This window comes from Scomber japonicus, chromosome 6, assembly GCF_027409825.1.
Source record: "Scomber japonicus isolate fScoJap1 chromosome 6, fScoJap1.pri, whole genome shotgun sequence".
Classification (NCBI taxonomy): Eukaryota; Metazoa; Chordata; class Actinopteri; order Scombriformes; family Scombridae; genus Scomber; species Scomber japonicus.
The window spans coordinates 6,020,162-6,164,340 of record NC_070583.1 but is presented as its reverse complement, the minus strand read 5'-3'; the positions used below and the strand labels follow the sequence as shown (position 1 = coordinate 6,164,340).

The window sequence follows — 144,179 nt, the reverse complement described above, 5'->3', positions numbered from 1 at the left end:
TAGTTTAGTTTAATTCAAATTTCCTCCTCTTCTTGATACAGTAAAAGTTAGTTTAGTGGTCTGTCTTTTTGTTCCTTATGTTTGAGAAGGTGAACATAAGTCTCTTAGCTTTCGCTCTCTTCAGGTTATTTTGCTGTTAGCTCATCCTGAAGCCTTAAAGATTATACATAAAATCTGGTGTGAAGAGGGGAGTCTCATTCTTTCATGTTGCACCAGGATTTGTAATAGTGATGAACAAACTAAATGCTCCAAAATATGACAAATCAGCAACTCATAATTCAGACGTCAGACGTTTTGCTGATAACTCTTCAAACTCTCAGATCTGTTATTTTCTTTGGTCATATTTCAGCTTCTCACTGATTCCTGAAGCAACACAACAACTAACATCAGGGCCACCAATTACGTTTTTTATTCTCTTTCTCTTATTCTGGACTAACAGAAGAAACAGACACATTTGAGTGAGTGCAAGGATCATAACTTTGAATTCAAGTAGCAAAACCTCGATAAGCCAAGACTGCAACTAATGATTATTTTAATTAGAAACCAGTTTATGGGTTCTTTTTAAAAATACACTAATCATTTAGCAGAGAAGTGCCTATATATGTAAGAGTTCAACGTGACTTTTTTTTTTAATATTCAAAAAAACAAAATGAGAATTTACAATAATATAAAATAAAAACGGAAAAGGAAACTCTTAAAGCTTGAGAGGCTGTTATATTTTCTCTTAATTTAAAAGGTGCTAATTTACAGTTTTCTAAAGTTAGTATTCTTATCTAGCAATAATGTGGTCTAAAGGGATCAACTTTAGGATCTGCTTCTCTCTCTACTCCTCCTCCAGCCTCCCCAAAGTCCCCGTAGGCCTCCAGGGAGGAGATATAGCCAGGTGCACTCTGGGAATCGTAGTCCAGGAAGAAGGCGGGGTTTTGCGACTGTTGTAACTGGCGGCTGACGGCCGGGCTGAGCGGTGTGGTCAGCAGGGAGAGCTGAAGCTGGTCGATGGTGCTGGTGGGGAAGGGTTGCGATTGGTCGGCAGGGGAGCAGGCTGGAGGCGGAGATGCGGTTGCCTGGGCGACACCTCTCAGGGGAGTGGAGGGGGAATGAACCTGAGAGTCGTCTGTGGAGAGGGAGCGCCTCAACTTAGCCCGAGCATTCTGAAACCATACCTGAGATAGAAAGTGTGAGAGAGACAAAATGTATGTAAATAAAGATTTAAGTTAAAGGACAAGTTCACAAACCAGCAGTTCCTCTTCAAATGTGCTTTCAATGGAAGTGAAGGAGGACTAAATCCACAGTGTATCCACACAGTCATTTAAAAGTCTCTGATCAGCTTCTATTGAGCTTCAGCAGTGTGAGTTATTATATCAAGTGATATCTGACACATTTACAGTCTTTTTAACATCAGATTCCCTCTTAGTGTTTCCTGTTTCTCTGTGGTGGAAGTATAGTAACAAAAAGACTTTGCTACTAAAAACACTGTAACGTTGAAACATAGAAGATGAAGATTTGACTCATTTGGAAGACTGAAGTCTCATATTGCCTGAGATCAACTGTTAAATACATTTATGCACAGAAGGAGGACAGTGGATTGTAAGTGCATTATGAAAGCATCTTCTGATGGTCAGTATGAACAGGAGGAATGATTACAGCAAGAAAAACAGGTTTCAATGTTAATTTGGACTCCGGACTGCTGCTTTAACACAATTACATAATAATGCCATAGAACATAATCATGCCAGGCAGTAAAAAGACATAAAAGTAGAAAACTAGCATCAGCAGGAAGCAGGCAGGTTTTTGTCACGATGAAGTCAAAACACCATCAAACACTCAACTGATTTCTGTCTGTTTTGTGATGAAGAGGCATCTCATAGTTTTAATTCCTTTGTTGACAAAGGAGGAATGATTACAGCAGAAACATGTTTCAATGTTCATTTGGGCTCCTGGCTGTTGTTTTAAGACTTAAAAAAACTGTTCTTTAACTTAGAACTATTAATTATGCAGGCATATTTCTTCATATATTCTTGGTTGCAGTTGTTTTTATGTAAGTCAGGGGGTGTGTAAAGGACTATCACTATCAACAGGTATATAATAATAATTAGTTAAATATTGATCAGTTCTCAAGTATCAATATCAGAACTCAAAATCCTGTTTTACTTGGGACATATAAAAATCCTAAATATGCTTTTAATTCAGCTCATCTCAACAACTTCTATGAACTAGACTCAAACTTGGCTCATGTTTTATTTGTTTGAATGGCACATTGTGGTTCTCTTTCTAACTTCGCTCAGTGTTTCACTATGGGGAATGGCTTCAGGCGTGACCACTACAGAAGCTCCAACGACACCACGTCTGTCTATGACAGACAGGTCGACCAGAGAGAGAGCCCTGCCCTCCCTTATATTACGGTCTACTACAGTAGGTCATTCTTGCTTTCTTTCCGTGAGAAGAGGCTACTTAGGCTCCCTATCTGCTAACAGACGTCCCGTCAAGGTGCCACATCGCCTAGCGTGATACTCAACAATCTGGTCTGTGCTGGTAAGCTTCTCACAGTGAACTGAATTAAAATTCAAATTGGAATAGCGACCTTGTGGTGGCCCCGATGGAAGAGAGGCACTTGTTGGACATGCCTCCGCTGTTTGAGGGTCTCATCGGATCGGGAGTGGAGAGCAATGATGCCGACGGCGAGCCCGGTTCCGACATCCTCGACCTGGATGAGATGGAGGAAGGGGAGGATGAATTCACCTTCTCTACTCAACAGTCCAGACCTCCCAGCTCAGCCAAAGCAGCTCCCATGGTTGATAACAACTTGTACGAGGTTTGCAAATGGGTCACGGCGAAGCTGAACATCACATGGCCTGCGGCCCAGGACACAGAGGGGATAGTGAGGGACCTGTATGATGGAAAACAGCTCCCCCAAGCCCAACCTCCAGCCAAACAGCTACTCCCAGCAGTCCCAGCCTGCATGAAGGAGATGAGTCGGTTTTGGTCCAGTCCTTATAAAAGTCAGCTGGCCACACAGGGCCCCTCCAAGCTAGAGGTGCATGGCATGAGTAACCTGAAGCTGCCCAAACCCCCAGCAGTGGAGCCTTCGGTGGCATACCACCTCCACCCGAACCGCCAGGTGGCGAGTGTGCTTACAGCTCTTAGGCCTGATGGCATCAATCATATCAGTAGTGAGACTAAGTGTCCTTATAATGCTGGATGTGGGTGCCTGGGGACCGTAGCATCAAGGGTTGCCATGACGACAGCTGCACAAGCTGGCACACAAAATAATTGTGTGGAGCAGCTCTCAACTAGGGTCTCTGTGGGCGACACATGTAGCTGGAGTGTTGAACAGAGGGGCGGATCTTCTGTCCAGAGGAAATCCTCTATTTGGGGAATGGAAGCTCCATCCCCAAGTAGTGGCACAAGTGTGGCAGAGGTACGGCAAGGCTGCCGTAGATCTCTTCGCATCGCAAGAAAACACTCAGTATCCCTAGCGGACGTAAACGCAATGTTGGATGCGGATGCACTAGCTCACCTGTGGCCATACGCGCTTATATATACGTTTCCTCCCCTCAGCCTCATCTCCCCCACTCTAGCCAGAGTGAGAGAGCAGGGATTGTAGACAGACATGGTGTCATTGGAGCTTCTGTAGTGGTCATGCCTGAAGTGATTCCCCATAGTGAAACACCTCACTCTGTTATCAAAGAACCAGGGTTTACGTTTGAGGAGCAGTGACACATTGGACATATATATATATATATATGTGTATGATGTCACTGGTTTTATATATTTGTTACCTGCAGGACTCTCTTGGATAGACCCGTCTTGTGGGTGAGGCAGGTCCAGTCTTTTCCGTCGGGGTTGTGCTTCTGGGCAAAATACGACTCCAGTGCTCTGAGCTGCTCGCTGCGGAAACACGTTCTGATTCGCTTGGTTCGCCTGCGGGTCCGCCCATCCGTCGCCCTGCCGTCCAATCGTGGCTCGGGACTGCTGATGGACTCCTCCCTGTCACCTGAGCTCAGGTTTTGAGCTGTCGTACATGCAGCGGCTTGTTAAATAGCTGAAGGTCTGAGTGTCACGTACCAAATTTTCTCAGCTTTTATGGTTATAATAGTCATATTTACTTAATCTGGATTTTAATTTGTGTCATTTTAACTTTTTTTTAACTATATTAGTTTTGTATTGTATTTTTATTTTTTCCTGTAAAACACTTTGATCTAAATCCTTTGTATGAAAGGTGGTCTATAAATAAAGGTTATTATTATTATTATTATTATTATTATTATTATTATTAATATTTAGAATGTATCACCTGCTGGCAAATGTAATGCTGTAAATCTTAATGTAAGGAAGAATTTCAGCTGTAAATTGGACAATAATACATTTAACATAACCAGCATCTCAAAGTGCTTCATGCTACATTGTTAAAAAAATACATTAAAATACAAAAGAAATAAGATTGTAAGATGATAAGTTAAAAAAAAGAGACCTGGAGGAGAAGGCTGCTGGCACATCTGAGGGTGTGGTTGGAGGTTTGTGGTGTTTTGTGTTCAGCATTTCTTTCAATAGAGATGGAAATGGTCTCACCTTCTCTTTGGTCAGGCAGGGGGTTATGGGGCAGCGGGACGCTCCCGTTGCTGTGATAATGTGCCTGGCAGTAGAGGTTCTGGCCCTGCATGCAGTACAGGTTCCCCGGCATTAATGTGACATCACACTCCTGCAAAACATCAGCATCCTGAAAACATCTGCATTTGTTCACCTTTTTGTATAAATAGTAAGGGTTAGGCTAAAAGAATGAATGAGTGAACTGTACTGTCAGCTGACCTCGCAGGAGAAGCAGTGCAAATGGAAGGTCAGCTCACCAGACCTCATGACCAGAGCAGAAGCTGGGATTGGCTGAAAGCAGCGAGCACACTGACCCCCGCCAAACATCCTGACCATGAAGAGAGAGAAAATAAAATAAAATATGGAGCAGAATGGTCATCATGATGTCAGGAGAGGCTGCAAAGATCAGAAAATACTAATTTAATCAAAACCTGGAAAGAATGAACATCCTGAAATGATTTGTTATATTACTGTACAAGTAAAAAAATTAAAAATGAAATAAAATAAACTACATATGGAAGCCCATTTATACCAAGAAAAGGCAAAAAAAAGACAATTCTCATGGTAATTCAAACCTGATTATATCTCGTAATTCTGACTCTTTATCTCATCATTTTGATCTAACTCACAATTTACTGGTATGTTTAGCTACGTAGTAACAAATAGATACATGTATAACAAGCCCTTTATCACAAAAACAAAAGCTAACCAGTCAAAAAATACACACTTTAGAGGTGAACTTTAGTGCTACTAGTATGTTTTTGTTTGACACCGTACTGGAGAAACACTGCCAGTCAGCACCATGTTTATATCATGATTTCATTCAATCTGGTTCCTGCTATGTTAAACATGACGCCAAATTTAACAGAATACCTCAGGAACCAAAATAAACTAAAGCATCATGCAAAATGTAAAATTACATGCTATGCTATGTTGACTTGCTGTTACGTAAAATAAAGTTGAATTGTCCATGAAAAATGCTGTTGTAATATGTTTTGTAAAAACCATAAGAGTGGATGAAAGAAAGAGAACATTATAAGTCATTAAAAACTTTATTGCACATTTCTATAAATGAATTATATCCACACTAAAGGGACTAAAAAGAAGGTATTATAATCATATTGAGTTACAGAAAATGCCCTAACCCAAAGTTGTAGTGTAGTGATGAGTGAACTATTTCTTAGAACTAATTGCTGTACATGACTAAAATAAAAGCAAAAAGAAGAATGACAATACAAAGACAATAACAATGGAAATAGTATAAAGATTGAAGTAATTACTAGTTAGTACTAGTATCAAGACTGCAGTAATTCTCACTATAATAATAATGCAAAGCTGAGACTAATGTAAACATTACAGATATGAATGAATACTCATAAATAATTAAAAACTACATCTGTAAAGTGACTATGGGCACAGTTCTATATTAGCTCTTACTCCTATATGTGACAAGCATTGCAAAAATGTTCACATGCTCGCCACAAACTTGACTTTGGTGTTTCTTATTTCAAAAAGTGGATGGGCCTCATTTATAAAACCTTATGTAAATATAATCACACATTGTACACGCAATAAAATCCACTCCAACACTGAGTGGCATTGCTGCTCCTCAGTCTGTCTGGAAAGCTGGAACTGAGGAAGAAAATTGCAGTTATTAAAAAAGACTAGTTATTCAGCTTAGACTGATGTAGACTAAAAAGGGTAGTTTGTATCTGTGTATTAATTGATGTCATACATACAGTCAGGCCTTGTGTTTCATTAAAGCTACCCTTACCTTTGTTACATTTTTACACATTTTTGGTTTAGGTTAAAATGCTATTAATAAGGTAATGTCACTCTAAAATCTTAGAGAGATCCACCAGGCATAGAAACTCATCATTATTCCATTCTCATAATATTCTGTGACAACTCTGATCAATCATATCATTCGGTCCAAATGGAGGGAGGAGGGGTTGTTTACGGTGGCCGGGAGGTGCAAACCAAGATTACAACATGGGAAACACTTTTACAAAGCTTGAGACAAATTTACATTTTGGAAAACATTTTTACATATCATAAAACAAAATTACATTTCAGAAAACAAATTGTTTTGTAGGTTAGGGTTAGGCCACGCGATCACTGTCCATCTTGGCTCACCATGAACTCTACCGACGACAACAACAGGTCGTATTGGCTGCTCCCTGTTATCACTTCCCGTTAATTTGTTTTCTGAAATGTCAATTTGTTTCAGGACTTGTAAATGTGTTATGGTAATGTAATTTTGTTTTATGATATGTAAAAATGTTTTCCAAAATGTAAATTTGTCTCAAACTTTGTAAAAGTATTTCACATGTTGTAATCTTGGTTTGCACCTCCCGGCCACCGTAGTTGTTGCTGTTCAAGTTTTTTCATAGTGCAGCGTGAAATGCAAGAAAGGTAAGAGAAAAAATGTTACCTATGAAGACTTAGGTTGGTGCTGGTACAGGGGGAAGCAGGCCAAGCCTTCTGGGGTCATCAGGGTCAAGTGTCCTTCATCTGGGCGTTCCTCTGCCAGTCAGTCTCTTGTGAAGAATGCAAGCCTGAAGATCTGAATGTGGCCAGATAAAATATTTTCTCAGTCTTCAGAGTGAACATATAAATGGTATCATCTCAATAGAGCAGATTGAACCAGACAGGAAGTCAGACACTGAATCGGCGTAATTAAACTTCCATCTTTCAAAATAAAACAACCCGTGCAGCCTCCGGTTTGTATTTCAGCAACAAACAGACAGATAAAACAGACAGATAAAGACTCCATCTAGCTACGTACGTAGCTACTGACACATGAGATAAGCACAAAAATCAAAGAAAATGACCAAATCAACTAAATTTGAGCAACTTAACAAAATCTGGCCGTTGAGTTGTGCTGCTACTACAGTAATTACAGTAAACTAAAGGCACTCGTTTGGATTTGATTGGGCTGCTGTGATTACTGTATTAACTGTACTGTATTAACTTCAGGCAGATTTCTGTCTCCACTCCGCTGCTCACAGTGTTGTCTATGGTAATTTAACACTCACAAACATTGAACACTTTAATTGATTCAGTAACAACACTAAATAAACTCCTAAATACATAAAATAACCAGTAGTGATACATTTACTAAGATTGCTAATATTAACTCAAGCTGCTGCTCACCTGTTAAACCAACTGGGCTTTGAGTCTTGAAATCCTTTCTTGGCTCTGAGCGGTCTTTCAAATACATCCAGAAATTTGAGGAGGTTTTCTTGGTCAGGTAGAGTCAATAGTAGGTGATCCAGTCTGGTGGCTTTCCTTCATAGCTGAAGCGTGCTGTTTGCTGCTAATTAGTTTCATACCTGCCACCTGATGCCAGTGGGTAGGGTAGTGGGTAGATTCACTCAGCTCAAACACAAACAGGCATTCTGGTCCTTGTTGATCATTTTAAGGGGGGGCTACAGGCTGTACTGTTACAGTGGGAGCAGCCACTATATCTAAATTTAACATGTTTCCTTAAAGACCGTGTAAAGTGAATTCAGACATTTTCTTCTAAACACATTAAATAAATGTCATAAATGTATTTCTAAAAAAATGTGTAAAAAGCATTTCAACCATTTATATTTGAACCGTTGAGCTAGGCTTCACAAACTGTGTTTCAAGATTTCTGTGTTCAGTTTAGTGGGCGGGTCTGAATAACGTGGTGGTGATTAGCATAAACCCGCCCCTGCTGTTGTAGCGGTATAAATACATTCAGCACACTGCTACTACTACAGTCTACAGTTAGCTAGTTATCCGCTGAGCTAGCCGCCGAGCTAGCAGCTGAGCTAGTAGCTGAGCTAGCAGCTGAGTTAGCAGCAGAAAGCTCTCAGACATAGCGTCCATGTTTCTGGTAGAGGTTGTGACTTTGATTGACATTGTCATTTGGGAGTTTTACATAACTTTGAAGTCTAATTTCATATATTTGGTGATTTTTTTTATCATCCAAATTTGACAGGGTGGTTAACAACACACTTTTCTGTGGTATGTCAAACTCAGAACACATATTTATTCTTACTTTACACAGACTTTAATGTCTGATGATATATCATGGTCATTTTAGGAGTTTGTACAGTAAATAAATGACATATTGCACCTTTAACCTTTTAGATGATTATTCTGACCTGCAGTAGTCCTGCTGGCAGTAGATGTTTCCATCTCTCCAGTAGAGTGAGGGGTGTGTCTGCAGCTCACACTGACACTGGCTACAGCGGAGACAAACGCTGTGCCAAACTCTGCCAGCAGCCAATAGGAAGAAGCGGTCGCACACCTGCTCGCCACAGCCAGCACACGTTATTGGCTCCTGTTTAGAAATGGCCGCCGGAGTCTGGAGTCGAAGAGAGATTTCGAACAATTGATAAAAATGAGAAAAGTTTTAACTGAAATTTTAAACAAAAAATCTAAAGGTTAAAGTTGTGAAATCGTCACAATTCCTCGAGTTTAAACTCTAAATACTTCCACCACAGCTCAACAAGGAACCACAAAGATTTGATGTTAAAAAGACTGTAAATGTGTGGACTTTGTTCTCCATCATTTCAACTGAAAGCACATTTGAAGATCTTTTAACAGTCAGTGTAAACAGAAAATTAGAAAAATTAAATTAAATTAGAAAAACTGTGACTCTTTCCTTTAATAACGATGTTGCCTGATGCTTACGTTGTCTACAGCAGAGCTCTCCTCCACCCCTGCTGCTGCAGCGGCGGCACCCAGCTCCCCTGCCTCGTCACCAAGGTCGCTGCAGTACAAAATATCCTCGAGGGTTCGGTCATCTGGCGACATCATGATTGTCCTGAGAAGGTAGAGGAGATAATTATCTGTCCACTTGGTACACAGCCTTCATTAGAGAACTAAAAACAGACTCATTTACTGTCTCTATTAATGAACAAGGGTTGGAGACAAACACACAGAGGAGGAATTACATACAGTGATCTGACATAACAGCTGTTTATCTGTACACGTCACATTGAGGAAAGCTCATCTCTTTACTTTCATCTTAATAGAAGAACTTTTTATTGATTTAAAAGTCTTTAAAAAACAGCAAATTAAAAAAAAATACGTTTTTTATTCTAAACGAGTAGACGGAATGTGAAATAATGTAAAGAAATCAATTATGTATTCATTTAGTAAATTACTTAAACAATATATAGATAATTAGACACATATGTATACATTTCTAAAACACTTTTAAAGTGCTTTTTAATTTCCTGTTTTCTCTCTTATTCTATTAGCTTAATATTATTACCAATTTAACACTATTAAATCATATTAAACTGTCTGCTTTTATATCCTGTCTGGATACATTGTATGTTTTATGTAAAGCACTTTGAAAATGTGCAATACAAATAAATTTGACTTGCCTAAAATATAATGTTTGGCTATTTTTGACACGTCCACTGAACAATTTTAAGCCTTTTGGAGGGAGCTGATAGACAGATAGACTAGAAAACTATATCATAGCTTCCAACCTTTAATCCAGGTACATGGAGGAGGAGGGAGGCATTGAATAAGATCTTACCTATCTGATTTAGGAGCTCCTGGTTGGTTTTCTACTGAGCGACGACCATCTCAGTCCAGAGCTCCTCTTCTCACTACAAACTCTCTTTTTTTGGGGGGAAACACTCTCCTCTCCTCTCTTTGCTTTGTTGTTTGTCTTTCCTCTCAGCAGTCTCCCACCTGAGCGCTCTCTCTCTCCTCCAGGTGTTCCTCTCCGCAGCAGTCTGTCTTCTTGTTCTGGGATCAGTTTCCCCTCTCTGAGCGCTGACCTGAGATCTGCTTCCTTCACCACCTCGTCTCATCTCACACTGTCCCAGGTGACGTCCCGGCACACACCTGTAAACAAGACGCCCGGGTGGCTCGGAGCGCAGGTATGAGGTGATCTTATTGGCCGACAGACACCCCTGGGACCAATTAAAATAAAACAAGGGGTGTTTAAAAGGACATCTGGGATCAGAGCTTGAGGATGAAAAGACGTGGTGATTTCCCTCAATCCCTCACCAGCTTCTTCCATGTGACTCTTTCTTCCTGTTGAACCGAAACAAGGCAACAGGTAACAACGCACATAGACCGATAATTACATTAAATGTTTGCTTGCATCCAAAATAAGACATCAAGTACATTACACAGAGCAAAAAGTTCAGCGTAGAATCACTCCCACAGAGTTGATTAGAACACTTTTTAATTATCTTATCTCATAATTACGAGATCCTGATCTGGTGTAGGCCAATGCTGTTACAGATATTACAACAGCACATGACCATCATAGAAACACTGCAGTTTAACACTGGTACTAAAACATGCATTTACATTTGATTATTGCATGAGCACATTAATAACTATCTATGACTGTATTTGCTGCGTATTCGGCTTAATTTATTTTCTTGCTGAGCGGGTTAAGATGACGATAGTTCACACAACACATGGTGGTTTTTAATAATTAGTCAGTAAACTCGGTTTGAAGCAGGCTGGAAAATGTGCACGTTTGTTTACAGTACCTGGTGGAGTTATTGTGTGCTTCTGATTATTAACAAACGAGGGGCTTGGAAATTACGGGAGATTCACAGGAGAAAAGACAAAAGGGAAGGGCGGCAGGACATGGGTCTGAATCACAGAATATATCATCACTGTCAGCAAGCTGCCCCTCCTGAGTGCACACAGAAAAAATATGCAGTATTCACACAGACTAGGTTCTGTGTTTCGGAAGGTAACTCTGTAGGTACGACAGGGAGCGCATTGTGTTGAAGGAGAGGAGAAGATCAGAAGAACAAAAAAAGTGACTTTGACCAAAGAAGGACCCATGTACACATCTGATTCATTTGGAAAGCACCTTAGCACAGACTACATATAATAAACTATAAGATAAATTACTATATACTGGGAAAGCAACGGTACTCAGTAAAATATTGAACCATTCAAGTCAGCTCTGCACGGAACAATACGACCTTATGGACCGTGGGTTTTCAGTTTTGCAATTCATTTCGGATTGATGCTTTACAGGCCACTGTGTGTGTGTGTGTGTGTGTGTGTGTGTGTGTGTGTGTGTGTGTGTGTGACAAAAGTTTGAAGAAGGACCGGCTTCATTCAAATCTCCGGTGTGGGTTAATTTCGGTTTCGTCATTGAATACTACGACAAACTGTTGAAAGAAATTTTGCTGTCTGCAAACGCAGACATCCCAACTCTCCCGGAAGTTCCGGGAGTCTCCCGCATATTGATAGCGGCTCCTTGACAGTCGCAGAGAAGATACAATCTCCCGGAATCTGGAGCAAGCGAGCGAGCAAGAATACATGCTAGAGAGTGCCTGTACGCGTGTGTTTGTACGCGTGTGTGTTTTGAGAGCACAACGTCCTGATAGCTGTGTTGCTGCTTATTTGACCAATCGCAACATAACCAATTTGGGAAGATTGGTTACGTTGAAGGTTGTGTCATGAGGAAGTAGGCGTGGTTTAATTTAAACCGGGTTAGGTAAAATCAAATCAATAGACACACTGGTACCCACATACTGAATATCACATTTCTGACAAAAAATTAAATACACACAATTTTTGGACTTAGCATGTCCCCTTGTTTGTGTTTTAAAAACATTATGGTTGTGTGGATTACTCATCCAGGTATGGTGCTGAAAAAATTCCCTGTGTTCTGCATCTAGGGTTTCCTAATATTCCTAATATATTCTTCCTATATGCAGCAATGATTCTATAATTCCTGCTGATGTAGAATATGTTATTACTCTATCAGCAGGATGTCATAAAAACTATTAATCACAACAGCAAAAAAAGAAAAACAATAAAACACAGAGCAGTGATCAGTAACAGCAGATATATTTAGATACATTTCAGCTTTAAATCCATCTTTGTTTCATTTAGAAATGAAATAATTAATTTCATCATGTCGACGGTCCGGTTTGATATCTGCAGCCATACGCAAACTTAAGCTGTAAAACAAAGAAATAAAGTTCTTCCTGTCCCCGTCAGTGGGTTTTGCAGTCCTCGGATCCTTATGGACAGCTGAATGTAGCAGGAGAACAGGGGGACCCGTTTGGCCTGGATGGCACACATGTTGGCGTCAGAGAATAACCTGACGAGCAACCAATAAAAGTCTCCCCACCTCTACAAATAACAAATAACAAAATATTATTTACATATGTGATCAGCCACCCATGATCACCATAAACAGGATAGTAGGGCAAAGGTTGACATTTGAAATTGTTCAGTTTAGCTATATGAGCCATCATCATTATTCACATAGATATATGATCCTCCCATAAACAAATAGATAACCTGCCCACAAACATAAACAGATAGCTGGTGACTCACCTGTATCTGAGAGTGTCAACAAAAGTCATGGCTTTAGAGGTGGAATCGTGCAGTGAGCTCTTTCAATTTTCATGCGTCCGGCTTTCGTCTCCAGCCCGAGCAGGTTGGGTATCCAGCTCTCTAAGAACTTTGATGGGTTATTACCCTCCGTGTCTTCTGGTAAGCCAACAACCCATACATTTTTTCTCCTAACTCTGTTCTTGAGATCGTCTATATGCTCGGCCATGCTTTGGATTTGGTTTTCAAGCACCTGGATCCGTATCTCTGCTGCCTCGGAGGTGTGTTCAGCCCCAGAGATCCTGTTCTTTGCATCGGTGGTTCTCTCCTCAAATTTTTTCCACTGCTGAGCGTGGGCCCTGTAGCATTTGGGAAAATGGCCCCATCTTTTCATCAATCACCCTGGTTATGTTTGTTGTTATTTCCTGAATATTTTGATGAAAAGCCAAAGGCGGTGAAATTTAATACACAGGCCATCATCTCTGATATGACACAGTTACTTTTCATTTAAACCTGAAGGACATATTGTTCCTAATTTATGGATTGGTGGACCACCAGGGATTGGATTCTAGGATTGGACCAATTATGTCAGATAAAGTGCTGCACAATAAAAGTGTGTGTCTCACGTTGTTTCAAAATGTTGTGTCTGTGTTGAGTGAACCTTGTCAATATTGTGTTTTTTTTTTCACCCATATACTGAATACCACATTTCTGACAAAAAATTAAATACACACAATTTTTGGACTTCACATGTCCCTTTGTTTGTGTTTTACAAACATTATGGTTGTGTGGATTACTCACCCAGGTATGGTGCTGAAAAAATTCTGTGTTCTGGTTGTAAATTCCTATTCTTCCTATATGCAGCAATGATTCTATAATCCTGTAAAAGATGAGTACCTGTTAAATTGTTTGAAAAAATCTGATCTCTGATCAGTTTAACTGCTGATGGAGAATATGTTATTACTGGAAGCAGAGAGACCACCACCTGCTAGAAAGTCATGCAGGATTTCCCAAGAAAGGAGCGAGCGCACCCCCTTGTGGCTAAAGTGGAGAACAGTATTTTTGTAGCTTGCTTGAAATCCTCTTTTTTAATACACACTCTATGGAATCTCAATAACTAATATAAATATTTGCATATGCAGGGATGAATTTCTTTCCCATCGCAGTGCCTTTAACTTGGAGAAAATATTCTCTGTTGAACTCAAAATCATTCCAGGTCAAATTGATATCTAACAGCTGTAAGAGCTCTTTGTCTGGCCTTTTAGAGAAAAAATGTTGTTTTTTTATTTTTGTTTGAATCCCTTCTGCAGTATCAATATTAGTATACATGCTATGAATATCCATAGTGAATAGAAAAGAATTTAGAGGTACATGCAATATTTTAATTCTCTCCACAAAATCATAGGTATCTTTAATATAGCTCTCATGTTTAATAGACAATGGATTTAAATAATAATCAAGGTACTCAGCTGTGTGATATGTCTCACTGCTGCAGTCGGAGATGATGGGCCTTCATGCCGTTTGCTCCATTTAGCAGGGTCTTTGTGAATTTTAGGCAGCATATAGAACAATCTGGGCCTAGGTTATTCCTTACCCATCACCTAGGTTTTTTGTTTGAAGTTAATAAACTTTTTTTCATTTAATTTATCCACAATTTTTGCAACCAGGGGATGGTTTGCATAACCCAATACACACATTACATGTTCCTCAAACTAAAAAAGAAATGTTTACAGTGTTTCCCACAGGACAGGCATCTATTTGTGGTGGTGTGGTCCTCAGCTCATTTTTGATTCTCCCCAAATGAGAAAATGAGCGCTCCACCTCACAGTTCGTCACCGGCAACGTGAGGAACATCCTCAAAGCCACATAAACATTAGGGAAGACTAACTGCAGGCCAAACTTCAACATGGTTTTCAGCATATTTGAGGATGACTTGTCTGTTTCAGCCAACATGAAGGATCGGAACTGCAGACACGTAAAACACGCTGTTCCGCCTACGGGACGGACCGGAAGTTGGGAGCTAGCCACAAGTTCTTCTGAATGTTTTAAACACCAACCCTTAAACATGTATATTCATGCCGTACATTGTTAGAAAGCTTAGATTCTCCTGATTCATTCAAGACCACTCATGAATTATATGGTTGCTCACAGCTGTAATAGTATTAGCGGTTAGCTCGGCTTGCCACTCAGCTAAAGTAAGCAAACAGCTATAATGCTACATACCTTCAAAGTCTTCTCTTTATCCACAACGATCATCTTATGACTCAGGACTTTCTGTACAGCTCGCCAAGTATCCATTCTTGTGAAATATGAAATCCGTTTCTATAAAACCGAAATATTTTCCTCAATATGTCAACATGTAGTTAGTCCAACACGTAAGGAAACAGACACGGAACAAACCATATAGGTCCCTTTCACGTCACTTCCTGACCTACACGTGCATCTGTGGGACACGTGACTGTTTTGTTTACGTCAGTTATGGAGTTAGATTTGTTTCATAATGTTGTGTGTGTGCAGATCGACAATCTGTGTGTAAATGTGTAATCTGTAAATATAAACACCTTCCACAAATACAAAAAAAAGATTTGTATACTCACAAAAATATTTTAATAGTAGTGTACTCTTACTAATGTAGTTTTAATGTCTATGTGTAAGCATTCATGTTGCGGGCTGGGAGAACGAACAGGGTGCAGGATTTTATACATTGTAAATATGATTAAGATGCATTGTAAATAGACCAGAAGTCATAACAATCCAACCTGTAAAGAGGGCCCCTGTAGAAGATGCTGGTGACTGACATCCAGACATCTCTTCACAACCTTTCAATACTAGTGTAATCAGTAGAAAATTATAGGGTTTAAGATTTAGACATTTTCAGCACAGCATTTAAAAGACATTTTTTATCGTTAAACAATAATAAAAATAATAATAATAATGATAATATATTTTGCATTTGTATTCATTCTGTTTTATGAATAGCTGTGTTTATTTTTTATTATTGTTTAACGATAAAAATTGTCTGAACATTGCCCACACGCATCCTGGTGCCTTTCATACTCAAACAGAAATGTATATGAAAGTGTGTGCTAGATAATATACATAGAACAAATAAACACACACTAATAATCACTGTATGACATTAACATGAAACCATGAATGCACGTCACTTATCGCTGATAAACATTTAAAAAAGCTCATAGAAAGACTGCGTGCTCTTACTTTGATATGCGGAAATGACGTCACCAGTAGGCGATCACTTGCTATCCGAAAATGGCCGAGTGATACGAGTGGATTTCCGTTCGGACCGGCGGAAGGTTTGTTTCAAAACTCCGTGTGTGTAAAAAGCAAATCCACAAGCGTAGAACTGAGATCCACAAATGTTTTTTCGATTCACAAATAAAAACTGAGTTCACAAAATTAATTTAATGCATTTTTTATATTTGTGGAATTTGTTTGTGTATTTTCAGATCCATTTTATATTTGCAAAATATTTTTGTGAGTATACAAATCTTTTTTTTGTATTTGTGGAAGGTGTTTATATTTACAGATTACACATTTACACACAGATTGTCGATCCGCACACACACAACATTATGAAACAAATCTAACTTCATAGTCCGTGAACTCCTCCTGTTTCATACACACCACACACCAGCAGATAGCCTCTAGCAAAGACATATGTCTATCTTCTTCTTCTTCTTCTGGCCGACCAGGTGAATTAAGTGCGTCTTCTTTGGTTTTGTTGCCGCCACCTACTGCCCCGGAATTGTTACGACAAGCTACACTCACAGACAGAGTCCCATTATTATGCTTTTATGAGCGAGGTCGAGCGAGCCAAAAGCCGAAAAATCTATTCGTGGCGGACGTAATTCTTTCGTGGCGGGCCGCCACGAAAGAATGAATGTGTGGGAAACACTGGTTTACACCTCACTTTCAAATACACAACAGCGAACATTAAAGAAAATACATATACTTTCTCTTGAATAAACTACAATTCAAAATGTGTACTGTCCCTACTACACAATTAGAAAGATACAAATTGTATGTATACAATTTGCTCTTGCTTCAACTCACACATATCAATTAAGCATTTGCACATTTAACAAACACAATATTCTTTAAACTGAAACATATTCAGTTATTTTACTCATAGGTTACAAAATGAATATAGACAAAACCTGCTTTCTTATTGAATGACGCTGAGCACGTCTCTATGATGCCGTCTACGTGACTCAAACTAGCAAGCATGCTAAAGCAGGACGAACATTTTGTTTTGACTGACTAAATTCACTCGCTAAAGTTACTCTCGACACAGATATTTTATCAGCAGTGTGTTCATTGTAACATAGAAACATGTACACTCAGTCAAACATTATTTACAATCATTTTCCTCACCTGAAAGGGGCAATAGAAAGAAATGAAGCAGGATACAATGTTGCTGGCTTCAAGTACAAACTGTAATGAACGAGCCGTTGTGCCCTTAAACAGGGAGAATAGTGAGGGAAGAGGGATGAAGAAACACACACTCTGCTCTTGCCTTCACTCGTCTGTATTGAGTCTTAATTATATACAGTACAACCAAATCCACACATTTCCCCAGTATGATTACACTCAGTCTCTGGACCACAGTTTCCACAACTAAGTTATCCTCTATGGTTTTCTAAATAATGTAAATTATATTTTTAACCAGCATAGACTGCAACTTACATGAAATACATTTACCTTTTTAACTTATGTCTTTTAGCTGACACATGAACTGACTTGTTACAGTAATAATAACATTTTTAAGCATCTTACAGAAAATATCTCCGTGACAAGCTCAAATATAGAAAAATGGCGGAACAACAGTCAGACGCTAAAGCGAGACAATAACAGTAGCTAGCTTACACGGTGACAAAGTTAGCCAGAAACTCTGACAACATAAAAGTACAAAATTCACCTCTTTCTCTCACAATGAACAACCATGACAAAATAACAATTATCAACACCGTGTGTCACTAGATTTATGGTGCTTTGTGGACGGTAATGACCTTAAACAGGGAAAATAGTGAGGGGGGAAGTAGTGTTGTGTCGTTCGCGAACGTGTCGTTCTAACGAACGAATCTTTTGAGTGAACGAAGTGAACTGATTCGTTCCTTTCTCAGTTCAGTTCAGTTGAGCTCAGCCGCGAGCATGGCTGCCGGTCGGGAGTGGAACTGCCGCGACTCACTCACTCGTTCACTGCGAACGAATCACTCAGTGAACGACAACACTTTGACTGACTCTGAGTGAGTCTGACACAGCGCCACATAACAATGTTATGTTATTTTACTGTGCACAGAGGACACTTTCACTGTGTAATATTTTTAGTGCATGTATAAGCAGCGCTGCGTCTCCCGCGAATGATTGTATAATATAGTCCTTGAACGCACCGTCCCTCAGTAAGTGAACGTCAACCTCAGGGCTGAATCATGAACTGAATGACGGATTATTTGGCTGTTTATCAGTTCAGGGAGTTGGAGAGCACTGAACGATTCGGTGAACGAATCATTTTAATGAACGGATTCTAAAGATTCAGTACAGTAAAAAGAACTGCCGTTCCCATCACTAGGGGGAAGAGGGATGAATAAACACACACTCTGCTCTTGCCCTCACTCGTCTGTATTGAGTGAGGAAGAGTAGCGCGATTCCCCCTACTAGAGCCCTGAGGCATTACCAATAGATCGACGCATAATCAACCCAGACAAAGAACACACATTACCTATTTGTATTATTTACACTCTGGCTGCATATTCTCCACAGTAATAACAATGAAATGATGTGTTAAGAAAGTGGAACACAATGCATAAAAGGGATAAAATTATGTTTCTGGAAAATCAAATTCTTAAAGGTAGGGTTGGTAATGTTGGAAAGCTAGCAAGATTTGAAAATAGCACCTCCTCCTGTCTCCTCTACAGTCCCTGACAAAAGTCTTGTCACTTATCCATTTTGTAGAAACAACAGCGTAGAACCTGACTTTTAATTAATCCATTGGTTTTAGAAATGGCTCATATGAAAGCTAAAACTCTCCCAAATTATGTTTAATGTACAAAAATAAATTTGCTTCACTGAAGAAGGATTGATCATTTAATGAACACAGAAAGGTCAGATTTTGGCAAGACAAAAGTTTTGTCGCCTACATAGAGTAATGTGAAAATTGAACAAATAATTGACTTCAAATACAAAAATATGTTGCATAACATCAGTAAATTAAGTAGTGATACTGTGAGATCCATATTTAATATCTTGTATGACTTCCATGAGCTAGAAGGACTGCATCCATGCGGTTCGGCAATGAATCATACAATTTATTGATGAAGTCATCAGGAATAGCAAAGAAAGCAGTCTTACATGCCTCCCAGAGTTCATCAAGATTCTTTGGTTTCGTCTTCCATGCTTCCTCTTTCATTCTACCCCCGACATGATCAATGATGTTCATGTCTGGTGACTGGGCTGGCCAGTCCTGGAGCACCTTGATCTTCTTTGCCTTGAGGAACTTTGATGTAGAGATGGAAGTATGCGATGGAGCACCATCCTGCTGCAAAACTTGACCCCTTTTATGGTTGGGAATGTAAGAGGTAGCTAATACTTGTTGATATTTTAGGCTATTGATATTGCCTTCCACCCTCCAAATCTCTCGCACACCCCCATACTGGATGTAACCCCAGACCATGATTTTTCCGCCACCAAACTTAACTGTTTTCTGGGTGAATCTCGGATCCATGCGGGCTCCAGTAGGTCTGCTGCAATATTTGCGCCGGCTGTGATGTAATTTAACCGAAGATTCATCGGAGAAATCCACCTTCTGCCACTTTTCCAGCGTCCATCCTTTTAGCAGGCTGTGGGCCTTGGCAAATGCCACACGTTTCTTTAATTGCCTTTTGTCTAGTGCTGGTTTCTGGGCACTGATTCGACCATGGAGGCCATTTCGAGACAGAATTCTACTCACTGTCCTGGTTGACACGGGGACTTGAGGTGACCAGGCCTGGTGGAGCTCTGCAGCAGTGGAAAAGGGGCTGGCCTTGGATTTTCGAGCCAACAAACGGTCCTCCCGAGCAGTTGTCTTGCGGGGTCTGCCGGACCTGGGCTTGTCAAAAACATTTCCAGTCTCTTCAAATCTTTTTCTTATCCTTTGTACTTGACGCTGAGACACATTGAAGGTGTCAGCCACCTCAGCAGTGGATCTGGTCTTCAGCCTCTTGATAATTAACACTTTGGTCTCAGGGTGAATCTTAGGCATGTTGTCAGAGGTCAAGTTGCAGGTCCGGTGTGCTTAGGTTCTTTTTATACACACCCACTAATTGATTGATCAATTATTGATCACAGGTGAGGCTGTGATCTAGGATTGGGTGCATCATATGACAAGGTGACAAGACTTTTGTCTTTGCAAAATCTGACCTTTCTGTGTTCATTAAATGATCAATCCTTCTTCAGTGAAGCAAATTTATTTTAGTACATTAAACATAATTTGGGAGAGTGTTAGCTTTTATATGAGCCATTTCTAAAACCAATTGATTAATTAAAAGTCAGGTTCTAAGCTGTTGTTTCTACAAAATGGAGTGACAAGACTTTTGTCAGGGACTGTAAGCAGAGACATTATAATAAGAGGAGACATATCACTCCCATTGAAATGCATAGGGAAACTACGTAACGCCAAGATGGCCGGTGTTTGCACATGTCCCGCCTCTTCTGGTGCCGTTGCTCCAATCATTTTACTGGTCCTACGCGGTCACGTTTTTGCGACACTTGGAAGTCATTTTCAACAGCGACATTTTAAAACACATGATCAGCAGTTTATACTACTTTGTGTACATATATTTTGTAATGCTTTATCCAAAATTGTGGCATGATCTGGGAAAGTTGACTGTGAGCAAACTCCTGTCTCTGCTGTGAGCGTAAGATGACGTCTCGCTGCCGTAAATGAAGACTGTCGTGAAGTATTGCGCATGCGCAGTCCAAGATGCCTGTAAGGAAAAAGGCTTTTAAAACGTTAATTTGATACCAAACCATCAAACCCTTTCAGCGATTATAGTTTGATTTTCATCGTGATTTCAAAACATATGTTGTTTATGTCCCTTAGACCTCGGGACATGGAGATACAGCTCTCTCCCTATTCATTTAGATAGCCGGTTGGTCTTCCTATGGCCAAATAGCTGCCCGGAGGCGTGGCCAATTTTGCCGCCGAGTGAGATGACTTGCCTTAGAAGGACTTTGCTGTAAGTTCAACCCCGCTGCTCCCCCTCCCGTCAGTGAGTCCGTCCAAGCCACGCCCCCACAAACTGGAACGCGCACACTGCTGCAGAGAGGAGAGGAGAGCTAACCTAACGAGCTAGCCATTTCCAAGTATTTTGGACAACAACCAGACTCATGTCTCCTTTACCTGTAAGTAAACTATATTATTATGTTTTTTGTTTGTTTTATAGCACATCAGTCTGTGCAGAATCTCCCCAAGGATACGGCTGGATTCAGACCATCAGCTAAATTACATTGTAATAACTGTTACGTGTTTTTCACTGATAAACGTGTATTTTATGTTTTTATTAGTCACGTAGCATATCTGCTATGTTTTTTATTGACAATTATGCAGGATGATGCAGAAGTGTTAGGAAAGTAAATTTTGGCCAATATCTCAATTTTTCTATAAAACTTAGTTAGTAGGCACATATGCTACTAGGCTAACGCTATGTTTGTTGTTTCATTGTTAGAGTTTACACGATGAGAGCACTGGCTCAGACCCGAGCTACAGTCCTGAACCGAGCATGTCTTCAGCTCCAAGGGGACGCGGTCGTGCTAGAGCCAGAGGAGGCCGTGCTAGAGGGGGTGCAAGGGGCAGAGGCCGAGGAACTCGAGGTCAAGGACGTGGAGCAAGCCGGACTGTGACCGGAGAGCTTTTACAAGATGAGGATATTCAACGAGTGGAGAATCTGCAAGCTCAAAGAATTGCAGATGAGCAGGTAGCCTTTCTAAAATAGCCTCTTTTTTCCTGATCTCAACATTATCAAGAACTGTAAACAATGACCTGCCATTTACAGTGAACACAACATTTCTGAATTTATTGTCATTCATAAACTGTAAAAGAAAAATATAAACACATGAAACTTTCAACTCTGGTCCGGCAACATACCAAAAATATAATAAATGAAATTACAATATTAGTAATAATGAAGGACAAGATGGTGAGAGTCTAATCTTCTTGATGAACTATTTTTTACAGGCTAGAATTGAACGACTGAGCTTGGAAGAATCTCATCAGTTGCTTCAGATCTGCCTAACAAGAGACCCAAGCCTCATGTTTGATATCCTACAGATGTCAGCATCAGGAGATGCTCCTCCACCAGGTCCTCCAGCTCCACGTCTACCTACATGGTGTGTGTGCAGGAAGTGCTGTGAGATGCCCACAGATCTAGAAAAAAAGTGCTGTGGGCAACAACCTGCTTCCTAACCCTCACCTGGAAGTATACATTTTACATTTTAAATTTGGTCTTTTGTTGTTTATATTTCAGTTTTTAATAAAAATTTGAAAATGATGAATGCCTTTCATTTGACTATTTCTGCAAAAGAAGCAATACATTTTCTCATCACCACATTAAAAATAAGTGATTACAGAATAATTACAACAAATTTGGTATAACCCTTTTTATTGTTACATAAATAATCTGTACATTTTCAACATGAGTATATCTACACATTGGAAAAGGTGTATGGCGTTATTTCAATGCCAAATGTCGCGCGCATAAAAACCATAATCAGCGCGCATAAAGACCACTCTTTGCGCGCTCGCGGCCACTCTCTGCGCGCTCGCGAACACTCTCTGCTCGCTCGCCGTCACTCTGCGCGCTCGCGGCCACTTTCTGCGCGCTCGCTGTCACTCTCTGTACCTTCTACTCGCTCGCCTTTGCTGAGTTTTGGCACAAAGGGGGCGGGCATTGAATAGACGGCCCCGCAACGCCCCTCCTTTCTGATTGGTCACTACTGTCTCCAGGTCAGAGCCAATCCGACGCAGAGTAGGGCGGGTCGTCATTGCTGTTGGCGGCAGAATTTCATTGCGGATAGCAAAATTGTCGAGATGTCAGAGGAAAAAGAGGTAAGTTGAGGAACAGAGACAGATATTTAAATTTAAATGTATTGAACAGTTTGGGAGTAATTGTGATAGTTTATGGACTTGCTACAAGGGAGAATGGAGGCTCTCTTCCTCCACCACAGTCGGCTTCGTAGAAGACAAAGCACATAGGTTAGCAAAACAGCGACTGGACTTGCATAGTTCCCATAGTTGCTATGGAAGCGAACCATGACTAATATTTTGTTTCCAGAAGTTGCACCAGGTATATACAGATCAGGGTTAAACAGCGCATTCACAGATACTCAGGAAAAACAGCACTTTACTGAACAGAACAGAAACTGGCTTCAACACAAAATAACACAAAACAGTAACATGCCCAGTTCGTTACAATATATTAATGTTACTCCATGTGGACTGTTATGACAGGGAGAGTTGCAGGATACTGCGCAGCGGCTGGTGTCCTTGCTGCAGGGTGCCCTGTCCGAGCCACCACCTAGAAACAGTGAGGATTGTTATTATCGCCTGAATTTGTCTATTAGCATGTTTAAATGTATTTCATGATGAATTAACACAATATTACCAGTAGGAGCTAAATCAGTATCATTTTGGTGATAGCACTTGATTAGTCAAACAATAGTCCTTGTAAGAATGAAAAATGTGTTTTTGCTGTGTTTGAAATTATGACAATTCTGCAGATTTGGGAAACCAACATCAAAATGCTAGACAGGGAGTCCCACAGAGGGCCAGTGGCTCCGTAGAGCAGGACATGGCCAGGTTTGTCATATGCAGGCAATAAAGTTTGACAGTTCATCGTTAATCATTTAAAGTATATATTTTTTATTTGTAGTTTTAAATGCTTAACATTGTTTACCTTATCATGCTTTTCTCATGGTGTCTTTTTGTCTTATTTTACTCTTTTATAGATCCTTCCCAGCACTATTTTAAAAAAAAAACACACAGGGAAAAAGAGACCAAGTTATTTTTCTTCTGACATGAAGTCTGTCAATACAAAGTCTTTTGCAGTGCAGTTTTACCTCATAAACAAATTTATGGAAAAGACTCCAAAAGCAGGAGAGGAACTGCAACTTTTACAGGCAGGGATGGGTCGGAGGACCATCAATGTAAGACAAGATGCTGATCATGTATGGGTAAGTTGTAGCACATGTTTAATTGCAGTGGTCACTCACACACGTACTGAAATGTGAATAATCTTCCTTGATTAAAAATGATGATGCCATTAAAGCTTAGAGAGATAGAATGATAATAAAAGTAATGTAATTAAGGAATACACATTATACCCAGGCTTCTCTTTAACAAAAGATTTACATTATATAAATTGTACACAGTTGTCCAGAAAACTTGAGGAGACCTTCACCAAAATGGCCACTTTGAAAGGGGCATGGATGTTGTACAAGGCTGTTGGTATGATATTCAAGCTTTCTGGCTTTATTTACTGTCTTATGTATGTTGTCCAATTGCAAATTTGATTGACTTCAGGTTGTGTACATACACTAAATGGATTTTCCTGTAGGTGGATCTGGTCAAAGAAAATTGTGTATTGTGCCACCTGAAGCAGAAGGCTACACAGGTCCTTACCTCAATACATTTGCACGTGGGAAGTCAGCACTGTACATTGTACCAATCCAAGGAAGTCTTGACACTACACCTCTTCCCTACTCTGCAAGGGAGTTTGAAAAGATGCCAAAAGCAACATGTCATACCTGTTCAGTAAACATGCCAGTTCAGTTACTAGCTGCACATGTGGCATCTTGTGAAAGAGAGCAATTCTCAGATGTCACCCACAAACAGGCAAGAATATTTTACTCACAATGATAGATAAGTAAATTAGACTTCTTTTTGTCCTCTGGCTAATTTGTTTGTTTGTTCCTTCTACAGACTACAGACTTTCATGGGGATATTCCTTCGCATTCCAATGTTCCTGATGTCAAAGTAAGAACAAAACTGTCCAGGGCATGCATGCAATTTTACTTCCAACTGAACCTTAAGCTTCCTTTTCAATATTGTTTTTATTAAGTTATTAATTAACAAATGTTTGGTGTTTACAGTATGTAACCATTGCCCTCAGGCAATTTTGTGTAAATACAGTATTAATATATTTACTAATGCTGTGGTACATTCTAGACAGCCTGTCCTATTTGTCAGGAGTTGTATCCCACCGAATATGTCGAAGTTCACGCAAGCTTCTGTGGTGAAAGGTATTTCTCCGTTTTCCCATGCATTTTCGAAAGCAAAATTTCAAATGTTGGACAGTTCTTTTTGTATCTGTATCTCAGATCTTAGTATGACTAAACCTTGTCACATGTGTTCCTACAGAGCTTCCAAGGCCATAAATTTAGTTTCAGATGATGAGGACACCGATGGGACAGAGATATGCCCAAAACAACGCAGACACCAAGAGATTAAAAGGTACCTCAAAAAAATCCTTCTAAAAGTTCGAGTAATTGTTAATTGTTAATAAACTGGTGAACTATGCGAATCTTGCAGAGCTAGATCAGGCAGACAACACAAGCTGTGCCAATCCTGATCAGCTGATCAGTCACATACTTTCTTCATCTGATTAGGGTGGGATTACCCCCTGTTTACCTGTTCATGACTACTACTACTCTGCTGTCACTGCCACTCTGCTGCTGCTATCACTGCCACTCTGTTGCTACTGCTGTTACTGCTCATTGCTGCTGCTCTGGCTTCCCATGAGGTGTTTTAATCTCAACATCTCCCTCCGTTATTAAAATTCCCTACATCCCCTACAAGGCTCTGCTATTCATCCCCTGCAATCATTGTGATCATTTTTCAGGAAATGAATAACTTGAGACAGAACCAGATGCCAAACCTGCTTCAGCCATGCTATAATTATTTATGCTCTGCTTCAGCTATGCAAAATATTTAGGCTCAATAGAAATATTGACTGACTGACTGACTGAAATGTATTTTTTTCTTTTTTCCCAATATTATAAGCATTACAGACATCATCCAAATCATAGCTAAGAGGGTGGATGGAGCAGCAGTTTTCAACATCTGCATTACCAGGGACCAGATGCTGGATAGAGGCATGAAACAGTGGCAGCGACAAAAGAAATCTTCTCCCAAAAATCCCCTCAGAGTTTCATTCATAGGAGAGGCTGGTATTGACAGTGGGGCTCTGAGGAAGGAATTTTTAACTGGTATGTTTTTCTTTTTTGACCTTCAAAATAAATTTGTGGTGACATGTCATCAGTCTTAACACATTTTGGTTATATTGGTCATGTAGATGATTGTTACTTATGTATTCTATGCTGACCAATTTTTATCCCCCTTCTTGAAAAGAAATGCTGGCAGGGATAGAGAGGAGGTTCTTTGAGGGAGGCATCAGTGGCAAAGTACCAAAGTACTCAATGACAGACTTTGAAAAATACAACTTCAAGTACGTTGTAAAAAAACCTATAAAGTGAAACTACAGCAATGCTTTTCTATACACCCAGTGTAGCACACGGATAGTCATGTTATAAGAAATATATTATTTCAAAAAGATAAACATTAACTGTTGTCATTTTAGCATCTTTCAAATTACCCATTGTGCAGTATTATTGTATAAGTAATAGTATGTTTTTTTTTTTTTTTTTGGATCACAGGACTGTTGGAGAGATATTTGCCGTCAGTCTGGCACAGGGTGGACCACCACCAAACTTTTTAATGCAGTGGTGTTACAGGTACATATCCACTGGAGAACTTGACCAGGAATCACTAACTGAAAAGGACGTTGGGGACCCTGAGCTGATAGAACTCATAAAAGAGGTAGCTCATTTAAATGTGGGAAAAATGCATTCTGAATCATTTCATGTTTAGGTTTTGTATATTGTTGTGATATCATTATTACTTTGTACTTTTCAAAGGTTGAGGCAGCTGGCAATGAAACCTTGATGGAGTGCACGGACAGGATCTTATCATGTGGATACACAGGGCCTGTGTCCCTCCACAGAAAGGAAGACATTGTGCGGTAGGATATTTCCTTCAGTGTAAGTTCAACTTCTACGACTGTACTTTTTAAAACTTTATTCAATTTACTATTTTTATTACAGCTCGGTAGTCCTACACTCAACAGTGAGGTTACTTCCCATGCTGCAACAAATGTCCTCTGGAATGAAACTATATGACCTCCTCAGCTTGGTCCAGCAAGAAAAGGACATCTGCAGACAGCTCTTTGTTCCTGGATCGTTTTGCAAGGCAAATAATACATAATGTCCATTAAAAGATAATCTGCATTGGATCATTTAAGAAATATTTTTCAATCATGGCTTTCTTCTTTTTTGAAAACTTAAGGTGGATGCTGACTTTCTAGTGAAGTCACTGTCACCTGTCTTCAGTGAGATGGGTACAATGAGGCATCAGAGAGAGTCCACAGTGATCAACTTTCTGCAGGACTTTGTACAGGACATGGAGGATGAAGGTGAATAATTTGTTAAAATTAAAAATGTTGCTTCACCTTAAACTTACAAAGTGCAGTTTCTTAGAAGTTATTTATTCTTTGAGATAAAGCAAAAAATTGGGGGATTACATATACATTGCATGTAATGTTTTATACATCAAAAAAGGAACTGTAATTTGATTGAAAAGTCCTTATTGACAAGTAACGATGCTTGTAATGAGCCTTAAAATGAACTTGGCTAATAATGCTTTCATATCACTTTTTCAGCAGAGGATGAAAACAACAGGGAAGACATGCCTGAAGAGACCATGGGTGAAGAAGAAAATGTTGACGATGCAGAAAAACAAAAAAATGACATGCATATTCATGTGGGCAAGTTCTGCCAGTGGCTGACAGGACAGTCTCATATCCCATTAAGTCACACAGAACGGGAAGATTTCAAAATAGTCATGGAATTTGACCATGACTGCCAGGTTCGTTACGGTGCAAATCATACCATCTGCTATCCGGTGGTTAATGCATGTTCCCGCTCAGTGACATTCCCAATTGCACACCTGAGTACATATGCACAGTTCAAAACTGTACTCTCTCAGGCCATTGTCCATGGCTATGAATTTAGCCGCTGTTAAGATGATTAAGTTTGTGTCCGCAATCGTTTTATATGTTCATAGCAAACAATGTATAGCTGTTCATCAGTTAAATTTGGGTCTGTAGGATCAATTACAGTTTGTAGTTCATTCATCTCCTCCTCCATCAAAGGGCACTCGTATTCAGGCACAACAACGCCAGTTTCAGAGTCATTGTCATTGTAGTCAACTGCAGTCTCCCAATCAATGTCTGGCTCTTGAAGGTCCTATAAATTTATCAAAAGAAAGTATTTCAGTTTACACAGGATCATTACAGATTATGTTGTTATGTTATTTACTGTATATTCAAGGTACTTTGCATTCAATCCTTGTGTTTTGGGTGTTTTTTATCCAGAAACGTACTGTAGAGAAAACACTTACTGCAAGGTTCTCCAAATGGACATTGCTGTTGTTTAACATCTGTCCAGTTTCCCACATCTGTATCGGACTCCGGTTTCCCTCAGTGCGGAGTGGATGGTGGTTCCAGCCTTCTGTGAAGATCTCCAAGTCTTTTTTGAGTCTTTGAAGAAATGCGTAATGGACACAGAATATGTCGTCTGTACACGAGATGTCCAGGAAGTCATTTTCTTCAAGAGAGTGTAGAAGGTTGTAATATTTTGATGATACAGAGATCCACACATCTCGCCATAACCGCTCAATCCTATGGAGGGTCACAACAACAACAAAAAAATTGCATTTCCATGAAGGAATGGAACCAAGTGTTAATATGTGAAAGACAGAATGATTGTACCTTTGATTGTGGACACTTTTTCCCGAGATGAAACTTCCCCGATCAGTGCCACGGACAGTGAACATAAACCGGGCAATGTCCACATTCTCCACTCCCTGGTCAGCTCGTACTCTGAAATCACAGTTATGGAGGAATTAACAGAAAAATTGATTTTTCTTTGTAAGGCTTTGAAGGTTTTGTAATCTATTACAATACACTACTACAGTACTAAATATTGTCAATATTGATAAACGTGCCCAATAATCTAATTTTGTGTTGATTTCTTTAAAGTCCCCTTTTCTAGTTACAGCTAAAAACATGTAGTGTGAGGCAAAAAAAAAGCACAAGTAAGGACTACGAGTGAAGAATGTCTGAAGTGTATCTGTATGGAGAAAAGGCATAACATACTGTATGTTCCCTTGTCTTTTCCCTTTTCATCAACTTTTATAGCAAAATACTCAATGCTGTTATTCTGGCAAAGGACATGTACACAGTAATCTATGTAAATATGACAATATATGTTGCTTTGTAACAATCAGAATCACACTACCTTGAGGGTAAACCATGCTGCTGAGTGGCCTCCAGGAAGAAGTGAAATGCTGTTGAAGCACAGTTGTTTGTCGCTGCTTTCAAGTACAGTATCTACAAAAGTCAAATCAAATGTAAACCAGTTAAAAGGCATATGTGTGTGTCTGCACCAAGAGAACACTCACAAACTGCACAAAAAACTAGTAAAATAAACAAGATGGCTGGTTGATTATAACTTGTAGGCAACTGCTACATTTGAACCATTTTTTCAGTCCTTTAGCATAGTTACCCTCTGCCTCCTCATACTGTACAGCCCACCGCTGCTGCCTTCTTGGCTTTAATACAAATAGTTGGGGCATAAATGTGCTTAGATCATGAGACAAATCTGACATATTGGCCAAAGGGTGGCACTCCACGGAATGTGATGGTGAAATAAAAAATTACAAGGTTCCTTCTCGGGAAGCATGAGTACATGGAGCAAATGGCTCTTGACTCATTATCATCAGATGTTATGTTAAAGGTCCTGGTCAAGTTAAATGTTTGACCTGGGGGTGGCACTTAAGTACTGTAAAGGCACTATTATAACCTCAAAAAATAAAATGTTGAAACAAACCACAGAAAGACAAATTATTTTAATGTTATTTTCTGGATGGTAATGGATAGTTAATTAATGCTTCTAAGTGTTACAGACTACACAATGTTTATCAAGACACAGGTCTATGCTGGTATAGCCGGTGCAGAGGAAATCTAATAACAGTCAAGTTACCTTTCTGGAAAAACCATTGATTCCTCCAAATATGACAATGTTGTATCTGGGAAGCAAACATGTGATTTAGACTTAGACTTTACTGTCATTTAGGATTTGTGCACTACAGTGTACAAACAGAGTGAAATTCTGTTTCAGTGGCTCCAGAACAGTGCAAAAGTACTAAGAAAAACAATCAATACAATAAAAATATGCTATGTATTTCATATGTAAAATGAAATACCACATCACCTTTACCTCCATGACTGATGTCATTGTACAAATGAGAACTGGTTGTCAATTTACTTACCAGGTTAAATTTAAAAAATAAAATCTTGAATACAAACCTGATCAACTTGTGATTTGTGTCCACATGTACCAGGGACAAGGGCCCTGGTACAGAGTAGACTCTGCGTACCACACAGCCAAGACTTGACAGTCTTGAGATGATGCCCATGGAATCAACTCTGTGCATGCAGGCTGCAACTCGTCTCCACTGAACTCTGTGTCCCAGAGATTCCAGTCTGCCTTTCACCATCCTGTAGCCTGCATTTCGTAAATCATTCTTGATGGAAGAAACCAAATCATCAAGTTCAGCATCGGTAATGGGACTGTACATTTCAGTGACAGAGAGCTCATTCTCTTTCATCCGTCGATAGATTGTCCTTCTTGACACACCCATCAGTGTGGCTATGCAAGGCACAGGAAGGTGGAGATCAAGCATTTCCTTCAAACGCTCTTCATCGACCAAAATTCTGGGCCGTCCTTGGGTGCCTGTGATCTCCACTGTGACACATGGTGCTGGATGTTCCAGTTGTGCTCTCACAAGTTCAAAGAGTTCCTGCAAAGCCTGGGTGATAGCAGCTGGAACTTGTATGTGGTTGGATAGGGCCTGCAGAAGATACAACTCCTGGCGACAAACAAATTCTAGGTAATCCAAATTTAGTGGAGTTGCGGTGAATGCCAATTGTATTTTCTCCAAAAGTCTTTCCAGAAGTTGATGTCTCAGCTGTTAAGAAAACATAGTATAATTAATGAAGTGTCAAGATCAATGTCTCTCTTGTGATACACATACAACCAGTCAACAGATGTCAGTCAATCATGCAAATTAAATCTTTTAAATAATTTTTCTTTCCTTGTTTGTCTATTTTTAAAAACTTTTTTAAAATGTATTTATTATATAGTAAATATTAAATGTATGCAGCAATGTGGAACTATTTATTCTCTTTCCCCCATCTGCTGTTATGCTTCTTTACACAAGAGTAGACCCACCTGAACCTGCTTCTGTATGCTTACTTCATATCAGAACTGCAGGATTATCATGTGGGCCTAATTGTTGATGTTATAATTGAAAGTATAATTTTAATTTAGTAGAACTATAGTTAATGACTACATGGTTGCTGGAGACTTTAGCAATGGGAAACTGATATTTTAGACACTCTTATGGTTTTTGTCACCAAATTTCCATAGCAACCAGGGTAAACAACACTTGTGACAATGCATACAATCAAACACTGTTCACTTTGGTGACTTATGTGAAACTCATAAACATACCTCCCACTAAAACACTACCCCACTGGTCCCGGCATAAAATCAAATGATATCAAAATGAAATATGAGAGATAGTCTAACTGTGTAAGACTTACTTGCTCAGCCATGATAGCCCCATGAAAATGCCAGGTCTTCTCCACTGTGATCAGACCACTATAACGGAAGGTTATGAGAATGTTATGTATTGGGTCAGCAACTTTAAACGTAGCCACTACTGTTATAGGCTAGCATAGTATATCAGTCTCTGTTCCTCAACTTACCTCTTTTTCCTCTGACATCTCGACAATTTTGCTATCCGCAATGAAATTCTGCCGCCAACAGCAATGACGACCCGCCCTACTCTGCGTCGGATTGGCTCTGACCTGGAGACAGTAGTGACCAATCAGAAAGGAGGGGCGTTGCGGGGCCGTCTATTCAATGCCCGCCCCCTTTGTGCCAAAACTCAGCAAAGGCGAGCGAGTAATGTCTCTGGTAGAAGGTACAGAGAGTGACAGCGAGCGCGCAGAAAGTGGCCGCGAGCGCGCAGAGAGTGACTGCGAGCGAGCAAAGAGTGTTCGCGAGCGCGCAGAGAGTGGCCGCGAGCGCGCAAAGAGTGGTCTTTATGCGCGCTGATTATGGTTTTTATGCGCGCGACATTTGGCATTGAAATAACGCCATAAAGGTGTTTCCAGTTAAGGCAGACAGGTCAGGCTGTGTGTAGGGAGTATTTGTCAGCTGTGGTGATCTACTCCTTTGGCAGTGATTTACCTTTAAGAAGAATATCACAATTACACATCTGACAATAATGAATACATTTTTTGAGACAATCAAAAAACAAGAATACTTAGAGCTTTATTTCCCATTTCTTTTGCACATAATTATGTTAGAACTTCATCAAACTACAATATTGTAAGAAAACTCACCTAGGCCTCTGCTGAGTTGGGTCTGCAAAAGCTCCTGTATGCTTTTGAGCTTAGAGGGGGTAGCATACTAGAGGTGTCAACGAGGGGGGTAGCTGCAGTAATGGCTGGGCTGGGGGAGGGACAGATGTCTGCTCAAACCAGTTGAAAAATTAACATCATCATCTCTGTGAAGATTAAAAAATTAGAAAATACTGTCAACATACATTTACTCTTCATTCATAGAGGACAAAACACAGAACTTTTTATATGTAGAAATAGAAGTCTTGGGTTTGGCAGTTGGACCAAAGGAGCATAAAGATTGATAAACTGTTGAGAAGATCCTCAGTTTGTTCCTATCCTCTCTGCATAGCATCTACCAGAGTATAGTCCATAGACAAGCTTGTAACGTGATCAATTACTCCACCAACACCACACAGAGTTAGAGGTACAACTTATGGTAGCTGTGTTTTATTTTAGTGTTGATGGTTGTTGTTGTTGATGTTAACAGCACAGTGTGAAGTGCTGGACCTCCTAAGGTGAAGGACAGGTTTTATCCTTAGGCCATCATATTTCTCAAAATATGTCTGTATAATGATATGGCAGATATCACTGATAACACATATTGTATGTGCAATAATGCTTTTTTCTAAAGTACCTCAAATGGCACTTTGAGGCACATTTAGGTTATTTATCATTATTATCATTATTTTCTGATTATTTTACAGAAAGAAAGTAAGAAAGACTTACTGCTGCTGGCTGCTGCTGACGTCTCGGGATAGATGTTCAACTTGTGGTTGAAGAGAACTTTTTTCATTTTTTATGTTCACCGTTATCTTTGATTTGAACATAAATTATTATCCTTTCACTTCTTCCAAACACCGTAAGAGCTACAACAAATACATTTAAAAAAAAGAGCTTATATAACATAAACGTCAATCAAACTCCACTAAAATGTACAGATAGGTATCAATAAAAGGATTCAATAACTTATTTATAAAATAAAATTACAAGAAACGTTATAATCTACCATTAGCACTCAACCGTTGTCTTCAACCATTATCATCAACCGTTACAAATAAGTCTAATAAAGAACAAATATTACTGAACATAAATATATTATATTTACACTATTAATAACATACAACAAAACACACAATACCTTGTTCTATTTCCGGCTAGGTTGCTTGGTCATACTGTAGATAAAATACTCATTTATCATAAATAATAACCAAGGGGGGAGTTGTGGGTTCTCCGAGTGAGGACCACTTCCGCGTTCAAAAAGCTGCAGTTCCCCCCGCGGCCTCTGGGGGCTGGACCCAGAAGTGAGCAATTTCCCATTGAGCCCCATGTTAAAATAGCCGACTTTACAGCTTAAAAAAACATATTTAAAGCCTGGACCCTTTGACTTTTTTGGTCTTTACCGATAGTTTCCACCTCAGTGAACACTCTGGGGGGGGGGGTGAATTTTTTTGTATCACAACCGTTTAAGTGTCATTTAGGCTTAAAATTCTGGCATAAATTAGGGCGTGGTTACGTTGAGTCACAGGTTCACAGACAGTTGCCAGCAGTTAGCTCTATGCTAAAGCATCGGCTGGGCTGGGCTAGGCTAGGCTAGGCTACACCCAGAGGTCCGCGGCTACACCCAGCAGACAGGCGCTGCGGTGTCCGTGTTTGTTTGCCTATTTTCGGGTAGTTTTTTCTGGCAATATGGCGGGTTGTGCTGTTGATTGTACTAACCGACCGACAAAGGATTCTGTGTTGCAGTTTTTTCGGTGAGTAAACCGTAGTACTATTTTACCCATAGACTGTATAAAATATATTTTACCTGGATTTTGGCACTGTATAATGACTTTATTACCGACTCATGGTCTCTGCTGATACAGACAGATGACCAGAGCAGCTAATGTTAGCTGCTGTTATGGTGTGTTTTGTGCTCTCAGTCCGTTTAATGCGGGATATAATATAGAATATAATGTTCTGTATTATCTTTAATTTAATATTATTATTATCTTTCATTTAATAATACTTATATACAGTGTCAAGAGTAACTTAAATGAATAAATTAATAGCCTAATTAATGCCACACTGCAAAAAGCAAGCTTCTAATCCAGAGAATGTGTGATCTGTATTGTATTGGTGATACTGATTTCAGAAATCGTTAATCATGTTCAAAAACAAGATCAGGCCACCCATAAATAAAAACATATATTTCTTATTATATTCATTGTTGGTATTATTATTAAAGGTGAACTGTGTAACTTTGTTATTTAGGAACTTTTTATCAAGCAAAGCTCTTTTTATTACTCCATATCCTCAAATAGCTCTTAGTATCATAAAGGTTTGTGACCTCTGATCTATAAGTTGCTGAGCATCTATATGTGTCATTTTAAAGTTTCCCTCTAGGTGATCCGGACAGGCTGGACAAGTGGGTCGTCAGCATGAGGAGACAGAACTGGACCCTGCTCTCCAGCCCCAATCCTCCCCTGTGCTTTCATTAAAATCTGTATTGAGCGTGAACTCAGCGTCTGCCTGCCCCCTGTTGTCACAGACACTCAGAAAATTTATTTCTGACTTTCTTAAAACTAGATGTATAACATGCATCTTAAACCTTATTAAAATCAGTTAATCATGTGGAGAGATTTCTCATGCAGGTAGATAATTATCTACATATCAGAGTTCTACTGTTAGTAAAGGTAAGACATAGACATATGATTTAGCACATTTGAAAAAATAAAAAAAATGTACTGGTAAAGACTTCCTAAGGTTCCATGAACACCCTGGAAAGGTCAGAAAACAGAAACACTGTCATGAGAATTTTTACATTTTTTAGTAAAACTTGACTAAAAACTTGAGTTTTAATGCTTAATATTTGTGTTTAAGTTGATATTCCTTTTAACTGACTACAACATTTTTAACATTTTCAATAAGTGTAGAAGACAAAAGGAGTGCAATTATGAAAATAATTTATTTGAACATGAGGTACTCTTTAAATGAACAAACAATGAACAAACAAAACAATCAGTATATATAATAAATAATAATAAGCTTTTAAAATAAAATAAAAAATAGGGTCAGTGCCCTATGTGAGGCTGTAGTCCTTGCTGCGGGCAGCCCGGGCGTGGAAGCTGGCCGGGGCCTGGTCTGGGCAACCGGCAGAGGCTGGACGGGGCCTGGGTGCCTGGCCGGGGCCTGGTCTGGTGCCTGGGCAGCTTTCTTTTCTATTTTCTAAATATAAAGAAAGACAAACATCTTGTAACCAGTGGTGTACAAAGTATTGAAATGCCTTACTTCAGTAAAAGTAGCCTACTAATACCACACTGTGAAAATACTCCACTACAAAGACCTGCATTCAAAACCTCACTTTTGTGAAAGTGTTAACATTAAGTTTTATCTGCAAAATGCAATTAAGTATAAAAGTAAAAACAGTCCCTCTCTGTTTTACTGTTACAGAATGTTTGTGGATTGATATCACTGATGAATCAATGCATATGATGCATTTTATTGCTGAGGCTGTTTAAGTTTAGCACAAATTATCAATTAAATATACTATTGAGTCGATTTATCGATCCTATCTATCTATCCCTGTCATGTGAGAACCCTGTATCTCACTTCTTTTAAAAAAATATTTAAGTGTATAAAATGCTTAAACTTTCTTTACATTATTCTACATAGTAATTTCACAGAGTAGTAACGTTAACCCTCAGATCCTGTTGCCACATTTTATGGACCATCAGATTTTTCATTTGGCTGTGATCATGCTATAATGTTCATAGGTTGCAGAGAGGTGGCTTTTACAAGGTACATCATGCTCCTAAAAGATCTCCTGTCTGCACCATGGTCTGCACCTTATAATTCTCTGTTTATTGCGGCTCCCGGGGTAGCTAAAGCTACTCATGCTGCCCCCAGGGGACTCAACGCCCCCGGAGCCACAACTGGGGCGCGCTAGGGGGGGTCGAGCTGAGGGATTTCATCGGGCTGATGATACTGGAAGTGATTTTGTCTCTGATTTTCACCAGATTTAAAATGTTATCAAAATTTGCCGTTAAAAAAAACTGTAAAATGAGAACCAGTCCCAGAAGCTCCAGCTCTAACAACAAAAAAAATGTAATACCTATTTTAACTTTATCATGGTGTGTGTTTGCAAACAACAGGAGGACGTTAGTCATTTCTAACAGGATCTGAGGGTTAAGATGAGTTTTGGTCCCCAGCGGACTTATTTAACTATCTCTTATGTAGTATAATCTCAATAAAACATTATTTCAAGTGCTGCAGCGTTATATTTGTTTTATAAGGAACTTAACGTTACCTGCGGTCGAGTCGCTGTCAGGTCGCTGTGCTGGAGGCTGGACTGCCGTGTAGCTGCTGCCAGTAGCTGCTTGTTAGCCTAGCCTAGCTGATTAGCCTCAGGCTAGCTCAGTTCGGCGCGGTTAATTCGAGTTCAGTGGGCGGGATCTCGGCCGGCTGACCCGTAGAGTTACCACCTCTCCTCCAAATATGGAAAATACACACCCACTAAAATCCAAGATGGCGCAGTCCTAATGCCCATAGTAGAGGCACAAAACACACTCCCCCAAACCAATGGGTGACGTCACGGGTGCTACGTCCATTCTTTTTACAGTCTATGATAATAACTTAATAATTCCTTAACGGGCCCTTTTTTCGCGGTCAAGGTACGGTCTCCAAGACAACCGACCGTTGGATCCACTTCTTGCTTCGCTCATTAAGTTTTCAAAATAAAAGATCCAAAACAAAAAGTGCACGGGAAGTGGATAAGGGAACAAAAAGAAAAACAAGCCACACATTAAATTACTTGTTCGAAAGCCCACATTGTTCAAGAGAGATTTAGTTGTTTATAGCGTGTTTGTATGGAGAACTTATTTGTCCCACGTTATCGAATGTGTCTCAGTTTTACTGACGTTCCTGAATGCACCACCTGTGTGCATGCTTCTGCTCCGTTAGTGTTTTCCTTTCTTCCATGCGGTCAAGAGCAGAGTTTTCCTTCACATCATTTTCCTGTTTTCCTGCTGTGTGTAAATGAGAAGTGGTGAGTGTGATTATTAGGTGATGTTTAATGATTATTACATTATTGTTTGTACAACTAATATTAAGCTAGTACAGTGTTAAGCTAGTTTACTGTTTATATGATAGTAAAATGATTGTTTATTTGTTTGTATTATTGTTGCAGACCACAGCTAAATAAATGAAGGATACATCTATCTGACCGCCTCTGTGTTCTCTTACCGGGACACAGTATCCCTACCTTGCCGCTCTTATCCAACCAGTTTCCTGGAGAACCCATATCTCCTTTTTATGGTCCTTAGAGCCGGATCAGAGCATCAATCAAGGTATGGAACCAACAAACATGGATGCACAGACTGAACCTGCACCCCAACGTGTTTCACAGAGGGAACGACACCCTCCATCATACCTGAGCGACTACGTGGTTGCAACTCTCCCTCCAGAGGGACAAAACCAAGCCACACAGCCAGCTCCCTCCACCAGACATTCACACAGTGAGCGAACACGTTCCTCCCGGACCTCCAATTCCAGACTCACAAGGTACTCACGTGCATCCCAAAGGACATTCCCATCTCTCTCAGACCTTGAGGCAGCCCAGCTGGAAGAGCGAGTAAAGCAGATAGAGCTTGAGGAGTTGCAGCAGCAGGTGGAAGAGGACCAACTCGTCCAAGTAGAGTATCAGCGACTTCAAGCTCAAGCCAGAGAGGCCCAAAAGCTACAGGAGGAAGTTCTTAGCACCCGAGAATCATTAACAAAGCAACTTGAACAACGGCGACAAATAAAGAAGAGAGCTAACGATCTGGAAATAGCTAAGATGGTTACATCTCTTCTTAAAGAGAAAGCACAAGAACCAGATGGTGCAAGAGCCTCTCCTGCCCATTCAACTCATTCACTAGTGTCAGCCGCTCTGCCTCCAGAGGCTCAAGTGGCTCCGCCTCCGGCGCTACCCATGGCTCTGCCTCCGCCACACTTGACTCCGCCGCCAGAGGGTGCTGTAGCTCCGCCTCCGCTCCAGGTGGCCCCGCCTCCAGTGCCACACGTGACTCCGCCTCCACAGGGTCCCTGGGCTCTGCTTCCACTTCAGGTGGCTCCCCCCCCAGTGCAACACGTAGCTCCGCCTCTGCTCCCAGCGCAACGTGTGGCTCCGCCTCCCGTTCGAGACACGGCTCTGCCTCCTGCTACTCAACGTGTAGCTCCACCTCCAATAATGCTGGCTTCATCTCCCTTGCTGCAACTAGCTCATCCTCCTGCGACCCTACCTATTAGCTCGGTGGCAGCAAACTACCATCAGCCGAATGCCTTCATTCACCCTGTACAAACACTGTCATACGCCACTCCAGCTTTGACCCAACCCAGTCCACAAGTGCCCGATGTTTCTCCAATCCTCGCTTCGTCCTATGGCATCCCGAAACCGATGATCCCCATATTCGAGAGTGGTAAAGAAAGCGACTTTGCCCTACTGAAGATGGCCCTTGACAACTTGTTAAATAGCCATCAGCACCTCAATGAGCAGTACAAGTATCAGGTGCTCCTGGGACACTTGAAACTTCATAGTGCACTCCAACTCGCTAAAGCATACATGCACGACCTTAAGCCGTACACCATGGCTATGCAAGCTCTACAGGACAAGTATGGTCAACCCCGCCAGTTCGTCCAAAGTGAATTAGGCGCAATCCTGAACGCCCCAGCCATCAGGTTTGGAGACTCTGAAGCCTTTGATGAGTTCGCCTTGTCGATCCAGTCACTAGTAGGCATGCTTAGGACTCTGGAGGGACAGAACGGCTACGAGCTAAGATGTGGATCCCACGTTGACCGACTGCTGAGCAAGATGCCGCCAAGTTATCGCGATGGGTTCGTAGAATATTGTCTGAACCAAGGCATTCTTCGGACAGGAACTGACCAAACCTATACTTTACCAGATCTGAGCTCCTGGCTACAGATGAAATCTCAGGCCAAGCGCATCGCAGGTAGAGCAGCTTCACTCTACCACTATGAGGCTCCCAAGCCAACCAAAAGGGATCAACGTCCTCTCAGTATACCAAAGGAGAAACCCACAGCATTCTTCCTGGCTGCTAGTGATCAGCGAGGCTCCAAAGGACGGCCTGCCCAGCCTAGGCCTTCATCTAAACCTCAACCATACTGCCCACACTGCAACAACAAAGAGCATTTCTTAAAAGGTTGCCTCAAGTTCAAGACGTTGACCACAGCACAGATGGTGGATTGGTTAACGGACGGGCAACGGTGCTGGAGGTGTGGACGACCTCACAAGCCTGACGTTTGTACCCTCAAGCGACCTTGCAATGTCTGCAAGGAGCAGCATCTGACTATACTACATGATGCAGTCCAGCAAACACAGAAGAGTGTGCTGATGGTGACTGCCCCCACGACAAAGGTGTACTTAGATAGACCAAACAGATCCCCCAAGGTGATGCTGAAAATCGTGAAAGTCCTACTTCACAATGGGAACCGAGTCTTAGAGACTTACGCAGTCCTGGACGATGGCTCTGAGCGAAGCATCATCCTGCCATCAGCTGTCCAACATCTGAACCTCACATTACATCCTGAAACGCTTACCATCAGGACTGTTCACCAGGACGTAGTGCAGCTGCACGGTGCTTCAGTGACTTTTCATGTATCTTCCCCGATCGAACCTGCTGAGAAGCATCACGTACGTCAAGCATTCACATCTGACAATCTAGGCTTGTCAGAACACTCTTATCCAGTGTCAATCCTCCAACGGAGGTATAAACACCTCCGCAACTTACCTCTGCCTCCTGTCGACCATTGCTCATCGGATCTGACATGCCTCATCTTCTTGCACCTATAGAGCCGGTGCATTTGGGCCCACCAGGAGGACCCATTGCAGTCCACACCAAACTTGGTTGGTCGCTCCAAGGTCCCACCAGCACGGAGCACATAGCTTCATCCGAACAGCAATGCTTGTTCACCGCAACGGTCACGCCTACCTGTGAGCTCCTACAGAACGTAGAGCGGCTATGGCAGATTGACACTCTCCCCTTTATGAGTGAGAAGCAAGCAACCCGGTCAAAGCAAGACCAGCAAGCCCTGAACCTTCTTCAGACGTCCACCATCAGGGTCACTGTTGGTGGGATACAGAGATATGCCACGCCATTGCTTCGTCGAGCCAACGCTCCAAACCTTCAGGCTCCTATGGAAGCAGTGTTACCTAGCCTCCGAAGTACAGAGCGGAGACTTGCCAAAGAACCAGAACGAGCCAAGGTATACTGCCAGGAGATCCAGAAGCTTGAAAAGATGGGCTATGTAGCAGTTGTGCCACCAGAGGCAGCTATGTCAACCCCCGAGTCTTGGTTCATCCCTCACCATATGGTGCGGCATAACAACAAGAACAGAATAGTCTTTAACTGTTCTTTCCAGTACGACGGGAAGTCCCTCAATAACCTTCTCCTGCCCGGACCTACTTTAGGCCCATCGTTGCTCGGAGTCCTCATTCGGTTCCGGCAGTATCCAGTGGCAGTGAGTGGAGACATAAAGGGTATGTTCCACCAGATACGCTTATTGCCAACTGACAAACCAGTCCTGCGTTTCATCTGGTGGGGGATGCAGAGGACAGAGGAGCCAAAGATCTATGAATGGCAAGTCCTACCGTTTGGCACTACTTGCAGTCCTTGTTGTGCTATCTACGCCCTGCAGCGGCACGTTCAGGAAACCAACAGCGACCTCGCGGACTGTGTTGAGCAGTCATTCTACGTGGATAACTGTCTCCACAGTACGCATTCAAAAGAGGAAGCTAAGGACCTGGTAGACAGGCTGTGCCAGCTGCTCCACTCCGGCGGTTTTGAGATACGCCAGTGGGCTAGCAACGTTCCAGCTGTCATTGAGCATCTTCCACCTGATGTACGGTCTGAGAGCAGTGAGCTATGGCTCTCCCAATCCAGTACAGACCTACAGGAGCCAACTCTTGGATTGCGATGGGACTGCCTCCGCGACTCACTGAAGTACAAACACAGACCAGCAGAGAGAACAGAACCCACGTTAAGGACCGTTTACAAGGTACTTGCATGTCAGTACGACCCGTTAGGGTACATTGTTCCATTTACAACAAGAGCCAAGATTCTCGTCCAGGACCTTTGGAAGGAAAGAATCGGTTGGGATGACCCAATTCAACCACAGAGCCTGCGAGACAGATGGTTAACATGGGAACAGGAAATTCCCGACCTGGCTCAGATGGAAATCCCAAGATGCTATGCACCAGCCTCCGCAGACTCTCCTACATCTATCCGAGATCTCCATATTTTCTGCGACGCTTCTGAGAGAGCATACGGGTCTGTTGCCTATTTGCGAACGGAGGATGATCAAGGGGAAATTCATGTTGCTTTCATCCTAGCCAGATCCCGTGTGGCACCAAAGAAGCAACTATCCATCCCTCGGTTGGAGTTGAGTGCTGCGCTCACTGGTGCTCAACTAGCTCGTGTCATCCAAACTGAGCTCACATTACCTATCAGGAAGGTCACACTCTGGTCAGACTCCACAACAGTCCTCCACTGGATCCAGTCAGAATCTTGTAGTTACAAGGTTTTTGTGGGCACTCGTGTGGCCGAGATCCAGAACCTTACAGATGTGAGTAACTGGAGGTACGTGGATAGTGCCAATAACCCCGCTGACGACATCACGCGTGGCAAGACCTTAAAGGAACTCTCCCAACCACACCGTTGGCACCAAGGTCCTGACTTTCTTCATTGTTCTGAGGATCATTGGCCTATCAGTCCATCTGTCTATCCAGGGCCAGAGGATAGTGAACTGAAGAAGTCCTCTTTCTGCGCACATGTGACTGTTGACCCCTCTCTTCAGCTTCCTGATGTCAGCTTGTTCTCTACATGGAAGGACCTCATGCAAGCAACAGTGCGATCCCTACACGGGGCGGCTGATCCAGGCTCCGGTTCATCCATTGAGGCAGCTGATTACGTCAAAGCAGAGAACCTCCATCTAAAGCAAGCCCAGTCTATGTCATTCCCCGAGGAGGTTAAGGCTCTCATGTCAGACCGACCCCTATCATCCCATAGCCGGCTGGGCTCACTATCTCCTGAGTATGATAAGGAGACAGGACTCCTTAGAGTCGGTGGGAGACTCCGAAGAGCTGAACAGCTAGAGACAGACGCAATCCACCCGGTCTTACTAGACCCAAAGCATCCTCTGACTAAGCTCATCATCCAGGACTTCGATGAAATGCTCCTGCACCCTGGACCAGAGAGAGTCCTGGCTGAACTGCGTCGCCGATTTTGGATTCTGCGCGGTAGGGAAGCGGTCAAGAGGTACCAAAACAACTGTATGCATTGTCAGTCATGGCGAGCCAATCCTTCAGTCCCTAAGATGGCGGATTTGCCACCAGCTCGTCTACGGCTGTATAAGCCACCCTTTTATTCGACTGGTGTCGATTGCTTCGGACCATTCACGGTGAAGATTGGACGACGAACCGAGAAACGCTGGGGCATAGTCTTCAAGTGCATGACAACCAGGTGCGTGCATTTGGACCTCCTTGACAGCCTCATTGTTGACGCTTTCTTGATGTCATTGCGTCGTTTCATAGCCAGAAGAGGCAAACCCTTTGAGCTCCTGTCCGACAATGGGACAAACTTTGTCGGTGGAGCTAGAGAGCTACGTGAAGCCTTTGAAGCGATGACTCCTTCTCTAAAGGAACAGCTGGCAGAACAGCAGATCACCTTCTGCTTCAATCCTCCCAGTGCTCCCCACTTTGGTGGAGCATGGGAGAGAGAGGTAAGGTCTGTAAAGACTGCCCTCAAGGTTGTACTTAAAGACCAGACTGTATCCGAAACGGTGCTCCAGACAGTGCTAGTGGAAGTGGAAGGCATCTTGAATGCTAAGCCTCTTGGTTATGTTTCATCAGACATAGCAGATCCGGATCCCATCACACCTAGCATTCTGCTGATGGGACGCTACGATGCCTCACTCCCTCAAGCAGTTTATGACCTAAGCAACACCCTTGGAAATCGCAGATGGAGACATAGTCAAGTCCTTGTTGACCACTTCTGGTCCAAGTTCATTAGTCACTACTTGCCTACTTTACAGAAGCGACAGAAGTGGCAGAAGTATGGGAAATGCCTCATGCCAAATCAAGTGGTGCTCATCGTGGATCCCCAACTCCCACGAGCTTCATGGCCCGTCGGTAAGGTGACGGATACTTATCCTGGAGCTGATGGGCGTATTCGGACTGCTGCTGTGAAGGTCAAGGATCGGACATACATTCGACCAGTAGCTCGCTTGGTCCAACTCCCCAAGCTTGAAGATGAGGAAACCGAGGACTTACTTACCTGAGTGACCTTTCTACCTTGGATTCAACTGTCAATGTTGACAGTCGGGGGCGGCTGTGTTCGAAAGCCCACATTGTTCAAGAGAGATTTAGTTGTTTATAGCGTGTTTGTATGGAGAACTTATTTGTCCCACGTTATCGAATGTGTCTCAGTTTTACTGACGTTCCTGAATGCACCACCTGTGTGCATGCTTCTGCTCCGTTAGTGTTTTCCTTTCTTCCATGCGGTCAAGAGCAGAGTTTTCCTTCACATCATTTTCCTGTTTTCCTGCTGTGTGTAAATGAGAAGTGGTGAGTGTGATTATTAGGTGATGTTTAATGATTATTACATTATTGTTTGTACAACTAATATTAAGCTAGTACAGTGTTAAGCTAGTTTACTGTTTATATGATAGTAAAATGATTGTTTATTTGTTTGTATTATTGTTGCAGACCACAGCTAAATAAATGAAGGATACATCTATCTGACCGCCTCTGTGTTCTCTTACCGGGACACATTATCCCTACCTTGCCGCTCTTATCCAACCAGTTTCCTGGAGAACCCATATCTCCTTTTTATTACTATCAAGCGATCATTTACACATAGCAGTGAATCCCCACACTATGAGTGCATTATTCAAGTCTGCAGTGTTCTCTACTGCTCCTGTAGTATATTATCTATGTATTATTTATTAATATTACTATCAATACAAATTATTATTAACTATTTAATAATGAATATGGTATCATTGCAACTGTTACATAGACCACATAATAAAGCAACCCCTTAAAACTGTTTTGTCATGTATTAGGTCTTTTAATTTTACATTGTCAAATGAAAACAAAAATGATTTATTGGTGGCTGGAGGGCAACAAAGATACGACACATAGCCCACATACTCAGCCCTGCTGCTCATCCCACAAGTTCATGTTCCTTAAATGTTGTACCATTTAAAAGGGAAATAAACAGGCTTTCCAGTGGTATGAGATGTATTGCCAAGAAGCATTGTTACAACAAAGAAATAATTTATCAAACACACATTTCCTTACTGTTTGTGCTATGTTTTGTTGAGATGAGTATATATTATGTTAAATTTATGGCAGAATTAAACATCAAAGGAACAGCATTATAAGAGGGTGGAAGCCGTTTGATAGTTACTGAACTTGAGAGTGGCAGTTTTCTCAGTGGCTCTTTTGTTTCAACAGCAGCTGTGAGATCAGTGGCCAGTCAGCTAACTACAGCTGTTTAGTTGGAAGACTTGGTGCTATGAAGAGAAAATGGAAGGTTACCTCTCTTTCCAGAGACACTGTCCCTGTTTCTCTGAATTTCTGGATATCAGGGTGAACTGACCCTTTAAATACAGACATATAAATGTGTGTCTTTCTGTCACCTAGCCCCACATTGTACGCGACAAAGCTCTTCTTGTTATTGCAGTTTATTCACTGTGTGAATTTCTTTTTACAAGACATTACAGTCAACACATGGAAGGATGTTTTATTGCGATGCTGCTGTAACTCAACAATAAACACAGATACATGTCATTTGATTATTCACCTATGAAACATATGGTCATATAATCAATTCCAACACTGATCCCATGTTTAAATATGCTGGCTGCTGAATCTTCACCACTTAGAAAATCTTAGGATTATTTGCTCATTTTCACTTGGGATGTAACATCCAATACCTGCAAAACAGAAATAAAAATCCATGCAGTTAATCATAATTTGATCTACAATAAGAATTACAGCAAACACCAAAAAAAACAGGAATTTAATTAATTAACTCACCAACATCAGGTCTTATGACTTTGCCATCTGGTTTCTTGACCAGCAGTTCCCAGTAGGTATGGTCTTCGTCATTACCAGCTACACCATTCACACTCTCCAAGTATGGGCCGTAGTTTGGGTTCTCTGTGTACGTGAACCTGGAAGATCAAACAGAACAATAGATGTCCACTAAGTGAGAGAAATGATCAACACACCAAGACATGGAGATTGACCTCTCATTAAAAATATTATTCAGCTCAGAATTTTCGACTTTTATTATTTTAAACGGACTAATTTTTGCTTAAAAAGAGGATACAGCTGCTTGTTCAGGCAAAAAGTCAAATAAATCACCAGTTGATGATCTATGCTGAGGAGATGGAAATGGAGAAACAACAATGTCTTAAAGAGATTATAAAATTAATTAATAATATAAAAATATTACAAGGGGAAAAAAATCAATCAGAATAATTTTTTTTATATAACCTTGTTTAGCAGGTTAATTTATACTTTGACAGGCAAAAAAGAGAGTCACAGGATTTGTTTTAGTATAGAATGGGCACCACTGAAACAAAGATTTTGTGAAATGCATATGGGTTGAATCACTAACTGTTAAAGGAATGTTGCCAATAAAGTTTCATGTCATTCAAGTTGCTAGGTGACAAATCATGCTCTGATCTTACTTAAAGTTTGCATTTGAGTCCATGAGTGTCTTCATGGCACCCAGCAGGATCCCTCCGGACATCACATGAGTGCTGTAGGTCACTGGAGGGGTGTCTACTAGACTGTTCTCCACCACCACAATGATTGGAGTTGATTTACTTTCTGACAACAACAACAAAAAAAACAGTGGATGTTCTGTATCAATGAAAATCATTGGAAATAAAGTTTGATGAATTATTATGAGGTTTACCCAGAGTTAGAGTCCCAGGAAGCAGCAACAGCAGGGCTGCAGAGAGCAGAGTGGACATCATCATCATCATCATCATGGCTGGTGGACGGCAGTCTCAACTGAGTGTAGCTGTTGCTCTGTTTTATTCCAGCCAACACTGTTTACATGTGGGAGTGGACTGAACTGTTGATCTTAGTTCAAACAAGCTGATAACATTTTGGACCCAACTCAAATGTGACCTTCAGGTTAGACAATGAATTATTGTATGCACTGCCACATTTTAATGTACAATGCTTAATGAAATGTAAGCATACTTCATCATGCATCGTCCAAATAATTTCTATGATAAGACCAATTTAACAAATGAGATATAGGGTCAATGGGACAGTAAAAAAGAAAAGAAAGATATTATACAAAGAAAAATAAATTCCTACCAGATAACCTTCACCCACAGGAGAGATTTGATAGTGTGTGCACTTTTCCAGCAGAGGTCTCTGTATCACTACATCATTAGGAAACCCAGAATACTGGGAAGATATAATAAACAACCTTACATTTTAGTTGTTTATTATGAATGTCCCTTAAACAATAGCAATAGCTATTCAATAGCAGCAGAGACTGAGGACCATTACTTTAATACCTACATTTATGTGTGGTCATTGCTTACATATTGGAGTTGACTTAACTATTGTGACCTTCAATAAACAATATATGTCATTTTGACATATTTGATAGAGCCTTAAGCTGTTCCTGCAATACACACACTAAAGCTGTTTCATACAATGCCTAATCTTTAAATCTGTGTCTTTTGTTCTCATGTAGTGTAAACAGTCTCTTTACTTATCAGCTTACCTTAGTTAACTTTACTGTAATATTAAGTGGACTCTAAGATAGAACAGGTAAATGTTTCTACATGAGCCAAACACACTTTTATATATCAGTTTAAAGAGGGCATGAGATAACAAATATGACATAGAGAATGTCTGCGCCAGTGTTATGACAAGGTCAAATTAGTTAAGCAAAAATCTAAATCATGTGATGAAGAAAGTATCAGAAAATCAGGTCAAGAAATGCCTTGATTCATCAACATTCACCACATCCAACCAGTTATATACAAAGGACGACATTGAATTCAGCTGTATATGGAAGATGAAATCGGACTCAAAATTAAATAAATTATCGGCATTTTTATTCAGTCAATGTAAGACTGAAAATCCCTGAGCATCAAGCAGATTATCTGATATGACTCACATCGTTATGCCCCATGAGACACATCATTTTCATTTTCCCTGAAACACTTGGCCTAATAAATCATTTTCAGAGTATATCACACCCTAACTTGATTTATAGAGTATATAACAATTCTACCATCAGAATATCAGTGTATGTCAAATGTAATAATTAATAAATGCTTCCTGTGTGTCTGAGTGGGATTAATCTGTATCAACATGTTTTTATCCCAATTGATAACATACAGGTGCTTAGTCTGGAGCTCTTATCATCACTGTTTAAAAGCACTGTGGCTGCTCTTTTTCAACATGCACAATCACAGCAGTTTGTGTGTCTTTCATACCTGCAATAACCATTACAAAAATCATAGTTAAAAGATAATGACATGTGACAACACTGTGTTTAAGGTCTGGTTAGGTTTAGGCACAAAAACACCTTTCTTGGATTTAGGGGAAAATTATAGTCTGGGTTCAAATCTTCACAAACTGTCTCAACGTGAACAGCAGTTTCCTTTAAGTTAATTTTTTGCCAATATCTATAGGCGTCATCAGTCTCACAGCATCTATGGTATTTCAGATGTTGTGGAAGTTCTGCTGGAGTGTGTCTATCCTTTTGACAACCCAGTTTAAATGGAACCACACACACTTCTGTATGAAACAAGTATCAGCTGAACAAACTGCCCCCAAAATACTGTCTCTGTGTAATGTATTTGGACAGCACAGCTCTTTGGCGATTTACCATTGGTTCTAAAGTCTCTGTAGCATTTTGATATATGATATACTGTACTTCCTTTTGGACCTGATTTAAACTTGATTGCTTGCCATGTATACAATGTGGGATGTAGATCCAGGAAAATGTCCCACTTGGCTAAATTGCGTTGTAAGATGCAAGGAAGGTGAGGGAAAGAGGGTCTACACAGTGTTGCAACAGCCAAGAAATGTAAATTATATAGGCCTCTTTTTACATACACATCCTCAACTGACTCTTTTGCAACTGCCGATGCAACCAGCTGACAGAGTCATAATTGGTCAAAGAAAGTGCAATTATAGGAAATATTCTTGTCCTGAAACCAAAAAGACAAAATTACAGGTCTGAGCTGTGGACACAAACTTACTGCATTTATGTCTCACAACTTTTTGCTCTGGCACTGAATGTTGGCTGGTAAACTGTCAAGTGTGGTATTGTTCAAGTGTTGTAATACTATGGGCTGGACCTTGGGAACGTGTACCTGTGGCTGGCTATGCTAACCTGTATCACAAAAATGAACATAACAGTTTTTACACTTTAAACCCACTTATGAATGACCCAATAGACTATATGATGGTGCCTTCAGTTAGCAGGAATATACAGTAAGATCTTACCAATTTTAAATCCCAGTAAGAATTATGGTTTTTAATTACATTATCTTTTTAACTCAAAACACACCTTAATGTTAACACAAATATTTAAATAAATAGAAAATATATATCAGACAAGTATAGAATATTGAAAAGACCTTAATGAATTGCCCTTTTAGACTCTTCACGTTGTCTCAGAAGTTATGACTTTCTTGTATTTATTCATTTTAAAACTTTAAACTAAAGGGCCCACACTCACACATACTCAAACAGTTTGCAACGAAAATAAAATAATGTCCTTGAAACCAACAAGACAAACGTTGCAGGCTACAGTTGATGCTTGGGAGCATAGAGACTAGTGATCTGTCGGCTCTTCATTGGGAGCCAATTTAGTTGTTTTTTTGTTTTTTTTCCTCCGCTTGTTTCGGTGAAAGCCACAGGTGATTGGTCAAGATGTGTGGCGGCAACTGGTGTCCACACACAGAGCAGTAGGGGCAGGGGACAGGGAGGGTCAGACACACACAGCAGTGAGCACACGCACAGGCACGGAGGGAGACAAGAGAGAGCATGACCAACGGTTAGAGAATGACCAACAGCAGCAGGTAGAATTTGGACCCATTTCAATACTATAAGCAGCTCAAAGGCGGAGTGTAACTTGTGCAAGGTGAAAATATCATATAGAGATCATATAGAAACAAAGAGTCTGGAGCCCTGGATGGGTCTTTGTTTTTTATAGCCTAAGTATTTTATATATATTTACATTCTCATTATCTCCCACTGTATTCCATTGTCCTCTACTGTCATCCTGTCAATGCCAGTCTTGTTACCTCTCTCTATGTTGTATGTCTTGTTTTTTTATTGTAATATTTTTGCTTGCCTTGTCTGTTACAGCACTTTGTGAACTTTGTTTTTGAAAAGTACTATATAAATAAAGTATTATTATTATACTTTATAATTTATTTTTGTAGCACTATGTTCAAGTTTGAAGTGTTCAGTAAATAAAGCCATATAAATGGTAAATATTTGATATAGTTTATGTTTTTCACATTAGAAATTCATTTTACACATAGTTTTGCATTATTTTTGGTGATAAATATACTTTAAGCAACAGAAAATCTGAGGAGCCACTTGGGAGCCAAAAGAGGCGGCTCTTTTTAGTGAGCCGAGCCAAAAGAACTGGCTCTCCAAAAAGAGCCGGAATTCCCATCACTAGTAGAGACCTAAAACTAATGCAATGCAAGCAACAAAATAAAATGGCATGTGCACTAGTTAAGGGTTACTCACGAATCCTGGAACAGGACGAAAGAGGAATGGGGCTGATGCATGATAAGAGGAGAGCCGAGTGATGTTTCAGGCTGGCGGGCAACAACGGTCTAGATGAAGTGATAGCAGAGCGGGAGACATCTACTCCTCCATGAAGTCCAAGGAGAGTTTCTGGTCCTCAGTCTAATAGTGGTGCCTGACAGTGTTTCTCAGTCACTTAACTCATCACCAAAGCTCCCTGACTTCTCATGTCGAGTTCATGTTGAGCTTTAAACTACTTCACAACATTAACACACACTAACCACACAGAGTAACATTAGGTTATTTACCTGAGGTTATTTACCTTCTGCAGTTGCCAAGTGTCCGATACCCGTTGGTGTGACTGTGCCTTCACCAACATCATGAACACTTTGCGACTGAATAGTTGCAGAGACAAAGGGAAATAACTCTCGGAAATGTAAAAATCTCACACCCAGAATATTAACTGAAATAATGATAAAGTAGAATTCAAATGTGATAGATTATGTTGGCTTCTTTTGATGATGTCGATGCTCTGAACACTGATGGCTCAAAGCACTGTAAGATTGCCAAAACTGAAAACTGCAGGACAGGACACCTTTGCAACACGGTGAAATAGAATGGAAGTCCTCCTTGGGACTACTTTCATCAAAATCACTCGGTCATGATCAAGCAGTGCAATTATGTTTGGTGGTGTGGTTCTAACCTCAAGGCTGTTTGCTCATCCATGCGAGCATGCACTGGAGAAATGAGTTGCAAGTGAAAATCATCCTCATAAAAAATAGCATCTGCTCAGCTTAGCAAGGATGAGACTGTTTATCCAAGCCTGATTTAGTGCCATGTAGGACAGAATGTGAATTTGAAGGTTCCTATCCTTTGTGTGACAGCTGCCAAACCCTTGAACCCTAAGAGAAAAGTAATGGACAAATTAGGTCTCTGCTGGGCTAGGTCATCTCTCCACATAGTTTTCTATTATTACTTTTGACCTCTGCTACAATATTGATCATTTTGCATTACAGACTCAAGGCCCATTTATGCTCAACATACGTACGAAAATGTATATGTCCTTTTCAAACAATGTTACCATCACTGCTCTCATACTTCCATGTGTCCTTTACGTTGGCATGGATGATAACCAATACATCCACCAGGGGGCAGCACAGTCAAAACTTTATGACAACAACAAACTCAAAAACAAACATGGCGACTTTGGAGGAGATATTGATAATGTAAATCTTGCATAAAAGACAAAAACGAACGGTCCGTATCCGTAAGCTTTATGGAAACGTGCAGAAATACGTACGAAATGAACGCGGAGCACGGACAGAAGACTCTGCCATATCCGTATGCGTATTTAACATTGAGCATAAATGGGCCTTCAGAGCTCTTATATCAGAAAAATCCCCACTTTGAAAGAATGGTGTAATGTGGAATAAAACGAGAAACTATGAAAATTTGAGTTGTATGTAGTGGAGCTACAACTAACGATTATTGTCATTATCGATTCATCCGTCATATCCGTCATTCAGATTAAAGAATGTGCTGACTTGATAAAAACTCAAATACACTCATCTTCATCTTGGGATGGTTGACATTCACGTTGACTAATGGTATAGAAATACTTTGTGTATGTAGTTGGTCTGATCATAGAAAATGTAATTTCATTTTGAACATTTTATTTTATCTACAGTTGATGTGACACATTTTCCCATCATCCAAGGACTGTATTTGTTCAATGGATTAATTATCAAGACTTTTTCATGCTGCTTCCACTGCCACTCTTCACTGACAGGTATTTCCTATCCTACTTTAAACCTGACTTAACATCCAGTCAATGTGATCCAACATTTAGCCATTACACACCTTGACTATGTTGTTTTTACATAAAGTGATTATATTTCCTAAGTTTAAAACACATTCATGTCTGTTACAGTGTTAATGACAAACCTCTCAATTCCCAGTATGTAGCACTTTAACTTTTCACTACATTTTGACACACTGACTGAATTTTTTTTGTAACTAAAGGTTTCTCTTTTTTCCCCTGTTTAAATCCCCATTCATGTCAGACATCACTCTGGGTATGAAGCAACTAGTCTCATCGAGGTGCCTCATCATCTCTGTCTGACCCCAGGTGTGTTCACTGGAGAATTCCTCTCCTCTGGCAAGTTAGAGAGACAGTCAGAGATGGATGACAGACAAGGGGAAGGAAAGAGAGGAGAGCGTCAGAGGAAACAGTCAATCTATACACTGTGTGCTGTTTGTATTATTCATGTCTGAACTTGTTAGATTTGCGTGGCGCTCAGTGGTACATTCAGTACCTCAGATATGCGACCCATGGTGACGGGTCATGGCTTGTTGCCATCTTTGTCACATCTGAGGAATTTGAGGGTGTCTCCAACTTCTACAGGATACATCAGGGCACCACACACACACACACACACACACACACATGCATACGCAGTAATCTCACACTAGTATGTCTACACTTTTACGTTCCTACTGTAAACTGACATTCACTTTCGAAGACAATAATATGTGGTATTATGTTATAATTTCAATTAATACAAATGTATTTTTAATGTGTTGAACCACTTTAGGATCTATAAAACCAGACAGGGCAGAGTTTAATTTCAGTTTCTAGGATCAGACCTTTAGGGGGGCTCAGCTCAGCAATATCTCACAGAACTTTTTTTTTTTTTTACTTACCTGCCTTGTCTTAATTTTACCTGCCTTTGTTTTGTTTTGTTGTATAGTTATATGATGGGTCATGATTGGTTTTGTGTGTTGCTGGATATATATATATGTGTGTGTGTGTGTGTGTGTGTGTGTGTGTCAAAATACCAATGTGATGGGCACTAGCAATTTCATTGTATTTTAAGTCCAGTAACAATAAAGTTACAGGACAACAAAATCTTATCTTATCTATTTGACATACAATGCCCTGCAAGTGTTCAAACCCCTTTGCTAAATTACTCATTTTACTGGATAATGTAAATTACAACAAGAAATATTAATACATAGTTGAGTGGTTTGCTATAATGTATAATAATCAGAATAAACTCACAAATTTCTACAGAGAGGATAGTTAATGAACCCTGAGGGAAAGATTATATATTAATGACAGAACTATCAAAAGTACATTAAAGCTGTTAATATAAAACCATTTGAACCTGTAGCATAAGTGTTTGTCCCATCTCTAACAGACAGTCTTGCAAAATATTTAAAGTTGAATAAAATCATTTTTAGGAAACAACAATAGCCTAGTAATTTATCTATTTTTTAAGGGGTGCTGAAATCAAATTTAGGGGTGCTTATGCACCCATAAACAGGGTCTAAAATCACCACTGATTCATAATTAGGCTATTAGCAGAAATTGCTCATTCACTGCATCTAGGAAAAACTGTCACGTGAACTTATAATTAAAGGTATTAGTCAATTCTGCGAACATTGTGAGGTGAAAAGGTGGGAAATAAGCCTGCAGGCTACAGTTAATAGATAGTGGAAATGGGGCTTATATAAACATAAGCCTACAGCTGTCACCCGTGATAAAGATTATAAAGGTAGAAATCCACATTTCTACGAAGCAGGAGACATACCCCCCCCCTTCTCCACCCCAGCCCCCATGTGACCCGGCTCTGTCTGTACAGTAGCTCAGTGTCTCTCTCCTCCATCCATCCTGCTCCGTCCCGACTCATCCATCCATCCATCCATCCACCCCTCCTGTCCTGATCCGCCCTCTCTCTCTCCGCTCCCCGTGTCCAGCGCTGCTGTAGATGCGGCAGAGCGGAGCAGACAGTGTTTGGTGGTGAATGCAGCAGACTGGGAGCATAACAACATAACAACACCCTCACACACACACACACACACACGCGCCGAGAAAGGACAGCCGACAGCAGTCAGCGTAAGCTTTCCATTATGCTTTATTTTTCCTATCTCCTCTCTGCGTTGCTCTTCTCCTAACAAGTGTTACTGTGTTGTTTAATGTGACTCATCTTCGGGGTGGATGTGTCATGTCCAGTATGCCCTCTGTCCAATCATAAAGTGTCTCAGCAGGCTACGTGTTGCGAGGCTTTACGCAGTTGTTATTAAATTCAAGAAAAGAGTATTGTTAGTTCAAGAATTGATAGGAAAGACCCACAAATTTGGTGCAGTAAGTGGTATTAAGCACTGCGTTTTAAATATAGCTTTGAAGAAGCATATTAACATGGTATTTTAGTTAGTGTAATTATTGTTCGTGTAATATACCTGGTTAATATTAATTCAGAGAGTTTGTAAACTTGTGTTAATTTAGAAAAAAGCTGTTAAAACTTAATAAATGACATTAAGTAGTGAGTTAATTGTGGCTAACAGAAATTATTGACTGACTTGTATACAGTGACTTTGACCTGCATGAAGAAAGAGCTGTTTTTTGTCTATTTAGGCCTAGTTCTTATACTGTATACAATAAACATATAATGTTTGACATGTAAGTAGGGATACATAGGAAGTTACACTCCCAAACTCAATTGAATAATATACTGTTTCTGACTCAGTTCATAGTCATAGTCAAACAAAGAACTACCCAAAACAACAAATTGGTCCATATAACTGATTTGCCTTATAGTGATCACTGATAAGTTGTTTATGTAAACTTTATTTTAGTTTTTAATTTTGAATGCTATTGTAAATCATTTTCTTCCTTTTAAACGTACACAGAAAGTCGACCCTTCCCCCTTCATACTTCAGACCTATTTCAACTTATGAGTGAAAAGTGCTGCTGTAGCTCTCACTAGGAATGTACGTGAGCTTTTAGAGGGTTTTTTTTCCCTGTCAAAGCCTCTCCAGTGTATTAAGTCTCATTCTTACAAAGTCATGGGAGAACAGCCCCAGAACAACTCTTAACCTACTTCCCTGGGTCTGATCTTAATATCCTTATGTTCAGTCTTCTCATGTTATGTAAGAACAGTCAGTCTTTCTGACTACAGTGTAAGGCCACTGTTCACTGCCAGAACAATCAGATGCTATTTAAGGTTTGCAGCAGCCATGTTTAGCTTTTTTCTACATGCTGCTAGCATCCAGTTGACACAACAGCTCTAATTTTGACGTTGTACACCGTGCTTTGACAAGACTCAGAGTGGTCTTTAAGTCTTTCAGCATGGTCAGAGGTGCTCATTACCTCTACCAGCAACCAATGCAGGACACACTCATTCATGTACAGTAAGGTCAGAGTGTCTAAGCCATATTATTTGTGACTGTAGGAAGTTTTACATAGAAAGCACAAACCAACCAACAATGGATACTTAATTTAAGTGATTTAATATCATGTTGTCCCTGGTGATGGAAAAACTCAAACTAAAAAGTTCTGTATTTAAGTACAGTTTTGAAGTACTTGTACTTAACTTGAGTATTCCGTATTTCCACTACATTTTAGAAGAAAATATTGTACTGTCTACTCCACTACACTTATTTTAGTTACTTTTCAGATGGAGATTTGAGACAATGAATACAATGAAAATACAACACATTGTTAAATATCTTATAAAAAACAGTGTGTAGTCAGGTTCACATTTCAGATGTCTTTGAGTTGTTAACAGCTCCACCAAATTGTGATTTTTACCTCTAAACTTCTAACATGATTTCATTTCATTAAATGTTCAAATGATCCAATATTTCAGCAAAAATTAGAGAAAAAGTCCAAAAACTGAAAAACACATTTGTGTATCAGAACTTAGTTTTTTTCTTCTTTCCTCTCCCATTAATCATCTCACCAGCCCTCACATTTATCTGCTGACCCTTTGGAGGGGCCCCACCCCTAGGTTGGGAACCACTGGACTAAACAAGCTAACTGTATATAAAGTAATGTAAACTAGCTAACTGTATATAAAGTAGTGTAAACTAGCTAACCATATATAAAGTAATGTAAACTAGCTACCTGTATATAAAGTAGTGTAAACTAGCTAACTGTATATAAAGTAATGTAAACTAGCTAACTGTATATAAAGTAGTGTAAACTAGCTAACCATATATAAAGTAATGTAAACTAGCTAACTGTATATAAAGTAGTGTAAACTAGCTAACCATATATAAAGTAATGTAAACTAGCTAACTGTATATAAAGTAGTATAAACTAGCTAACTGTATATAAAGTAATGTAAACTAGCCAACTGTATATAAAGTAGTATAAACTAGCTAACTGTATATAAAGTAGTATAAACTAGCTAACTGTATATAAAGTAGTGTAAACTAGCTAACTGCATATAAAGTAGTATAAACCAGCTAACTGTATATAAAGTAGTGTAAACTAGCTAACTGTATATAAAGTAGTATAAACCAGCTAACTGTATATAAAGTAGTGTAAACTAGCTAACTGTATATAAAGTAGTGTAAACTAGCTCCACCTCCAGCAGCTACAACAGTAACATGCTGCTCTAACACTGATGCTTCACTATTAATAATCTAATGATGTCATATATAATAATATATCACTACTTTTACTGTAATACTGCATACTACATCACTCATAATACTGCAGTACTTTTACTGTAATACTGCATACTACATCACTCATAATACTGCAGTACTTTTACTGTAATACTGCATACTACATCACTCATAATACTGCAGTACTTTTATTGTAATACTGCATACTACATCACTCATAATACTGCACTACTTTTACTCTAATACTGCATACTACATCACTAATACATGTATTTTGTGGTTTTCTTGGCAAGTACCTGAGGGAGAAAACCTTGAGGTCATACAACCTGTGGAAACTTGAGGGCAGGAGAATAATACCCAATCCTTGAAGGTTTTGAACAAGGCCGTAATGCAAAAGATTCATTAAAACTTGTAGAACAATCATCCCTGAATCACAGATTTGAAAATAATCCATTTTCTTCAGAAGAAAAGATGCCTGTGCACTATTTTTAGAGCTCTGACGTTCAAATATGATCAAGCGAAACATTTCTAGTTCTCCAGCTCAGTGGCATCACCACTGTACAAATAGTGACTGAGTCATATTCAGCCAGAAAATAAAGACTGCAATGTATTTAATAGATTCCTGGTTTTGATATAAATATTGCAAACTGTCTATTGGTTGCTTGTGTGCCATCTATAGGTAGCACACACATGTGTATTATCTATAGGTCTCAACACAATTCACACATACACAAACACATACAAACATCAAATTAATTCTTCATAAAATTCTTCATAAGCTGCTGTTAATGTGAACATTGTGTTCCTTCCTTATGCATTCTCAGTCTGAAACCTTCTTCCATTGGGAAACATTTCACATCCACAGGGTCAGACTGCATGAATAGAATCTAAAATGTGTTTGTGTTTGCTCTGAATCTGTGATTTTCAAACTGGTTTTGTTGTATACTGAGTGTGATTAGAAGTGAGACTTTCAAAAAATGATCATTTTAGACTTGCATCATTGCCAGGCTGCACCTCCAGTTCAACCTTGTGATAGAATGAGACTTTTTATGAGATAAAGTAAGTTTACTGATTGCTAATAATCTATGACCCTATACAAAGGACGTGATGCATTTCCATCTTTTTTGTGTGGAGTTATTAAAAAATATTAATAATTAATTGCTAATTAATTATTAATTAATTATTAAGCTAGTTAATTAGCATTAGCAGTTACACTAGAATTTTAATTAGTTAGCCATGCTTCACCCAACAATTAAGTCAAAGTCAAATGCTTTGAGCCCAACAAATATGTCAATATTAAGAGTGAATCCTCTAATAATAATGAGTTACTCATTTACATATTGTTCCCATATCTGTTGTCAGACAGCTGATTGAGCATAAAAGTCATTTGATAGTGATGTCAAACAAGACACATATTAGACAAGTGAACAGCAGTTCAACTTTTAAAATAGAGTATTGGTATGTTAATATATTCTAAACTGAGGAGTTTTTGAGGTCATTCCAGTTAAACCAGGCAAGTGGCATGATTTTTTTTTATCATTACTTTGATGTCTCCATTTAGCTGTGTGGACCTGACCACATTATTTGGTTGTAATTGGCCTTTAATCCAGCTATATTTGGGGCATCACGTCTTCAAGTCAGATAGAAGTGTAACAGTGGTACTGTAGATAATCTTGTAGTGGTATGAGCCGGGTCAGTGAGTTCTCTCCCTCTCCTCTCCCCTCTGTGGACCTCCCTTCTTGTCCAGACCAGTTGAGACCCATCTTGGTTGACTCGTGACACGTTGGCATACGTAACATGTCTCTCCGTTTCCCTGCCTCCTCCTTATCATTGCCCTTTGACACCCAGAAAAACTTGACGTTTCTCTGGCTTCTTTCTATGCTGTGAAATGCATCTGTGTGGAGGTGTGATGTGGAAGCCAGGCGAAGGAGCAGTCAATTCCCATACATTAGCTTGGCTTGGTGCTTGGTAGTGTACCTGAGGCTGCAGATTTTTCCCAAGCCGGTAACTGTAGCCCCCTTCTGCTCTGAGCAGATCAAGGGTAGAAAAGAAAGTTGATTTTAATCCCCAAAGGGATTAAGAATCCCATGAGTGATTAAATGAGACTTTTGTCTCAAAAAGGACAAATTACTGTACCACCTCAGACTTGGGAACCGTTTTTACAGTGGTCTGTGCAGAACAAAGTAGATTAGACGTATCTCCATTTCGATGATCATTAATCACCTCGCGATCACAGGGGAGATTGCATATTTCTGCTGCTTAGAGTCCTGCCAGGACAATGGAAATGGATTTTGTCTGACGTTGGTCATACCAAAGCTATCTTTTCCCAGGAAACATATACAAATTTAGCATTGAGCAGCAGAGGTGTCCAGGATCAAGTCTTCAAAACCAAATTTTCAAGACGAACTGAGCCTACTGAATCATTGTCACTGAACAAATCAGTCGCTTTTTGTATTGGAACACATGAAAATGATAGTGAGCAGCTACAGAAAGACGGCGAGAGCCACAGGAACCATGATGATCAATAGTCATTCCAGAATTGGGGGACAATTTAGGCATCAACATTAGTGAATTTATTTTAATTTTAGTATTTTCTGTTATGTCTTTAAGAAAAAACAAGTGTGTGCTGTGCTAGGCAAAACCCTGTTACAGATACTCAGGCCTGAAAAACATATTTTATAATATTGTTTAATAAATCCTTAATTAATCCCTAAATAATAATAATAAATAATAAAGTTACATGCACATTGAATACTCAATGTGCATGTAAGATAAGACATGACATATTAATTTAAGCAACAAAAATCTATTTTCTCAAATACATCATGCATATAACTCTTCAAATTATTAAAAGGACAATAGATGAGCTGAGAAAATCATTTAAGATTATTTTGATGAAAATGATTTGGTAACAATGTTGAAGGTAGAGTAACAAGGTTAAAGGGATACATTGCTTTTGATCTTTTGATTGTAAAAATGTGAATAAATACTCAGGATCTCAGGACATTATATTAAGGATATTTTCAATAATTTCTGCAACTTCCTGTTTAATGTTGCTTGGGTAGCTCTACTTTTCTTTCTGCTATAATCACTTTGCCTAAAAGAAATATAAATATTAATATATGGTCACTTAACCAGTTCACCTGCAGCAAAATAGGCATTACCAGCCTATCAATGTATTTATTTATGAATTTTACCATCATGCAAATGCTTACTGGTGTATATAGTGATATGCCTTTGAATGCTGATGCATTCTTATCTTAGAAAATTAATAAATGTACAGTCAGTGTCTACAAATCTTTAAAATGAACCAAAGAGAATTATTCAAAGCAGCAAAGTGATAAGTGGTGATTTCTACCTCTTATTGCCAGTATCAGGTACTTATTCTAGCACTCTTTGCAGGGCTTATAATATTTACAGAGCAAAACTCCTATTAAGATTTATAAAAAACTAATGCCATCCAGATTACAGTTTTAATCAGTAATTCTGCTCCCTCAAGTGTGAATTTTTCTGATTTTCTTGGTGTAATATGGAATTAAACTGAATATTCTGGTGTTTAAGACAGGTGGTTGCACACAACAAACCATTTGAACTTAACCTTTGGCTCTGGGAAATTGTTAAAGGGACTTTAGCAGATTTTTAGTTGCAGCCCTAATTATAATAAACATATTTGTAAAATATTAACTGAAAATGCAAAATGTTCATATTCTCACATCTCACACACACACAGAGCCTTCTGAGGCATGCTGTTACTCCCTACTGTCTGTGCATCATCAGTATAATGCAGACATTCAGAGGTAACAGCAGCCCGTCTCTTCCATCTGATTGCTGCATCTGTGTGAATTACACAGCCCGAGCAGGTACAGGACTGTTTTTGAGAAAACACATAAAGTTAATATGGGGAAACATTGCCTTTACACTATTACTGCTTGCACATATTTATGCAGCTGAATCTGTGTTCATAATGTGATTTACAGAGACAAAAGCGGGAGGCAACAAGGATGTATTATAAGAACTGGATAGCAGACTCAAAGATGGCGTCCTTTCAATTGAATGAAAATTCATCACACATTATAGCAGCACATTAGCCAGAAATGCTTCTAGCTTCTGTATTTACCTCCAGGTTGTGCAACGCACTGAGAATGTCCAGTAGTGTTTCTCTAGCTGGCCCCGCTCACAAGTTCCCATATAGCTCTTAGACTTTACACTGGAATGACACTGCAGATTTTAAAATCACTTTAAGGCTTTTTCAAATATAAAACTTTCATGGATTACAAATGTATAATACAAAGTCATATTTAACCTTGTTTGCTGTTGGATGGATGATTGGATGAAATGTTCTTACAATACAATGGATTTTTGTTGTTACTGCAATACCATGAGTGGTCACGAGGGGGAATTGGCAATATGAGTGACCAGTGGCACTTTATCAATGAGTGCTTTTCATTAAGCTTATCATCCTTCTCTCACTTGTCTCTCCCTTGCATCTAAGCTCCTCCCAGCAAGGATGTGAGACCTCAACTGTCAAATATGTGGAAGTCTGCTATCTGCTATAATATGTAGAAGTTATTAACAGTTTGAACTCTAAAGTTTACACTTCAAATTGACATTTAATTAGTTAACATATAAAACTGTTACTTAATCATTTCTACTTATTGATAGCTGGAAGAAAAACACCTGATAACTGCTCAAATTGTTCATTATTTGATAATAGATTTATCGTAGCGTCTGTCTGTCTCAGAATAAGACACAGACAATTTATAGCTTAATTACTGAAAAAGCAGAACCAACAAAAAAGAGCAATAAAAATGCCTGCGGAGTCTTAGTTTGTGAAAGTCTGGCATCCTTAACAGGCTCAGGATGATTTTATAAGAGACACACAGCTGTGTGGCCTCAAGGAGATGAGACATACTGAAACAGAAAAGAAGAAAGGAGAAGTCTTATGAAGAACAGCAATAATGTTACATGAATATTTTTTAATGATTGATTCATGATTTGGTCATTTTTATTTTATGAATATATATGATCAGCTGTTCCTCTCTCCTCGCTGTTAGTCTTCTCTGAGATGCATTTAGGGGATTGGAAGATCTGCAATGATGGCAGTTTCCAAGTCACAGCCAGAGGACGGAGGACAGAGGATTTGAGAAAGTATTAATTAACTAAATGAAAAGCAACCCAGTTCAGTTATTTTACATCCACGGGAGGCACCCAATTACTTCTTGTTTTTATACACTGGGTGACATCATGAGTGATGTCACAGGGTTAGACCAAGTTATGTACAGTAAAGTAATTTATGTGGATTGTTATCCATGTCTGCATACTCAGAAATGGGAGTTTAGTCAGAAAAGAATTTGTTTTATTACTAACCTGGCTTCTGGAGAAGGATTGGATTTCCCTTTAAAGACAAGTGTGACTTAGATTGACTACTGCTGATGGAAGAGTGAATGGGTACATCCAAATGGATAAGCTGTCAGTCAGCTTTAACAGCAGTACAGACTTTTGAGGGAGTTTGTGTCTGCACATATGTACACTGTGTCACGGTGAGTAGCACAGATGGACCCAAAAAGGCAGACAATCTCAGAACAAAAGGGCACTTTATTGGCCAAAAACCAAGAATAAACAACTCAAAAGAAAAACACAAACTACACCACACTAACACAGAGACTCAGACAAAGACTGAACTGAAAACCAAAACCTATATATACATGGACTATAACTAAACAGGACACAGGTGAGTGAAACAAGAAAGGTGAAACACATCAGGCAATCAACTAAGGCAGGGGAAACACAGGAAGTAAAACTAACAAAATACACAAAGGGAGAACAACTTCAAAATAAAACATGAGCTACAACAGGTAATGAGACACTGTGCCGATTCTAATAAAGGTGCATAGTTACTGACAGAGCAGCAGTTTTCTCTGTAGCCTGTTAGCTGTTTAACAAACAAGCACATGAATAAAAGCCTTCTCAAACTGCACACTGTGTCTTGCTCAAAGGTATATGAACCATTTGTACTGACAGAATGCGTTCCTATTATTTATTCATTATTTGCATCTGTATTTATTGATAGTCTGATTATGAATTAATTATTTAATAACCCGGACTATGGTCAGTCTGTCTTTTGAGCATTGTAAATTATTTATTTGGCTAAGGAAAGATGGAAATGATGTAACTCATGTCAAACCTGACGCTCAGGAACTTTCAGTCTCATGTGACTGAATGGAAATTATGTAAATGTTAAGTGGTTCTTGCTGAGACACAGACTCTTTTTTTTTTTAACATAATAAATAAAGTTTAATGGGGGAGATACAAGATCATGAAAAGGAAAACAATTCTAATAAGGACAGTTTTAACTAGATGAGGAATCAGAAAACAAATATAGAAAACTTGGGAGTGATACAATTGAGTTTAATCAATCTGATCAGCTAGTGCACTTTTCAATCAGGGTGCATGTCAGCTTTTTAAAGATTTTCATGAAGGCTGCTCTCTTGTATGCTCTAATGGCTCCTCAGAGCAGAGATAAGCACTTTGGGAAGGAGAGATTTCCAGGTAAAGCAATAATTAAGGAGTGATGGATGATTAAACAAGTGAATTGAGTTGCACCTTAAATAAGCAGTTCATTTTGTCTGTTACAGGTGTAACCCAGGTCCCATGTAGCTTATAATAATTTATCTAGAGTGGTTACTACTATGGGACAGGGCCTGAGTTCGTTATTGAACTGTTTGTTATGTGTTACCCTTTAATTTATCTCTTGACTCTTATTCAACCAAATTAATGACACCACACAACTGTCCTTTAAATGCAGCAATCCTTTTACGGATATTTATTCACAAAATGAAATAATAATTGGTAACTCTTAATGAAATAATATAAAAATATAAAATACTCAAAATGTTTTAAATAAAATGTACAAAATGAAATATCAGGTTTTTTAAAGTTTTTTTTAAATCTTTACCCTTTAAGTTTCATAAATTCAAGTTTACACCTTTAAGTTCAGTATCAAAATAACTTTAAATCCTCAGTTACACTAAAATACATTTTTACCAAAATGAATCTCTTTAAATCAGAGTATACGTTTTAAGTACCTTTTTAACCAAATAAAATTCTTCAAATCATGTATAGTTACCTTTCACATATCTTTTTTAGCCAAAAGTTACCTTTTCAAAAACAATTAATACAAATAATAGTTTTTAAATACTCAAATGTACTCACAATCACTCAAATGTACCTGTGGGCACACACACACACACACACACACACACACACACACACACCTTCAGTCTTTAATCACTCAAATAAAAACGTTGCAGGCCTGATTTGAAGCTGGGGTGCGGTGAGGCCTAAAAACTGTAATGGCCGCTTCACTCAATAAGAGCAGAAAATAAAAGCACGTGCAAACTCAGTTAGTTCAGTTAGTACTCACGAATCCACATGAATTGTTAGTGGGGGATAGTAGTCACAGGGGCAATGGCAGTCACCGTTAAGCATGTACACATCATCACAGGGTCACAGGCATGGCAGGAAGAAACCGGGAATACGCGGATCCATCCGCAGGGAGACAAGGGAAAGAAGAAAACACCGCTCCGACCTCTCTTCTCTCTCCACACATCCTTTAAGCATATTAACCAGATTAAGACACAATACCACCGCTATTTCATGACAAATTAACGTGAAGACTGTTTTAACATTACATTACGGCTACAATAACGCTACGTTATCAAGCACATGTACATGATATGCTAAGCTAACTAGCAGGTCGCTAACTAACATCACATAATCATGTTTTTACCACTATAACTGTTACTTACAGAACAGAATAAAATGTATTCACTTAATTACCTTCTTTCTGGTTATGAAACAAGTTATTATCAGGACCAACGGGTAGTCGACCTTCCAGATAAAACTCATAAAACTCTCCGTTACACTCTGCTCTTCTCTCCCTTCACCACAACAGTACATCTGCTCGCAGCAAAACACACTACCTTGACCTGCGCCACATGTCCCGCCCCATTTTTTTGGTGAAACGACTTACATTGGCTGTTAATTTGATAATGACCCAATTACAACACAAAAACAGATTGATTGACATTAAAGTGGTGACAGGTCAGGTTGCACGGCTGATTTTAGATTTAAAAAAAAAAAGCTTTTTTCTCCACAATGGATTTTAAAGGAACATAGCTCAATTCTTTTAAACAATATTTAACATTTTAACCTGTACATATATTTATGCATTTTAACACATATTTTAACCAGTTTTTAATCTTATGAATTTTATTAATGCTACAACTATTTATGCTGTTATTTATTTTATGCACTGATTTTAGACAGGGCTACACAGGGGTTGGACGTTGCTCATGTAGCTGTGTACACATAATGTTAAGTTAATATAAGTTACATTATTGGAAGTTGAACTTGTTTAATTAATTGTTTAGTTGTTGGACTTGAATCACTAGTGTCCACATACTTCTGGACTCCACTGGTGTTGTAGAACTGCAACTCTGTCAGCATTCCTCAATAAACATTTCATTTGAATTTACACTCACCTCACTTTACACTCAGCTTATTCCAACACTGGTAACCTTACCCTCTGGTAATAATAATAATAATCATTGTGGTTAATTGTGGTTTTCTGTGGCATCAAGAACTGTCTACACATATGGACTATATAGAAATTAAATGTCAAAGGCACCTTTATGTTATGCTGTCTGGGATTTAGTTTGTTACCAGCTGCTGGCGACTGAACAACATACAACTAAATGTATGTATGTATGTATGTATGTATGTATGTATAGTGGATGTGGCACCACTAAAACAACATAAATAGGACAGTCCTTCCTTACCTCTTGGTTTTGTTCCTCTGTGCCACACAGCATCTGGATTATGCAGCCATGAAAATAATAATAATAATAATAATAACTTTATTTTGTATAGTGCCTTTCATGAAACCCAAGGTTGCTTCAGTAAGTAACACGGACAAAAACACACATTGTAGTATGAATGGAGAAAACACTGACATGTTGTTGAGAAATCAAACATAAAGGTCAAAGATATTACCGGTATTGTTTTGGTGTGATTCTCTGTGGTTATTCTTTGGCAGCCTTGTGTTTGTTTACTGCTTTCAAAAGCAGTTCCGCTCCATGATCAGTCCAAACAACTGTCACATTGACTTGTGGTTTTAGCACTTGCTTCTTTTAGCTACAAACAATACTTTGAATGTGGCATTAAGTCATCCTTTTCCTCTATTTTGTTGTTTTTGGGGCATAATGTAAAGTACTGTGTTGTGTTGTAGCTTCAATCTGGATTGAGACCTTTTAGAAAATTACCTCCAAATATGTCATCAAATCCCAAGCTGCAGCTGTAAAATCGGACTGGCATGAGCATGTTTGACCTCCCTTTGTCTTTCTAACCTCCTCTGTCTTTCTTGACCATCTTCTCTTACCTCCTCTCCCACTGACAGAGAGCAGCTATGGACAATAAGGCGCTGGAACCTGATTCTGTGAGTATCCCCATGGAGGAGACCATCATGTGTAATGGAGGAAGCCAGGCGCTGGCCCAGCCTCAGCAGCAGCAGGATGCGTCCAAGTTGACTCATCTGAAGAAGGTTGAGAACCAGATCACAGAAGCACAGCGCTTCTCCCACCTGCCCAAACGCTTGGCTGTGGACCTAGAGTTCATTGACCTCTCCTACACCATTCAGGAGGGACCATGCTGGAGGAGGAGAGGTAACACACATCCACCCACCTTTCTTTCATCACTCATGTCTTTTAACCAGTTGTTAGGAGTTGTTAGGAGAATGTTAACAAGAAGAGTAAAAGTAGGCAGAAGACTCATGGTGCACCAAACTTTCTTACATTCTTAAAATCTCTTCTTCTCCATTTGGGGGTTTGATGGTGATGATGGGGTTGCGGAGGCCTGTCTATCCAAAATCAAACATATGATTGACATAATCTTCATGCTCTGACAAACTATTGATAATGCAAGAATAATGCAAGAAAAAGTACGTCTTCATCCTTGATACCCTTTCCTCGAAAAAAAAAGAAAATATTTCTATCAAAGCAGAATGTAGATTCTACATTTGCATATCTTCTATCAGTCTCCTCACAGGCTAATGGCCACAGTCAGAATTGAGCCTACCATCATCTGGCAGTAGAAATTCTTGGCAGCTTGACAGAGGATTCGGACCACAACCTGTTACTGCAGTAAAGATGTCATAAGACGCTTAATGTAGATTAGTGTTCACTTATTATTTATGATTAATTTCCCACACATCAGAAACATATGTTAAATGAGCCTTCAGACACTGTACTGCCTGAACTACCAAAACACTTTTAGAGATGACAAACTCTAAAACACACACTATAAACATAATTAAAGACACTTGCTAGTCTTATAGTCAGGCCAATGTGGTACTTTATGTTTTGCAACCTGTTAATTTACAGCTCACAGAAGAATAAACTATTGAGTGTTGTGGAACATAGTGAAGGGAGTGTTTTCAGACACAGCTCGTGACTATATATGCAACATATGGCAAAATACATTTGTTCCTACCATATTTGCTATCACAGTTAGCTGTGCGTTAGCTAATGTAGTTGCAGCTACAAGGCTAGTAATAAGTGAATGCTCGTTGTTCAGCTATATTTACACAAAGCAGAAGTGGAACAGATACTATTACTCAGGATATTTTGATAGTTGAAAACATTTAAATGTATTGTAAGTAATCAGAATTGAATGTTTTGTGGTGTTTTGCTTGTATAATGCAAGTCAAACAGAAATCTGCAAATGCCAGGATTAGGTGTATGATGTTAGATCTGTTCAGTTGTGTTTTGAGTAGAAGGGCCATCATATCAGTTGGGCAGACGTCCAATAAAAGTGTCCATGAATAAGAAATGGTAGCTTAATGCCAGCTTTGCCCTGCTGCTTCTGGCCCAGCTGCCACAGAGAGGACAACTCACCTCAATTTGGTCTTGCAGCAGCTCTGTCCTCTGCAAATAGCAGTCAGAGTGAGAAAAATCCTGTAACTAGGAATATTTCTCTCTTTTTTGTCTTCACTTTGTTTCTTCCTGCACTTTGTTTCAGTAACACCAGTACATTAAACCAGTAGCACATGACTGACTGAGCTGTAAGCGATAAATTACTTACAGTAATTGTAGCAAACCCTTTATTGATCTTTGTTGTCGAGCTCATTTCCCCACACAGAGACAGAAGGAACTGCAGAGGGAGCAGGTCTGATTGTTTATTTTTACATACAGAATATTTGCAAGCATGTTTTCTGTGCAGATACAGTCAAGAACAAACGTTATATTCAGCTCAGGCCTATATACACACTTTTTATTCAGTATATTGCTCAGCAACAACCTGCTCATACCCTCTTTTCATGACAGATTTATTACACCGTGATTGGTTTTAATTAAGTAACAAACTACAAATCACAGCCGAGCTAAAAATAGTGATTTCACCAGTGAGTGGAGCTCCCAAAAAGCTTTGATGACTCAGTATATTCAGTTCAGTTTGAGGATGTGTGGTTCAAAATTGTTCAGTCATGTACTGACCTCATATTGACGTAAATGTTAGTCTGATGGTTAGGTGTTACAGGAAAGGGAAAGTGAATTATTCAATCAAAAGCATTTATCCCTTCTTTTCAAGTATTAAAGATTTTTCTGTACAGGTGATATGTTTGGCCTGAGAGTGGTGGTAATGGAAATGTCAAGAAATAACCTATCACTAATTATCTCTTAAATAAAAGCTTTTAAGGAGCAGCTGTGTGGTGGGAAGTTAACTAGATGTACATTTGTGAAAACAACCAGCTGGTCTTCATCCTTTTCTCTTGTAGAGAACTGAAAAATACTGCTTACTGTACAGAACAAAGAACAAATCTCACCGTTGTGTCTTTTTTTCTAAGAATGTTTTCGGGTGTAGCATCTTCCTAGCCTCATTCTGGCCCGCCAAGCCATAATGGGCTTCAGTCACACCATTGAGAGCAGTATAGTGTTTCATTCAGAAGCAACAGTGTTTGTTTTTGTCTAAAAGCTTTTGGGAGACCTACCGTAAGTATCAGTATTCAGTAGATGTGTGAAAACTGGCTGGAAGATTGTATACCAGCTGGTCTCTAACAATAAGCTAGGTCTGATGTTAAGTGTATTGTGTCCACGTGTCATGAGTACACTCTCTGAGGTTTCCAGTAAGTGCTGCATTGCCTGAGACAGGTTAGGTCATCAATAATGTAGATGACTGCATGAGCCAAAGGATAGAGGAGAGATTAGAAGAGAAGAGGAGACTTTTGACTTTTAACCTCCTTCATTAAAACATATTACCGATGTTACAGTACCGTATAATATACCAAGCCATCCATCTCTCATCACATGGATGGATCACACATACACAGTCACACACACTTTTAACTCCACCAAAGCGTGTGTGGCAAGGCAGTGAGGGGTGAAGTTAGCTGATTTGGTTTTACCAAGGTACAACTACAGTATACCAGTTTAGTGCCCCTCAAGCTCAGCCCTGTCTACACACATTCTTTGAAACATGTCATGTTGAGTCAGGGTGAATTTCAGCTTTGTCATGAGTCATTTGTCAAGCAGTGTATGGGGGGTAACAAGAGGCGATTAACGTCTCCTGACTGGGAATCAGTTTGCCAGATGAATTTCTGACATGGCAGAAATTTTGGTCATCCCTCATGCAGGGTATCGCACAGTTGAAGCAGAGCCACGAACCGATTCCCCTAAATTCTGCTGACAAAAACATTGCTAAAATTTCACAGTGTATGCCAGGCTTGATGGGGCACAAAGACCAGCCCTATTAAATAGTGACTTTGTATCTGCAACCTTTATATTTTTTATTGTCAGAATACTTGGGCCCCAGCCGCTCATAGAAACTTCCCGCAGATAGTAAAGACAGCAGAGATAACACATGATGATATATGTCATCATCTTACCTCTTATGGAGAGGGGATGTACAGCGCTGTCCACCTGAAACCTGCCATACTCTGCTGCCCCAGGTAACACTGTCACTGATGCTCCCTTACCTGCTTTAGCACTGTAAGGTTGTTAGCCTTCACCGGAGCTGCATACAGAACCTTCCCCTTCACACTCTAAAGGTTCTCCACGCTTTGAAAGATAAAAGACAGAAGCCTTCTTTCTTTTGGAAATGTTAGTGGCTCCTCTCTCCATGGCTGACTGAAGGAGTCCAGTGCTGATGCAGACAGGGACCTGCCCTCTCAGCCTCTGCAGAAGTCTTAGACTTTACATCAGACTCCTCTGACAGCTGTTGTGGTGTTTTCTAGTCCAGCCCATTCTTTGGTCTCAGGTGGCCCGGTGTCATAATGCCAGCCCTCACAAAACAGCTCCGCACTGTCCCTGAGTAGATGCTGTCAAGCTGGATCAGAGGAGTGTGGAAGATGGGATCCTCACACACCTACGGACCTGGCCCACTTCCTCATTTACCAGAGGAGAGGAGAGGAGAGGAGAGAAAACAAGGAGAAAAGAAGAGATTAGATGTAAAGTGAAGTGAGGCACTTTAAATATATGTTTCATGTGTGTATGAAACATATATTTAAATTCCTATCAATCTTTAAAGACATTAGATGAATTGCAAACACTTTTTTATTGATGTGTTGCTCAGTCTGAGTCCAACATCTGAATGCACATGTTCTAACTTGTTTGAAATGTCCTTTCAATAGTTAGTTAGTACAGTGACTCTTTGCACAGCCACAGTACACAATGAGCTTTACAAGTTTCTCAGTAGTTTTACTATAGAATTGTGGCTGTGTTTTTTTGTCCGTTTCCTAATCCTTTCATCAGTCATATCCAATTTGTTGAAAGAATATATACACCACATACACTGTAGGCATTTCTCAAATGTCTTTGCATCTAAAATAACTGCAAATATCTGATGAATTTTGACCCAAACAATGATGTTTCCAGGTAAGAGTTGCCCTACAATCTATCTGAAGCATAATTAGCTATCAAGATCTACTCCATTCCCCATCTTATGTGTAATATAAAAACCCTTTGAAGTGCATTAAAAAAGGCTGGTCAGAAGACTCTTCAGGCAGCATCAATGTAAAGAAGTCTTGGAAATGGGACAAATATATTGACTGTGTGTGAATTTTCTTCCTCAAACATCATCATCATCACATCACGCCCTTTAGAAAAATGTAGCACACATGTCAATTATGTTTTGGTATTTACAACAGACATAATGATGTAATGGGTGGATATAAGAGGCAGAGAGGCAGTTATTTTATTATTCAAAAAAATTATGAAAGAAAATGTGATTAAAAACAACTTCTCATCCAAATTTAGATAATCAGGTTTCTTTTTTTTCTCTTAAAACATCTTTTGATATAGAAATAAGTTTTAAAAAAGTGACATCAAGAGACAAAAAAATACCACTTAGAAAAACCACATATCCAAAACAGATCTCAGCACTAGTTATTCTCAATTTGCAATTTGTTTTGAAAAAACATCCGTTATCCTGTTGAGGATCACAGGGGGGGTTGCGTCTACCCCAGCATGCAATGAGCAAGAGACAGATGCTCATAGATAAGAGAATATTTTGTTCACGTTGTGGCACTGAAAACCACTGAATGTGGTATTATGAGCTGCCTCTAGTTTTTTGTAGTTTCACTGAAGAGTCATTTGATCCTCTCACGATTCATTTCATCGCTTGTGCTCTGATGTCAGTGTTGATATTAGTTCATTTAAATCAAACACATGCAGACAGAAACTAAAGCAAAATATCATTCATTGTCCATCATGGCCTCAACAAAATGTTTATGGCTATCTGCAGATCTTTTGACAGAAAATTCTTTCCATCTGTAGCTGTGTTTCTCTCCTCATACTCACTGAAAACCTATGCCACAAGGCTTGGTCCTTGTATGTTATTCGGAAACTGTGTAGATAGACGGCAAAGATGAATCAAATCAGAAGTTCTGTCTTAATACATGTTTTAATACGAGCTCGGTTCAAGTCTGCATGCCTGAGACACTGACAAAGATTCACTCCAGAACACAGGAGTCTTATACAGTCACAGAGTGGGTCAAATATCTACAGTAGAAAGTTTGAGCAGAATGTGATATCCTTTGTGAGGCACCTTAAGTTATTCTGGACTATATCAATCATTCTTTGACATGTTTCTTCAGACTTTATGGTGCCCTGCTGAGTGGGGTATGTTTAAGAGAAAATACATACTAACATTGTACTATTATTTTTCCTCTGTAATGTATGTGGTTTGCAATCGAAGGACATGAAATCTCCTTTCATTCTGACTGAAAAATAGAGATGCTGTACAGGTGGAGAACATTTTGCAGTTTTTTCACTGATGCACCAATAACATGAGGCCTGGTGGGAGGATTTTGATCCAAGATAAAGGTTAAGATAAGAAAAGATAGGTTTCATTATCTCACAGCAGCTAAATAAACATTTCACATATACATAAAAATAACAATTGCACACAATTCAAAAATTACACACATACATTATGTATACCTGAAGCAATAATAAAGTGCCAATGCAACATAGCTGTGATGTTTTTTTATGGTGAGTGATTTCACCACAGACAGCAACATTAAGTGTGAAAAAATCCACAGTCAGTCCTGTGCAAAAATATATTTTGCACAAATTGACTGTTGACACACTGTGGATGTTTGGTCAGCATCACTTACATTGAAAGTGCATTTAAAGAAGACCTTGTAATAGCCAGTAAGAACAAGAGGATGATAAAGAGGATAACAGTGGAGAAAAAAAACACTTCTTGTGTCTTCAGCGTTCATATGAGCACCTGACTGTTGGTTTAAGACATGCTTGAAAAATTGTGGTCCTGTCTTTTAATAAAGCCAAGCTGAAGTGAAGTGGTCTGTTGTCACCAGGTTTCAAAGCCTTACTGAAGTGCCTGTCTGGGAGATTCTGCAGTCGAGAGCTGATAGGAATCATGGGGCCCTCTGGGGCTGGGAAATCCACTTTGATGAATATTCTGGCTGGATACAGGTGAGTCGACAAAGGTCCGCTTTAAAGTTATGGCAAAATAATAGTAACCTTGTCTTCAATATTATGAAAAAGTAAATTACTATTTTTTTTAAAAGGTTGATGAAATAAATTAACATTTTTCTCATGTAGAAAAGCCATTTCTCAACAAACTACCAAAATAGGAGGAATGAACTGTCATCTCAGGAATCTTGTAGTAATCCTGCATATGTAGTTCAGTACATATGCAAGAATTCAAGCCTTAACATTTGATGTAGAAACCCATGTGTCTGTGTGTTGGTCAGAGACAAATAAGGGTTGGCAAGATGAGAGATTCAAAAATGTCTTAAAAATTGTTTTTAAAGTAGCATCAGGTTTATTAATATGTACATTTTGTATTTTTGAAAAAGGAACATGTGAGAACAAGAAATTATTAGGATAAGAAAGTGTAATTTTTTTGGTTCAAGTTTTTATGGTTACACCACTTACACATTTTTGCCATAATCCTCTAATATATTCTCTCAAAATGGATTAAAAGTAGAAATTGTATACTCGGTCACCAAGAAAGGAATGTGTGCAACGTATTCATGCGTTTATTTATACATTTTGACCCCTTTTAAATTTAACTAAACCACAGAGACACAAAAAAAGTAGTGTCATGTCATTGACCTGTATAATGTGTGCATTGCTGTTTCTCTCAATATAGTCTGCTTAGTACATTGAATTGTCCACAATGTGCGTATGTGTCCTCTCTGATATGCAGGCAAACAGGGATGAAGGGTCAGATCCTGGTAAATGGGAAACCCAGGGACTTGAGAAAATTCAGGAAAATGTCCTGCTACATCATGCAGGAGGACATGCTGCTGCCACATCTCACTGCACGAGAGGCCATGATGGTGAGCTCTAACTGAAAGGCTCATAGCACAGCCAGGAACATTTAAACTTCTAAATGATCAAAGTGTGCCTGTGTTAATGATGATGTTATTTTTGAAATTGTGTCTGAACAAGAAATGAAGTTGTTGATAGTTCATGTGCCAAAGTGCTGCAAGAATAGACTTGTGACTTGAAAGTGCTGCCTGTTGTGCTGACTGTGCAGTTTACATTACATGATCATGGCACTTTCTTTCCTTTTTGCTGCAGGTTTCAGCCAACCTCAAGCTGGATGAAACTATGGATGTGAAGAAAGAACTGGTGAGCTAAACAAACATCATCCACTTGCTTAAAATACAAAAGAAAAAATGTTAATAATAATAATAATAATAACCAACCTTAAACATACCAAAGTCATATGTAAACTCATTGGTCAGAAAGGCATAATTTCTTGATGCCGCTTCCAGTGGGTCCACCTGCACACATATAAAGTTACAGGGCTTCAGGTACGAGCAGCTGTCAAACATCTGGCATTGCTATTTGTAGATCACATTATGTACCTACACACACAATTGAAAAAAAGAACACAACACACAAATCAAAGATAAAAAAGGAAAAGTAGTATATGTTCCTGTTTTTAGAGTATCCAGGAATCATGGTGTGATGAGGCCAGCAGAACCACATCACCTGCAAAAAAGAAAAGACCCAATCCTGATGTCACCAAACTTTAAGATTCAATCCCAGCCACCAATTTATTTTCTGGCATTTTCATGCTTGTGTCTGCATCACATCTAGGCCACAAACAGTTTCACATGTGAAAAGAAGGGTTTTTTAAATTTGCAAACTGACATTGTCTTTAATCTGGCTTCTGCCTTGCTCTCTGTTATCTGGCTTCTCTCTTGTCCTCTTTCTCTGACCAGGTGAATGAGATTCTGACTGCTTTAGGGCTTCTGGAATGTGCTCACACTCGGACCAGTTCGCTGTCAGGGGGACAGTGTAAACGGCTGGCCATCGCCCTCGAGCTAGTCAACAATCCACCAGTGATGTTCTTTGACGAGCCCACCAGGTGAGACAGACTGACACTGATTTGTTGTTGATGGTTAAATATACGTTTTTTTATAACCTTTTACAATTTAAATACATTTTAATTGTGTGAGATGTACGTCATCCAAAATACTCTGTACAGTCGTCATTAGTCTACAGATGGTGGAAAATGTTGGGATTTTAATACATTACAAAACTACAAAGTTATCTTGTGTTTTTCCATTTTCTACTAACAATTTAAAAGTTCATTGGTGAATAGATACATCTTAAATATTAACTTTGAGATTAAACATTTAAATTAAAGATTATTTTGTTACAGAAAAGCCAAAATGCTGGGAAAAAAACCCCCAAAGGCAGTGGGTCCTGACAGCATCTGGGTGCATGTTTATAATGAGTATTCTGACAGTTGGACATATGGTGTTAGAAAAAACTTTTGAAACCCTTACAATGATATTCTTAATTATAGTGGTACCATCTGACAAATGTAGGCGGTTTGATGCTCTGGGACACTAGCTCTCTGATAAAATTAACTCTTTCTGCCCTCCTCTGCTTATGCTCTGTTCAGCTTTAGTGCAAATATCTTCAGGCTAGGTGGATTGACTATCATGCTCCAAAGAAACAAATGCTCCAGGTTGTTGGTTACAAAGGTTTTCATTGACAAGATGACCACCGCCTAAGTGGGTCTCTACAGGTTTTCCGTAGTGAGCCACACTTTTTTTAAAGTATAATTCCGGTTTATTAAATCTTTTCTGCTATGATAACATTATACTCACCAAGTCACATTCTGAGACTGAATTCTGCAATCTTGCTTGAAAAAGAAGTCAGATGTATCAAGAACCATGATGATGTATCAGAGCCATTAGATGATCAGACAGGTTGTCAACCAACCATAGTGGGGAAAACAAAGAACAGCACAATTAATACTCAAACTGTGCCCGAACAAACATCAAACCACTGACCATAGTTGGGTAACTTAAACTTTTACCTGTAAATAAAGTAGAACAGATAATGTGGATAAACCATTGGCATGTTTACAGCCTTACTGCCTGAACAATGGAGTTTATCATGCTGAGTTACTATTAGCAATGTTACTATGTTCCCAGATCTCAGCACCTCATTATGTATTTCTCTGCAGTGGATTAGACAGTGCATCATGCTACCAGGTGGTGTCCTTAATGCGTTCTCTGGCATTGGGAGGACGGACCATCATTTGCACCATCCACCAACCCAGTGCCAAACTGTTTGAGATGTTTGACAAGGTATGTGTCTGTCAATAAATGAGGGAATTCACAGATGGATGAAACCAGTATATATTTGTTATATGGGAAGCAGTGATGCCTGCTCATCCTGTAACATTCCACGCAGATTTTAGATGCTTAAATAAAATCTTTCTTTTGAAAGATCATTCATGTGTCTACCTTGAATAATCTTGTCCTTTCACAGCTCTACATTCTCAGTCAGGGTCAGTGTATCTACAAAGGTTCAGTCCCCTACCTCATCCCCTATCTGAAGACTCTGGGACTGTACTGTCCTACCTACCACAACCCTGCAGACTTCAGTATGTTTACTTCACATTGGTTCAGTCCATCAATACATCTTGTGTGAAAAATTGATTGCACTCAATTTTTGCAGAGTGGTGATTCTGATAAACATTTCTGATTCATTTATTACCTTTACATCTTCCTGTCTTTGTCTCTGATTCAGTCATTGAAGTGGCATCAGGAGAGTATGGGGACTTAAACCCGGTGCTGTTTGACGCAGTGCAAGGTGGAATGTGTGCAATAGAGGAGAAGAAGAACCAGTGTGATAACAATGGCCCATCAGTCTGTGCAACAAAGTACCCCAGGGTATGTAGAAGATGATGTGCTGGTGTGCTGCAGTTTTGGCTGGATTACCAACAACTGTCGATAAATTATGCTTTTTATGATTTTCTGTTATACTGGTCCGATGTTGCATGTTGAAGAGCATGTTGAGTTCCAAAACTTGATGTTCAAGAACATATGTAAAAATTGTCCCTGCAAAACAAAAGTCAGGGCTGGTTTCTGAGGCAAAATAGGTTGCGGGGAATTGGAGAGGGTTGCCAAAATCTCACTTTTGCCATATGATCCAACAGCAAGTTAATCCGTCCCTGACTGCAGTACACTGTGCTTTGTGAAATTGGGTATAATTAGTCACATTTGTCTGTGTAATGAGATAATCTGCTCCCATTTTCCCCAGGATGCTGGACACATAGAGAGCCATACGTTTGCCACAAGCACACTAACACAGTTCTGTATCCTCTTCAAGAGAACATTCATCACTATATGTCGAGACCAGGTGGGTGAATACATAAATATCATAGTTGTCCACTTCAACACATGTGGAAAAAATACCTCTACCAGATGACATTATTTTGACATAAAAACATTTTACAAAATAATGCTGAAACAAGCAGGCAGTTTAATAATCCAAGTCTGTCTATTTCAAGTCTATTTTGTCCTACTTTCGCTCTGTTCTCAGGTTTTGACCCACCTCAGACTGATATCCCACATCGCTATAGGTGTGTTAATAGGCTTGCTCTATCTGAACATTGGCAATGATGCCAGCAAGGTCTTCAACAACACTGGATTTCTCTTCTTTTCTATGCTCTTCCTCATGTTTGGGGCTCTCATGCCAACTGTGTTAACTTGTAAGTATGAGCCAGGGAGGGAGCAGCAACATATTTGCATTCTGTTTATTGTTGATGCTCTTGTGCCAATCACTGATGTCTAGTTTCAATGTACTATATGTTCTGAATTGTGTTGACTGTTCTATGTAAAGATTTATTACACACTGTCTGTCAGTTCCTCTGGAGATGTCTGTGTTCCTGAGGGAACATCTCAACTACTGGTACAGCCTGAAAGCCTACTACCTGGCTAAGACCATGGCTGATATTCCATTCCAGGTGAGTTGGTGGTGCTGGGGTCAGAGGGGTTACTGGGTGGAATCACTAAAAACTGCTGATAATTGACATGAAGCAAAAAAGTACATCTCCATAGCACAGCACTACAGTGTAGTGTTAGTTGAATGTACTACTCAGCTCTTGAAGTGGATTACACATTGCCAGCATCTCCACAGGATTTGACCTCTGGTGAGTTCCCAGTTAAAGACGCAGTTCACACTTTGATTTTCTTTCCGAAGTAGAAAAGTTCTTTGCATTGTGCAGAGGTTGGTTCCAACATTACATAATACAAATCTTACTTTAAATGAGCTAGAACAGAAATTGATGAATATTTTCAGTAAAATATACCGATTATTTTGTTGATCGATTTATTGTTTGGTCTATAATGTGTCAGAATATTGTGAAAAAAATGCTTGTCACAAGTTCCCAGAGTTCAAGGTAACATCTTCAAATGTCTTGTTTTGTCGAGCAAACAGTTAAAAACATAAAGATATTCCATTTACTATTTACAAAAGAAGAACAAAACATATACATTTGATGAGCTGGAACTCTGAATTATTGCCATTTTTGTTTGAAAAATGACTCAATTAATCAATTATTATAATTGTTGCTGGTTAATATTCTGCTGCTAATCAATTATTTGACTTGCAGTTATTGTGTTGTATGTTTCCTCAGGTGAATAAGTTGTAATATGTGTGTGGGTTTCTATACTGTTTGACAACTTAAGTAAGTCATTGCATTGATGCTAACCTTAAAGGAATAGTTATCCACATGTTTTGTTACAGGTCCAAAACCCTTCCTGTTTATTTCTATTTTATTGTAATTCTATTTTCTTTATTGTGTAACAGCTTTTTAAAGTCGTTAATTTAACCCCAAACCCTTTGAAGATATTTCCTAACATGCCCCCGTTGGAATTTAAAATAACCAGCCTATTCATACAACTTCAGTTGTCTGTGGTCATGCTGAGATGGAAGATCTCCAAGTTTGACCAAGTGTGTTAGGTTGTGGTAAGATTTAATACAGTTTCCAGTGACATGAGTACAAGGGAACAGTACATATACCAAAGTTTCATTTTGGGGTGAACTATTCCTTAACAAAATAAAAGTTAATGAAGGTTTTATTTTAGGTGATCTGCCCCATCATGTACTGCAGCATAGTATACTGGATGACAGAGCAGCCTCCTGAGGCCAGCCGCTACCTACTCTTCATAGCCCTGTCCACCTGCACTGCCCTGGTAGCCCAGTCCTTAGGCCTGCTGGTTGGTGCCGCCTCCACCTCATTACAGGTATTTTATGGTTTGCATGGTTAAATATAGCACATCTTGACTCATGTTATACCTATAAAACATGATATGTCCTCTGCACCCATACACAGGTGGCCACATTTGTGGGACCTGTCACAGCTATCCCAGTGCTGCTTTTCTCTGGATTCTTTGTCAACTTCGACACAATCCCCAAGTATCTGCAGTGGAGCTCCTATGTGTCTTATGTCAGGTGTGTACCACCACTTGTACCATCACAACTACTCAGCAACAAAGTATCAGTTCACAAAAACAACAAACTATGTATTTGGGTTTACATGTACAACACCCAATATTGAACCTGTTTCTTTAACAATTTATTTACTTCATTTTTTGGTCCATTGAGATTAGAGTGGCATTACCTAATATCCCATTCATTGCAATTTGAAACTTATTTTAGTATGGTCATTTTGGTTTGGCCATCATTTGTATTAAATAGGATAACACAAGGTAAAAAGACTTCTGATGGGTTTTATTCAGAGAAAATGAAGGTAAACAGTTAAATTGTTACCCAAACTGCCCTATTCAAACATCCATGACAGTTCATAGACCACCTTACTAGTTCAGTTTGGACCTATCATACTTGGTCAATATGGACATTACGGGTATGTTCCCTTTTGTTGTCTGAACTCTGAACCATTAAAGTAGCTGTATGTAACAAATATATTCTAAGTAATCATAAAATGGCCCTAAATATCACCAGACATTAAGGAATCATGTTCATTTCAAACACTGATATAACTGACAGTAGTAGTCCAGCCAGAATATTCACAATTGAAAAGCTCAGTTGCAGCCCTCAAGTAATGTTTATGTTGTCATTCTGTGTTTTGGCCTGATGCTCCACCTACCACCTAGCTACCAATCACAAAGTCAGTAGTGTTTCAGCATCCAGGTTGCCAGGTGCCACTGAGCTGCAGCTAGGAACACTGCAGATAATGTCTGATGTTACAGAACCAAAACAGCCTCGTTATAACTCTCAAATACGTCGGAAGGAAGGAAGGAAGGATCTCAGGATGTCAAACCTACAGAATAATATCCCCCCACGTGCCTCAATGATTATTTTTTAAATATATATTTTGGCCAATTAAAAAATTGCATCTATCACTAAAAACTCTTTCTCTCCTAAGCGCTCCTCTCACGATCCGCGCACCAATGTCGACAGGATCTTTTAAGAATGGGCAGGTCATTTTCTAAGAGAGCTGATTGGTCAGGAGGTGGTGCTTTCATACTCGTTGATCTCTTATCCAGAACATAACCTGCTCCCGAGCAGGTTAGCCGTTCAGCATAAGTTACCATGGTGATTTACCCCGGTAAGAAGTGAACCAGCTTCGTAGTACGGAAAACCCAGGGTTAACCCTGAAGTTACCTCGATAAGAGAAAATCCAGCTTCGTAGTACAGGCCTTTGGTGTCAGAGTTACATACCTCAACTTTAAGGTATTCTGCACCATGGCTTTGTTGCCAGATATCAGTAATTTACTTGGTGTGAACAATTTAATTACAAATTAAATCGATATCCAAAGTGATGTAAAACAACTAGAACACATATTTGAGTGAAAATTGGATATTTGTGCCCATAATCTCTGCAAATAGATATCAAAGTAAGTACTTTTGCGTAGTACCATTATTATTTCAAAATGTTCTCCTTGATAAACATTGTGGCCTGTATATATTATGTCAAAAGCTAATTGGTGGATTTCCATCATATTTTCTATGAACATTCATAGTCCCTAGAGCAGTGGTCACCAACCCTGCTCCTGGGGAGCCACTGCCCTGCATGTTTTAGGTATCTCTCCACTCTAACACAGCTGAATAATGAACTCGTTATCAAGCCCTTGACAAGCTGCAGCTGCCTGACGAGTGAGGAGACATTCTCTAGAAAGTTGACATTATTACCTGCAGGAGGCCTTGAAGAAATGTCATGAAGTGTTTAAACGGACAGAACATTACATTTCATCTCATGTTCAATTGGACATTTCAGTTTAATGGTGACAGTACAGGAGAGGGCAGGAATTCACCTAAAACATTAGGATTCATCCTTACCAGTCCTGCTCCTGGAGAGCTACTGCCCTGCATGTTCTATTATTTTTTATTATTCTAATAATGAACTAGTTGTCAGGTAGACACAGCTTGTCAAGGGCTTGATAATGAGTTCATTATTCAACATTCAACAACAAACTTTACATTTTGAAACTTTTGCCTTGTGTATGAAGTTGAACATTTCAGTCTACGGGAGTTAGGAGTGGAGTTTATGATTTGTGTAGTCTTGTTTAAATTATGACTAAAAAATCAAGAAATAATGCACTGACCTATTTGCAATTATGATTGTGCCTGATAGTTTGTTCTTTCTCACAGATATGGCTTTGAAGGGGTGATCCTGTCCATCTATGGGATGAACCGGTCAGAGCTGGAGTGTCCGGGGAAGGTGTGTAAATTCCAACAGCCTGAAGAGGTTCTCCAGTTATTGGATGTGGAAGACGCAAAGCTCTATCTAGATTTCATTGTCCTGGGCATTTTCTTCATCATCTTCCGCCTGGCCACCTACCTTGTCCTTCGTTACAAGGTCAAGTCTGAGCGATAGGTTTTGCTTGGCTCGTCTTCAAAACTCAAGGCCCTCTCTAATGCCATTCAAGACCTGGTTTCTTTTCTGTTCACAGACAACAACCTCTCTCATGTGGGAATTTATTTCATTTCATTTCACGCATTGCTGCTAAAAGGACAGAACATACATTTTGATCTGTACCACTGCCAACAACTGTGGAGGGCAGCGACTGATGGTGCAGAGCAGTAAAGAGTCATCTTATAAATCAACATATACCTGTTTTACCTCAGACATCACACAGGTCAGTGAGGAGGGCACCACAACGAGACTGAGCCATTCACTGCCACATCATACTGTACATTTCATATATAGAAAAGTTTTGAGAACAAGGTGAATGTGATCAAATAATACTTATCAGAGTGGACATGCATATTTATTCTACACAGTGTGCTGCCACTTGGTCAGTGTTTGGATGTTAGAACATTGGTCCATGAAACTGCCTCCTTGAAAAAAACAGAGTGTTTACATTGCTCTATCAGCCAAAAAAGATTACAAACTGTTGCACTAGAAAAGAAGTATGATGTATTGTGCCTGAAGGACTGAAAATAAATTACCATCAATGATAATCATGGGATCATTACACTGTACTGGATGAAAGCAGTTAGTTTGAGCTAGCTTTTGTTGCGTAGTTTTGTCGTCACGTGACTGCGCTGGGGTGACACTTTGACGCCACAAAACATTTAATTCCTGAAAAATCTAATCATTGTTTGACCTAGATACTTTCTTAACATGTTGATAGTTGTAAATTAAGCTTTATCATGATTGCCTTCCGAAATTTGGTATTTTTTCTACTTCCATAATATAATCTGAAATCTGTAAAATCTTAGTTAAAGTAAAAAAAAGTTCAGCCTTAATCATTTTATACTATCTCTAATACAATGTAATATTGCAATTATAGAAATGTAATTAAGCAAAATAGATTAATTAGTGTATCATTATTGTCCACACTACATACACTATACCCAGTAATTCCACAAGGACACAATATGGTCATGTGGTCATGTTTGGTGCTATCTGAAGTTTCATGTTTTATTTGATTTATGTGTAAAAATTGTATGCATCTGGACTGCACATTATAAGGATACTGAGCACTTGGAGGCCAACCAAAGAGAATTAATTGTAACTGGAAGTTATGTTCACATTATATTTACTATGTATAGTCTTTCTGTTGTTTTTTCTTTGTTTGTTTTTTGTTGGCGGGGACTTTCTGCTTAACTGTACTGTACAGTGATGTAAAGCGTCTGATGATCCAATAAACACTGATCTAATTCGATCAAATATTTCAGTTTATTCATGTTGAGTGAAAGAGTTGCTGTCCTACTCCGAGTTCCTACATGTTTGAGATCTTCATTCCATCTCTAAGGGTGAGCCAGCCACAATACGCCACAAAAGAGAACTTATTTTGACTGCATGTATCTGGGATACCATTTCTTTCAAAACCCAAAGCTCACAACCATTACCATTGGTTAGGAGACATAGACATACAGTATCAACTAGTTTAAGAGCTACCCTTCCAACCGAACTCCTTCACAATGACAGTGCTGTAAAGCACCTGCATTACTGCTGACTACACCTGCGCCTATCATTCCATCTTACCCTAACTTTTGAACCCTATCTTCATGAAATTTCACATATGGAAATCCTTCACTCTGACCAGCAGCATCACTCACAACTTGGTTCACTCACCACCAGATGTTTATTAGGTGTTATCTTTACAACCCAACCTATGACAAGTAATAGCGGAAGTGCCCTGGTAGACTACTGGAAAAGATGCATATTGCAGTGTTTGCAGTCCCATTCCAGCCATGGACCTTGGTTTTATGTCTGTCCACTATACTTTTGTTTCATGACGCTCTGCACTTTTGGCTATAAAAATATCTCTCCAAAAAGTCAATAAATCAACAAAACACCATTGTGGTTCAAATATTGCCGCAGGTTCTCTGTAGTGACCATGTGAGTGTCAATGTCCCATAGAACTATGAGATCCCAAAGTGACACCCACTACAAGACCCCACCCAAAGACTCCAGGAATGCTAGATAGATCTTTGTGTTTTCATCACATTAAAATAAAACCTTTATGAGTGTTATTGTATACACAAGATATGGAAATTAAATGTAGTTTATCTTTATTAAACTGTATTGATACATTAGTGTCATCAGTAAGAGTCTGGGGCTTGAGATGTGTGACTTCACTTCACTCGTTAAGCTGCAAATCAGAGAAGAATTGTGATTACTTCACTCAAGTGCGCACAATCGGCATGTTTCAGTAACTTTCTTTGGCTTCATTTGGTTACTAAATTGACACATTCACTTTAATACTATAGTTAATTAATCATTATGTGTTGTTTACATCTTATTGACTGATTCAAAAATGTCCTACATCTTTCTGAGAAATAACTAAATGTAATTAAAAAGTATTAAAAATTGAGATAGTTATAAGAAAATGTACCATAAACAAGGGTGCCAGGGTTCTTGAGCAATATTTGAGTTTTACTTTGTGGTGCTGCTTATATAAGCTTGACTATGTTAGAGATTGTTACCTGCAGCACAAGGGTAGATGTATTCTACCTCATCCTGGTCACCTGAGAGGAGAAAGTATTATTAGATAACAGAGTTCAAACAGATAAAACAATGAAAGCTCCAAAAATTCCCAAACACAAAATAACTTCATGCTCAGGACATTGAGGGGTTGGGTTAAATCCCAGTGTATGTCAGACAAAACATTGAACATTGAATTTGTAGTTGTGATAATTGTACAGTTAGATAGAAAAACCGAGTATGTGATTTACTTGGTTGGTAGTAGTCATAGATCTTAACCAAGGCAGGCTTCAGGTTCTGCACTTCGAGCTCCTGTGTGAGCTCTATGCTGTGTTTGATGGGTGTGTTCTTTATTAACTGTTAGAAGAAAAACACAATCAGTGATAAATCTGGAGAGCATTGTCTTGTATTTAACCACTGTGAGTTCCTTTCACCTTTGTTAAGTACATGAGAACATGATCTTCCTTTACTTCAACACGATCCACCAGCACAGCGCGTTTGAGCTGTGAAGGCATGATATTCAGCTGTGTTACCATGACTTCAGCAAATGACACAAATATTGCAGGTTAAAATTACTATAGGAAGCTACCTGCTTCAAAGACTCTGGATGTGGGACAAATCCAGAAAGCATTTTGATATCCAGGATCACCATGTTTGTCATGCTCTCTTTTCCACTAAATCTGTATGGGAACCATGAAATATGTGATGTTACAAATAGTACAGCTGCGCTTTTCCATGTCTTGAATAACCTCCAACAACATGTCAGGATTTTCTGTGTTCTATAATGGCCATAGGTTAGATCTAATTGCTGCACATTACTTACAGGGACTGAAGGTTCAGAGTTAGTTTAGGTCTCAGAGATTGGCAGTCAGCCTCTGGTGTGACTTTGACACTGAGAGTGGTCACACCAGCAGGGGTTGGGATGTTATAATGAAGAGAAATCTGGCAAGTAGTGCAATAGGAAGTTTTTAATGTTCATTCATTTTAATTCAGGAGCCTAAGATTGACATAAGACATAAGAGTTGTAGTGTATTGGCATAGAGTATTTATGTGTACAGAAGAAGAAAGTTAAGAGACACAAGAACCACCTGCATTGCAGCACATGCAGTTCCCTTCACCTCCAGACTGTACTTTCCTGTCACATCCTGCAGTGTCTTCTCCTGGTAGAGCAGTTTGTTTCTATTGTTAACATCAAATGTCATCTGGCCACTGGGAGACTGGACTGTCACTGTGCTTGAACCCTCTAGACTGAACACCAGAGTGGAGTAGAGAGCCAGAGCCTGAAGAGCTACCACTGTGTCCTACAACACACACACACACACACACACACACACACACACACACACATTACTGTTTGTACTCACCAAACCTGAGGTCAGGGATTTTGCCCTTTCAAAGGTGTGTGATTACTGCTTTAGATCTTCACTTATGAAAGGTAGCAGCAAAGCAGGCCTGTTGTTTCCAACTTGAGATTGGTTTAGCATCAGCTTTTTTAACAGCAAGATGACTGGAGCATGCTTACACATCATGGAAAATCCCCACAATTAAGACACACACTGTTGAAAATAAATTGACAGCCTGGAGTGCAGCTCTGCTTTAACCTCAGCTGCTCTGGATGTACCTGTGTAGAGGAGAAGCCTCCATAATGGTTCTGCTGGCCTGTCAGCCATCTAACGATGCGGCTGGTGTAGCCCAGGTCTTCAACAGTAGGGGAGGCGCTGAGTTTGGCCAGCATCACATAGGAGCTGATCTCCACAGACAGAGAGGCTGACGTTTCTGTTGCTGTCTGAGACCAGTGGAGGAAACCCCCTAAAAGCATCCACCAAAAAAAAAACAGAAAGACATGGGCATGAGATGAGCTATCTCAACAGTAGTGACGCAGTAATGATTTGTTTTAGGATTATAACTCACCGTCATGTAATGCAACCTTGTCTAGGTGCTCCAGTAGTTGAGCACGGGTCTCCATGTCTCCAGCCATGGTGAAGACGTACGCAAGCATAGCTGCAGTGTAGGTGTTGTTGAGGTCACTGGTGGACTCTTTGAGGCAAGACAAGCTCTTGCTCACCACAGGATGCTGTAACAGATAAAAAATGTGATATACATATTTTGATCCACTCTCTCAATTTCAATAGATTCTAAAAAGCAACAGAATAGTTTTATTACTCATTATTTTAATATAATCTATTTGTGTAGAAATATAGGACCAGTTAAAGTTAGGACACACTGAATGGAAAAGTGTGTCCAAACTTTTGACTGTAATTCAACACAAATAGAGGAGATGACTGGTCGAAATCAGGCATTCAAAAATCATAGACAAGAAAAGAAAAACAGCACTTGCAGTCTAATAAGATGAGGTTAAGGAAGCAAAGTGTTGGAACACAGCACTGATATTTACAGTATAGATGTAAGACAAATATGCAAAAAACAAACAAACAAACTGTACTGTAAGTTATAAAACAATACATTCCAACAATAAAACAAGTCCCTGCTGCAGGAACAAGAACATCATCCCCCACTGACATTCTACCCAGGAACACACCAACTGTGTTTGCTTGACGATGAAGCTGCGGCACCACTGCCAAAACTTGAAACCGTGTCTCTGCTGTTGTATTCTTCTTTTGCTACATGTATGCATTTTGTTTATCTCTGTTTATCTTGAAAAAAGAGAGTTACTTGTCATCCACAGTACTTACAGCAGCTGAAATATTCATCTCCAAGAATGCAGCAGTGATGTAAGCACTGAGAGTAACTTCATCAGATACACCACCCTGTAGAGACGAAGCATCATAGAGACATCAAACACAAGATTGTATCTCTAACATAGTGATGAGAAATACACTGCCCTCATTTTCATACAGACTCTATGACTTACCTTCATTCTGTTGTTAAAGAGTGTTCCTGACTTTTGGAAACAGCCATTGGGACGTTGTTTTCTCTCCAGCCAAGTCTTTGACTGCTCAATCTTTGCTGGGTCGATGTAGATGAAAGACTGTGCTTTGGCGAATGATCTCAGTACAAAAGCAGTCAACCTGTAGATAAGTTAAACAGGGTCAGACATTTACAAAAAAGAGATGTGCCTAATCTTTGTTAATGTGTCACCTGTCACTCTGATACACTGATTATACCAGTTAATTAGCACTGCAGTCCAGCGTTGAAATCTGTTTTTCAGGTGTCTACAGACAGACATCACTGTGATTCAGTCATTTTCTTACCAAGTGTTCGGTGTTCCACCTCCAAATGTGCTGTAAGCGCCATCATGATGCTTGTAGTTCAACTGCCTCTGGTAGCCTGTATTATAATCACAGCACGCAAATCATGATTATGATTATTATCTCAAAAGTTTGGTGAAATAGACCGTTTTACTAGTTTTGAGAGGCCTCCATTACTTTGAGGTTGAGATGCATGAATTGCATCAGCTCAGAAAGCCTCAGTCCTGAAGCACTCATGCAGCCTGTTTCAAGGCTTCTCACACCTCACTTACTCTGCTGTTTCCTTCCTTCAACATCCATATTCATAACCAGCTTAGCACACTATTGATCTGGTGCTGAGCACTTGAATGTATGTTACTCCAGGCATTCTGTGGTTTCCTGCAAGGCCCCAAATTAACAGCTGGTAATTTTGATTACACACATTTCAGATTTTAGGTTCTTGTCCATATTTTCTTAATACTTTTACTCATTTATTGCATTTAAGAGGGAAATATTGTAATAACTCCACTCTACTCAATACATTTTAGTGATAGCTGTAGTTAATAGTGAAACATTTTAACACATATGAGCTAACCTCAGTGAAAATATGATATAACCTCAGTACATAGGGTAGTTACAGGCATAGTAAACATACTCCTGTAATATACCTGTAATGTGAATGATCTGAATCCCTCTCACATAATTCACATGGAATAATAGGGTGTTCAATACCAACTCACCACTCGTCAGGAAATTGGTAGCTTTTTCCTTGATGGCTGGGGTCATCTGATTTGTGTTTCTCAGGTACTGGAGGATGTAGATGTTGGGGGCCAGGAGAGCCATGTTCTGCTCCCCACATCCATACGGCATCTTCAGCAGTCCATCTAGGTTCTTCAAGGCCCGACCCAGGATGTCACCTGCACAGAAACACTGACCTCTTAAGAAATTAAACTAGCCTCATCTTTAACTTCTGCATTGATTTGGGAGACACATGTACCCACTGTTATATGCCCACTGATGTTGAACAATTGGCTGCCTGGAATTTAATGAATCAACCTACAGTATATGGTTTGGAAATAGCCAGCAGTAATGTAAACATACACACATTGTAGTAAGTGGTTGCTGCACAAGCATCTGTTTGACTCCTAAGCTTTCATAGTTACTTTATACTGTTTACTGTATACACTTTGCATATTGTATGAAAGTGCCATGGTTAAAAAGTGTCATGATTAAGTTTATTATCAAAAACGGGAAAATGCTTTCAATGTCAGTGTTTCAGCATGTAGTGACAGTTATCCTGCCAGCATTGTTTTATTATGTGATAGTTAATATATATCACAAGCAGTGGTGTGCAGTCAGGTGAGGCAGGGTAAGCAGTTCCTCACCTAGGCTAATGAGGAAAAAGAAATAAAAATTATACATATATTTTTTAATATTTTAATATTTTTTTAAATTTTGTTTTGATTGCTGATTTATTGTTGTAAAAATAAAAAATAAAAACATGAAATGTGTTGTTTCAACAATATAAGGAATGCCACTACTCAGGAGAGCTTGTTTTCAAAGTTGGCGTATGTTAATACATGAGGCTGAGGCAGACTCAACCTCTGCCTGTCTGCCGCAAGTGAAATGAACGCAACAGTTTAGGTTCACGCATGCGTAGTCTTTTCTCATGCTGTCTTCAATAGGCATCATTGAGCTGGAGCCCGTGCTGGTTCGGAGCTGGTGCTAGAGCCAGTGCTCAGTTGGTGCTAAGGTGCTAACCCGAGTACCTCTTACGAACCTGTTGCTTTTCCACCAGCAAGGAGCCACGTGATTACGTCACTGTATAACGTACCCAGCCCGCTGACATAATCGGTTCTTGCTTTAGACCAGCAAAGAATTGGTGCTCGCTCTGGCACCCATTCTGAGGCTCAGGGCTGGAGCTTTGGCGGTGGAAAAGCAAAGAACCAGTGCTTAGTCAGGCTCTGGCTCCAAACCAGCACCAGCTCCAGCTTGGTGGAAAAGGGGTAATTTGAGGCACAACGCTGCTCTGCCTCTACAGTGGGTTGGTTTCCCGAACCCCCGCCCAAGGTCTCGCGATGCTGTTGTAACCTCTGTGCAGTGATTTCAGCTAGTGAAGATGGATATTTCTCATCTGAAAATATTTTCAACCTTGTCTTTTGAGGGGGAAAAACGTAACATTAACTGGGAACCCAACCCCTGAACTAAAGGGTTTAACCCAAAGGAAGGGACAAAACATTGCGAGGACTTTCCAAATGGAATGGTACAAAAATAAAGACTGGTTTTGTGGATGGAGTCAGGCTAGCAAGCTGTTATGCTTTCCATGTCTACTTTTTTTGGCGGATATTGCACCTGAACAACCTGCCAAGGGCTTTGCTGAAGCACGAAAAATCCACAAATCTACAAATAAAGTAAGTGTCCCCCCCACTCGGTGCACCGACACCAAAACTTTTGTTTTCCTATGTTGTGCACTTATATGAATAATATCATACAATAGCTATTTAAGGCTTTTCAGACTTATTTTTGCTTAGAGGTTTAATGGTATGTGATAAAGAGCGAGCAGTGTTTATAACGTTGGTCTTATAGAGTGTGCTGGAGCTGTAAGTCCTGTGTTGTTGACATACAGGTGATTTCTTGTTGTGCTCTTGTCTTTAGGTGCTCCTATGCTGTAAATCCTGTAGAAATGCAGGTGAATGTATGTCTCAGAAAATTCATTGGCAGTAATTGTGTGCGTGCTATAATCCGCTGAGCTACATTTTTGACAGCAGCATTTGACTGACTTTGTAGTGGTTTTAATATTGAATTCTACATAATATATATATTTGTATGTGATTTAAACTCTGGCTGATCCTGCCTAAGCAGCCATGGACCTCACTGCACATTACTGATCACAAGGAATCTGTTTACCTAGGACTGATAGTGAAGCCCGGGCAGACCCATCAATCATGTTCTCAGGGAGTTGTAGCTCTACTTCTTCTGTCAAAGCATCATCTGTTTATAGCAAAAAACACAACAACACAAGTATGAGTGACGGTGCAGAAAACAATCCCTCAAATGTGAGACAGACAAGCAGAAGCAACTGTCTTATTATATATGTCATTTAGATTTATTACTTCGTTAAATATCTACAATTTCCAAACCCAAAAATTCCTGGATTTGTTTTAAATATTCAATTTCAAATGTACATTTTGGGCTTGCTCTTGGTCCTGGTGTTTAAATGTTATTATATCCACAATATATTTAAAAAATAACAACAATTAAATATCATATATGAGATACATTTAGCAGAGAGAGTTTGACTAAAAATCAGTCTCTCCAAGAGGAGGAATTTGTGGAGAAGATATTGTGTTTTCCATGCCTGCCACATGCACACTCTGACAGGGCAGCAGTTCTGCATCCTCGATATAAAAACTTGGAAATTCCTATTCTAAACCATACTGACCTTTTGGGCAGAGCAGCCAGTTGTGAGTCTTTGTCATCTCAGTTCCTTCAGCCTGAGAAGGAAAGAGATGGAAGATCATGTAAGTAACACATGTGCTCTGTCAAAGTTGATTATTTATTTTATCATCAGAAGTAGAGTATACACAGTTTTTCTGTCATGTTGTATTAAAAGTGCCCACCTTTACTATGAGAGACCGTGTGACCACATCGATGCGACCTCTCTCTGGCACGGTTACAATCTCATTGTTACATGATGTGTCGGATGTCACAGCTTCAGCGCTCACTGTCACATTCATGACTCCTAATAATGACCATAAACCAATGTATAAAGATCAATGATCTACATATAACTAGGAGTGTTTTATTAGAGGTGGATCCCTCTCCACTGTGACACAGTTTGAAAGTATAAAATGTGAAGGGGATGAAAAGCAAATCCCTTTTCTTCTTCCTTATAATTTATTTTAGTCTAATTAATACATTTTAATAATAATGTTTGTTAATGTTTATTTGCATGAAAAGTTGTTTTTTTTCACAAAAGTCCTAAAAGACATCTTTCAATTTCAACAACTTATATCAGTTTTTGTCAAATTATTGTAATTGATTTATTACCACATGTGGGAAATCAGAAACATAAAACATGTAAATATATAATATTTCTAACAATCTGATTGTATTTAGAAAATCTCTACACAGGAAACAGGTGTGACACTTACCTAAGACTGAGGGTGCCAGGCTCCAGCTGAGGGTCTTACGTTCATTGGCGCACACACAGGAAGTGTACTGGTCATCAGAGAGAGGGGTGAGGGTGTAATCTAAAGAGGGTGTTGGTGTCACACTGACCTGTTCAAGACACGTAATCTCACTTTTAAACCAATCAAGTTACAAAAATATTACATCATATTGGTATTATTAACTAAATACCACAAAATAAATGAACTATAATGGAGGGGTTGCAGATTACATCTGTTTGGTGCACCTGCTTTTGACTGTATAGATGAGTCTCAGTCTTCTCACTAAACTTACCATGCAAAATAAAAATATACTCTGACAAACCTAGCAACAGAGATCCTGAAGAAGACAGACGACTGAATACTTACATTCATAAGGTGGACACAAACTGGACTGAAAGGGCATATTAATGCTGCTTTGTTTCTGCAGTATGTGTAATTAGACAGTTGTTTGCTAACATGTTACTGTATTAACATAACTTAATGAGCTGTATGTGAGACCTGTGTCTCTAATCTGTGCAAGCATGCAGTGCAAATGTATTTTGTTGTGTCTCAGATTTTGACGTGTTAGTATTGTGAGTGTGAAAGCATTCATTACCATGATGCAGCTGGACAGGTAGTTGAAGACAGTTGCCTTCAGTTCAAAGTGTTCCCCCCGGATGATGGAGTAGGGCAAGGTGAGCTCGAGGAAGAAGGGCTGGAAGACAGTGAGCTCTTTACGAGGAGCCAAGCCAAAACCATGAGGGGACAGACAGAAAGCTTCCGTCTCCCAGGTGGTGATGGTGTCTGGGACAGTTAAGGACACATCTTTTGTTCCAGACTCTCTGGAACAAGACACACACACACACACACACACACACACACACACACACACACACACACACACACACACACACACACACATTACGTGAGTTAGAGAAACATATTTTCACTATCTCAGATTGGTCAATGGGCCTCTGGCAAGAACAGTTATGCCTTCCTGTCCTAAACCTCTTTTTTCCATGAGGTTTGCTTGTACATGTGGTGCAAGTTGGATTTGGAAATAATTGCACATCACTTGTACAAGTGGTGCAATTATTTCAAATATTTCATATGTGTAAAATATATAAAATAGCAACAATATAAAAAATAAAAACAGAAAAATGAGAGCAAGTCAGTATGTGTGCATACCATGTGCATGTGTGCGAGTGTCCAAGTGTGTGCATGTGTCTGTAAGGGACATTGGCCATCATACATGAAAACTGTGAATGGCACAAATATTTTCAAGATTTGTTCCATTCACAGACTAAAACAGAAAAACTTTGCCTATTGCTCTAAAGGTGGAAATCCTACAGCAACCTGAATGCACTGCACACAGTCCTGTTAGAAAGTCTGAAATTACAGATTCCAGTTTTACACAGTGAAATAGTTTGGACTTCTATCAGAGCTGTCAATATATTTTTATGTTTAATGACTACAGTAAAATCACAATCTGCATTTCCTCTGGAGAGTTTCAAATGATGCCCAGAACTGTGTGCCACTGCTGACTCCTCACAATGTTTGCTGTAGTGGCGTTACTGCATCAATGGACTGGAGATAGGAAACAGTTATTACTGTATTTTAGTCCTTGATGGCGAACTTCTGAGTTGCTCAGATACAACTGAGCCTCTTTACTACCAGTCCATTGAAAGAGTCAGTTCAGCTCTATTTCTCTTTTATCTCTTATCTTTTATCTCTTCAGATTGTTTTAGTTGCTCTTTTTCTTGTCTCTGAGATGGTTGCCTTCAATTCATTACTGGGGCTTGTTAAGAGACTTCATGAGGCTGATTGGCTTCCCAAAACATGATGACTACAATGAACATATACATATTATACATATTAATCCAGCTGAAAATACTCAACAAAACAATGAAACAAAGTCTTTGTGAGCTGACAAATAACATCATGTAAAGTGTCTTGTGATCAAACTCACCCAATTTCCACCAGGTCCCAGATCCAAGTCTCAGGGAAGAAACTGCGGGCTGTCTCTATTGGTGGAGCAGCTCCATGTTCCCACCGCCCTCCTGTAGGAGCACTGCCCACAACCATGGAGGTAGTACTAAGTAGTACTGGGTGATGCTCATAAACTGAAGAAAGAGGACAATATTCAATCAGAATCAAAGGTCAACTTGAAACAGTGAACATTTCTGAAGTTATAGCTTGTAAGCATTCAGCATGCGTTAATTGATAAAGCTAAAGGAAGAAGTCTCACCACGAAGGCTGGTCTTGTGATAAGGTGTTCCCTTGAAGTTCACACATGATGGCATCCTGATAAACAGATTTGTTGCCATCTTCAGGCCCAATTTCTACACAAACCATCAACATTTAAAAATGTCACTTCAAAGCAGTGTCTATGTATTGTGCTGTTTTTACTGAGTATTTTTGCTTTTTCACAGCAGATGTCAGCAATTCATTTAGGAATTAGTACACAAGGGTTACCTCAAAAACGGAGTAAGGATCGTCTTTATCACCATATCCAGGGAGTGGCAAAATATATCTTCGTTGTCTCACATTTATACACCCTACATGATCTTCAATATCATTTGGAATACCAGATGCTTTTTTAACAGGCAACAAATTAAATATCTGAAAAGAAAGAAAGATATAAAAGTCAACTTGACAACTATAGGGCACTCTTTTATAACAAAATGTACATCAGTTTGGTATGCATCTCTGAGAACCTACAAAAACACTTCATTCGTATCACATGGGATGGAAGGCAATGATGGGAGAGATTCAGATACAGTATGTTATGACTTGCAAGTGTTCAGAACATTAGACAACTGTGAACAGCAATTAGCAGGACTAATAATAAAAGGTGGAATCCATGTATTGAATGACTACTTATCTTCATACAAATTACCACTGGTGATGGACTTATGTCAGGAGCTAACATAAAAAAAATGTTGCTGTTGCTTTCCAGATACTAATGTCTTATTTAGCACAAAAAACTTAACATTTTGTTGCACTGTGTTTGTGACTTACATAAGAAACCTAACAAGTTCACTTGAGAAGATTATGAGTATCTAGGCCAGTTCCACTCAGTGTCCTGCTTTGGAACATCTTATGAGAAAATAAGAAATGGAAAGTATTCCCTAAAAATACATTCTCCCTACCAGTCCCAGGATACAGACGTGCAACTTTATGATTACAAACCATAGACTCTATATAAAGATGGACATAGAAAAGGTGTGACATCACCCATTGGTTCACATTGGAGTCAGTTTGAAGCCTAAAACTGGAGGTGTTTCGTAGTCGAGTGGTTAAGCACATGCTTCATAATCACAGCATCCCTAGTTTGACTCAAGGGCAAGGGATCTTTGCTGCATGACATTCCTCTGTCTCTCTCTATTTCCTGCAGGCCTCTATGCCATGTACTTACAAATAAAGGAGAAAAAATTAGGAAAAAAAAGAACTGCAGCTTATGGTCAGTGCTGTCTTTTCTTTTCAAGTTGAACACCAAGAACTGCACACTTGGGTTAACGTTAGCTACATTAGCTCAATTGTGCCAACCTATTGTAATCACGTAACATTAAATTGAGTGAAATACTGAGAAGCCTATAAGTCAAAATGACTACCAGCACACCTCTTAATTAAGCCTTAATTTTGCGACTGACACCATAATGGTTGTAATGTTGAAAATGATTGACTTAGTAGGGGAGAATGGGGTTGGCAGTCACAGTTTTTACTTTCATTTGAATTTCTAATAAACTGTATACTGAATAGATTTCCTTTTAATTTGTAATTGAAGCCTAAAGTGTCAGGTAGGTATAGAGTGGTCTTACTGTCCTTTATCTGATTCTGACAACCATCCCCATTTTTTTAGACAGTCTTAAAAAAGTCGCCTGCACCAAGTGAACATTAACAGGAAAGATCATTCCTAAATTTCCCCCCTTATATTACAATATTGTGCATTATCACCTCTCTGACTGCTCTGAGCATCACATCTAGAGGAGTATGGCTCTTGTTTGTCTCCCTAATCTACCTAACTATCGCTCACTCTTCATATTTTTAATGGTAATGATTGTTTTACTATAAACTCATTGTGTAAAAGCCTAGAAGAGAAACACTGAAGAGTTGGATATTTACATTTTCACATGAAAAACACTAAACGTTCTCTCACCTCAATGTCAAGCACTTTACTCCAGAAGCAAAACCTAAATTCTGAAACTTTCAGTGCCAAAACTTTTTAACAGCGCCCTCTACGGACCGAGATCTGATGAATGTGACAACCAACCCGTGTGACAATCAATCCTGAGAAGTTACTGTTTTTTAAATAGGAGTCATTTGGAGTATCTAGTGGCCATTGCTTCAGCTTTAGTAGTTGCTGTTTGTTACAAATCCAAAATGTAAGACAAAACAAATGTAAGACAGAACACAATAAATAAATAAAGTCATCTAATGTATTGGCTGTGGTTGATCTTGACCTGGTTTACATTCAGAGTCTTCCCCGGCTCCTTGATGAGGACGCTCTGGTCCACAGCACTCACACCACATAGAGAGTCTGGCTGGGCCATTAACTGCAAGGTGGTTTCCTCTCCTGGGACAGCTGAGGATGGAGAAAACTCTACTGACACCTGAAACAAATATAAAAGAGATACAGATCTTAAAAAGGTGTAAACTTACTGTATATTCCTCCAGCAAATTGTCTGATACAAGAAGGTATGACAGTATGCACATAAAAGAAACGTTTAGGAAGATGAACTGATTGTTCACCCACAGATTTGTCTGTCTAGAGGGGTGATGGATCTCAGTGGTGAATGGAAATGCGTTGAAGTTATCTTAAAACATGATTAGATTTAATCCGTAGCAGATTTAGCTGACAACCCATGTAGCTCATGATTTTCATGATTGTGTTTCTTAAGATATAGTTCCATTTGCTTCTCATCTGACAAAAGAAAGCTATGAAATGAGGCATGCCAGGGGAAATTATTATTGTCACTCCCAACTCTGCAGTGCTGAGTTTGGTGTTTCCTTGTCGGGAGTGACAAGGTCCGAGCCTAGATGACAGATATTATCACAGTACATATTTCCATTATGATAGTCGTTCTGGCCTGACTTGAAAAGTCAACTTGACCAGCGAAAATATAACAAACAAGGGTTAGGGTTAGGGTTGATGGACAGAAACCAAGGATATTACAGTTCTGCTGTCTTAAATCTGCAGCCATGTGTTTATGTTCAAATTGCAAAAAATTGAAGGTCAGAAAAAAGGAACAGAAACAGACATTGTAACATAAGTTAACGTAGCTTACTTATTTAAAAAAGCCTATGGTAGTGAAGTAATTTCACCTTTTTTATGATCTTCACATTTGTTATATGTATTGCATTTTCTTGTTTCATTGATACTGTGTTGTTTTAAGTTACTGTCTCTTATTGTTGTTTTTGTGTGGCCACATGTGGTCTGGAATAAAGTCAAATGCCTGGCCTGAAATATTGTCCCAGTCTGACACTGTACTTACTTGTTGCACAGATTAATCAAACCCCTGTGAAACTAGAAGCCAAAATATTAAACTACACATACATATAATGTATATGTAAATCTGAAAAGCTCAGGTTCATCATCTTCTTTTCACACTGACCTTGTTACTGAAGCATTTCTTTGTGGAGAAGTCTTCACTGTGGGCGATCACAATCTCACTGGGGAGGACAGTATAAGCAACAATCTGGACCATTGGTGCCATATCTGGAGTCACTTTCAACTGAAAGGACAACTCGCCTGCAGTCACTGAAAAAGAAAATCAAATGTTATGATCAAATACATCAACCAAGGCAACACAAATCCTACTAAACACTATTTTGTAAGTGAGAATGTGTCTACAAATCTCAATATATGGGTAGATTATTCTTACTCTTCACCTACCGGGTTCCTTAAGCACTGCGACCTTATGAAATTGTTGTCCGATAATGGCTCCTCTGGATAATATCTGGTGGAAATGAAAAGAAACATGAACTGTAAACTTTCCAGAGGGAGCTGCATGTGAGGGTGAATTTAATCCTAACTGTACGTCTGTACTGAAACCTGAATAACCTGCATAATAAAATAATACTCTCTGCAGTACAGGGGGACTCACCTTGACTTGACCCCATCAGTCAATCCTCAAATCTTAGCTTCAAACATGATGTGTGTCTGCCCCTATAGTTTAATGTTCTGCTTAACTGTTTGGTAGAGCACATTTTGAGTCACGACATTTTCAAAAAAAAAAAAAGTCAACCCACACTGGAGACATGATTGCTGGAACTTTAAAAGGTATCATATTTTTTCAATATATATTTTCAGAGGTCTGATTATTATTTCATATTTTATTGATAAAAAATAAAATAAATCTAGTAAGGGTCATTTTAAAACAAACAAAACAAAAACATGCTGTACAAATATTCATTTTATGGTAAAGGTAGTGGAGCTAAAGTATTATCATTATATATATATGTGTGAGTGTGTGTGTGTGTGTGTGTGTGTGTGTGTGTGTATGGATACACATACACACGCACAAAAATACATACATACATACGTACATAATACTAACACTGGTAAAAACAACTATTTCCATGGTAATAAATATTAATAATAAAAAAGACAAATGTGGGCATACTAACATATTACTAACATTAGAACAGTACATAGTTGATCAAAAAATAATGCTGTTGCACCACCAGATCTGATTTATCACTTTTAAAGGCAGCATTTCATTTGACTTTTTCTCTGTTTTTTATATTTGTAAATGTATTTGATACTTTTACCATGAAGTGACATATCAAGGTAGAGGCCTATATTAAAAAAAACACAACTGTTGGGTCTATTTGAAAAACATTAACTGTTATTATTGCCCTAAGGAAATATTTCTAATTTTCTTTTTGAGAACAGTTAAAGGCTTAATGGTAGGTTGTAGCCTTGATGTTGTGATTCATCTCAAAGTGTAAATGCTCTTTAAACCCAGTACTCACCAACCACATCACATCCACAAAGCCCTCGGTCTCTCCTGCTATAGCATATTGGATATATATGGTTGCTTTTCCATCACAGGGAAGTGGTTTCAACTTCTTCTTCACCTCTAGAGAGCTGACTGTTTTAGAATGAGGAGAAGATGGCTTGACCATAGATAGTGTGTGATCTGCAGTCCCATGGTGTAGATTCTGGTATGTTCGCTCCGGCAATAATGTCACGCTAGCCTGGATTGTAGAAAAGAAGTGCTATTAAAAAGCCAACAACACAAATAATGAAATATATAACAGTTATGGCTAATTATCATTATTTAAGGATTAAAGGATTACTGTCAGTGGTAGAAAGATCACAAAGAGACTTTTGATGATGTTCTGTGAATTCCCTCCACTGAACAGGTCTGTCAAGCTTTAACATGTGGTAAGAACTCTAACCAGAACTCTGACTTTATTGATAGGCATAAGTGTGTCCCAGGCAAAGGGCAAGTAATGACGTTCCTAAATAGACAAAACTTTTAAATCGAAATGAAAACATTTAGCTTGTATTGTATCTGTAGATGTAATCTCAGTACATTCTTTAAAATAAGGTACAATGGTTCCAAAGTTTAAGCTGAACGTGTCGTGGATTGCTCATGGTTATGACAGTCTCTATTTTTCATTAAACTGTCAAAATATGTTGATCTGGTTTGTCTTTGGTGTCCAAGAAAATGTGTCACATACAAGAAACATTCAGTCATAAAATCAAACAAAAGCATCATATCTAATATTTTTCAAACATTCCTTTCCAGTGCATGACTGGCTGAAGTATCTTTGTGTTTTTCTTGGTGATGCTCTCCCACGCCAATTTTAGCTATTGCTTGTAGTGGGGTCTCTGCCTTTAGTCTGGTGTTCAGCAAGGGAAATGCAGCTCAGTCGGATTGAGATCAGGGGCTTGACTTGGCCAGTTGAAGATATTCTATCTCTAGACATAATCTTTTACCCTCATCTCTCAGCCATCAGAATTTGAATTTCAGACAACTGGCAGCTGCATGAAGTGCGACTTTGCTGTCCAGTACACAAGCAAATGCATTGTCTATCACAGTGTCCAAAACTTTGCCAAGCAGTCCATACAATGAATGAATTTGTTATAGCTCTGCACCAATAACATCAAATGTCTGCATGCATCTGATTCTTTTACATGTTACAGAGACCTAAGTGCTCAAAAGTTGAACTGTTTTTGCCCAGATGTCAGTTGTGGTGGAAAGGAAGTCTACCTCTCTGAGTGTGGCCTTCAAGTTAGATTCTATCACCACATATTCTCTCTTTAGGTAGCCAGCAAACGTCTTTCACTCTTTGTGGGTATTTTCTCTATAATGTGTCAAAATGAGTCAACTTTGGAAATAGGTAACATCTCCTCTACGACATACTTTTTGAAGAACTTCTTCAGATCTTGTTCTCTACCACCATGTCCTGCTCTGGAATCTGATTTGTGTTGTTAGTGCATGCATGCAACGCTGGCATAGACACCTCTCTGTGAGTATCTGTGTTTTGTTTCTGATACGTTTCATATTTCTGTGCTGCCATATCAGACCCTTTTATAAATTAGATGTTGTACTTATCACAGTTGACAGTATTTGCTGCTCACACAAAGACAACAAAATAATTTGCATGAATGTTTATGTCATTTACCGACACAAACTCAAAAAAATGACAGCTATGCCAGTTGTTGAATGTGTGCCGCCTCCCTTTCCCTCATCCTCCATCCCATTTAGCTTTTTGGCTCGTAGCTAACGTGACCTACCCTGACCTGTCACACGTACATGTCATCATAAGATAAACTACCTAGGACAACAAATAAATCAAATTCAGGTGACGCAGTAATGCAGTATTATTTTGATTGGTAACTGTATTGTTTTGGAAATTGTAATCCCTTATACTTGTACTTATACTCATTATTGGGGAAATTAATCATTTTAATGTAATGTTTTACTGCCCAACACTGCTGGAGATCATTCTTGACTTGTGAAGTCATAAAGGGCTTTTTTCTAGTTTATGAGTTATGTTATGAAATGGACCGTTTAGTCATCAGCTATGCAAAACCCATTTGTAGTCCTACTACCAGTAGCAATACTAAAAAAAGTAAAAGTAAAGTCTGTCTGTCCTGTGGCTCCCCAGTCTCTATCTTTCATTTTCACCGTTGTATCTATGAAGCTTCTATCAGATTGAATATTGCTCACTTTGGTTCAACTGGGTGCGTGTAGGAAGCCCTAATTTTGTATCCAGCCTGCTCATCACCACTATAAATGCGTGGTGTCTGTTTTTCAGGAGAATCATACAGTTTTGTATCCATCTTTGTTTATCACTATTCACGCATCATGTGCAATTAACTGCTTCTTCCTCTCACAGCATTTCGTGTCCTCTTCCTCTGTGTAAATGCGTTTTTTTTTAATTTTCCTTCTGGGTATCATATGTTATACAGATTGTAAAGGCCATCTGAGAAAAATCTGAGTTTGGCCTATTTTGTATAAATGAAACCAGGTTTAAGGTGTTGAGTCAGTCAAATAAAGACAATACTCTACTCACATTCCCATATTTCATGGCAAGAGTTGTCGGTCAACTAACTCAACTATTGAAGTTCCATATTAGCTTCAGCTGAACTTCAGAATCCACTTTTACACAGGACGAGGGCTGTTTTATTGTGTCAACCATCTCTTATATTGGATGTTACCAAACAAATGTCTCAACTTTGCCCATTAGAAAGGGGTTGATGCATTGATTCGGGTTGATTTGATGTTAAAATCACTCCAAATTAAGAGACATATTATGCATGACAGTTTATTAGTGTAGCTTTTGCATCTGCATATTTTACTGTCATCATGTCTGACTATGTTATTAAAATACCAGAATATTTGACTTACTCTTAGTTGAATGTTGTCGTTGTGATTAGTTGTGTTTATTGAGAAAGTGGCGATACCATTGCTGTCAGTAGTGAGGTTCTGTTGGCCTCGTGCTGACTTTCTTTCACCCAGAAACAAGTAGACCAGCTTGTCAGGAATAGGTGTATCATTGAAATAAACTGCTTTAACCTGATGGAGATAAAAAAGATGTAGTATTGGAAATGCACATGGCTTCAGTTACACTGTGTACAGAATCACACTTACTTTTCCCTCCACAATTGCCCCTTTGTTATAAATCTTGGGTGTGTCAATAAAAGACAACTTTCCAACGGTGTAAGATAGCACTATTGTTTTCCCTTGTGAGTGTGAAATACCTACAAGAAAAGCATCTATGTTACTACAGCGTGTGTGTCATAGTGTTAAAATATCTTAAAACAACAATGATTTAATTATTTTGAAAAATAACTCAAACTTACCTGTCCCCTCCTCTTCCATGCTGGTTTTGAGAAACAGTTTATCCTGCAGGAACCTTATGGCATTTTTAGTAAAAGTGAACATTGGGATCCTAAATGTTGCACAGCCATTCTTTTCTGTCTAGATAGAACAAAAATAAAAATATAATATTAAAACACATGAGCACAATTGTCGCTGTGAGTCTGCTCATAGGCATGACAAAGCTCTGAGCAAACCACTGACGCATCTGTAAACTTCAGAATGTCTTTGCAACTGTTTTCACTCAATGTGGACCTATTACTATTAAACTGTATGCAACCCAAACTAAAAGATACATATGTTGATTTCAGAATTAAGCCCAAAAGTTCAATTCAGATTGCCATCAAGGAACAGGTCATTGAAGAGGTTCAGTCCTCCACTATGTATATCAGTTGAAATAAAGGCCATCATGACAATCAATGTGTTTAATGTAGTTAAATCAACTGTACCTTCTTTATCTCCCTGTAGCACGGCATAGACATGTCAGGGTCTCTCTGTCCATGTCCACCAAACACAACAATCCTATACGAGCTGTGCCGACCTCTGGGTCGGCACAGCTCAAATTCAATGCTGCCTGGCACAGGCTGTCCATAAGTATATCTGATTAGATGGGAAGTTTTAACAAAATCACCACATTATCAAAAAAGGTTCACCAACTCAACAATACAGATTTAATTTCATATCATCATAGGTCATGAGGCAAATGCATCTGTGAGAAAGCCCCACCACTTACTTTGCACAGACGTCAACTTTGATTTCTTCATCTCCATAGCTTATCTCATCTGCCACTTGAACTTTTACCTCAAATTTTGGCAAAACTGAGAACAAAATATAGATATTATTCTTCATTCATTACAAACAGTGAAATGAAAAAAGGAATACAACTCACCATATTTCTCCACCTTGAAATGGTGATTGTTTTTTTGTCCATCAATCCACACAATTAATTTATAGGTTCCTTCAGTGGCCTCTGAGTTCAAGGAGTAAGACAGTTGCAATATTTTACCATTGGCTGTGGTGTTAAGCCATTGTCCAATCCGGTTGCCTCTAGCATCCTGTTAAACAAATAATTGGGAAGAACATGTATTTACCAAATGTTGGAGCTGGGCAATAGTGGTGGCTCACTCAAAATGACTAAATTCATGTGCAGTGAACATCCACCAACACCAGGTTCAGGTTTTTTCAAGTTTGTCTTGATACAAAACCAATGTGCCATGAAATGTGTAAAAATGGGTCTTAGTCGATTTAACAGTTCCTACTCTCCATAGTGACCGTAAAGCTGTGGTCAACAATATGCAACTACAGCATATGAAATGAGAAGAAGAGGGTCAAAATCCACAACCCCCATTCCCTGTAAACATACATTCCAAAGCTTCAGCAACATCAGTTAGCTGAATTGAGTGGATATTTTGTGAAGTGAATCTATCAAATGAAATGTCCTCTTTTTGGTGTCCACAGATTGAATTTCCTCATTGAACTGTGGAAGAGGACCTTAGAAGGGATTAATTTCTTTAAAATATATGTTTTTAGGCTTTTTTAACTTTATTTATATAGTAAATGGCAGAGAGTCTGAGAGGAAACAGGGATAGAGAGGGGAATGACCTGCAGCATAGTTCCTTGGCTAGATTCAAACCAGGGACTCTGCGATTACATGACTTGCTCTAACCACTCGGCCATCAGGGTGCTCCAGAAGTGATCATTTTCTTTGCAGATTAGATGTCGGGAATATTTTTGCAATCTGTAATTTTTGAACACTACACTTTTGATAACAACCTGGTCCAACTCTGAGTGTTTAAGGTCAGTCACTAGCTGTTCTTGTTATTCTCCAAGCCACCTCAACATCCTCCTGCCTCAGTGGTGGACATGGATTAGGATTTGCATCTGTTTTGTGTTCTAGAGATTTCCTTTGTGGTATCCTGAAGGGATAGGGTTGCTGGCAACAGCTGGCAAAATGAACATAATTGCACCAAGACTCAGTAGAAGAATGTCAGCAGCATTATATGGTAGCATAGTATGTGCTTCATGTAAGTGAAAAGTCAGTTCTGACAACTACTAGAATGTATCCCTCCACCACAGCTCAGCAACTTTGTGTAGAAACAAAAAGAGGGAATTGTGTACTTAACAGTCTGTAACTTTGGAACATATTGACTTGATTTAGCTAACTGAGTTTGCTGAAGCATGATATTACCATCAGCTGACCTTTGGAATGCATATATTTGCACAGAACAAAGATTGTGGATTTCGGCCCTCGTTTCTAGTTTAGTGGCATTCAGAGGGAATAAAGTGCTGCTTGAAAGTTTGTGAACCCTTTTAGAACTTGATCCATTTCTGCATAAATATGACCTAAAATGAGATCAGATTACCATCCAAGTCCTAAAACTGGATAAAGAGACATCAGTTAAACAAATGAGTCCAAAATGTTACGCTTGTTTATTTATTGAGGGAAATTATTAATTAATCTGTATGTGTCCCAATGACCCCAGGAGCTCAGTTGTCAGGGGCTTTATGTCACCCATGGCAGACAGGTCTGGGGGGAGGGACCAGACAAAACGTAGCTCAGAAGACCCTTATGATGAGCACAATATATGGTTCTCTGGTTCCCTTGCCCGGACGTGGGTCACTGCCCCCCCCCCCCCCCCCCTGGAGCCAGGACTGGGGGTGGGGCTTGATGGCGAGCGCCTGGTGGCCGGACCTTCACCCATGGGGCCCGGCCGGGAACAGCCTGAAGAGGAAACATGGGATCCCCTTCCAGTGGACCCACTACCCGTAGGACGGACCAAAGGGGTCAGGTGCAATGCGCGCTGGGCGGCGGCTGAAGGCGGGGACCTTGGTGGTCCGACCCTTGGCTGCAGAAGCTAACTCTAGGGATATGGAACGTCTCCTCTCTGGTGAGATAGGAGCCTGAGCTGGTGCGCAAGGTTGAGAAGTTCTGGCTAGATATAGTCGGCCTCACCTCAACGCATAACAAGGGCTCTGGAATCTCGAGAGGGGTTGGAGTTTACCCCAGTGGATGAAAGGGTAGCCTCACTCTGCCTTCGGGTGAGGGGACGGATCCTGACTGTTGTTTGTGGATGCTGTCCAAACAGCAGTTCAGAGTACCCACCCTTTCTGGACTCTTGGAGGGGGTGCTGGAAAGTGCTCCCTCTGGGGATTCCCTCATTCTGCTGGGGGACTTCAACGCTCACGTCGGCAGCAACAGTGAGACCTGGAAGGGTGTGATTGGGAGGAATGGCCCCCCTGATCTGAACCTGAGCTGTGTTTTGTCATTAGACTTCTGTGCTCGTCACAGATTGTCCATAACGAACACCATGTTCAAGCATAAGGGTGTCCATATGTGTACTTGGCACCAGGACACCTTAAGCCGAGTGGGCCATGTTCCGTGACTCCATTGTCAAGGCGGCTGACCAGTGTCGTGGCAGTAAGGTGTCGGTGCCTGTTGTGGCAGCAATACCCGAACCCACTGATGGACATCAGCGGTGAGGGATACCATCAAGCTGAAGAAGGAGTCCTATAGGGCCTTTTTGGCCTGTGAGACTTCGGAGGCAGCAGGCAGGGGCCGACAGCTGCAGCGGTCGCTGAGGCAAAAACCCGGACATGGGAGGAATTCGGTGAGGCCATTGAGAACAACTTCCGGACGGCTTTGAAGAGGTTCTGGACCACCATCCGGCGTCTCAAGAGGGGGAAGCAGTGTGCCGTCAACACTGTATACAGTAGGGACAGCGCGCTGCTGACCTCGACTCGGGATTTTGTGGATCGGTGGGAGGAATACTTCAAAGACCTCCTCAAACCCACCGACACTTCTTCCGGTAAGGAAGCAGGGCCTGGGGACCCGGGTGTTGGCTCTCCTACCTCTGGGGCTGAGGTCACCGAGGTGATCAAAAAGCTCCTCAGTGGCAGGGCCCCGGGGATGGATGAGATCTGCCATGGCTGACATGACTCTGCAATATCGTGTGGACAGAGTTTCTGGACCACCATCCGGCGTCTCAGGAGGGGGAAGCAGTGCGCCGTCAACACTGTGGGGCTGTCATGGCTGACACAACTCTGCAACATCGGGGGCAGTGCCTCTGGATTGGCAGACTGGGGTGGTAGTCCCTCTTTTCAAGAAGGGGGACCGGAGGGTGTGTTCCAACTATCGGACGATCACACTCCCCAGCCTCCCTGGTAAGGTCTATTCTGGGGGCACTGGAGAGGAGGGTTCGTCGGATAGTTGAACTTTGGATTCAGGAGGAGTCGTCCGGGTCGTGGAACAGTGGACCAGCTCCTCTGCAGGGTCCTTGAGGGTGCATGGGAGTTTGCCTAACAAATCCACATGTGTTTTGTGGACCTGGAGGCATTCGACCGTGTCCCTCGGGGAGTCCCGTGGGTGTTCTCCGGGAGTACAGGGTATCGGACCCCCTGATATGGGCCGTCCATTCCCTGTACTGCCCTTTGTCACCTGTCCTTTTCATAATCATTATAGACAGGATTTCTAGGCGCAGCCAGGGTGTTGAGGGGTTCCGGTTTGGTGGTCTCAGGATTGGGTCACTGCTTTTTGCAGATGATATGGTCCTGTTGGCTTCATCAGACCGTGACCTCCAACTCTCATTGGATCTGTTTGCCACCGAGTGTGAAACGGCTGGGATGAGAATCAGCACCTCCAAATCCGAGTCCATAGTCCTCAGTGTGTTGTTCACGAGTGAAGGAATGATGAGGCGGGAGATCGACAGGCGGATCGGTGCGGCGTCTGCAGTAATGCGGGCAGAGAACACAGAACTCGGAGTAGACTCGCTGCTCCTCCGCATTGAGAAGAACCAGATGAGGTGGCTCAGGCATCTAGTTAGGATGCCTCCTGGACGCCTCCCTGGTGAGGTGTTCAGGGCACGTCCCACCGGTAGGTGACCCTGAGGAAGACCCACGACACACTGGAGAGACTATGTCTCTTGGCTGGCCTGGGAACGCCTCGGGATCCCCCGGGAAGAGCTGGACGAAGTGGCTGGGGAGAGGGGAGTATGGGCTTCCCTGCTTAGGCTGCTGCCCCACGCGACCCGACCCTGGATAAGCGGCAGAGCATGCATGGATGGATGGATGGATGGATGGATGGATGGATGGATGGATGGATGGATGGATGGATGGATGGATGGATGGATGGATAGTTTTAGGACTTGTGTAAAAATCAAATCGCGTTTTAGGTCATATTTATGCAGAAATAGAGAAACTGTTATGGGTTCACAAACTTTCAAGCCGTACTGTAGCTTTAAGGTCAGTATGGAGAGTAGTACTCACTGTACAATGGAGGTTTATAGCGGTACATAATGGCACATCAGTAAAGAAAAAAATACTGGAATAAAAATCACCACTGGCTAACTGAACTACTCCTGTACATATACAATTTCACAACAATAAAAACATGAATAAGCATGAATAAAAAAACATTAGGTTGTGGGTATTTTCTTGTTTACCACCGTCTTACCTCAAGTTCAATAGTGTCGTACTGTAAAAAGAGAGCAGAAAATTAGTTAAAGTGTGGGTTGTTTTGGTTGTTTTAACAGCAACCTAAATAATGTAATAAGCTTCCTCAAATAAAATGAAACATTAGTATGTGTTTCATTGAAATCAGACACAACAAAAAGGTTACTCATTCTAGTAGAAGGATGTGCCACAATCCAGTTGTTGTAAATATTTTACTGTTCTGTTAAATGATGAGCAGCCGTTTCGGTGTTTTGTTCTAAGTACAGTTGCAGCCAGCGAGACACCCAATGTAGATTGCAGCCTTCTATTTCTTGCTTTTATTCATCATTGAAAAATAAAATTGACTTCCGTATATCTCATACTGTGAAGTCTTTTCATGTTAACGCAGTTTCATTTTGTTTCATTATTCTCTCACAATGTTTCCCTGCTGATAAATGTTGCAACATTTGAAATTTGAGTGTCATATTTGAAGACTTTTGACTCATCACATTCAGATTTACCTAAGGGGGGCTCTGGTTGTACTATTAACCCAGAGGATCAACAGCAGCCCTAACACTGAGTTATTTATACATAGTGATTAAACATATACCCCAGGCTAAAGAGCACTATCATGTGATTAATGGTTTGGGGTACAAATTAAAACCTGCACCATTATCATTCAGAAGTACTTAAATTGTTTTTTAAACATCATCGTGAACAGATGACAGTTTAAACACTCACCAGCTGACTGACAGGTTTAAACTTGGTGTCCAATGAAATGACTCTGAAATGTACTGAGAGAAATGGAAAAATATTACATGGATGTTTTACAACTCATGGACAATAGTGTCAAACATTGTAACAGGCTGCTGAAATGTGTTTCTTTTATCCAGCCAGACATTGTCTAATTATCAAAGTTTCAAATGAAATGAGTTGAGGCAAAAGTCACTAATAGCTTTTCATTATCTGTGCTAGTCTGTCTTGCATCTATTAACTTGGAACACTATTTGTCAAAATCAATGTGATGTACTAAGATGTACTAAGAGGTCTTCAGTTTACTGTTGCACTGCACCTGTCTTATCTGTTTAACAGTTCAGTTCTTACTGTTTCTTATATTATTCCAGTTTCAAAGAGGGTTTGAAACTAAAACCAGCATGCACTACGCTAAAGGCTGAGAGAATATATACAAACACACTATGGATGTGGTACTGCAGTCAGGAAAGACAACACATGCTAACAAGAATGCAGAAGCTTTACTTGATAAAGAATTGTACTATGATGCATATTACATCATCTGTTCAAAGTTACCTGTTTGTCCAGGGAGGTAGATTGGTTTATCTGTTTGGACGAATGTCATTGGTTTGTAGACTTTGATCATGACTTTCTTCAATTCTTTTGAGTGAAATGTGTCGCCTTGTACCTCCACCTCCAATTCCTGCACCACATTGTTCTGCACTAAAGGAGCCTGTGAAAAAGGATCATTACATTGTTTTTTGCTTAATCTGCTAAAAATATAAAAATCTGGAGATAAACATTTTTTATGTAACTCAAGTCTAAATATCAATGGTAAAAATATTAGACGAACATTTAGGATACAAACATTCTTTTGTCAAATAAAGAAAATGAAATATGAATCAAAGCCCGTCTTAGGACGTGACCTGAAACTGTGTGCAGGTATGAAAGTCTGTGCTGGATGTCTCCTTGAAGAGGGTTGTGTTCGTCTCTTTGGACATCAGAGTGACGGTCATGACAAGACTCTCGCTGGGCCGCAAGAGACTCACACAGAATTTGGTCTCAGCTCCAGCTTCAAGAACTGCAGGAAAGGTTACCATGTACTGTCTACAGCCACAGAAACATACACACATACAGTAGATATTAGGGGTGTGCAGACGAGCCGATATGCATCTAGATCTACAGTCTATGATCTAGATACATGGGGTGCGATACAATTCAGGGGTGATACATTTTAATATGGAACGATTAGGTACAATTCGATTGGGTATGATGCTATCTGATACAGTTCCTTGTTTAAAGTAGACATTCATTTTACATCAGAAATCAACATAAGTCAATCCTATAAATGACTGCAATTTAAATAGATACATCTCATAAAAGAGCAGGGAACAAGTATTTTTTTTACTTTTTTCATGTACGGGTTCAGAACCAGGTCATTGTGTTTATTACTGTAATACATTGCACTTTGAGAAGTTTGCAAAGCCCCTCTGTCAATGAAAACAAACTTAATATTTAGTCTTCATTATTGGCACAAATTAGAAAAACTAGTAAAGGAGATGAAAGAAATAAAACATTTGGAGAGAGTAGTATTCAAAATTTATAATAACATAAATTCAAAAGAGCTTGTCTCATTTCATAAGTGCTTGAGCCAACACAAGAGACTTAAGACAACAGTAACAGTAAAGGCCCATTCACATCAAGAACTATAATTATAACTATAACTATAAGTATATAGTTTTAAAAATGGTTGTAACTCCAGTGGATGGTGGAGTCCACACCACAACTATTAACCCTCCTGTTGTGTTCGAGTCAAGGAAAGAAGGCAGGGAGGGGGGAAGGAAGGAAGAAAGGAACGACAGAAGGAAGAAAGGGGGATGGAGGACAGAAGGAAGGAAGGGAGGAAAGGAAATAAGGAAGGATGGAGGAAAGAAGGAAGGAAGGAAGGTCGGAGGGAGGGAGGAAAGAAGGAAGGAAGGAAGGACAGAGGAAAAAAGGAAGGAAGGAAAGAAGGTAGGGTGGAGGAAGGACAAAAGAAGGAAGAAAGGGAGATGGAGGAAGGGAAGAAAGAGAAGAAGGAAAGAAAGAGAGAAGGAGAGAGGAAGCACAGATGGAAGGAAGGAAGGAGGGAAGGAAGGAAGGAAAGAAGGAACAGTCAAAACAGATGGGTCAATTTGACCCGGGAGCACGACAGGAAGGTTAAGCCAAAGACAGTAGTGAACAATTGTTGGATCACTTTCAGAGTGATTTGATGAATGATAGAAACACTGACAGCCAATCAACATTTTTCCACTAAACCATACAGCAATCAAATCTGCCTCCAACCTGACATTTACAGTACAACTTCAAAACCTGCAAATATCATCTTCATTTTGGAAACTGAGTGATGACTTATTGACTTATTTATATTAATTTATTTTATTGTGGCTTTGCTCCTCTCTCACCACAGACTAAAGCGCTGTAAATTGGAGCAGAATGACACCCACAGGTGATTTCTTTAGATAGGTTTGTCTAAAATTAGCAAATCTTCAGATCTGTGTTCATACTGTGTGTTACTGCAACAGCAGTGCACTTTTACACATCAGGCTTCAACATTTGCTGCTGTCAGTCAGCTCAGTTTGGTCTATAAATATAGAAACATCACAACAACTAGTGTCTGCAATAATTCTTAATGTTACTGTGACGAGTATCGTGGTAGTTTTATGAGAGAAAGAGAGAGAGAGAGAGCTGATGAAGCTTTTAGCAGCACAGCAGCTACATAATTCATAATTTCATAACGGTTATTTGTTACACAACCTACTAGATACCTTACTGAAACTCATGCTGGGAAAAAAGCAGCAAATGGCAATAATCTGGTCTGCATAAAAAACATATTACATAATGTTAAATGTTTTTCAGGCTGTGAAGGTAAACTTACGGTTCCGCCACCACTTGACCCACAAACATCCAGCTCAGAAAGACAAACAGTGTCCATGTCCACATCTGAATCCCAGGAAGACCCATGTCTGACTGTGCTGAGCCCAAAAGTCAACATTTTTGAAACATGCTCTGCTATAGAACCCCACCTCCTGTCACACCCCCCAAACCCCCCTACACACACACAGATTTCCACATATGTGCAAACACACACCCACACACTGACAGTAAGTGACTGAGATACATTTTGTTTGTGGTTGGTTATTACTGTAAAACATCAAACAATATGAGAAATATACAATATAACAGGAAAATAAGTTAGTTAGTTAATAAGTTAGTTAGTGCACCCACCACAGTGTCAATACACCTTTGATGCATATTGTTCTCCCTCATGCTTGCCATAAAAAAGTTCCATATAAGACACAGTATGTGGTTTCAGCACAGGAGTGAGCATTCCTCTACATTTTTCTCTGACCTCAACTCTTGTGAAGAATCAATACAACTTTCTTTCCAAATATGAGAGCACATGGTCATGACTTCGTACCACTGACATGTTTTGTGATGTAGATGTCCTCCACCATCATCACCTCCCTTGCCTTGCAAAAGCGGCAGTTACCTAAAGAAGGGCAATTTACGAGTTAAAGGTGCAATACATGACATGCATTTTTATATTCCTTCAATATTTATTTTATTTTAAAAGCAAGGTATTTTGTTGTTTTCCATTCTCATTATTTTCTTGTGAAACAAGTTAATATTTTGTGTTTATCTATGCAAGGATCCTTTTATTTGTTGTAATTAATTATCCTCCCGTGGCCAGTGGTGTTAAATATAATGACCAAGCCTCAGTTTGTTCCTGTTGTCGTTGACAACCGCAGATGTGATATGTACTGAAACAGCTCTGTGATTTAACCAGATATTAATCTACTGTATGGATCTACCTTTATAGAATTTTAACTATGTGTTGTCTCATTTGAGTTGTTCTGTCACGTCTTTTTGATCATCAGGCAAGGAGCTGCACAGATGATTGTCACCACCGGCCACATTGATTTGTTTCATTTCAACAGTCACTTCAGTCTGCTGAGGTTGAGCCGAATAGATGAGGGTTACATAAGGATATAGTGGACTAATGGACCTGATGGTGAAACACATTTTACTCATTTTACACACTGTTGGGCATCCATAAAATGTATTGTGCATTTTATAAGGTAGGCTAATAATCATTTTGGTATGTAAACTATTAATCTGCATAATAAATAGTAGTCTAATTACATTGGTCAAGTAAATGTAGTGTATTAATAATCTGAACTTTGGTGGAGTAGAAGCTTAATAGAAGTATAACATTTCAATACTCAAGTAGAGTATTTAAAATAGTACTTGATTAAATGGACTCTGTCACTTGTGACATGCACGAGTACTGGACCTGTGTTTTAGGTTTTCAGACCAGCAGCAGAGGGCGACAGCGTGTCAATGTAAAATATATGCTGACCACAGTTAAATAGTGGGTCAAATTATTTTTCCTAGAATGGTGAAGTCACGACCCGCCCTACTCTGCCTCTGATTGGCTAGTACCTATTACCTTCGTTGGTTAGGTTGGCTACGTATAGACACGAGAAGTGAGATTGGTTAGAGTTAGAGTAAAACAATTGGGTAAGCCAATCAGAGGCAGAAGTGGGCGGGTCATGACTTCACCATAGTATGAGCAAAATTTGGTACAGACCAGGCGGGGAGTTCTGCGTTATATCAAAAGGCCACCAGGGGGCGACTGTCTCTATACAAGTCAATGGAGAATTCACCAACTTCTCACTTGATTTCTAACCTCAGTTAAACGTTTTCAAAATGTGTTTATGATTCTTATATACAGTCTATGGTACAGACAGTAGTTTCATAAAGTGACTGGAAGCATGTGTTGAGGATGCTGGGTAACTGCTGACAAACTTCACCACATTTCACAGCCACAGTAAGTTCAACCTTATCATTGGTTTAATGGCGATAATGTAGCCACTGTGTTGTAGAAGCGACAGCTCCGAGCTAATGTTACATTAAACCTCCTGATAAGCTCAGTGTAGCTAGCCAATGAAAGCCTATAAGCTAAGAGCTGAGGTCAGGAAACAACACAACACTTAAAGTCTATCAGAATAATGGCGCATTTTAAATAATAGGGCTTAGTAGCACTTTAGCTTGGTCGTTTGGAGGTTACTATAACACTGACAGCCAGAATAAACATGGGTGTTCTTATACTTTGGGCCCATTTCACTTAAGAAAGTAGACATTCGTGATATGTTTATAACACACAAACACACAAGATATGGAAATTAAATGTAGTTTATCTTTATTAAACTGTATTGATACATTAGTCTCATCAGTAAGAGTCTGGGGCTTGAGATGTGTGACTTCACTTCACTCGTTAAGCTGCAAATCAGAGAAGAATTGTGATTACTTCACTCAAATGCACACTATCGGCATGTTTCAGTAGCTTTCTTTGGCTTCATTTGGTTACTAAATTGACACATTCACTTTAATACTATAGTTAATTAATCATTACGTGTTGTTTACATCTTATTGACTGATTCAAAAATGTCCTACATCTTTCTGAGAAATAACTAAATGTAATTAAAAAGTATTAAAAATTGGCAGGGTTCTTGAGCAATATTTGAGTTTTACTTTATGGTGCTGCTTATATAAGCTTGACTATGTTAGAGATTGTTACCTGCAGCACAAGGGTAGATGTATTCTACCTCATCCTGGTCACCTGAGAGGAGAAAGTATTATTAGATAACAGAGTTCAAACAGATAAAACAATGAAAGCTCCAAAAATTCCCAAACACAAAATAACTTCATGCTCAGGACATTGAGGGGGTGGGTTAAATCCCAGTGTATGTCAGACAAAACATTGAACATTGAATTTGTAGTTGTGATAATTGTACAGTTAGATAGAAAAACCGAGTATGTGATTTACTTGGTTGGTAGTAGTCATAGATCTTAACCAAGGCAGGCTTCAGGTTCTGCACTTCGAGCTCCTGTGTGAGATCTAAACTGTGTTTGATGGGTGTGTTCTTTATCAACTGTTAGAAGAAAAACACAATCAGTGATAAATCTGGAGAGCATTGTCTTGTATTTAACCACTGTGAGTTCCTTTCACCTTTGTTAAATACATGAGAACATGATCTTCCTTTACTTCAACACGATCCACCAGCACAGCGCGTTTGAGCTGTGAAGGCATGATATTCAGCTGTGTTACCATGACTTCAGCAAATGACACAAATATTGCAGGTTAAAATTACTATAGGAAGCTACCTGCTTCAAAGACTCTGGATGTGGGACAAATCCAGAAAGCATTTTGATATCCAGGATCACCATGTTTGTCATGCTCTCTTTTCCACTAAATCTGTATGGGAACCATGAAATATGTGATGTTACAAATAGTACAGCTGCGCTTTTCCATGTCTTGAATAACCTCCAACAACATGTCAGGATTTTCTGTGTTCTATAATGGCCATAGGTTAGATCTAATTGCTGCACATTACTTACAGGGACTGAAGGTTCAGAGTTAGTTTAGGTCTCAGAGATTGGCAGTCAGCCTCTGGTGTGACTTTGACACTGAGAGTGGTGACACCAGCAGGGGTTGGGATGTTATAATGAAGAGAAATCTGGCAAGTAGTGCAATAGGAATGTTTTAATGTTCATTCATTTTAATTCAGGAGCCTAAGATTGACATAAGACATAAGAGTTGTAGTGTATTGGCATGCAGGATTTATGTGTACAGAAGAAGAAAGTTAAGAGACACAGGAACCACTGACCTGCATTGCAGCACATGCAGTTCCCTTCACCTCCAGACTGTACTTTCCTGTCACATCCTGCAGTGTCTTCTCCTGGTAGAGCAGTTTGTTTCTATTGTTAACATCAAATGTCATCTGGCCACTGGGAGACTGGACTGTCACTGTGCTTGAACCCTCTAGACTGAACACCAGAGTGGAGTAGAGAGCCAGAGCCTGAAGAGCTACCACTGTGTCCTACACACACACACACACACACACACACACACACACACACACACACACACACACACACACACACACACACACACACACACACACACACACACACACACACACACACCTGTTTGTACTCACCAAACCTGAGGTCAGGGATTTTGCCCTTTCAAAGGTGGGAGATTACTGCTTTAGATCTTCACTTATGAAAGGTAGCAGCAAAGCAGGCCTGTTGTTTCCAACTTGAGATTGGTTTAGCATCCGCTTTTTTAACAGCAAGATGACTGGAGCATGCTTACACATCATGGAAAAATCCCCACAATGAAGACACACACTGTTGAAAATAAATTGACAGCCTGGAGTGCAGCTCTGCTTTAACCTCAGCTGCTCTGGATGTACCTGTGTAGAGGAGAAGCCTCCATAATGGTTCTGCTGGCCTGTCAGCCATCTAACGATGCGGCTGGTGTAGCCCAGGTCTTCAACAGTAGGGGAGGCGCTGAGTTTGGCCAGCATCACATAGGAGCTGATCTCCACAGACAGAGAGGCTGACGTTTCTGTTGCTGTCTGAGACCAGTGGAGGAAATCCCCTAAAAGCATCCACCAAAAAAAACAGAAAGACATGGGCATGAGGTGAGCTATCTCAACAGTAAGGCAAGGCAAGGCAAGGCAGTTTTATTTATATAGCGCATTTCATACACAATGGCAATTCAATGTGCTTTACATAAAACAGAAAAACATGTAATTTGAGAAACTTAAAACATACAATTAACCCCCCCCCCACCCCCCCATAATAAAAACAAAGTACAGCAGCATAAAATAATAAATTAGCTTTAAAATCATTAAAAGGACAAAGAGTGCAAATGAAAGATTAAAATGTAAAGTGCTTTGAAAGAGCTCAATCGTAAGCACAGGAGAAGAGAAATGTTTTTAACCTGGATTTAAAAATGTTCACTGTTGGGGCTGATTTCAGTTCTGCTGGTAGTTTGTTCCAGTTGTGTGCAGCATAACAGCTAAAAGCTGCTTCACCATGTTTAGTTTGAACTCTGGGCTCAACTATCTGACCTGAGTCAGTAGATCTCAGAGCTCTACTGGGTTTATATTCTACTAACATGTCATTCATGTATTCTGGACCTAAACCATTCAGTGATTTGTAGACCAGTAGCAGAACTTTAAAATCTATTCTATAGCTGACTGGGAGCCAGTGTAAAGACTTTAGAACTGGAGTAATGTGCTCTGATCTCTTTGTTCTGGTTAAAACTCGAGCTGCAGCGTTCTGAATGAGCTGCAGCTGTTTAATGCTTTTTTGTGAGAGTCCAGTCAGAAGACCGTTACAGTAGTCGAGTCTACTTGAGATGAAAGCATGAATCAACTTCTCCTGGTCTGTTTGAGACATAAAACCCTTCACTCTGGATATGTTCTTAAGCTGATAGAAGGCTGTTTTGGTGATTGATTTGATGTGACTGCTGAAAGTCAGATCTGAGTCTATCAGCACGCCAAGGTTTCGGACTTGGTCCGTAGTTTTTAGAGAGAGTGACTCCAGATGTTTACTGACAGCAATCCTCTTTATTGCCAAAAACAATGACCTCAGTTTTGTCCTGATTTAATTGAAGGAAATTTTGGTTCATCCAATTAGTTATTTGCTCTAAACAGTGACACAATGACTGTATTGGACTGTAGTCATCTGGGGACAGTGCTAGGTATATCTGTGTGTCATCTGCATAACTGTGATAGTCTACATTAGAGTTCTGCAGAATTTGACCCAAGGGCAGCATATATAGACTGAACAGTAGGGGTCCAAGAACTGACCCCTGAGGAACTCCACATGTCATAGCCACTCGATCAGATTCATAACTTCCAATGGTCACAAAATAACTCCGCTCTTCCAAGTAGGACCTGAACCAGTCTAGGACTGTTCCGCTGAGTCCTGCCCAAGTTTCCAACCTGTTCAACAGTATACTGTGATCCACAGTGTCAAATGCAGCACTGAGATCCAACAGGACCAGAACTGACACCTTGCCTGAGTCAGTGTTCAACCTTATGTCATTTAACACTCTAATAAGAGCTGTTTCTGTACTGTGGTTAGGTCGGAAACCTGATTGAAATTTGTCAAAAAGGCCACTGGAGTTCAAGAAATTACTGAGTTGATTAAAAACCACTTTCTCAACGATCTTGGCTATAAAAGGAAGATTTGAGATAGGTCTGTAGTTGGTTAACATGGAAGCATCCAGCGTTCTCTTTTTTAAGAGTGGCTTAATGGCAGCTACTTTTAGGAGTTTAGGAAACACACCTGATTTAAGTGAGCTATTTATTACTTGTCGCAAATCTGTTTGGACAGAGTTTGGACAGAGTCAGTAGTGACGCAGTAATGATTTCTTTTAGTATTATAACTCACCGTCATGTAATGCAACCTTGTCTAGGTGCTCCAGTAGTTGAGCACGGGTCTCCATGTCTCCAGCCATGGTGAAGACGTACGCAAGCATAGCTGCAGTGTAGGTGTTGTTGAGGTCACTGCTGGACTCTTTGAGGCAAGACAAGCTCTTGCTCACCACAGGATGCTGTAACAGATAAAAAATGTGATATACATATTTTGATCCACTCTCTCAATTTCAATAGATTCTAAAAAGCAACAGAATAGTTTTATTACTCATTATTTTAATATAATCTATTTGTGTAGAAATATAGGACCAGTCAAAGTTAGGACACACTGAATGGAAAAGTGTGTCCAAACTTTTGACTGTAATTCAACACAAATAGAGGAGATGACTGGTCGAAATCAGGCATTCAAAAATCATAGACAAGAAAAGAAAAACAGCACTTGCAGTCTAATAAGATGAGGTTAAGGAGGCAAAGTGTTGGCACTGCACTGATATTTACAGTATAGATGTAAGACAAATATGCAAAAAACAAACAAACAAACTGTACTGTAGGTTATAAAACAATACATTCCAACAATAAAACAAGTCCCTGATGCAGAAACAATAACATCATCCCCCACTGACATTCTACCCATGAACACACCAACTGTGTTTGCTTAAACTGACGATGAAGCTGGGGCACCACTGCCAAAACTTGAAACGTGTCTCTGCTGTTGTATTCTTCTTTTGCTACATGTATGCATTTTGTTTATCTCTGTTTATCTTGAAAAAAGAGATAGTTACTTGGCATCCACAGTACTTACAGCAGCTGAAATATTCATCTCCAAGAATGCAGCAGTGATGTAAGCACTGAGAGTCACTTCATCAGATACACCACCCTGTAGAGACGAAGCATCATAGAGACATCAAACACAAGACTGTATCTCTAACATAGTGATGAGAAATATAGTGCCCTCATTTTCATACAGATGACCTACCTTCATTCTGTTGTTAAAGAGTGTTCCTGACTTTTGGAAACAGCCATTGGGACGTTGTTTTCTCTCCAGCCAAGTCTTTGACTGCTCAATCTTTGCTGGGTCGATGTAGATGAAAGACTGTGCTTTGGCGAAAGATCTCAGTACAAAAGCAGTCAACCTGTAGATAAGTTAAACAGGGTCAGACATTTACAAAAAAGAGATGTGCCTAATCTTTGTTAATGTGTCACCTGTCACTCTGATATACTGATTATACCAGTTAATTAGCACTGCAGTCCAGCGTTGAAATCTGTTTTTCAGGTGTCTACAGATAGACATCACTGTGATTCAGTCATTTTCTTACCAAGTGTTCGGTGTTCCACCTCCAAATGTGCTGTAAGCGCCATCATGATGCTTGTAGTTCAACTGCCTCTGGTAGCCTGTATTATAATCACAGCATTACCAAATCATGATTATGATTATTATCTCAAAAGTTTGGTGAAATAGACCGTTTTTACTAGTTTTGAGAGGCCTCCATTACTTTGAGGTTGAGATGCATGAATTGCATCAGCTCAGAAAGCCTCAGTCCTGAAGCACTCATGCAGCCTGTTTCAAGGCTTCTCACACCTCACTTACTCTGCTGTTTCCTTCCTTCAACATCCATATTCATAACCAGCTTAGCACACTATTGATCTGGTGCTGAGCACTTGAATGTATGTTACTCCAGGCATTCTGTGGTTTCCTGCAAGACCTCAAATTAACATCTGGTAATTTTGATTACACAAATTTCAGATTTTAGGTTCTTGTCCATATTTTCTTTATACTTTTACTCATTTATTGCATTTAAGAGGGAAATATTGTAATAACTCCACTCTACTCAATACATTTTAGTGATAGCTGTAGTTAATAGTGAAACATTTTAACACATATGAGCTAACCTCAGTGAAAATATGATATAACCTCAGTACATAGGGTAGTTACAGGCATAGTAAACATACTCCTGTAATATACCTGTAATGTGAATGATCTGAATCCCTCTCACATAATTCACATGGAATAATAGGGTGTTCAATACCAACTCACCACTCGTCAGGAAATTGGTAGCTTTTTCCTTGATGGCTGGGGTCATCTGATTTGTGTTTCTCAGGTACTGGAGGATGTAGATGTTGGGGGCCAGGAGAGCCATGTTCTGCTCCCCACATCCATACGGCATCTTCAGCAGTCCATCCAGGTTCTTCAAGGCCCGACCCAGGATGTCACCTGCACAGAAACACTGACCTCTTAAGAAATTAAACTGGCCTCATCTTTAACTTCTGCATTGATTTGGGAGACACATGTACCCACTGTTATATGCCCACTGATGTTGAACAATTGGCTGCCTGGAATTTAATGAATCAACCTACAGTATATGGTTTGGAAATAGCCAGCAGTAATGTAAACATACACACATTGTAGTAAGTGGTTGCTGCACAAGCATCTGTTGGACTCCTAAGCTTTCATAGTTACTTTATACTGTTTACTGTATACACTTTGCATATTGTATGAAAGTGCCATGGTTAAAAAGTGTCATGATTAAGTTTATTATCAAAAATGGGAAAATGCTTTCAATGTCAGTGTTTCAGCATGTAGTGACAGTTATCCTGCCAGCATTGTTTTATTATGTGATAGTTAATATATATCACAAGCAGTGGTGTGCAGTCAGGTGAGGCAGGGTAAGCAGTTCCTCACCTAGGCTAATGAGGAAAAAGAAATAAAAATTATACATATATTTTTTAATATTTTAATATTTTTTTAAATTTTGTTTTGATTGCTGATTTATTGTTGTAAAAATAAAAAATAAAAACATGAAATGTGTTGTTTCAACGATATAAGGAATGCCACTACTCAGGAGAGCTTGTTTTCAAAGCTGGCGTATGTTAATACATGAGGCTGAGGCAGACTCAACCTCTGCCTGTCTGCTGCAAGTGAAATGAACGCAACAGTTTAGGTTCACGCATGCGTAGTCTTTTCTCATGCTGTCTTCAATAGGAATCATTGAGCTGGAGCCCGTGCTGGTTCGGAGGTGGTGCTAGAGCCAGTGCTCAGTTGGTGCTAAGGTGCTAACCCGAGCACCTCTTACGAACCTGTTGCTTTTCCACCAGCAAGGAGCCACGCGATTACGTCACTGTATAACGTACCCAGCCCACTGACATAATCGGTTCTTGCTTTAGACCAGCAAAGAATTGGTGCTCGCTCTGGCACCCATTCTGAGGCTCAGGGCTGGAGCTTTGGCGGTGGAAAAGCAAAGAACCAGTGCTTAGTCAGGCTCTGGCTCCAAACCAGCACCAGCTCCAGCTTGGTGGAAAAGGGGTAATTTGAGGCACAACGCTGCTCTGCCTCTACAGTGGGTTGGTTTCCCTAACCCCCGCCCAAGGTCTCGCGATGCTGTTGTAACCTCTGTGCAGTGATTTCGGCTAGTGAAGATGGATATTTCTCATCTGAAAATATTTTCAACCTTGTCTTTTGAGGGGGAAAAACGTAACATTAACTGGGAACCCAACCCCTGAACTAAAGGATTTAACCCAAAGGAAGGGACAAAACATTGTGAGGACTTTCCAAATGGAATGGTACAAAAATAAAGACTGGTTTTGTGGATGGAGTCAGGCTAGCAAGCTGTTATGCTTTCCATGTCTTCTCTACTTTTTTTGGCGGATATTGCACCTGAACAACCTGCCAAGGGCTTTGCTGAAGCACGAAAAATCCACAAATCTACAAATAAAGTAAGTGTCCCCCCCACTCGGTGCACCGACACCAAAACTTTTGTTTTCCTATGTTGTGCACTTATATGAATAATATCATACAATAGCTATTTAAGGCTTTTCAGACTTATTTTTGCTTAGAGGTTTAATGGTATGTGATAAAGAGCGAGCAGTGTTTATAATGTTGGTCTTATAGAGTGTGCCGGAGCTGTAAGTCCTGTGTTGTTGAGCTACAGGTGATTTCTTGTTGTACTCTTGTCTTTGGGTGCTCCTATGCTGTAAATCCTGTAGAAATGCAGGTGAATGTATGCCTCAGAAAATTCATTGGCAGTAATTGTGTGCGCGCTATAATCCGCTGAGCTACATTTTAGACATTTTAGGCATTTGACTGACTTTGTAGTGGTTTTAATATTGAATTCTACATAATATATATATTTGTATGCGATTTAAACTCTGGCTGATCCTGCCTAAGCAGCCATGGACCTCACTGCACATTACTGATCACAAGGAATCTGTTTACCTAGGACTGATAGTGAAGCCCGGGCAGACCCATCAATCATGTTCTCAGGGAGTTGTAGCTCTACTTCTTCTGTCAAAGCATCATCTGTTTATAGCAAAAAACACAACAACACAAGTATGAGTGACGGTGCAGAAAACAATCCCTCAAATGTGAGACAGACAAGCAGAAGCAACTGTCTTATTATATATGTCATTTAGATTTATTACTTCGTTAAATATCTACAATTTCCAAACCCAAAAATTCCTGGATTTGTTTTAAATATTCAGTTTCAAATGTACATTTTGGGCTTGCTCTTGGTCCTGGTGTTTAAATGTTATTATATCCACAATATATTTAAAAAATAACAACAATTAAATATCATATATGAGATACATTTAGCAGAGAGAGTTTGACTAAAAATCAGTCTCTCCAAGAGGAGGAATTTGTGGAGAAGATATTGTGTTTTCCATGCCTGCCACATGCACACTCTGACAGGGCAGCAGTTCTGCATCCTCGATATAAAAACTTGGAAATTCCTGTTCTAAACCATACTGACCTTTTGGGCAGAGCAGCCAGTTGTGAGTCTTTGTCATCTCAGTTCCTTCAGCCTGAGAAGGAAAGAGATGGAAGATCATGTAAGTATGTGCTCTGTCAAAGTTGATTATTTATTTTATCATCAGAACTAGAGTATACACAGTTTTTCTGTCATCTTGTATTAAAAGTGCCCACCTTTACTATGAGAGACCGTGTGACCACATCAATGCGACCTCTCTCTGGCACGGTTACAATCTCATTGTTACATGATGTGTCGGATGTCACAGCTTCAGCGCTCACTGTCACATTCATGACTCCTAATAATGATCATAAACCAATGTATAAAGATCAATGATCTACATATAACTAGGAGTGTTTTATTAGAGGTGGATCCCTCTCCACTGTGACACAGTTTGAAAGTATAAAATGTGAAGGGGATGAAAAGCAAATCCCTTTTCTTCTTCCTTATAATTTATTTTAGTCTAATTAATACATTTTAATAATAATGTTTGTTAATGTTTATTTGCATGAAAAGTTGTTTTTTTTCACAAAAGTCCAAAAGGACATCTTTCAATTTCAACAACTTATATCAGTTTTTGTCAAATTATTGTAATTGATTTATTACCACATGTGGGAAATCAGAAACATCATTGTAAATATATAATATTTCTAACAATCTGATTGTATTTAGAAAATCTCTACACAGGAAACAGGTGTGACACTTACCTAAGACTGAGGGTGCCAGGCTCCAGCTGAGGGTCTTGCGTTCATTGGCACACAAACAGGAAGTGTACTGGTCATCAGAGAGAGGGGTGAGGGTGTAATCTAAAGAGGGTGTTGGCGTCACACTGACCTGTTCAAGACACGTAATCTCACTTTTAAACCAATGAAGTTACAAAAATATTACATCATATTGGTATTATTAACTAAATACCACAAAATAAATGAACTATAATGGAGGGGTTGCAGATTACATCTGTTTGGTGCACCTGCTTTTGACTGTATAGATGAGTCTCAGTCTTCTCACTAAACTTACCATGCAAAATAAAAATATACTCTGACAAACCTAGCAACAGAGATCCTGAAGAAGACAGACGACTGAATACTTACATTCATAAGGTGGACACAAACTGGACTGAAAGGGCATATTAATGCTGCTTTGTTTCTGCAGTATGTGTAATTAGACAGTTGTTTGCTAACATGTTACTGTATTAACATAACTTAATGAGCTGTATGTGAGACCTGTGTCTCTAATCTGTGCAAGCATGCAGTGCAAATGTATTTTGTTGTGTCTCAGATTTTGACGTGTTAGTATTGTGAGTGTGAAAGCATTCATTACCATGATGCAGCTGGACAGGTAGTTGAAGACAGTTGCCTTCAGTTCAAAGTGTTCCCCCCGGATGATGGAGTAGGGCAAGGTGAGCTCGAGGAAGAAGGGCTGGAAGACGGTGAGCTCTTTACGAGGAGCCAAGCCAAAACCATGAGGGGACAGACAGAAAGCTTCCGTCTCCCAGGTGGTGATGGTGTCTGGGACAGTTAAGGACACATCTTTTGTTCCAGACTCTCTGGAACAAGACACACACACACACACACACACACACACACACACACACACACACACACACACACACACACACACACACCTCCACCCTGAGCCTCCAGTATTGCCCAATAAAGCACTGATCTGGTCCTTATCTCCTGTGTCTCGTGTTTGGGTCCCTCTCTTAGTTGTTACTTACGACGTTACTGCATCAATGGACTGGAGATAGGAATTTCAGTCAGTTCAGCTCTTTTTCTCTCATCTCTTATCTCTTGTATCTCTTCAGATAGTTTTAGTTGCTCTTTTTCTTGCCTCTGAGATGGTTGCCTTTAATTCATTACTGGGGCTTGTTAAGAGACTTCATAAGGCTGATTGGCTTCCCAAAACATGATAACTACAATGAACATATACGTATTATACATATTAGTCTGTATGAGTGTGTATGAGAAACAGAGAAAAAGAGAGACAAGAAATGCAACTTCATTATTATTGATTTCCAATATAAAACATTTTGTGGCCTTTTTTCAGCTTTTTTTCAGCTTTTTTATCACATGAAAAAAGAACCATGGAGTTTTAGTTATGTGTGTGTGAGGTGACAAATAACATCATGTAAAGTGTCTTGTGATCTAACTCACCCAATTTCCACCAGGTCCCAGATCCAAGTCTCAGGGAAGAAACTGCGGGCTGTCTCTATTGGTGGAGCAGCTCCATGATCCATGTCCGCAGGAGAACCAGGCCCATGCATGACTGGTCTCATTAGTGGGTGACCGTCATAAACAACTGAAGACAGAGGACAATATTCAATCAGAATCAAAGGTCAATTTGATTGCATTCAGCATGCATTAATTGATAAAGCTAAAGAAAGAAGTCTCACCACTATGGATGGTTTTGTGATATGGTGTTCCCTTGAAGTTCACACATGATGGCATCCTGATAAACAGATTTGTTGCCATCTTCAGGCCCAATTTCTACAAAAACCATCAACATTTAAAAATGTCACTTCAAAGCAACATCTACATTATCATATGTATTGTACTGTTTGTTACAGGGTATTTTTGTTTTTTAAAAATATATATCTTCGTTGTCTCACATTTAGACACCTTACAGGATCTTCAATATCATTTGGAATACCAGATGCTTTTTTAACAGGCAACAAATTAAATATCTGAAATGAAAGAAAGATATAAAAGTCAATTTCTATAGGGAACTCTTTTATAACAATGTATCAGTTTGGAAAGCATCTCTATGAACCATCTACGTACTGATGTCTTACTTAGCACAAAAAATCCCTGAACATTTTGTTGCACTGTGTTTGTGACTTACATAAGAAACCTAACAAGTTCACTTCAGAAGATTATGAGCCCCTTGGTTTAAATTTACTAATCTTGGCCAGTTCCACTCAGTGTCCTGCTTTGGAACATCTTATCAGGAAATAAGAAATGGAAAGCATTCCTTAAAAACACATTCTCCCTACCAGTCCCAGGATACAGACCTGCAACTTTATGATTACAAACCATAGACTCTATATAAAGATGGACATAGAAAAGGCGTGACATCACCCATTGGTTCACATTGGAGTCAGTTTGAAGCCTAAAACTGGAGGTGTTTCGTAGTCAAGTGGTTACAGCACATGCTTCATAATCACAGCATCCCTAGTTTGATTCAGGCAAGGGACCTTTGCTGCATGATATTCCTCTGTCTCTCTCTATTTCCTGCAGGCCTCTATGCCATGTACTTACAAATAAAGGAGAAAAAATTAGGGAAAAAAAGAACTGCAACTTATGGTCAGTGCTGTCTTTTCTTTTCAAGTTGAACACCAAGAACTGCACACTTGGGTTAACGTTAGCTACATTAGCTCAATTGTGCCAATAAAGTAACATTGAATTGAGTGAAATACTGAGAAGCCTATAAATCAAAATGACTACCAGCACACCTCTTAGAGGGGCCTGAATTTTGCGATTGATGCCATAATGGCCGTAATGTAGAAAAATTCCTAAATTTCCCCTTATATTACAATATTGTGCATTTTCACCTCTCTGACTGCTCTGAGCATCACATCTAGAGGAGTCTGGCTCTTGTTTGTCTCCCTGACAAAGCTTTTGCTATCTTAGAAGAAAGAACAAACTACATATATCACACTATAAGTATACCACCCATATGAGACAACCAACCCCAAAGAGAATGTTACAAGCATCCCCAACTGGGATTTTTTGCTACTATTTTTTTTTTTTAAAGATTTGGTTGGCATAGCCGCCTCTATTTATCAGTAGCCCGACAGGAAACATGGGAGAGAGGGCGTGTGACATGCAGCAAAGGACCTCCGATTGGGATTCAAATCAGGGTCGGCTGCATATATGGCATGCGCTCTAACCACTCAACCACCTGCGCACCCCAGATTTTTTGCTACTAGCAAAGCCAACAACCACATGGCGTAGCTAAGAAAACAATTTATCTATCGCTGTCTCTTCATACTTTTATTTTTTATTTTTTTTTGAGTATATTTTTTTGGGCTTTTTTGCCTTTAATGTACAGGACAGTGGAGATAGACAGGAAAGAGGAGGCAGAGAGGGGGAATGACAAGCAGGATAAGACAGCTCGGCTCGGGATACGAACCGGGATCACCTGCAACGAGGACTATAGCCTCAACACATGGGGCGGGTGCTCTACCCGCTGAGCTATGCTCAACCCCCTTCATACTTTTTAATGGTAATGATTGTTTTACTATAAACTCATTGTGTAAAAGCCTAGAAGAGAAACACTGAAGAGTTGGATATTTACATTTTCACATGAAAAACACTAAACGTTCTCTCACCTCAATGTCAAGCAGTGTACTTCTCACCTAAATTCTGAAACTTTCGGTGCCAAAACTTTTTAACAGCGCCCTCTAGGGACCGAGATCTGATGAATGTGACAACCAACCCATGTGACAACCAATCCTGTTCTCCCCTACTTCTAGAGAGAAGTTAATATTTTTAAATAGGAGTCATTTGCAGTATCTATTGGCCATTGCTTCAGCTTTAGTAGTTGCTGTTTGTTACAAATCCAAAATGTAAGACAAAACAAATGTAAGACAGAACACATTAAATAAATAAAGTCATCTAATGTATTGGCTGTGGTTGATCTTGACCTGGTCTACATTCAGAGTCTTCCCCGGCTCCTTGATGAGGACGCTCTGGTCCACAGCACTCACGCCACATAGAGAGTCTGGCTGGGCCATTAACTTCAAGGTGGTTTCCTCTCCTGGGACAGCTGAGGATGGAGAAAACTCTACTGACACCTGAAACAAATATAAAAGAGATACAGATCTTAAAAAGGTGTAAACTTACTGAATATTCCTCCAGCAAATTGTCTGATACAAGTAGGTATGACAGTATGTACATAAAAGAAACGTTTAGGAAAATGAACTGATTGTTCACCCACAGATTTCTGTCCAGGAGCAGGTCAATTTGTCTGTCTAGAGGGGTGATGGATCTCAGTGGTGAATGAAGATGCATCAAAGTTATCTTAAAACATGATAAGATTTAATCCGTAGCAGATTTGGCTGACAACCCATGTAGCTCATGATTTTCATGATTGTGTTTCTTAAGATATAGTTCCATTTGCTTCTCATCTGACAAAAGGGGAAATTATTATTGTAACTCCCAACTCTGCAGTGCTGAGTTTGGTGTTTCCTTGTCGGGAGTGACAAGGTCCGAGTCTAGATGACAGATATTATCACAGTACATATTTCCATTATGATAGTCGTTCTGGCCTGACTTGAAAAGTCAACTTGACCAGCGAAAATATAGCAAACAAGAGTTGAAGAGTAAGAAATGGAAGGTCAATAAAAAGGAAAGGTGGAACAGAGAGGGAGAGAAAACAAAAAGCCCTTACAATGGATTTAGCTACATACTGCAAAATAAGTGACATGTTTGCCAGGAGGGCAGATCAGTTAAGAACACTGTAGCTTGCTGGTAAAAAATAGTAGAACTGCGCTATGCCAGCGCTCAGTCATGCCACATAACAGGCTACAGTAACGTAACTAACATAGTCTGTGTATCACAATGATGAAGCTATGAGTGACACCAATTATAGGCTAGTTTGTGTTATAAGTACATGCTGATTTAAATTTGAATATTTAAATAATTAATAGACACCAGAACAAATACCATGCAGAACAACAACAAATACAAGGCAAACTAAAGCTTTTCTATTAATTTGGCCGACATTGTAACATAAATTCTTAATATAGCTTACTTATACCATAGGCTATATATCCTTTTTTCTGATCTTCATATTTGGATTATGTATATTGCATTTTCTTGTTTTTGGGGATACTGTGTTGTTTTAAGTTACTGTCTCTTATTGTTGTTTTTGTGTGGCCACATGTGGTCTGGAATAAAGTAAAATGTCTGTCCTGAAATATTGTCCCAGTCTGACACTGTACTTACTTGTTGCACAGATTAATCAAACCCCTGTGAAACTAGAAGCCAAAATATTAAACTACACTTACATATAATGTATATGTAAATCTGGAAAACTCAGGTTCATCATCTTCTTCTCACACTGACCTTGTTACTGAAGCATTTCTCTGTGGAGAAGTCTTTACTGTGGGCGATCACAATCTCACTGGGGAGGACAGTATAAGCAACAATCTGGACCATTGGTGCCATATCTGGAGTCACTTTCAACTGAAAGGACAACTCGCCTGCAGTCACTGAAAAAGAAAATCAAATGTTATGATCAAACACATCAACCAAGGCAACACAAATCCTACTAAACACTATTTTGTAAGTGAGAATGTGTCTACAAATCTCAATATATGGGTGGATTATTCTTACTCTTCACCTACCGGGTTCCTTAAGCACTGCGACCTTATGAAATTGTTGTCCGATAATGGCTCCTCTGGATAATATCTGGTGGAAATGAAAAGAAACATGAACTGTAAACTTTCCAGAGGGAGCTGCATGTGAGGGTGAATTTAATCCTAACTGTACGTCTGTACTGAAACCTGAATAACCTGCATAATAAAATAATACTCTCTGCAGTACAGGGGAACTCGCCTTGACTTGACCCCATCAGTCAATCCTCAAATCTTAGCTTCAAACATGATGTGTGTCTGCACCTACAGTTTAATGTTCTGCTTAACTGTTTGGTAGAGCACATTTTGAGTCACGACATTTTAACTCATCTCTACCACTGAGTTTAGGTATGTTATGCTAAAAAAATCCACTAGATGTCACTGTGTCTTTAAATAGTATGACTTAAGTTTGCCACAAAAAGTCAACCCAGACTGGAGACATGATTGGTGGAAAAGGTAACCATATTTTTTTAATATATATTTTCAGAGGTCTGACTGCACACAATTATTATTTCATATTTTATTGATAAAAAATAAAATTAATCTAGTAAGGGTCCTTTTAAAACAAACAAAACAAAAACATGCTGTACAAATATTCATTTTATGGTAAAGGTAGTGGAGCTAAAGTATTATCATTATATATATGTGTGTGTGTGTGTGTGTGTGTGTGTGTGTGTGTGTGTGTGTGTGTGTGTGTAAAAATACATACATACATACATACATACGTAATACTAACACTAACAAACAACTATGGTAATAAATATTGATAATAAAAAAGACAAATGTGGGCATACTAACATATTACTAGCATTAGAATAGTACATAGTTGATCCAAAAATAATTTGTGCTGTTGCACCATCAGAGATTAATCTGATTTATCTCTTTAAAAGGCAGCATTTCATTTGACTTTTTCTCTGTTTTTTGGTATTTGTAAATGTATTTGATACTTTTATTAAGAACTGACATATCAAGGTAGAGGCCCATATTAAAAAACAACTGTTGGGTCTATTTGAAAAACATTAACTGTCATTATTGCCCCAAGGAAATATTTCGAAAAATTATGAAAACATGACTTTTTTCTTTTTGAGAACAGGTAAATGCCTAATGGTAGGTTGTAGCCTTAATGTTGTGATTCATCTCAAAGTGTAAATGCTCTTTAAACCCAGTACTCACCAACCACATCACATCCACAAAGCCCTCGGTCTCTCCTGCTATAGCATATTGGATATATATGGTTGCTTTTCCATCACAGGGAAGTGGTTTCAACTTCTTCTTCACCTCTAGAGAGCTGACTGTTTTAGAATGAGGAGAAGATGGCTTGACCATAGACAGTTTGTGAACTGCAGTCCCATGGTGTAGATTCTGGTATGTTAGCTCCGGCAATAATGTCACGCTAGCCTGAATTGTAGAGAAGCAGAGCTATTCACCAGCCAACAACACAAATAATGAAATATATGACAGTTATGGCTAATTATCATTATTTAAGGATTAAAGGATTACTGTCAGTGGTAGAAATATCACAAAGAGACTTTTGGTGATGTTCTGTGAATTCCCTCCACTGAACAGGTCTGTCAAGCTTTAACATGTGGTAAGAAGTCTTACAAGAACTCTGACTTTATAGATACTTTATATCTCCTGACATAATCGTCTACCCTCATCTCTCAGCCATCAGAATTTGAATTTCAGACAACTGGCAGCTGCATGAAGTGTGCCTTTGCTGTCCAGTACACAAGCAAAATCATTCTCTGTCACAGTATCCAAAACTTTGCCAAGCAGTCCATACGATGAATGAATTTGTTGTAGCTCTGCACCAATAACATCAAATGTCTGCATGCATCTGATTCTTTTACATGTTACAGAGACCTAAGTGCTCAAAAGTTGAACTGTTACACCCAGAGAACTTTTTTTGTCCAGATGGAAAGGGAGTGGTGGAAAGGAAGTCTACCTCTCTGAATGTGGCCTTCAAGTTAGATTCTATCACCACATATTCACTCTTTAGGTAGCCAGCAAAAAGTCTTTCACTCTTTGTGGGTATTTTCTCTATAATGTGTCAAAATGAGTCAACTTTGGAAATAGGTAACATCTCCTCTACGACATACTCTTTGAAGAACCTCTTCAGATCTTGTTCTCTACCACCATGTCCTGCTCTGAAATCTGATTTGTGTTGTTAGTGCATGCATGCATCGCTGGCATAGACACCTCTCTGTGGGTATCTGTGTTTTGTTTCTGATAAGTTTCATATTTCTGTGCTGCCCTAACAGATCCTCTTATAAATTAGATGTTGTATTTGTTGCAGTTGAAAGTATTTGCTGCTCACACAAAGACAACAAAATTATTTGCATCTTTTACTGACACAAACTCAAAAAAATGCTATGCCAGTTGCTGAATGTGTGCCGCCTCCCTCTGTCACACTGGTAATGTCAAGTTGAGTTTTTGTCCTGTCTCCATGTTTGTTTTGTGACTTCCTGTTTTATTTTAGTATTAACTCTCCTCTCGTTTCAGGTGCCTTGCCCTTCCTCATGTGTCACCAGTCTGATTGTCTTCCCTGATTCCTGATTGTGTCCACCTGTTCCCCATTTCCCTCCATGTGTGCTTATAGTCTGCGTCTCCCTTTGTCCTGTGCGAGTGTGTCTTGTCTGTCGACCAGAGTACAGGCGTCCTGTCATAGTTAGTCACTGTTCATAGTCATAGTTCATAGTTTATGGTATTGGTAGTGTGTTTATTCCTCAGAAGAGTGAATTTTTGTTAGACTTTTTGCCATTTTGTTTTTCAGAGCTCCTAAGTTTAGTTTACCCTTTTTACCTGCTTTTGCCTCGATTGAGGCGGTTTTTGTTTATTGCTATTTTTTAAGAATAAAGCCTTGTCAGCTACTCCAGAGCTCTGTATCCGAGTCCTCTCCTTGAGTTCCTGCCTGATACCCTCTCCCTCATCCTCCATTCCATTTAACTTTTGGGCTCGTAGCTAACGTGACCTACCCTGACCTGTCACACGTACATGTCATCATAAGATAACCTACCTAGGACAACAAATAAATCAATTTCAGGTGACACAGTAATGCAGAATTACTTGGATTGGTAACTGTACTGTTTTGGAAATTGTAATCCCTTTGTAATCCCCGTTCAACTGGGTGTGTATACAAAGCCCTAATTTTGTATCCAGCCTGCTCATCATCACCATAAATGCGTGGTGTCTGTTTTACAGGAGAATCATACAGTTTTTGATCCATCTTTGTTTATCACTATTTACGCATCATGTGCAATTAACTGCTTCTTCCTCTTACAGCATCTTGTGTCCTCTTCCTCTGTGTAAATGTGTTTTTTTTTAAATTTTCCTTCTGGGTATCATGTTATACGGATTATAAAGGCCATCTGAGACAAATTTGAGTTTGGCCTATTTTGTATAAATGAAACCAGGTTTAAGGTGTTGAGTCAGTCAAATAAAGACAATACTCACATTCCCATATTTCATGGCAAGAGTTGTCGGTCAACTAACTCAACTATTGAAGTTCCATATTAGCTTCAGCTGAACTTCAGAATCCACTTTTACACAGGACAAGGGCTGTTTTATTGTGTCAACCATCTCTTATATTGGATGTTACCAAACAAATGTCTCAACTTTGCCCATTAGAAAGGGGTTGATGCATTGATTCGGGTTGATTTGATGTTAAAATAACTCCAAATTAAGAGACATATTATGCATAACAGTTTATTAGTGTAGCTTTTGCATCTGCATATTTTACTGTCATCATGTCTGACTATGTTATTACAATACCAGATTATTTGACTTACTCTTAGTTTGATGTTGTCGTTGTGGTTAGTTGTGTTTATTGAGAAAGTGGCGATACCATTGCTGTCAGTAGTGAAGTTCTGTCGGCCTCGTGCTGACCTTCTTTCACCCAGAAACAAGTAGACCAGCTTGTCAGGAATAGGTGTATCATTGAAATAAACTGCTTTAACCTGATGGAGATAAAAAAGATTTAGTATTGGAAATGCACATGGCTTCAGTTATACTGTGTACAGAATCACACTTACTTTTCCCTCCACAATTGCCCCTTTGTTATAAATCTTGGGTGTGTCAATAAAAGACAACTTTCCAATGGTGTAAGATAGCTCTATTGTTTTCCCTTGTGAGTGTGAAATACCTACAAGAAAAGCATCTATGTTACTACAGTGTGTGTGTCATAGTGTTAAAATATCTTAAAACAACAATGATTTAATTATTTTGAAAAATAACTCAAACTTACCTGTCCCCTCCTCTTCCATGCTGGTTTTGAGAAACAGTTTATCCTGCAGGAACCTTATGGCATTTTTAGTAAAAGTGAACATTGGGATCATAAACGTTGCACAGCCATTCATTTCTGTCTAAATAGAAAAAATAAATGTAATATTAAGACGCATGAGCACAATTGTCGCTGCTCATAGGCATGACCAAGCTCTGAGCAAACCACTGACGCATCTGTAAACTTCAGAATGTCTTTGCAACTGTATTCACTCAATGTGGACCTATTACTATTAAACTGTATGCAACCCAAACTAAAAGATACATGTGTTGATTTCAGAATTAAGCCCAAAAGTCCAATTCAGATTGCCATCAAAGAACAGGTCATTGAAGAGGTCCAGTGCTCCACTATGTATATCAGTTGAAATAAAGGCCATCATGACAATCTGCAAAAGTTTTTATTGCTTAGTTTGGTATCTAACTGAAGCTAAAAAGTCATTGTCAGGGGGATCACCTGTCAGGGGATCACTAAAGTTTCAGGATTCCTCTTGGATCGATAAAAGACCTTTGGCTTTACCAGCCAAGAACAAGCTACAACATAAATTGAATGGATTTACCTCACAACCATGTAACCACTTAGAGCTAGGCACAAAACCTCTTGGTTTGTGTTAAATGTGTGTTGCATATTTATATCATGGGGTTTGTGTATTTTATTACATTTTGTGTTTAATGTAGTTAAATCAACTGTACCTTCTTTATCTCCCTGTAGCACGGCATAGACAAAAAAATTCTATAATGACCACCCAGAGGTCGGCACAGCTCAAATTCAATGCTGCCTGGCACAGGCTGTCCATAAGTATATCTGATTAGATGGGAAATTTTAACAAAATCACCGCATTGTCAAAAAAGGTTCACCAAATCAACAATACAGATTTAATTTCATATCATCATAGGTCATGAGGCAAATGCATCTGTGAGAAAGCCCCACCACTTACTTTGCACAGATGTCAACTTTGATTTCTTCATCTCCATAGCTTATCTCATCTGCCACTTGAACTTTTACCTCAAATTTTGGCAAAACTGAGAACAAAATGTAGTTGTTATTATTCTTCATTCATTACAAACAGTGAAATGAAAAAAAGAATACAACTCACCATATTTCTCCACCTTGAAATGGTGATTGTTTTTTTGTCCATCAATCCACACAATTAATTTATAGGTTCCTTCAGTGGCCTCTGAGTTCAAGGAGTAAGACAGTTGCAATATTTTACCATTGGCTGTGGTGTTAAGCCATTGTCCAATCCGGTTGCCTCTAGCATCCTGTTAAACAAATAATTGGGAACATGTATTTACCAAATGTTGGAGCTGGGCAACAGTGGTGGCTCACTCAAAATGACTAAATTCGTGTGCAGTGAACATCCACCAACACCAGGTTCAGGTTTTTTCAAGTTTGTCTTGATACAAAACCAATGTGCCATGAAATGTGTAAAAATGGGTCTTAGTCGATTTAACAGTTCCTACTCTCCATAGTGACCGTAAAGCTGTGGTCAACAATATGCAACTACAGCATATGAAATGAGAAGAAGAGGGTCAAAATCCACAACCCCCATTCCCTGTAAACATACATTCCAAAGCTTCAGCAACATCAGTTAGCTGAATTGAGTGGATATTTTGTGAAGTGAATCTATCAAATGAAATGTCCTCTTTTTGGTGTCCACAGATTGAATTTCCTCATTGAACTGTGGAAGAGGACCTTAGAAGGGATTACTTTCTTTAAAATATATGTTTTTAGGCTTTTTTACCTTCATTTATATAGTAACTGGCAGAGAGTCTGAGAGGAAACAGGGATAGAGAGGGGAATGACCTGCAGCATAGGTCCTTGGCTAGATTCAAACCAGGGACTCTGCGATTACATGATTTGCTATAACCACTCGGCCATCAGGGTGCTCCAGAAGTGATCCTTTTCTTTGCAGATTAGATGTCGGGAATATTTTTTGCAATCTGTAATTTTTGAACACTACACTTTTGATAACAACCTGCTCCAACTCTGAGTGCTTAAGGTCAGTCACCAGCTGTTCTTGTTATTCTCCAAGCCACCTCAACATCCTCCTGCCTCAGTGGTGGACATGGATTAGGATTTGCATCTGTTTTGTGTTCTAGAGATTTCCTTTGTGGTATCCTGAAGGGATAGGGTTGCTGGCAACAGCTGGCAAAATGAACATAATTGCACCAAGACTCAGTAGAAGAATGTCAGCAGCATCATATGGTAGCATAGTATGTGCTTCACTCTGTGACATGTGAGTGAAAAGTCTGTTCTGACAACTACTAGAATTTATCCCTCCACCACAGCTCAGCAACATTGTGTAGAAACTAAAAGAGGGAATTGTGTACTTAACAGTCTGTAACTTTGGAACATATTGACTTGATTTAGCTAACTGAGTTTGCTGAACCATGATATTACCATCAGCTGACCTTTGGAACACATATATGCAAATATATGAGAATACAGAACAAATATTGTGGATTTCGGTCCTCGTTTCTAGTTTAGTGGCATTCAGAGGTAATAAAGTGCTGCTTGAAAGTTTGTGAACCCTTTTAGAATTTGCTCCATTTCTGTATAAATATGAGATCAGATTACCATCAGATCAGATTACCATCCAAGTCCTAAAACTAGATAAAGAGACATCAGTTAAACAAATGAGTCCAAAATGTTACGCTTGTTTATTTATTGAGGGAAATTATTAATTAATCCATCCATGACCTCATCAGAAAGTGCATCATGAAAAAAGGTAACTACAACAAACACACAATTTGTTCTACCAAAGCATGGTTAGAGTAAAATAAAGCTCATGTTTTGGAACAGTTTAGTCAAAGTCATGATATCAAGTCCACAGAAATACTATGGAAGGACCTGAAGCAGGCAGTTCATGCCAAGAAGCCCAATATCTGTTCTGTAACGAGGGATCGGCTAAAATTCTTCCATGCTGGTGTGCAGGGCTAATAAACAGTTACCAGAAATATTTTGTTGAAGTTATTAGATAGATCACACCAGTTACTGAAAGCAAGTGTTCACAGAATTTTGCCTCACACAAATAGGAAAGATAGAAGATGTAATAATTTTCCTCAATAAATAAATGAATACATTGAGTGTTTTGTCTCATTTGTTTAATTGGGTTCCTTTTAGGACCCCCTCCCTGGGCTACTACCTTATCATGGTGGAGGGGTTTGCGTGTCCCAATGACCCCAGGAGCTCAGTTGTCAGGGGCTTTATGCCCCTGGTAGAGTCACCCAGGGCAAACAGGTGCGGGGGGAGGGACCAGACAAAACGTAGCTCACAAGACCCTTATGATGAGCACAATATATGGTTCTCTGGTTCCCTTGCCCGGACGTGCGTCACTGGGGCCCCCCCCTGGAGCCAGGCCTGGGGGTGGGGCTTGATGGCGAGCGCCTGGTGGCCGGGCCTTCAACCATGGGGCCCGGCCGGGCACACACTGAAGAAGAAACATGGGACCCCCTTCCAGTGGACCCACCACCCGTAGGAGGGACCAAAGGGGTCAGGTGCAATGCGAGCTGGGGCGGGGACCTTGGCGGTCCGACCCTTGGCTGCAGACGCTAACTCTAGGGATGTGGAACGTCTCCCTTCTGGTGAGGAAGGAGCCTGAGCTGGTGTGCAAGGTTGAGAAGTTCTGGCTAGATATAGTCGGCCTCACCTCGACGCATAGCAAGGGCTCTGGAATCAGTCTTCTCGAGAGGGGTTGGAGTTTACACCAGTGGATGAAAGGGTAGCTTCACTCTGCCTTCGGGTGAGGGGACGGATCCTGACTGTTGTTTGTGCCTGCTGTCCAATCCGCAGTTCAGAGTACCCACCCTTTCTGGACTCTTGGAGGGGGTGCTGGAAAATGCTCCCTCTGGGGATTCCCTCATTCTGCTGGGGGACTTCAACGCTCACGTCGGCAGCAACAGTGAGACCTGGAAGGGTGTGATTGGGAGGAATGGTCCCCCTGATCTGAACCTGAGCTGTGTTTTGTCATTTGACTTCTGTGCTCATCACAGATTGTCCATAACGAACACCATGTTCAAGCATAAGGGTGTCCATATGCACTTGGCACCAGGACACCCTAAACCGAGTGGACCATGTTCCGTGACTCCATTGTCAAAGCGGCTGACCAGTGCCGTGGCAGTAAGGTGTCGGTGCCTGTCGTGGCAGCAATACCGGAACCCACTGGTGGACATCGGCGGTGAGGGATACCATCAAGCTGAAGAAGGAGTCCTATAGGGCCTTTTTGGCCTGTGGGACTCCGGAGGCAGCAGGCAGGTACCGACAGCTGCAGTGGTCGCTGAGGCAAAAACCCGGACATGGGAGGAATTCGGTGAGGCCATTGAGAACGACTTCCGAACGGCTTTGAAGAGGTTCTGGACCACCATCCGGCGTCTCAAGAGGGGGAAGCAGTGCGCCGTCAACACTGTATACAGTGGGGACAGCACGCTGCTGACCTCGACTCGGGATGTTGTGGATCGGTGGAAGGAATACTTCAAAGACCTCCTCAAACCCACCAACACTTCTTCCGGTAAGGAAGCAGGGCCTGGGGAACCGGGTGTGGGCTCTCCTATCTCTGGGGCTGAGGTCACCGAGGTGGTCAAAAAGCTCCTCAGTGGCAGGGCCCCGGGGATGGATGAGATCTGCCCAGAGTTCCTTAAGACCCTGGATGTTGTGGGGCTGTCATGGCTGACATGACTCTGCAACATCGCGTGGACAGAGGTTCTGGACCACCATCCGGCGTCTCAGGAGGGGGAAGCAGTGTGCCGTCAACACTGTAGGGCTGTCATGGCTGACACAACTCTGCAACATTGCGTTGACATCGGGGGCAGTGCCTCTGGATTGGCAGACTGGGGTGGTAGTCCCTCTTTTCAAGAAGGGGGTCCAGAGGGTGTGTTCCAACTATCGGACGATCACACTCCCCAGCCTCCCTGGTAAGGTCTATTCTGGGGGCACTGGAGAGGAGGGTCTGTCGGATAGTTGAACTTCGGAGTCAGGAGGAGCAATGTGGTTTTTGTCCGGGTCGTGGAACAGTGGACCAGCTCCTCTGCAGGATCCTTGAGGGTGCATGGGAGTTTGCCCAACCAGTCCACATGTGTTTTGTGGACCTGGAGGCATTCCACCGTGTCCCTCGGGGAGTCCTGTGGGGGGGTTCTCCGGGAGTACAGGGTATCGGACCCCCTGATATGGGCCGTCCATTCCCTGTACTGCCCTTTGTCACCTGTCCTGTTCATAATCTTTATGGACAGGATTTCTAGGCGCAGCCAGGGTGTTGAGGGGTTCCGGTTTGGTGGTCTCACGATTGGGTCACTGCTTTTTGCAGATGATGTGGTCCTGTTGGCTTCATCAGACCGTGACCTCCAACTCTCATTGGATCAGTTTGCCACCGAGTGTGAAGGGGCCAGGATGAGAATCAGCACCTCCAAATCCGAGTCCATAGTCCTCAGCCGGAAAAGGGTGGAGTGCACTCTCCTGGTCGGGGATGATATCCTGCCCCAAGTGGAGGAGTTCAAGTAACTTGGGGTATTGTTCACGAGTGAAGGAATGATGAGGCGGGAGATCGACAGGCGGATCGGTGCGGCGTCTGCAGTAATGCGGGCTCTGCACAGAGCTCGGAGTAGACTCGCTGCTCCTCCGCATTGAGAAGAACCAGATGAGGTGGCTCAGGCATTTAGTTAGGATGCCTCCTGGACGCCTCCCTGGTGAGGTGTTCAGGGCATGTCCCACCGATAGGCGACCCCGGGGAATACCAAAGACACACTGGAGAGACTATGTCTCTTGGTTGGCCTGGGAACGCCTCGGGATCCCCCGGGAAGAGCTGGACGAAGTGGCTGGGGAGAGGGGAGTATGGGCTTCCCTGCTTAGGCTTCTGCCCCACGTGACCCGACCCTGGATAAGCGCCAGAGCATGGATGGATGGATGGATGGATGGACAGTTTTAGGACTTGTGTAAAAATCGAATCGCGTTTTACGTCATATTTATACAGGAGTAGAGAAACTGTTAAGGGTTCACAAACTTTCAAGCCGTACTGTAGCTTTAAAGTTGAGGTATGTAACTCTGACACCAAGCGTTTAGAAATGGTACTGCGGCTCACGTTCAAAACACTGGAGAGAGCTGTTACTCCTCGACCCCTCCCTGCCAGAGTTGACGTTCACGCGAGTTGCCAGTTGTTGGACGTGATCCTGCATATCCTCCTCCATATCAGCGGGTGCAGCTGAGTGCTGTATGATGCTGTAACCATCTCCAGCCTTCTCCATGTTTCAAAGGCATCTCCTCTACATCCCCTTGTTTTGTTTCTCAAATTGTCATTTTTTTTGACATTTTTGGTTTTGTAACATCAGACTGCAGCTCAGTGGCAACTGGCAACCTGGATGCTGAAATACTACTGACTTTGTGATTGGTAGCTAAGTGGTAGGTGGAGCATCAGGCCAAAACACAGAATGACAACATAAATATTACTTGAGGGCTGCAACTGAACTTTTCGAATGTGAATATTCTGGCTGGACTACTACTGTCAGTGATATCAGTGTTTGAAATGAACATGATTTCTTAATGTCTGGTTAGATTTTAGGGCCATTTTATAACTATTTGGAATATATTTGTTATATACAGCTACTTTAAGGTCAGTATGGAGAGTAGTACTCACTGTACAATGGAGGTTTATAGCGGTACATAATGGCACATCAGTATAGAAAAAAATACTGGAATAAAAATCACCACTGGCTAACTGAACTACTCCTGTACATATACAATTTCACAACAATAAAAACATGAATAAGCATGAATAAAAAAGCATTAGGTTGTGGGTATGTTCTTGTTTACCACCGTCTTACCTCAAGTTCAATAGTGTCGTACTGTAAAAAGAGAGCAGAAAATTAGTTAAAGTGTGGGTTGTTTTGGTTGTTTTAACAGCAACCTAAATAATGTAATAAGCTTCCTCAAATAAATTGAAACATCAGTATGTTTTTCATTGAAATCAGACACAACAAAAAGATTACTCATTCTAGTAGAAGGATGTGCCACAATCCAGTTGTTGTAAATATTTTACTGTTCTGTTAAATGATGAGCAGCCGTTTCAGTGTTTTGCTCTAAGTACAGTTGCAGCCAGGGAGACACCCAATGTAGATTGCAGCCTTCTATTTCTTGCTTTTATTCATCATTGAAAAATAAAATTGACTTCCTCACACTGTGAAGTCTTTTCATGTTAACGCAGTTTCATTTTGTTTCATTATTCTCTCACAATGTTTCCCTGCTGATAAATGTTGCAACATTTGAAATTTGAGTGTCATATTTGAAGACTTTTGACTCATCACATTCAGATTTACCTAAGGGGGGCTCTGGTTGTACTATTAACCCAGAGGATCAACAGCAGCCCTAACACTGAGTTATTTATACATAGTGATTAAACATATACTCCAGGCTAAAGAGCACTATCATGTGATTAATGGTTTGGGGTACAAATTAAAACCTGCACCATTATCATTCAGAAGTACTTAAACTGTTTTTTAAACATCATCGTGAACAGATGACAGTTTAAACACTCACCAGCTGACTGACAGGTTTAAACTTGGTGTCCAATGAAATGACTCTGAAATGTACTGAGAGAAATGGAAAAATATTACATGGATGTTTTACAACTCAGGGACAATAGTGTCAAACATTGTATCAGGCTGCTGAAATGTGTTTCTTTTATCCAGCCAGACATTGTCTAATTATCAAAGTTTCAAATGAAACACAATTTGAGTGAGGCAAAAGTCACTAATAGCTTTTCATTATCTGTGCTAGTCTGTCTTGCATCTATTAACTTGGAACACTATTTGTCAAAATCAATGTGATGTACTAAGATGTACTAAGAGGTCTTCAGTTTAGTGTTGCACTGCACCTGTCTTATCTGTTTCAGTTATTATATTATTCCAGTTTCAAAGAGGGTTTGAAACTAAAACCAGCATGCACTACGCTAAAGGCTGAGAGAATATATACAAACACACTATGGATGTGGTACTGCAGTCAGGAAAGACAACACATGCTAACAAGAATGCAGAAGCTTTACTTGATAAAGAATTGTACTATGATGCATATTACATCATCTGTTCAAAGTTACCTGTTTGTCCAGGGAGGTAGATTGGTTTATCTGTTTGGACGAATGTCATTGGTTTGTAGACTTTGATCATGACTTTCTTCAATTCTTTTGAGTGAAATGTGTCGCCTTGTACCTCCACCTCCAATTCCTGCACCACATTGTTCTGCACTAAAGGAGCCTGTGAAAAAAGGATCATTACATTGTTTTTTGCTTAATCTGCTAAAAATATAAAAATCTGGAGATAAACATTTTTTATGTAACTCAAGTCTAAATATCAATGGTAAAAATATTAGACGAACATTTAGGATACAAACATTCTTTTGTCAAATAAAGAAAATGAAATCAAATGAATCAAAGCCCGTCTTAGGACGTGACCTGAAACTGCGTGCAGGTATGAAAGTCTGTGCTGGATGTCTCCTTGAAGAGGGTTGTGTTCGTCTCTTTGGACATCAGAGTGACGGTCATGACAAGACTCTCGCTGGGCCGCAAGAGACTCACACAGAATTTGGTCTCAGCTCCAGCTTCAAGAACCGCAGGAAAGGTTACCATGTACTGTCTACAGCCACAGAAACATACACACATACAGTAGATATTAGGGGTGTGCAGACGAGCCGATATGCATCTAGATCTACAGTCTATGATCTAGATACATGGGGTGCGATACAATTCAGGGGTGATACATTTTAATATGGAACGATTAGGTACAATTCGATTGGGTATGATGCTATCTGATACAGTTCCTTGTTTAAAGTAGACATTCATTTTACATCAGAAGTCAGTCCTATGAATGACTACAATTTAAATAGATACATCTCATAAAAGAGCAGGGAACAAGTATTTTTGTTACTTTTTGTCATGTACGGGTTCAGAACCATGTCATTGTGTTTATTACTGTAATACATTGCACTTTGAGAAGTTTGCAAAGCCCCTCTGTCAATGAAAACAAACTTAATATTTAGTCTTCATTATTGGCACAAATTAGAAAAACTAGTAAAGGAGATGAAAGAAATAAAACATTTGGAGAGAGTAGTATTCAAATATATTCAAATGAATTGCATGACTTTTGATATTCGTTCGAACTTGAGTTTTGACAAAAGTGACAGCGCTAATGCTCACAAAAGAGAACAATGAGCATGTTACTGAGGTAGAAATGTATAATAACATAAATTCAAAAGAGCTTGTCTCATTTCATAAGTGCTTGAGCCAACACAAGAGACTTAAGACAACAGTAACAGTAAAGGCTCATTCACATAAAGAACTATAATTATAACTATAACTATAAGTATATAGTTTTAAAAATGGTTGTAACTCCAGTGGATGGTGGAGTCCACACCACAACTATTAAGCCAAAGACAGTAGTGAACAATTGTTGGATCACTTTCAGAGTGATTTGATGAATGATAGAAACACTGACAGCCAATCAACATTTTTTCACTAAACCATACAGCAATCAAATCTGCCTCCAGCCTGACATTTACAGTACAACTTCAAAATTTGCAAATATCATCTTCATTTTGGAAACTGAGTGATGACTTATTGACTTATTTATATTAATTTATTTTATTGTGGCTTTGCTCCTCTCTCACCACAGTCTCTCTTTATTATACAAAGATGCTGGAACTTTGTTCTCTATTATAATGTGAACAATAACAAAGTTAGTAAACCTTTTAGACTTCAGATCTGTGCTCATACTGTGTGTTACTGCAACAGCAGTGCACTTCTACACATCAGGCTTCAACATTTGCTGCTGTCAGTCAGCTCAGTTTGGTCTATAAATATAGAAACATCACAGCAACTAGTGTCTGCAATAATTCTTAATGTTACTGTGACGAGTATCGTGGTAGTTTTATGGAGAGAGAGAGAGAGAGAGAGAGAGAGAGAGAGAGAGAGAGAGAGAGAGAGAGAGAGAGAGAGAGAGAGAGAGAGAGAGAGAGTTGTAGACAGTGAGCTGATGAAGCTTTCAGCAGCACAGCAGCTACATAATTCATAATTTCATAACGGTTATTTGTTACACAACCTACTAGATACCTTACTGAAACTCATGCTGGGAAAAAAGCAGCAAATGGCAATAATCTGGTCTGCATCAAAAACATATTACATAATGTTAAATGTTTTTCAGGCTGTGAAGGTAAACTTACGGTTCCGCCACCACTTGACCCACAAACATCCAGCTCAGAAAGACAAACAGTGTCCATGTCCACATCTGAATCCCAGGAAGACCCATGTCTGACTGTGCTGAGCCCAAAAGTCAATATTTTTGAAACATGCTCTGCTATGGAACCCCACCCCTTGTCACCCCCACACACACCCTAACAAACAAACACACACACACACACACACACACACACACACACACACACACACACACACACAGATTTCCACATATGTGCAAACACACACCCACACACTGACAGTAAGTGACTGAGATACATTTTGTTTGTGGTTGGTTATTACTGTAAAACATCAAACAATATGAGAAATATACAATATAACAGGAAAATAAGTTAGTTTTCAATCCCACACAGCCAGGGAAACGTTTATCAAATCAACCACACATTACAATCATCAGGCTTTATTCTACATGTGCCCCTAAACATGTTCCCTTATAGTTTGAGTGCCATTATGTTAGTGCTACATTGTTTCTCATTCTCTTTTAAATTTTAGATGCAATTTTTATGTTGGTGTTTTTGTTTTTTAAGGGTTTAGTTCTGTAAGACATGATGAAAGTCCTTGGGACACCCTGGTAACCTGGTGGTTAGTGCACCCACATTGAACCACAGTGTCAATACACCTTTGATGCATATTGTTCTCCCTCATGCTTGCCATAAAAAAGCTCCATATAAGACACAGTATGTGGTTTCAGCACAGGAGTGAGCATTCCTCTACATTTTTCTCTGACCTCAACTCTTGTGAAGAATCAATACAACTTTCTTTCCAAATATGAGAGCACATGGTCATGACTTCGTACCACTGACATGTTTTGTGATGTAAATGTCTCCACCTTCATCACCTCCCTTGCCTTGCAAAAGCGGCAGTTACCTATAGAAGGGCAATTTACGAGTTAAAGGTGCAATACATGACATGCATTTTTATATTCCTTCAATATTTATTTTATTTTGAAAGCAAGGTATTTTGTTGTTTTCCATTCTCATTATTTTCTTGTGAAACAAGTTAATATTTTGTGTTTATCTATGCAAGGCTCCTTTTATTTGTTGTAATTAATTATCCTCCTGTGGCCAGCCTCAGTTTGTTCCTGTTGTCGCTGACAACCGCAGATGTGGTATGTACTGAAACAGCTCTGTGATTTAACCAGATATTAATCTACTGTATGGACCTGCCTTTATAGAAGTTTAACTATATGTTGTCTCATTTGAGTTGTTCTGTCATGTCTTTTTGATCATCAGGCAAGGAACTGCACAGATGATTGTCACCACCGGCCACATTGATTTGTTTCATTTCAACAGTCTCTTCAGTCTGCTGAGGTTGAGCCGAATAGATGAGGGTTACATAAGGATATAGTGGACTAATGGACCTGATGGTGAAACACATTTTACTCATTTTACACACTGTTTGGCATCCATAAAATGTATTGTGCATTCTATAAGGTAGGCTAATAATAATTTTGGTATGTAAACTATTAATCTGCATAATAAATAGTAGTCTAATTACATTGGTCAAGTAAATG

The 144,179-nt window shown here is 39.8% G+C and overlaps 3 protein-coding genes, 1 long non-coding RNA gene and 1 pseudogene across 5 annotated transcripts; 2 read left to right on the top strand and 3 right to left on the bottom strand.

Annotated features, from left to right (window-relative positions):
* Positions 1-45,284: 45,284 nt before the first annotated feature.
* LOC128360746 (transcobalamin-1-like) lies at positions 45,285-46,528 on the bottom strand. Its single transcript, XM_053321241.1, has 4 exons — positions 46,454-46,528; positions 46,224-46,365; positions 45,565-45,701; positions 45,285-45,461 (listed from the first exon to the last, which is right to left on the bottom strand). Exons 1-4 carry the CDS (start codon positions 46,524-46,526, stop codon positions 45,400-45,402), a joined length of 414 nt encoding a protein of 137 aa, XP_053177216.1. The 5' UTR covers positions 46,527-46,528; the 3' UTR covers positions 45,285-45,399.
* Positions 46,529-66,166: 19,638 nt separating this feature from the next.
* Positions 66,167-81,378, top strand: LOC128360404 (ATP-binding cassette sub-family G member 4-like). Of its 2 annotated transcripts, none has more exons than XM_053320831.1 (14): positions 66,167-66,422; positions 72,572-72,689; positions 73,429-73,561; positions 73,806-73,856; positions 74,456-74,601; positions 75,715-75,838; positions 76,023-76,137; positions 76,284-76,402; positions 76,773-76,895; positions 77,079-77,247; positions 77,402-77,502; positions 78,626-78,784; positions 78,874-78,992; positions 81,153-81,378. In XM_053320831.1, the coding sequence occupies exons 1-14, from the start codon at positions 66,167-66,169 to the stop codon at positions 81,376-81,378; spliced, it is 1,959 nt and encodes a 652-aa protein (XP_053176806.1). The 2 variants fall into 2 exon arrangements, with proteins under 2 accessions (XP_053176806.1, XP_053176805.1); XM_053320830.1 differs by having other exon boundaries at positions 76,284-76,426; positions 76,797-76,895.
* Positions 81,379-83,491: 2,113 nt separating this feature from the next.
* LOC128360816 (alpha-2-macroglobulin-like) lies at positions 83,492-110,818 on the bottom strand. The gene is made up of 36 exons (XM_053321331.1): positions 110,693-110,818; positions 108,702-108,882; positions 108,352-108,508; positions 107,785-107,837; positions 107,066-107,086; positions 102,506-102,671; positions 102,350-102,434; positions 102,066-102,216; positions 101,601-101,718; positions 101,389-101,498; positions 101,146-101,313; positions 98,255-98,479; positions 97,173-97,236; positions 96,892-97,037; positions 95,740-95,889; positions 93,752-93,898; positions 93,525-93,618; positions 93,246-93,381; positions 91,893-92,118; positions 91,280-91,406; positions 90,746-90,867; positions 90,568-90,619; positions 90,033-90,116; positions 87,866-88,042; positions 87,150-87,225; positions 86,810-86,966; positions 86,631-86,705; positions 85,849-86,011; positions 85,559-85,746; positions 85,026-85,238; positions 84,761-84,879; positions 84,527-84,617; positions 84,372-84,440; positions 84,189-84,294; positions 83,940-83,981; positions 83,492-83,605 (listed from the first exon to the last, which is right to left on the bottom strand). Exons 1-36 carry the CDS (start codon positions 110,776-110,778, stop codon positions 83,601-83,603), a joined length of 4,350 nt encoding a protein of 1,449 aa, XP_053177306.1. The 5' UTR covers positions 110,779-110,818; the 3' UTR covers positions 83,492-83,600.
* Positions 108,889-142,626, top strand: LOC128360818 (uncharacterized). The gene is made up of 3 exons (XR_008321520.1): positions 108,889-109,575; positions 109,986-110,280; positions 142,166-142,626. It is a non-coding gene; the product is annotated as an uncharacterized LOC128360818 (long non-coding RNA).
* Positions 112,996-142,735, bottom strand: LOC128360817 (alpha-2-macroglobulin-P-like; annotated as a pseudogene).
* Positions 142,736-144,179: the final 1,444 nt, after the last annotated feature.

Excerpts from the sequence above, each read along its gene's own strand:
- LOC128360746 (XM_053321241.1), bottom strand. The coding sequence starts at position 46,526 with ATGATGATGATGATGATGTCCACTCTGCTCTCTGCAGCCCTGCTGTTG. Across the intron at positions 46,366-46,453 it reads TCCTGGGACTCTAACTCTGG|AAAGTAAATCAACTCCAATC; the intron begins GTAAACCTCATA and ends TGTTGTTGTCAG. Across the intron at positions 45,702-46,223 it reads GACTCAAATGCAAACTTTAA|GTTCACGTACACAGAGAACC; the intron begins GTAAGATCAGAG and ends TTGATCTTCCAG.
- LOC128360816 (XM_053321331.1), bottom strand. The coding sequence starts at position 110,778 with ATGGGTCTTCCTGGGATTCAGATGTGGACATGGACACTGTTTGTCTTT. Across the intron at positions 107,838-108,351 it reads CTACCTCCCTGGACAAACAG|TACATTTCAGAGTCATTTCA; the intron begins GTAACTTTGAAC and ends CATTTCTCTCAG. Across the intron at positions 93,619-93,751 it reads ATCCTTACTCCGTTTTTGAG|AAATTGGGCCTGAAGATGGC; the intron begins GTAACCCTTGTG and ends TGGTTTGTGTAG.
- LOC128360404 (XM_053320831.1), top strand. The coding sequence starts at position 66,167 with ATGGACAATAAGGCGCTGGAACCTGATTCTGTGAGTATCCCCATGGAG. Across the intron at positions 73,857-74,455 it reads TGGATGTGAAGAAAGAACTG|GTGAATGAGATTCTGACTGC; the intron begins GTGAGCTAAACA and ends TTCTCTGACCAG. Across the intron at positions 77,503-78,625 it reads TGGCTGATATTCCATTCCAG|GTGATCTGCCCCATCATGTA; the intron begins GTGAGTTGGTGG and ends GTTTTATTTTAG.